The sequence below is a fragment of the Orcinus orca genome, chromosome 16 (genome assembly GCF_937001465.1).
Source record: "Orcinus orca chromosome 16, mOrcOrc1.1, whole genome shotgun sequence".
NCBI lineage: Eukaryota > Metazoa > Chordata > Mammalia > Artiodactyla > Delphinidae > Orcinus > Orcinus orca.
The window spans coordinates 70,558,205-70,700,838 of NC_064574.1; the positions used below are offsets into that span (position 1 = coordinate 70,558,205).

General features: G+C 50.7%; 2 protein-coding genes across 4 annotated transcripts in view; one reads left to right on the forward strand and one right to left on the reverse strand.

Annotated features, from left to right (window-relative positions):
• Window positions 1–5,796: 5,796 nt before the first annotated feature.
• Window positions 5,797–78,399, reverse strand: GTF3C1 (general transcription factor IIIC subunit 1). Of its 2 annotated transcripts, XM_049699347.1 has the most exons (37): window positions 78,133–78,399; window positions 75,958–76,167; window positions 73,018–73,194; window positions 72,126–72,269; window positions 70,421–70,517; window positions 65,526–65,649; window positions 51,520–51,678; window positions 49,806–49,921; window positions 48,431–48,740; window positions 47,438–47,652; window positions 44,710–44,846; window positions 42,947–43,100; window positions 39,912–40,015; window positions 38,757–38,941; window positions 37,014–37,268; window positions 36,602–36,747; window positions 35,275–35,372; window positions 34,683–34,779; window positions 34,387–34,564; window positions 31,519–31,660; window positions 31,061–31,196; window positions 30,537–30,618; window positions 30,215–30,403; window positions 28,290–28,447; window positions 26,299–26,441; window positions 24,083–24,164; window positions 21,841–21,953; window positions 20,131–20,193; window positions 19,150–19,243; window positions 15,497–15,669; window positions 14,046–14,333; window positions 13,094–13,353; window positions 11,752–12,032; window positions 9,489–10,044; window positions 8,770–8,821; window positions 7,740–7,932; window positions 5,797–6,802 (listed from the first exon to the last, which is right to left on the reverse strand). In XM_049699347.1, the coding sequence occupies exons 1-37, from the start codon at window positions 78,351–78,353 to the stop codon at window positions 6,590–6,592; spliced, it is 6,345 nt and encodes a 2,114-aa protein (XP_049555304.1). In that variant the 5' UTR covers window positions 78,354–78,399; the 3' UTR covers window positions 5,797–6,589. The 2 variants fall into 2 exon arrangements, with proteins under 2 accessions (XP_049555304.1, XP_049555305.1); XM_049699348.1 differs by lacking the exon at window positions 73,018–73,194.
• A 16,808-nt stretch (window positions 78,400–95,207) lies between these two features.
• The window catches only part of KATNIP (katanin interacting protein), a 184,140-nt gene continuing 136,713 nt past the window's right edge, over window positions 95,208–142,634 (forward strand). The window contains exons 1-5 of one of the 2 annotated variants that reach the window (XM_033426051.2): window positions 95,208–95,526; window positions 98,543–98,604; window positions 129,968–130,044; window positions 138,825–138,994; window positions 140,597–140,694. In XM_033426051.2, coding sequence (XP_033281942.1) covers window positions 95,223–95,526; window positions 98,543–98,604; window positions 129,968–130,044; window positions 138,825–138,994; window positions 140,597–140,694 — 711 coding nt within the window. In that variant the 5' untranslated portion in view covers window positions 95,208–95,222. The remainder of the gene's footprint in view (window positions 95,527–98,542; window positions 98,605–129,967; window positions 130,045–138,824; window positions 138,995–140,596; window positions 140,695–142,634) is intronic. The other variant, XM_049699349.1, reaches the window with a different exon arrangement.

Consider the following 142,634-nt stretch of genomic DNA (forward strand, 5'->3'; position numbering starts at 1 on the left):
TGTAAGGTTCCTTTTTTTGCTTCAGCATGTTTGAGATGGGTTTGTCACTTGTAGTAGACAGTATTCTCATCTCATCCCTGCAGTGAGGATTGTCCTCCCATCCCAAGGAAGGAGCACATTCAAAGGGACCTGAGGACCAGGCTCCGTCGTGTATCATGAATGACCTTGGGCAAGTCGCTCGCTGTCTCTGAACCTCAGTTTCCTCTTTTGTAATGTGGGGCAGGAGTCAGCCTCTCGGCTGACTCTGGGGATGAAAAGGGAGGATGAGAACAGGGACATTAAATGTGTATGTGCTTCTCTGCCATCACCTTCAGCTGGCCTCTGGGTCAGATGAGGAAAGTGCTGTGGTCCCAGCCCTTCTCCAGTCTCCTTCCCAGAGAAATACCCTGAAGCTGACATTGCCCTGTGCTAGGATTTAAAGAACCCAAGAACTCTAGCTTCCAGACATTTCCCCATCAGTTACTGCAAAGTCTCAGCGTCGGATGCTCTCTGGGTGTCCCGGACCATCTACTCTGGGAAGAAGGGAGAGGGTGCAAATTGGACCTGGCCCTTCATTTTACTGCTGGGGAAACAGAGGCCCAGAGGGGCAGTGACTCGCCCAGTCACCCGGAGTCCGTGCTCTCCACTCTGCATCCTCGGCTCCTTTTTGGCCCCTTGTTGGAGGGAGAGCCTCTTCCCCCCTCCTCCCACCCATCTGGGGACTCGGTTTGCCTGGGCCGCTGCCGGCACTGCATGCAGGATAGCCCGTCACAGCCCACCCCAACTGTGGTCCCTCCAGATGCACCATCAAAACACAGAACAGGGGACTTCCCTGGCGGTCCAGTGGTTAAGACTCCATGCTTCCACTGCAGTGGGTGCAGGCTTGATCCCTGGTCAGGGAACTAAGATCTCATATGCCGCACTGCACGGCTGAAAAAAAACAAAAACAAAACCCAGAACGGGCCTTCCGTGGGTGATGGCAGAGTGAGCGCGTGTACTTCCCCTCCGGGGAGATCATGACACCAAGAACAAAGGAGAAAGGCGTATAAACTCTCCACAATGAAGGGGTTGGGACAGGGGGTCACCTGCAGTCAAGAATCATCAACACATGAATGGAAGACAAGCAGAGTCAAGTCTTTGCTCAAATGTCACCTTCGCAGTGGGACCGACCCTAGTCTCCTTACTCAAAACTGCAGCACCCTACAGACCTAGTTTTATTATTTTCCATAACATTTTTTAATCTATTTTATTTATTTATTTATTTTTCGCGGTACGCGGGCCTCTCACTGTTGTGGCCTCTCCCGCTGCGGAGCACAGGCTCCGGACGTGCAGGCTCAGAGGCCATGGCTCACGGGCCCAGTCGCTTCGCGGCATGTGGGATCTTCCCGGACCGGGGCACGAACCCGTGTCCCCTGCATCGGCAGGCGGACTCTCAACCACTGCACCACCAGGGAAGCCCCTTCTATAACATTTATTGTGCTTTTAACATATGTCTTTTACTTGCTTATCATATTTACTGTCTGTCCCACTAGCACAGGGATTTTGTCTGTTTTATCCACTACTCGGTCTCAGAGCCTAGCATAGTGCCTGGCACATAGCAGGTGCTCAACAAATACTGAATGAATGAATGAATGAATGAGTCAAAGGCAGAGTTGTGACTGACAAAGAAGTGGGCAGAGGGGAGGGAGGGGACTGAAACCAGGAGGGACCCACTTGCCCTTGGACTTGGAAATGGCCCAGAATGGGACATGAAAGTGAAAATAGGGGCCTCCTTGAAGTCTGTGAATGGAGCAAGAGACACCCCCCTCCCCCCCACCCTGCTGCTCACACTGTGGGGCAGCTGGGGATCTTCCTTCATCTATAGTGGCAACAGGCGTGAGGGGTTTCCTCTTAAAAAGTGATGTTCCCAGAAAAGAAATTTTGCATTCTGCCATTTTGTGGGTCTCTCAGCGTCATGCTGGCTGCCCATCCCAAAGCAAACCCCATCCCTAGAAAGAACTGTCAAGGGGGAGGGCTTTGAGGCTGGACGGCCTGAGTTGGGAAGCCAGCAGATCCACTTACTAGCTTCCAACCTGCAGAAATTATTTTACTTCCTGTGCCTTGGTTTCCTCATACATGAAATGGGTATATTAATTGGACATACTTAGGGCTGTTGTGAGACCAAGAGTTAATATGTGTGAAGTGTGGAGAGCAGCGTGGCACATTGCAAGTGCTCTGAAAATGTTGTCACTTTACCATCATCTTTGTGGCCAAGTCCCCCCCACCCCAGCAAGCTTTTGTTGATCTCAACCTTAAACGTGGATAGACAGCGAGCTACAGACATCTGGAGACCCAGATGAACCAGCAGGAAACGGAGATGTTGGGCTGCTGCTGCCACCTGCTGGTGACCACTGGAACTTGGCTGAGGAGCCGGCTGAAGGCGGTGCCCTCCCCGCGCTGCGGTCCAGGGGCTCCACTAGCATCTGCCTGCGCTGTCAGGTGGCTTCACAACTGTCACAGAAACTCCATGCGGTGGGAATGTGGCGATGAGGACACAAGGTGAACGGGTAGGTTCTTTTTTGTAAATTGAAGTATAGCTGGTTTACAATATTGTGTTAGTTTCAAGTGTATAGCCTAGTGATTCGTTTTTTGGGGTTTCTGCGTGTCTTTTTTTTTCTTTCCATATTCCATATAGGTCATTACAAGATATTGAGTATAATTCCCTATGCTACACAGTAAATCCTTGCTGCTTACCTGTCTTATGTATAGTTGTTTGTATCTGTTAATCCTAACCTCCCAATTTGTCCCTCCCCCTCTCCTTCTCCCCTTTGGTAACCAGTATGTTCTTTTTAATTAATTAATTAATTAATAATTATTTTTAGTAGGTTCTTTTTAAAATTCAACAAGGGCTGAATTCTACTCCTTGGGTGGGTGGACCCGCATTGGGCAGTGGGCAGTGTGGGCAGTGAGACCACACTAAGCAGGGAGATCACATGTATGTGTGCACACACACACATGTACGTGTACACACATACACACATACTTCACACACACAACACATATATGCACATGCACATCTGGAAAGTCCCCGGCATAAGTGGGTCAAGGGCCCAAGGGAAGGATGGGTGGTCAGGTAGTCAGAGGACAGAGCTCACGCTCAGCCCAGGGTCCTGGGTGGCCTTGGGCGAAAGGAGGCTGCAAGGGAAGGGAGGGGACGTGGGAGGAGGCTGGCAGCAGCAGCAGACTGAACGAGATCTGGTTGAGCTCCAGGAAGAAGGGAGGCGGATCCTGAGAAGGCAACCGAGAGGATGCTCAGTGGGGGAAACCAGGAAGCAATTTCAGTGAAGAGGGCATAAAATCAGGACCTCAGTGCCAGGACTCCCACCATAGAGATTACGTAGCGTGTAGCTCTCTACGTGCTGATACAGATGTGCCAGGGACACTGCAGGGTGAACAGCCGGAGCGGTGTCACTATGTAAAGTGTCATCACAGGTCTATGTTTTCTCGGGGGTAGGGGAGCGTAAAAGGTATGTAAATGAAGAGAAAAGGCCTGCAGGAGAAAGCACCCTGGAGGCTTAAATCATATCTGTAATGTTTTAAGTGTTTAAAGAGAATGGATTGACTCGTGGTTTATGTAAGTAAAAAGGAGTAATGAAACCGAGCAGGACCCTGTGGGGCTCCTGGGCACAGAAGCTTTTCTGTCCCCTGCTTTTTCTTTCTTTTTTTCTTTATTTTTTTGGCTGCGCCCCGCGGCATGTGGGATCTTAGTTCCCCGACCAGGGATTGAACACGCACCCCCTGCAGGGGAAGGACGGAGTCTTAACCACTGGACCACCAGGGAAGTCCCCTGTCCCCCGTTTCTTGTAGGGAACAGACTCCAGCCTCCATGACCTTCCCTGAGTTCCAAAGGGCAGATTGGAACAGCCACTAATCCGGGAAGGAAAGGGATACAAAGACAAGGGAGGGGCAGCCAAGAAACAATAGTGCAGCCTGGGGGCAGGGTCCTGGTTCCACCTCAGGGGATACACATGTCAGTGTCTTTAAGCTATTTATTATAGAATTAAAACCCAACAAATGGAAGATGTCAGCATTTTTCATACCAGAGAAGCTCCTCAACAAGATTACCTGAGACCAGATCAGAGGAGTGCAAGCCCTGCACACACCCTAATCTTAACAGCAACCCCACCCTTGAAACATTGATAAAACTCCTCAAATCCTCCCGGGTTGGGACACGATACAGTTTTTCAGGGAAGGAGCCTGCTGTGTCCCCCTTTGCCTGGCAAAGCAATAAAGCTATTCTTTTCTGCTTCCCCCAAATCTCTTGTTTCCGAGATTCAATTTGGCGCCTGTGCACAGAGGCTGAGATTTCAGCATCAAGAGCTGACCCCACATCCCTATGTCCCATCTCCCATACACATGCCCAAACTGTCCCTCAACTGGGGGAACAGGAAAGGAAACAGACTTGACTGAGCTGTGCTTGCCCTTGGCGTTCTTCAACTCCTCTGGCCCTCCTGTGAGGGGGATATTCCATCCCCATTTCTCAGATGAGAAAACCAAGGCCCTGAGACGTGAACATCAAGAATGGATCCCAGGGCTTCCCTGGTGGCGCAGTGGCTGAGGGTCTGCCTGCCGCCTGTCGAAGCCGGGGACGCGGGTTCGTGCCCCGGTCTGGGAGGATCCCACGTGTCGCGGGGGCGGCTGGGCCCGTGAGCCATGGCCGTTGAGCCTGCGCGTGCGGAGCCTGTGCTACGCAATGGGAGAGGCCGCGGCAGTGAGAGGCCCGCGTACCGCAAAAAAAAAAAAAAAAAGAATGGATCCTCAAAACAGAGTCCTACTACAAAGCATAGGGAACCCTAGCCAATCTCCTGGGATAAACTTTAATGGAAAAAATATAAGAAAAAGAATGTCTCTATGTGTGTAACTGAGACACTTTGCTGTACAGCAGAGATCGGCACAGCACTGTCAATCAGCTATCCTTCAATTAAAAAACCAACCTTACCTTGCTCCTGCCGCACAACGCACTCCCACATAATCGGCACGTGTTTACGAAGCAGATCACATCCACTATTCTACCTGATCTCAGAAAATCCCCCCAAATGCTAGTTTTCCACACTTGAGTAAAAATGATGCTAAGACTTGGCCAGGTCTTGGCTGTGCTAGGGGGGTTCACCCTCAAGACCCTAGACCTCATGCCCCGCTCCCCTGCCCACCGCCCCGTCACTCTGGAGTCTGGCCCGGGGACCAGGCGCCTGGCAGAGGGAGGATGGAAACACAGGGCCGCTAGCTGGGCCAGGTCAGGAGCTGCAGGCTGTGAGAGAGAGACGAGCTGCAATGGGCCTGAGACCGGGCCTGGGGGTGCAGCGGCGGTGACTAGGGGGGCAGGTCCCGTGCGTGTGACCGTCACAGGCAGTGTTACCAGGTTTCTCATCTTTCAAGAGAAGACAGAGATCTGGATTTTTAAAAAATGGGAAATCTCCAATTTTAAAAAAACGTTGGAAACTAAAAAAACAACAGAAAAAGAAGTGTGCGCTAAAGAGAACAGCCACGGGCCAAATCCATGCCCCAGGCCTGAGACCTCTGCGGCCTGCTGGCATTGTGGGTCACGACTGGCCGGCAGGCCTGCCCTGGATTGGGTGCTGCCGGACGCCTGTCTAGGGACAGGCACGGGCCCAGCTGAGCGGGAGGACGGGCTTCCAAGGCAGCCGCAGGCGGTCAGGCTGTGCCCAGCACCCCGACTCTTCGGTTTTACAGGCAACATCTTATTCCCGGCTGTTCCGAGGTTGAAAAACAAGGAGCCCCCAGGGGATCAAAGATTCTTTAGATAACACACACAACAAATTGCATTTTACTTCGCTTTAATTAAAAAATATATAAATACATGCCAGGGGATTTTTTTTTCTTAATAACAGGTTGAAAGAACAAAACAAACCCCAAACCTGCCGGGACTCCCCGTTCCTAGGTGGCAGGAGGCCTGCAGGTGGGTCGCAGGCTCAGCCCCAGCCCAGGGGTCAGGGGTGCTGCCTGGAGAGGAGCAAGTCTATGCCGGGCCCTCGGCAGTGGGGCACCCAGCCCTGCTCTGTGACACGGCCCCAAGAGGCCCTGCCCCTCAGGCCACAAGGGCTTTCCAGGGAGCAGGGAGAGTCCTCCACGGCGGGGTGGCTGGAATCTGGAACGCGAGGTCTGCGTGGATGGGGCAGACCCCCACGGCCCCCAGCTCCTGACCCCTCACTGGCCAGTGGATGTCCGTACAGAAGGCTCGGGGCCTGGGCAGCCTCGCCTCGGAAGCCCTTGGAGGACGCTCCCCACAACCCAGGTTCCAGAGAGATCGGGAACACGAGGAGGAGAGCAGGCGGGACCAGTGTCTCGAAGCTCTCCCCCAGGCCCCGGGCTGACGAAGCACAGTCCTCGGGGCAGCCCCGGAAGGGCCTGGGAGCAGGCGGGCGGGCAGCCTTCCTTCCAGAGTTCCAGGCCAGGAACTACAGGCGGGGCCGCAGGCTGGGCACACAGTGTCCCCGTGCAGCGGGCGGGACGCAGGGCCCCCCCGTGCCCTGACCTCCCCAGGCTGCACCGCACACGTGGGACCCCCAGGAGAGAACATCCTCTCCTCAGGGCCGGCGCTGGGACAGGAGGCTCAGAAGTGGACCCACTTGTTCCAGTTGGCCTCGTGGGGGAAGGCGCGGCCCAGGCGGAGCGTGCAGTCTAGCGTGGGCTCGTAGAAGACCATGGGGCTCCCGCCCGGGCTGGGGGGCGTCTCTGCCTCTCCGCCCGCCGGCTTAGAGAAGAGTGAGACGGCCGGGAGCTTTCTCAGCTGGCGCTTCTGAACGCAGCCGAGGGATTCCAGGCCCTGCAGATGACACAGACAGACCGGTTCACAGGGGCATTCGAGGACCACGTCCTCTGTGCCCGGAGCTGCTCCCAGAACAAACACCTGAACCTGGTCTTGAGAGACGAGTAGGGATTGACCAGGGGGGTTTAGGCAAAAACCCAGGGCAAGAGAGAGAAGCGTGTGACCAGCATCTGTACAGCGGCCCTGTGTTGAGCAGGGGTTGCAGGCCAGCTTCCAGATGGGGTTCTGTTTGGCCCAGACCTGCTGTAAAGTGCGGGGAATTTCACACTGAACTTCCCGTTTCCACTTCTGTGGAAAAGCTGGAGGCCCAGGGCACACAGGGCCGGAGCGCACGGCGGCCATCAGGCTGGGCGGCCATCAGGCTGAGCGGCCCTCAGGAGGCCGCGAGCACGTCTCCAGCTCTCCTGCCACCCACGGGGGCTTGTCACTCACTACTCACCTGTCCCTGTGGGCCTGTGAGCCTGAGCCCTGGTCTAGAGAAAGGGTCAGAGGCAAGACCCCGGGAACGCCAACATGTAGGCCTGGGCAGCAGCTCGGGGCTGGGAAAGGGTGCTGTGAGGGACGGCCTGGGGACAGGAACCCAGGGCAGGGGTGGGGGATGTGGGAGGCTGGGCGCCAGCAGCGCTAAAGGGCACAGAGGCCAGAGGCAGGAGGACAGAAGCGGGCATGGGGCTCGGCCAGCGCCGCGGCCTCAGAGGGCAGTGGGGCTGACGGGGCGTGGGGAGTAAGCAGTGCGGGGGACACCTGGGGCCCGAGGCTCTTCTGAGGAGCCTGGCTGTCTGCCAGGAGGCCAGTGCACCCCCGCGGGCCAAGCCTGTACGTGGCGGCCACACCCTCGAGCTCAGCCAATGCGCCCACCAACCCTGGCCCTCTGAGACTCAAGCCCAGACCCAGGAAGAGGGAGCTGCAGTGGGGGACGGGGACCCAGTCACACCTGGAGCAGCTCGAGCACGGCGAGGGGCTGCAGGACGCCCTCGTAGTGCTGCAGCAGGCAGCTCTCGGGCACGCCGGGCCTGGTCATGATGTGGTGCAGCATGCCCTCCATCATGCCCTTGATGACAGGCGTGTTCAGGCGGCCGTCCACGATGCGCCACGGGCGCCCGATGAAGCGGATGCGCTCACAGTCCCTGCGGGGCGGGCACACGCGCGTCAGGCTCGCACGGTCCCAGCTCCGGGGAGGGGACACCAAGGCTCAGCGAGGTCCGGCGCCTGGCCTGGGGCTCAGGGCTGGGGACCGTCTCCTTCTTGCTCTTCCACCTCCCCCTCCCCCATCTGGACAGACGGGGTCCCAGCCCCACGGCCCACGAACGCCAGACCCACATCACCGCACACTGGCGGGGGCAGGGGGATGGGGGCAGGGGACGTGCTAGGACCTCTGGATTTGCCAGCTCCATCTGGGACCCGGGCCACTGGCGGCCTCGCCTTCTGACCAAGTTCTCAGGTCTGTACTCAAAAGTTCTACTTCTGTGCTGTATACGGGGGTTCCAGACACACTTCCCTTAGAAGGTTTCTGCTAAAAGCTTAACCAGTGACTGGTCTGACACACAGGGTCCCGGCGTGAGACAAGCCCCAGGGTAGCTGGACACTTGGCTCTGACCGCGTGACTGGGCCCTGGCGGGGGGCGACATCTAAGCTGGGAGAGCACGGCCCCGCCAACCTGAGGGTGATGTACACACTGGGGCAGGCGCCCCCTCGCCAGAAAGGCTTTTGTGACACCCACTGTTCCCGACGGACTGGGCGCTTCAGCAGTCAGCACTGCTGGCCCTCGTCCACCACGTGCAAGGAGCACCTGCCTGGCCCCCCAGGGAGCGGGACCAACAGTCCCTCCCATGTCCCGGACCCCTGTGCCACACAGATCTCTGTGAAAGACCTTCACGTAATAACTGACCTTGGACCCTGGGGACAACCCCCAAGGCCCTCACCGCTCCCCCGGCCCAGGCCACCTGAGTCCGAAGCACACCCACCTCTCCCACGCTGCCTGGGAGAGGCCCCCGGCCGCAGAACCGTCCGCCAAACCTGACGAGAGAGAAAGGGTGTGGGAGACTGAAGAAGGTGAGGCCCCTCTCTCCCTCCCTCATTCATCCCGCAAGTCCTTCTGGGTCTGGGGATAAAGCAGTGAACAAAGCAACAGCAATCCCGCTCCTCAGAGCCTTCACCCCGGGGCGGCGGGGCGTGGCGGGCAAAGCCTGCGTGCCCAGGACAACACGGGACAGGTGGCAGGGTGCAAGTGTGCAGCCGTGCTCAGGGCACGAGGACGCCCCGCCCCGGGGAGCGGCGAGCGCCGAAAGCCCTGACTGCAGAGCTGGGGGTGTGAAACCCTTGGGCAAAGACATCCCAGAGGATTAGAGCATGGGAGAGGAAAACGGGGCACCTGCCAGGCCCCTGGGGAGGCCAGAGCCCTCCCCTTTCTGCTTCCTGACAGGGATGCTTCAGGAAACACCTCTTTCCATAACCAAGAGCGCCCTGTCCTCATGATTCACAGGTCGTTTAGGAGCATCTGAGGTCTCTGCCCTCTAGTGGAGATACGAGTGTCAATAGGCAAGAGCTTCCCCCTCGAAGCTGAGGCCGTGAAAAGCTGATGTAAAGGCCCCTTTTGTGGCTGCAGCAGGTTCCTGGCCCATCGGGCTCCGTGATAGAGAATGGGCGGGTGGGGGAAGGTGGTGTGGGGGACAGGGTTTGGTACCTCTGGGGTCTTCAGGGCCCTCCGGAAGCTGGGCCTGACAGCTCAGCTGCTCTCGGCCTGGGGAGCTGGGTACCCCGACACCCTCTTGGTCCTCCTGCCTGGCTTCCGATGCTCTGGGGGAAGGCTCCCTCACGCCTGTGTCCTCAGGAGCTGTGGGCTGGGCAGGCACCTGGGTTTCTGGTTCTTCTTCTGCTCTGGGCCCCAGGCTGGGGGCCAAACGCACGTCCTGGAGTGTGGGCCTCTTTGTGGGGGGCTCCGGGGCACTCTCAGGGTCGGCCCCCCTGCCCTGGCTGTCCACATCTGCACCGGCCCAGCTGGCACGCCTCTTGGCGCTCAGGGGGCCCTGAGAAGGTGATGCCTGCTTCTCAGAGGGGCTGTCCTCGCTGGAAGGCCCCTCGGGGGGTCTGGTCTGGGGATCTTCTCTTTGAGGGTCAGCGCCCTCCTCTTTGTCTTTCAGCCGCACCGAGTGCAGGAGCCAGGGCTCGGCAGAGGCCATGGACACCAGGCGAGCGGTGTTGCCGCCGACTTCCAGCACCTGCTGTTGCTCTAAGAGGTCCTAGGAAAAGCAGGAGACACACGGCGTCTGTAGGGATCCCCAGGGTCATTGGGGTCCCCTTCCCCTGCCTGAGGTGTGTAAGCGTTCTGAGCAGTGGCCAGCCCAGCTCCTTCAGGACAGGTGGCTCCGCCTGCGCCCTCAAAGCTGATGTGACCTTACAAGTCTTCTTCTGCCTGGCCAGCTCCTCCTAGACTTAACACCCCGAGGGCTACCAAGTTCTTCTGCAAAAGCCATAATTATTCCCAAGTGAAGGACAGTGGCTCCTTCCCTCGTTCACCACGCCCTCTTCCCACGTCCTTGTTCTTATCTATGAGCTGCACCAACTCTGGGCAGCACACGGGGATTCACCAACATCTTTTTCTTTTTTATTAAAAAACCCACAAGTCAAGATTCAAGGAGTTTGCCCCTGTTCACAGCCTGGACGCAGGACTCACACCCACATCACGCGGGTCTGGGGAGGGTTAGCTGCGCACGCGCCCCTAGGGCCCTGTGCTGGACACCAGGGAACAGAGGGAGCTGCCGGCCCCTCGCCTCTCGGCTGCCTGGGCTCCAGCACCGGGGCCTGGGGAAAATCCTCACCCGCCCTCCCAGGGCCCCAGAGCCACCATGAGTTTTAAGAACAATCCAACACCACGTGAAAGGTACTCAACAGCCCTCTTGTATTTCCTGTATGGGTGAGAACTCCTTTGATAATGACAAGTATCGACTTCCACCCCCTCCCCGCTGCCCCAAGAACACACAGCAAGGCAGGCACCTCGCAACATCAGTAACACACAACATCGATGACAACTGACACGCGGGAGGGCAAGCCAGGTCCCGGGGCACTTGATCTAAAAGGTCCCACTCTTCTCACATTCTTCGGGTTCAAGGGTCACTGATGAAAATGGGTCCGGGCAGGGAAAGCTGTAACCAAGCAGGACCCTACGGGGCCTTTGCGGGGCAGGCCTTTCCCCCACACCCTCTGCTTTAGCTCCTCTCTGAAGTACCCAGGTAACAGTATCTGGTGCACTTTCCTGAGTTGTTTTACAGAGGCGAACCACACACCCCACCCCCACCCCCATCAAATGGAAGAAATTTAAATTTGCAGTCCCCAGACCTACTGGCACCTAAGGACTGACAATGTTCACTAACCCCTGTGACACCCCCCTGTTCCCTCACCATCAGCCAATCAGAGAACTGTACACGAGCTGATCACGAACCCTGAGACCCCTCCCCCTCACCTGGCCTTTAAAAGTGCTTTGCTAAAACCTTTCAGAGAGCTCGGGGCTTTCTGGGGCATGAGCCACCTGTCTCCTTGCAGGGCCCTGCAGCAAACCTTTCTCCCCTCCAAACTCCGACGTTTCGGCTTGTTGGGCCTCACTGCGTGTCAGGCACGTGGACTTGCGCTAACAAAGTGGTGAGCACTGTGGACCAGGTGCAGGGTACCTGGAGACAGCAGAGAGCTGGGGAGGACAAGGCCCATGGCTTGGGGGGGCTCCGGCCAGCTGTGCTGAAGAAGCAGGGCCCAGAGTGGCCAGACCTTCTAACGTTCAGGAGAAGCTGGCAAAATTTCAGGCAAGATCTCCTGTCTTCAATGTTGACAACGAATCCAGCTTTTGAAAAAATTCCACTACATGCCCCAAGCCAAGCCCACCCGCAGCGTGCGTCTGGCCCGTGAGTTGCTACTTCTGGTCTGGCTACCACAGGCTGCCCGAGAGCACTGCTCACCTGGACGTAGTCTGCGAAGGTCCGGGAGCGCTCCCCATCTGTCCTCGCCAAGGCGGAGAACCTTCGGTGCAACTCCTCCCTGTCCACCCCGAAGCAGCCGGCCGCTGCGATGGCCCCCTGGACTTCCAGGGCGGCGGCCACGTCTCCGGGTTTGTACCCAGACAGCGCCAGCTGGTGGGCGAACTCTTCCAAGCTGCAGGTGTCCTCCTGCCTGTTTATCAGCCTGGTGAATGTGTCAGGGAGGCAGGAGGTTCCCACCATCAGCTCTTCCAGAGAAGTGACTGTGGAGACCAGGAGGACCAGAATCAGCCCTGGGAAGCCCCTCCCCCACCAGACCAGTGTACAAGCGATGCCGAGGCAGGTCATGCTCCCACCCCGACTCACTGCTCCCCAGATGTCCAGGGGTTGCCTTCTGGGTGGACACGGTCGGGCCCCTGATACAGGCCGCCCTGGGCCCTTGACTGCAGCCCACGTGATCCCCAGAGCCAGTATGATTCTCTCGTTCAAGACTCACAGGGAAGGCCTCAAAGGTGGGGCTGGGGTCTGAGAGCCAGAACCCTAGAGCTCTGGAGGGAGCGGGGTGGCCCTCCACTCAGGCTGCCCGGGCCCCACCCTTCCTGATGCTCCCATGTCCACGGCTCGCAGACCCCGTGAGATACGCCGGGACCCCTCCATGAGTCCCGACTTTTGTTCACACCAGCCACGGCTGGTTTCTGGTGCTTCCTGTACAAGGTGTCTCTGCTCAGACCACAGGCTACGGGGTCATCACATTTTTGCCTGGGCCAAGCTCCTGACACAGCACAGAATACTGACTGTGATTGTGAAGGTAAACACCTCAACACGTGAAAATAAAGGCAAGTCAGACAGAGCAGGAAAGGGGTAGGAAAGGGGAAGAGAAGTGCAGGGACGAGGCCCTAATATTCTCGTTTTACGTGGAGGGAGGAGAGACTGCCAGAAATTAAGGGTGCAGGCAATGGAGGTTTAAGCAAGTCATTATCATCTCAAAGGCAATCAACAGAAAGAACTCAGAAAAGTGTAAAAGCTGGAAGTAAAGGAGATGAGATAACGAATATAAGCAGAATACTCATCTTTCACAGCAAGAGGTCAAAAGACAACACTCAGGCAAAGAGACCACGGTGAGCGCTAACCGCACGGCGGGCACAGCCCGGGCTCCCCGAGCGGGCCACTCAGGACGCGCGCCCTCTGCGCCGGCGGCTGCGGACAGCAGGGCTTTTCCTTTGCTTTCCGCTTTGGCTCAGTCAGTGGTGGCTGCCGCACGTGGCCTTGGGAGCCTGGCCATGAGCCCCAGGTCTGGGCCACGAGGCAGCTGGGGGGCACTCACCAGCGGCTCCGAGCCCGGTGGGCTTTGGGGTGCAGCGCAGCCGGAGCTTGACCCGGCAGGAGTTCACCACGATGCTGTCGCTGGGGTTGAGGTTGCGGTTGCTGACGATGCCGGGGGCGCAGCAGCCCTTCATCAGCAGGTAGTTGGTGTGGGAGGCCTGGCGGGCTTTCACCTCGATGCTCCGGCGCTTGGCCCCTGAGCCTTCATCCAGGTCTTCCTCTTCATCCTCGTCCTCTTCCAAGGCGCCGTCCTTTCCCAGGCTAGGAGCAGAAAACGGACCTGGACGACGGAGCCCAGCCAAGCCTTCTGCTGGTCTGGCCGCCCCCTCAGAGAGCGGCGCTCCGACCACAGACACAGCCCTGGCATCCGGCTGTGAGGTCAGGTCAGCACAGACTGCGCTCCAGATTCATCTCCCTCGTCCACCTTCCATACCCACCCCCCACCCCACGTCCCTATACCTGTGTCTCTGCAAGGGCTGTCCCTTCGGCCTGGAAGCCCTTCCTAGTCTCTGTCCAAAAATGCCTGCTTTTCCATTAAATCCCAATTCAGCTGTTACAGCCTCAAGGAACCTTTAACGACCCCCCTGCTCTGCCTACCCCACCCTCCGTGCCACACTGTCCTGGGTCCTTCTCTTTGGTGTGGCCCAGTCACCCCCTCCTCTGGCTCCCCCGGCACCCAGAGGCACCAGCAGAAGGTGCTGCACTGGACACCGTACTGGAATCCCTGGTTCACAGATCCGTGAGGCCCCGACCCGGGAGCTCCCGGAAGGCACTGCTGATACCCACACAATGCCAAGCACAACGCAGAGAAACGCAGCACGTGTTCGCTGAGAATAAAAACCAGATGACGGAGGAGATAAAACTGCAGATGCCACAGCCTGAGAGGAAGTGATGGTGCCCAAAGCCCCCGACGGTGCTCGGACCAGCAGCCCAGCGGCTGCCCTGGCTCTTACCTCTTAATGACCTCGTTCTCCACCATTGAACTGTCCACCACAACGATCTGCTCTGGGATCCTGACGTCCATGGAAACAAGGCCCAAAGAGAAAAGGGTCAGGACGGCCACACAGTGTCCTCCAGGGCCGTCCAAAGAAAATGCCACCAGGTCGCTCGTGGAGTCGTTATTATCCTGGTCTTTGAAGGAAAAATTATCAGGCTGGTCCAACTTGCCGGCAGCCCGGATTCTGTCGAAGAACTGGAATGATTCTGTGCAGATGGTACTCGGAAATCGCCACGTGAAAATCCTACGCAGAAAGAGAAGGGAAGGGCCTTTCTGAGGACAGGGTGCTGGAGGCCTTGGTGTGGACGGGCTGCTGGAGGCCTTGGTGCGGACGGGCTGCTGGAGGCCTTGGTGCGGACGGGCTGAGGGCACCTCAAACCTCGCCATCAACACTAAACACACCGGCTTCTCCCTGGAAGCCCTGTTTTCCATCTCAGATGAAGATGCTGCACCTTTTCATCTAACCCAACACCCTAGGCCTCGCGGTACCAAATTGGGGAAGATGAATGTGCTTTTTGTAATCATCTTTACACAAGGCAAGCCCTGAACCCCTACAGAGGGGAGGGGACATGCGTGTGTTCGATCTCACAGTCTCCACTCGGAGCCTGCAGTCAAGCCCTTGCCTCTGTCCAGACCCTGTAACAACCTCTTGCTGACGTGCCGCAAACTGGGTCTAAAAAGTACATGATGGGGTTTCCCTGGTGGCGCAGTGGTTAAGAATCCGCCTGCCAATGCAGGGGACACGGGTTCGAGCCCTGGTCCAGGAAGCTCCCACATGCCAAGGAGCAACTAAGCCCGTGTGCCACAACTACCAACCCTGCGCTCTAGAGCCCGCAAGCCACAACTACTGAGCCCCCGTGCCACAACTACTGAAGCCCACGTGCCTAGAGCCCGTGCTCCCCAACAAGAGAAGCCACCGCAATGAGAAGCCCACACGCAGCAACAAAGACCCAACGCAGCCCAAAATAAATAAATAAATAAATTTATATATATATAAAAAGAGCAACTTAAAAAAACCCAAAAAGTACACGATGGCTTCCAAATGAAGTGTGTGAGCCTGCAAGGCAGGCGGCCTGGTACAGCTCAGAGCCGTGAAGATTAGGACCGAGGTTATGCCCAACCGGGAGGGTGCACTTTTAGCTGGTCTAATTATTAGAAACTCCCCAATTTGATGGGAAAAAGGGAAACAAACTACCTACAAAATTGGTAAAATACCCCAACACAAAATACGGCAAGCATTAACCTTATTCCCATAGAAGGGGGGACAGACATTGATGAGAAACTTGGTCCCAGAGGCTGTGTCTCGCGAGGCCCAGGCCGCCCTGCTCTCTGATGAAGAGGGACGCCCGTCACTTCCGCTCACCTGTGCTCCTCTCCGCAGACAGGCCCCGCCCTCCCCGTGCTCACCTGTGGTAGGTCTGGGACAACTGGTAGGACATGGGCGCGAAGGGCAGAGCGCGGTTTTTCTTGGGGCCCAGCGTGTGGTTGACCCGGCGCCGGTTGACCAAGCTCCTCTTCTGGTACTCCACGAAGGCCTTCACCAGGATGTGGTCCTTGTACTCCCGGTAGAGGCGGAACGTCTGTAACACAGCAGGCCGTGCATGAACAGGGCTCTCCAGCCGGCGGGGGGGAAGACCCAGATGTGGATGCACAAAGCCACAGCTGATCATTGATGGAGGAAGCGGCTGGCGGTGGGGGAGAGCCCGGAGGAAGCCCGCATCCCGACGGTCGGCCTGCACCCACCTTCACGTCACCTCAGAGAGTACAGAGAACCGGCAACTGCAGGGAAAGGCGGATGCCTATTTCTCTGGTTGCAAAGACGCTGGGAGCTGACGCAGGATCATCTCTGATACCACTGTATCCCTTACCACGACCTAACCCATCAGCATGTCTGCTGGGCTCTGCCCCCAAAATATGTTCCCAGACGCATCTGGTCTGTGCCATCTACACTGCCACCATCGTTTCTCCCCGTGGCCCCCTGCCCCCAGCCCGGCCACTCTGCACAGCAGCCAAAGTAGCCCTTCGGTGCCTACATCAGACCACACGTTCCTTCCCTGCCTCGAAGCCCCGATGGCATCTGTCTGCAGGGGGAGCTCTCAGTCCTCACTAGGCTTGACGAGACCCCCGTGAGTGGGACCCGGTCCACCACCCTGGCCTCGACTCCTACAGTAAGTGCAGCCCTTGCTTACCGCCCTCCAGCCTCACCGGCTTCCTTACGCTTCTTGAGCAAGCCAAGGCACTGCCGCCTCGGGGCCTTTGCACCTCCCGCTCCCATTTCTCGGACAGCACCTCCCCCAGTCTCTACGTGGCCGACTTCCTAACATTCAGCTCTCAGCTCACACACCTCCCCTCAAAGGCCAAATCCTCCTCCGTCCTGCTCCTCTGCAGTCAACTCAATTACATGAACCTGTTTCCTTTACTCCATAGTAACTGTGTCTACCTGAAACGATCTCATTTGTTTATTCACTGTCACTCTCTTCCAGAAGGACACAGACTCGACTGGTACTGCTGCCCCAGCAGGCACCTGGCACCCAGCATGGGGCAAAACGGAGGGCGGTGTTGAGTCCTGGGTGCTGAGTCTCCCCGCCGTGGGCCACGCCGCCATGGCTCCCTGGCTCGCAGATGTGGAGCCCGCCCAGAGGGGCAGCAGCTCAGAGGACTGCGGGACCGGCAGTCCCGTCACTCCAGTTTTCCGAACAGCGCTGGTTCAGTCAATTGACAGCAAATGTCGAGTACACACCAGCCTCCAGGAAAGTTCAAAGCACTGGCCAAGAAAACCTGCAGGCATGGTCTGAGAATCCTGGCTTAGCAAGTTCTCTGCTGCACTGACCCCGGGACCCGAGGGTGACAGGAGACTGAGGCTCACCGGCTTCGAGGGATCTTCCGAGGCCACACTGCTGGGAGGGGCGGGACCAGGGAGAGGACGAGGTCTCATCCTCGAGCCAGTGGCCAGGGGATTGGGAGTCAAGTGGTGGTCAGTTGGGGTGCTGGGGCAGCATGGGGGTGGCTCTCCCGGAGACAGAGTGGGGTCTGGGCACATACTGGGTCCTGTCAGTCCGAGGTGCGCACAGTGCCCTCGATTTCTCCAGGTACCAACTCTACGTCCGTCCTGGTGCACGGACTAGCAGGCTGATGGGGAAAGACTGAGCGGGGTGGAGGGAAGAAGCAGGACGCAGCCGTCAGGTCATCACTGCTTCCCCCCAAGCGGAAGTGGAAGCTGAATCCAGCTTCCTGTGAAACACCTGCACCTTCTGCTTGTCTCTTCCATGTGAAGACGAGGATGGGCACACTCCCCAGACGGCCGCTGGCGTGGAATAGGGGCGCACAGACCACACACAGTGAGTGGGGAGTGTGGCACAGCCCGTCAAGACTCCCAAGAGGCTGGGCTGTCACAGACACAGTGAACTACTGCCATCTGGGGTGCCTGTGATGTCCACCTTCCTGCAGCACACTTCCCGGAAGCTCGGGGCTGCAGGGAGCCTGGTAGGATCCCGGGTGGCCTCTGACCTCATCCTTTTTCTTTTTTTGGGGGGGGGTGGGGGGGGGTGGGCACGCCACGTGGCTTGTGAGATTTTAGTTCCCTGACCAGGGATGGAACCCGGGCCCTTGGTAGTGAAAGCATGGACTCCTAACCACTTGACCACCAGGGAATTCCCCGACTTCATCCCTAATGACCTCCCACTCCCTGCTGCCAGGGGGAGGGGGTCGCTGAAGAAAGGCGCTGTGTCCTCCTTGGGCTCAGGTGCTCTCTCTCATGCGACTTCCCACACCCTGGGTGGTCAGGGAGAGTGACAGCCCCTTGGCACCATCCCTACCGCTCAGACCCAAACTGGAAATGGAGCTAGAGGAAGGAAACGTGAGGCCACGGCCCTGGCTGGGACACAGGGACCAGGCTCTTGCCATAACTTGGGGGCTGGGCTTTCTCGTGTGATGGGGGTTGGACCGACCCCCGAGGTCCTGCTAGCTCTAACCCCGGCTGGGCAGGAGAGCTCGTCAGCGTCCTGCCCCCTCCACTCCTGACTGCAGACCGTGGGGTGGGGCCTGGGGCCCACGTGCCACGAGAGCTCTCCAGTTGACTCGGAAGCATCCCCGCAGTTTGGGACAGCACCCGTCTAGACAGATCAGTGGGATGAGAAATAACACCAGCCTTTCGTTTTCTTATTTTTTTTCTCCCTCATGTCCCAAACTGGCTTGAAGAGCTGAGTTTTGGGTTTAGAGACTAAATACAAAAGTAGACAGGCTCTACTTGGAACACACTTTTGCAATCATTAGAAACAAGGGAAGCGCAGGCTCGGGGAGTGGGCCCCTCTGCTGGGGGCTTGCAGCCACACAGTCTCAGGTTAGACGGATGAGCTCTGGGATCTTGGGCATGGGCTTTTTATTCTCTGAACCTCAAGTTTTCACACTTGTAAAAGAGTACTTCCCACGCTTAGTGCGGGGCTGAATGAGATCCGCCTTCCTCTTTCACCCTCATTCGGCCACAATAAAGCAGCATTACAGTTCTAGTAAGTTCTCAGGAGATATATGACTCAACGCCTGCAGAAAGGCAGCTTTCCCACTGGGCGATATCTAGCAATCAAAATACGTTGACAATTGTCCGTTATAATTGGAAAAGATATGCCGTGTAGTCCAATTACTTTCTCAGCTCTTTTGAGAGGTTCATTTCCTCTTCTGCCTAATTTTCTGCCTTCCACATTAGACTCAAAACCTCAGCGCTGGGAGGGATTTTGGAGGTCACCAGATCCTGTGCCCATACTTCAGAGATGAACAGGGGAGTTCCCTGGTGATCCGGGGGTTAGGACTCAGTACTCTCACTGCTGTGGCCTGGGTTCAATCCCTGGTTGGGGAACTGAGATCCCCAAAGCAGCGCGGTTCGGCCAAAAAAAAAAAAAGAAGAAAAAAAAAGATGAACGGAGTGAGGGCTAGAGTCCCAGGGGCAATCAGGTCCTCTGAGGCCCTGCAGTGAAGTGAAAGGGTGGAAACCTCACGCGGCCCGGCCTGGGAAGGGCCCGAGTTCCAGAGCACTGCTGTGAAGCCGCTGTTGCGCCCCCGACACCCACCTGGAATGACTGGTAGATCTCCATCTGGCTGTCCGAGAGGGCCAGCGTGCTCTGGATCAGGTTCTGGAGCACCAGGAAGTGGATGTCATCCACGCTGAAAGAGATGAGGCAACGGGGCCACGTGAGCCCGCAGGCCGCAGGGCACCGCTCAGCTTGGGTAGGTTCGGTCTCAAAAAAGTTTTGAATCTCACAAAAGTGATACGAATGTCCAAACTAGTCATAAACCAAAACAAAAGAAATGATGGTTTTTATGCCTTACTGATTGGTCCGTTTTCACAGGGAAAAAGTTTCAGTCTGGTGGGCAAGGGGTGACATAACCTGGAAACGGGTTCTCATGACAACTAACACGTGTGGTTAGTGCTTAGATTTTCTGTTTGTCTAATTTTAAACAACTGTTTCTCCCACGAGAATAGGCTTTTCATTGAATACAGAGCTAAAAATCAAATTGAATACTGATTACCCAAGATGGAAAGAAAAGGCTGAGGCTTCTTTCTTTCTTTTTTTTTTTTCTTACTTTTCGCCGCGCTGCGCAGCGTGTCAGATCTTAGTTTCCCCACCAGGGGTCAAACCGGCGCCCCCCTGCGGTGGCGGTGCGAGGTCTTAACCTCTGGACCACCAGGGAAGTCCCAAGGGAGTTTTTGCTTGGGAGGTTCATGGGCTAGGAGTTCAAACCCCTTCCCCAACCCGTCCTCAGGCTGGGCCAGTGACAGGCGGGGTGAGGGGTCTCTCCCCGCACAGGGCCTAATAATAAATAATTCAGTCTCTTTGGGCCCAGTGGTCTCTGTTGCAGCCACTCAACCCTGCCGTGAGAGCGTGAAAGCAGTGCAGACTACACGTGCAATGGGTGTGGCTGTGTTCCAATGACACTTTATTTCCAGAAACCGGCGCCAGGCTAGATTCGGCCCTAGATGACCCTGTGCTAGGCTGCAGACAACCCAGTCGAGCAGCCTAGGAAAAGGCACTGGGTCCGTCAGTACTTGCCTATGAAGTTCATCCTCTTTCCTGACTTGGTCTTTTTCATCTCCAATCATCAAAACTCGGTATCTGCATAGGAAACAGAAGAACTTGTGAATGGGGTCCAGCTGACCTTCCACAGCCAAGGGGATGCTCGCGGGAGGTGGCTACTGACTGGCTAACGTGGCGGAAAAAACAGTAAAGTCCCTAAAACTGAAACATGTACATGTTCATTAAAATGAGAAAACACCACGTTCTGCCCATCGAATTGAGCGTGTTGCAAGAATGAGGGCTGAGGAAATGAGGAATGTTCATTCACTGACCATTTTGAGGCAACAAGGAGACGTGAACTCACAGGGAGCGACTGTTAAGTGTTACCGGAGGAGGACAGACAGCTGTGGGTTCACCACGATGAAGAACAAGCATAAGGAAGAAGGTGGCGAGAAAACGCCCCACAGAGCATAGCTGTATCACGTGATGGGATTACAGGTTAACCCCCGGTCTACTTTTCTGAGCTCCAAGTAATATTGTTTTATTGTGTTCATACCAAGCAAATAAATATAGAAGTAAATCGTAGAACTCTACAAAACAACATGGCCACCTATTTGAGACATTTCTTTGGTTTCTACAAAACTAAAGTCAAAACTCATCTTTGCAATCGTAAATGCTTCCTAAAATTTAGGAACAAGACAAAGCACCTTTTCAGAAAAACGTGACCTGATTTGGGCCAAACAAGAAAATATCTGGAACCATCTTCTTTTTTGCTGTGCCTGCCCGAATGCTCAAGATCAAATTCAGTGGTAAACTGTTACAGCTGGAACTTTCTTCTTTCCTCTAGATGGGGCATGAACTCTTATTTAAAACTCTTAAACGTCTCCTTTCATAACTAAAAGTTGCCCCACAAATTTACTGAAAATATGTGGGGACAGAAATTATACATAGGTAAACAGGCCACTTGAAACATCTTCAAGACTGAAGAGAAACCATGCCACCTGTGGGTTCTGGGGAAGAGTCCGTGGCAAAGGCAAGATCTGTAAACGACTACAAATCGCTCCTTGGCCCTGGCACACGGTGGGCACGACATCAACTATTTGTTGGGTGAATGAAAGGACGAGATCCCCAACGGAAACGCAGACGGCTCACTGAAAAGGTACCACACAGTTCACAGTGGGACCTGATGGATGGACGCTGTCTCTACAGGAAGAAATGTGGAAATACAGTGGCGAGAGTGACTATCCTAATGAGGATGGTGAAGAGAAGGGATTCACGTTTAGATTAAGCAGCGGAAATAGGTCTGGTTCACAGCACTCAAGATTTTCAAGTTTCACAGGTCTGGGCTCAAACCCAAGCATGTTCTTTTCCAGATGCCCAGTGGCTGAGCTGGAAAGAGGAGGGGCTCTGGGGTCAGACCTACCTAAGTTCAAATCCTGGCCTGGGGCTCACTAGCACTGTGACCTGGGGAAGTTAAGTACACCTCAGAGTTTCCTCGTGCTTAAAATGAGCAATCATAGCAAAAGGACTCAAATACTTGAGCAAACCAGAATTAAGTCAGAGCAGGGCCTCCCATTTTCAAGTCGCCCATGAGAGGAGACGAGGGCATCCAGAGTCAAGGGTAGTGCAGGGTTCACTGCAAGGTCAAGTGGAACGGCTGGTGGGGGACACACCCGTGGCGGTCCTGGCCGGTGACTTTTCCTCTTGCCCCAAAGTTCACACAGAATCTTCTCAAGGGAACCTTACCTGGCAAACAGCTCCTTGAGTGTGTCTGGGATTTCAAGGTTAGGATTCCTTAGGGCTGAACTGAACTTCTCTTTAAGCTTCTCCACAAATTCTTTAAACTCGCTGGCACAAACCTTTCAGCATGAGAGAATGAGATGTTAAGCCCTTTTTCTCCCTGAATGGAGGTTTCACTAAGACACATTGAGGGAAAATCTTGTAGCAAACTCCCTCGGCAGCAACTTCCCAGAGACACTGACAGAAACACTGTCTCCTGTGCCCTCCTGCCTCCCCAGCCCCCCGGGAAGGCGACAGGTGCTCACCACTTCACTCGGAGATGGACAGCCTTACGCCTGCACCGCCAGCACTCTCCCCCAAGCCCCATATGGGAGCCCCGAACGTGTCCTGTGCAGTCTCCTCCAATCAGCAGGCCTGTGTCCCCTTGTCGCCTCCCTCCCCCCAAGTCTGTCCCTCTGTGACTCACCTGTGCAAGTCGGCCTCCACCGCCACGCTCAACCTTGAACCCCAAACCAGACCCCTCCTCCTCTGTACCCAACCTGCGACCATCCCAGTGCAGACCTGGATCACAGCGTGGTCCCTCACTGCCTCGCCACCCCCAGGCTCACACCTCCAACTCATCCTCCATGGTGTGGCTGGCAAACCGACCCCGTCACCCTGTCACCCGGTGTCCGGTGCTACAGGACAAGTTCACACTCCTCCCTGACGCCTCTCACCGCCGTCCTCCCATGGGGCACCTCGCCCCCCTTCCTTCTCTGCCTTTCCTCGGCTGGTCCCTCATCTCTGCAGTCTGGGCTCAGTGCTGACACATCTGAAAAGCCCTCTGTAGTAGATGCCGTTGGTCGCCTCCTTCCTTCATCCCGTTCTCTCTTAGCAGTGGAGCCAGCCCCAATTTGGTGTGGGGAGAAGCCTTCCCAGCTTCCCGAGGCGAGTCAGGACGGATCTTCTGGGAAAGGCTGTCCCCTCCCTGGTACAAGGGCCCTCTCCCCACTTCTTCTTGCCCTGGGATTCTGTTGTGAGGACCGAGCTCCAGCAGTTACGTGGCAGCCATGAGGTGACCAGCATGAGGATGGAAAGCTGACCACCAGGGATGGGGACGGAGTGACAGGATAAACTTGGGACCCTGAGGACGTCTCTGCTTTGCTGCACCTGCATAGGATGGCCTACTTCCAGGCTGCTTGGCACATGGGGGAAAAAAAGCCTTAAGCCCTTGTTATGTTTTTTTTCCATCACCCGCATCAAAAGCACTCCTAATTCTCCCTCTGAGACCTCAGCGGCCTGTGCTTTCCTCTCTCAGGGCGGCTGCACTGTTCTGCGGTGCACATTTACTTCTCTGCCCGTCCCACTGCCCTGTGGCTCCATTTCAGCTGGTCTCGCCTGGCGCAAGGCCGGACATACACGCAGCGGAGTCCGGTGTTAGCTCAATGAGTGCGGGGTGAGCAGACTCTGAGCCACAGAGCAGAGAAGCCTGGGTCTGGAAAGACAGCTTCCTTCCTTGTCAATCACCGTCCCGGCCCCACCCACAGAAAACTCAGAAACAAAACTCATGGCTGGGCTTCCCTGGTGGCACAGTGGTTAAGAGTCTGCCTGCCAATGCAGGGGACAAGGGTTCGAGCCCTGGTCCGGGAAGATCCCACATGCCGCGGAGCAACTAAGCCCGTGCGCCACAACGACTGAGCCTGCGCTCTAGAGCCCACGAGCCACAACTACTGAGTCCGCGTGCCACAACTACTGAAGCCTGTGCGCCTAGAGCCCATGCTCCACAACAAGAGAAACCACTACAATGAGAAGCCCGCGCACCGCGACGAAGAGTAGCCCCCGCTCGCCGCAACTAGAGAAAGCCTGTGCACAGCAACAAAGACCCAACGCAGCCAAAAATAAAAATAAAATTTTAAATTAAAAAAAAAAAAAAAAAAAAAACAACTCATGGCCTATCCACGAGCTTTCCAGAAGTCTAGCTGTTTGTAATTTCTGAAGAGCAACCCTATTTTCTTAATAAAATAGACCCAAGACACAGCAGCGTTGCAAAGAGACACGGCAAATTCTAATCATCTTTAAAACTGATGCTGGACCCAGATCAAGTGAGGGCCACAGCCAAAGAACTGACAAGTCAATTTCCCAAATGAGCAGGGGGAAAGCCCATGTTTGCAAGGCGGGCAGAGGCACCGTGGGACCCAGAGCACCAGACTAGAACCTAGAAATCCCTGCCTTCAGGGCAGGCTGAGCCCGACCACCGCGCGGGGCCCACCTTCGGGTCTCCGTAGTCGCATTTTCGATTTATGAAATCTCCCACCAGCGCCTTATCCTGGTACACCTCGGCGAGGCAAACCCTGTGGGGAGAGCAGGCCACAGTGAAGTCTGGGCAATGTAATGATGCCCACGTTCAGAACCACTGGAGGATTTCTGTCCTAACAGTTCTGGCCTTGGGTAAACACGAAGTATGATCTGCTTATGTGCCTGCTGGGTGATTATAGCTTTTGAAAATGAAGGATTTGGGGTCGGCCTGTTTGTGCTCACGCTTCACATCTCGACTTCTCTGAGCTTCTGTCCTCCGCGTGCAAACTGAGAACAGTAGCTTCCACCCGCCTGCCCTCACGGGGATTTGGCCAGGACCACAGGAGAGACCTATGTCAAGGAGGATCTTATATTTAAAAACAGGCCCTGGTGTTTGGTATTCAGAGCTCCGGCCTCCTCCAGCACTCTGTCCATTGCACACATCTTCACACCTCCAGGCACCAAAAGAGCCTGACCTGCCCAAAGGGAAACGGAGGGAAAGACAACCAGCGTTTGCTGGGTTCCAGGAGCTGCGCACTTGAAAGCTGAAGCTGCTCCTTCATAAACAGCCTGCAAGGTAGAGACCGTCATTCACTTCACAGCTCAGTGGGGCGTAAGGTCCGCCCCTGCCCCGAGGTCACACAGAAGCCAAGGGCCAGGGCAGGTGGGACAGGTGTGGATACTATTGGTATCGTTCTGCTCACAGCCTCTAAGGGGATAAATGCCCCGTCCCAGGTCCCACAGCTCTGAGCTGCAGGGGACGGAGACCTGGCCTGAGCACCCTGCAGCCCCCTTCATGTCCCCCTTCCCCGGCTGCTGCAGGACAAGAGGAAGAGCGTCAGGCAGGGGCCAGGAAACCCGACTTCCTGATCTCACTTCACTGCCAGCTCACTGTCACCCCAGCCAACTTGCATGCTGTCTCTGGGCCTGTTTCCACTCTGCAAAAAGGAGGACTTTGGACCAGGTGATCAGAGCCCTTTCAGACAGAACATTCTAAGAGTCTTCCATGCACTGGGGAAGTGGCTTCACACAGAAAGGCCCCTTGGTGTGTCTAACCCAGTGGTTCTTGTTGGGGCGATCTGCTCCCCCGGGGGGGCGTGTGAAGACATTTTTGATTGTCACAGTTGGCGGGGGGTGGGGGTGAGGGTGGGTGTGGGTGTGGGCGGGTTGCCACTGGCACCTCGGGGGTGGAGGCAGGGAGGCTGCTAAACACCCCACAGTGCCCAGGACACCCCACAACAGAGAAGGAGCCGCCCCACATGTCAGCAGCGCCGAGACTGAGGAGCCTGGGCAGAGGGCTGAGTCTCCTCTGCGATCCAGGGCTGGGCTGCTTTCCTTGCAATCTGGCTGACTGCAGGCAGCGCACGGCTCGGAATCAACCCGGAGCCAGGCTCTCCCACTGACCCGTGGCCCGAACATCAGCTGGTGGAAGCAGCTCCGCTTCCCGGCCTCACCCTCATGCTGGCTGCAACACTCGGGTACCTTCCCACACCACCCGCTGGGCTTCCCCACTCGAGCCCACGCCGGCAGGGGGAGGGAGCTCCAGGAGTCTGACGGGGCTGGGGACGGCTTTACACCGTGGCCCTGAGAGAAACAGACGGCGGGCAGCCTCCCTGGCAACTGACGATGGGGGAGGCTTTGCAGCTCCTGGCCAGCTGCCATCCCCTCACGTCTTTAGGGAACGCCCAGCTCTGCTGAGGAAATGGCTGAGTGCATTTGATCCATTGATCCCGTTCCTGTCTAGCTCCTTTCTGGAGTGAGCCATTGATGGACCACTAACACGGGGACATCGAGAGCTGCTCTGGAGTGTCGAAACCCTAGTGGAAACGGGCAGAGGCCTCTGCTTTCACCACACGCTACTCAGGTGAGGTGAAGAGGTAACATTCAGCGCTGTCACCTAGCCTGTTTCTTCACCTGTAACAAAGGAGCACCTGCTTCGCAAGCTGTTCTAAAGTGTAAGTAACACCTTGAATGTAAAAGTGCCCAGAATCACACCCAGCCCCCCAAATCGAGGACAATCTCACTAACAGTCTCCAACAGACTACTGACGCGCTACCGGACGACTCAGACTTTATCTATCTGGATTTTACTGCCGACCCTTAAGCAAATGGGATGAAAGAAGTGTAAAGAGTGAACTAGAAGCACCGGGATACCCTGTCTTGGAGTCATGGAAGTTCAAAGGAGGCTTACTTATAGTTCAGATAGGCCTGTGGATTTTTGACTATGTAGCGAGCTCTTCGTCCGACCGAATGGGATGTTTTATCCAAAGACTCTTCCAAGCTTGAGTGCAGAATGTCCCGCACGACCTGCCAGGGGACAAACGGGCCCTTCACCTGGATTAAACACAAGCCAAGACACAAACTCAGTATCCTCGGAGCCCACATTATGGGTCACTAATGTAGAGGGGGGAATACGTCCTGTGGAACCTCTTTCCTCAGCGGACACTCAATACTGTCACCTCACGCATTTACTGGGCACTGACCATGTGCCTGGCCCCGAGTGGGTGCTGGGCAGAGAGGAATAAGACAAATCCTCCAGGTCCAGTGGGAAGAGTATCTTTTGGTGACTAGTAGAGGTGCTCGGAGGGTGCTTGGGTAATACTGACTGGAGGGCAATGCGCCACAGGAGGTCAGGAGTATAGAAGATGCATTTCATTAGACGGTTTTAGAGGTTTAAGTACCCATCGTGTACACTCAAGAACGCTCTGTGTACGGCGCCTGTGGTTACACTAGTGGAAACGGAACGTGCCGAGTCACAGACTCAGGAGCCTCTCTCAGTGAACACACGCAGGAAGGCACAGCCCAGGTAAGGAAGGGGCTTGAGGACAGGGTTTTTTCTTTAGCGCCCCAGCAGGAGTGGGCCCAGGAATCTGGTGTAAGTTGAAGCGAATGAGTGGAGGGTCCGTGCAAGGCTCTCCTGGCTCCCCTGGCTGCGTGGAGGGCGGGGGGTGGGGTGGCGGGGGAGAGGCCTCTCCCATCAGTGCTGTGATGAGACGAGGCCAGGTATTAGGGACAGCAACACGCCTTCGGGTTCCTCCTGGCAGAAGGGATTGGGTGGGGATTTAGGAAGGGGTGGAGGGATAAGAAAATCTGGGGCAATAATAATACAGGAAAGGGATTTAATGAGCTTGCAGGCAGGGTGTCAGACCTCTCAGTGGGTTTCTCTTGGCTGGTGTGGCTGAGAACAGGAAACACAAACGGGGCTCCTATGAAGCCGCCTCACCTACTCTGCCTGGCGGTATTACTGCCTGGAAGGGGCCCTGGACGGGACACTGGCAGAGCCCACGCTCTGGGTGGCTTCTGGGAACCAGCCTGATGGGACATTCGCCTCGGCATGGCATGGGAGCCGGGGAGTGAAGCCGGGGACAGCCACTGTCCCACGCCGACTTGGTCCGCACGGACAGAGGGATTACTGCATGGGAGGCACCACGCGAGGGGCTGCAGCTACAAAAACAAGTAAGAAGTCTCTCTGCCTCTAGAAGCAGCCACTCCAGTGGGCTAAGAGGCGCCAGAAGCCAAAGGAGCAGCGTGAAAGGTACGCGTCCAAGGAGCAGAGCGAGAACGCAGTAACTGCTTCCCTTTGGCAGGATCAGGGAAGCCTTTCCAGAGATGATAAGCGGTTACTGAAAGATAAATAGGAGTTTTCCAGGCAGATGAGGGTGGGAGGCGGGGAGCAGGGAAGGGTCAGATTCCTGGTGAAGAGCGAGGGAGAGCACGGCTCTCAGCCGTGTGGCCTGCAGCCAGGCAAAGACATAGACGCGGGGGCCGAAGCCAGGAAACAGATGTGCAAAAATAAGCACGGCGGGCGCGCGGATAACTACGAAGAACCTGCTGTATAGCACAGGGAACCTCTGTCAGGACCTTCTAATGACCTAAATGGGAAAAGAATCTAAAAAAGAGTGGATATATGTATACGTGTAACAGATTAATTTTGCTACACACCTGACACTATCGCAACACTGTAAATCAACTATACCCCAATAAAATTAAAACAAAACAAAACGAGCGTGGTGTATCCATTGCTAGGATTCTGGGAAATGCTTCTCCCAGTGGCCAAGTGGAGTAGATGGGATGGATGAGAGGTCCCAGGCATGAGCCTCCCTATGTGGGTCCCATGAGGAGAGGGACTCGCAAATCAGCGGGCCAGAGGCTGGGAGGGGGCGGGGGCGCTGGGCCGGGTACCTTGGTGTTGAGGACGTTGCTGGCAATCCGGCAGAGCACGAGCAGCCCGTCCTCCTGCATGGACCAGGTGACGCGCAGCCGGGTCATCCTCTGCAGGGCGCTCTGGTCGGCCTCGTCGTGGTATCGCAGCCTTTTGCTTTTTTCTTCCGGGAGCTCTTCTAAGGGGGGAAGAGGAGAGGGGGCCTCTAATAACCAGTTTGGAGCTGTCACTGTGGAGAGGGGAAGGGTCCCTACCCAGCAGGTCAGACTGCACCAAGGTACTGGTTATCAGAATCTCATCATGCGGGGAGTCATTTAAACTAATCACAAAAGACTCAGCCCATCCCGACAGATTTTTTTTACCCCTTTCATCGTTTCTCTTTGGTCACATTTCATGGCGATGGGCTGGGCAGCCTGATGCAGCTTCTTGTTAGTTATCTGCCCATCTCTGATCCTTCCCTTGGAGGCACTGAGCCCTTTGAAAGCACCTCGCACAGAAGCCGAGGGAGCCTGCTTGGGGTGCGCTCTCTGGACAAATGGGTCCCCACCATTCCCTGCTCTGCGACCTCAGAGATGCTGTGCAAACTCTGGCGCAGCGTGGGGACAACAAGGCCCACTCTACGGGGCTGCCTTGAGGAGTGAACGAGACAGGGTATAAAACACCTCGCGCAGCACCTGGCACAAAGTAGCTACTACCTGAATAATAACAGTCACTGACATTACGGAATGTTTACTAGGTGCCAAACACTGGAGTAAGCTTTTTACATACGTTCACTTATAATTAAAAATAATACTTGGCAACAACCCTATGAGAAGGATACAATTATTATCCCCATTAGGCAGCTGAGGAATCTGAAACACAGAGAGACACAGCACCTTGCCCAAAGTCAGAGCCTAGTAAGCAGCAGACAGGATTGGAACCTGGAGCTCTCAACCACTGGGTTTCCCAAAGTTACTTCCCCTCGGGGAGTCGCTGGTGGTAGTTTCACGGGCAGACGCCATATGCTACCATGTGCTAGTGCCAACTCCCAAAGACTGTTTGTTTAGTGAGTGTCTTCCAGACGAGGGCAGGAGAAAAGCGGGCAAGAGCATTTACATTCAAATCGACACCACCACGTATTTTGCCTTGTAATGAATTCGGGTCTCTGCGGGCCAAACTGACCTTCTGCGCATCTGGACAGGCTAAACGGAGGCGGCTGCTTCAGCGGACGTGAGCCTATTTGTTTTGAGCACCAGCAGAATAAACCACTAAAAACAGGTTCCTGTTAAGATATTCTGTTCTCAGCTGAAATAGCTACAGCTATCAGATCACTGTTAAAACACGCACACCACTGAGGTGATATAAAGGTGGCCTAAAACCTGGACACTGGTCTCGCTGCCCTCTTTCGCTGTGAATACCGCCCAAATGAAGACTCCAAAAGGGCAATCTTTAAGGCACCGCACACGATGGGTTCACGAGATCTGGAGAGATCCTGCAGGCTTAAGTGACACCCATGTTGCCTCTGATTTAAAAACACAACATAACTTTAAACTTTGCCCTGATTAGCACAGATGCAGATATTAAAAAGCAAACCAAAAGAATAATAGGATTTGGGCTGGTTGTGATGAGGACTTTGCTATGGATTTTTTGCCAAGGTTTTTTTTTTCCCAGTTGAGAAGAAATTAGAAATTTGAACTGAGGGAGTTACTAAGTGAAAAGGCTCTACACGATGCAGAGACAGAGAAAGCAGGGGGAAGTACAGAGTCAGTTCGAGGCCCTCTCGGTCAGCAGGCTGGGTGTGGAAAATAAAACGTGATCACGCAGAGTTAGTGCTCCAAATTTAAGGAGACGGAACCCGAGTCTGAAGGCAGAGCTCAGGCTGGGCTGCGGGGAGGCTGCTGTCCATCCCCAGCCAGGCCGTGCATGCAAAGGCAAGCCTGGCAAACACGAACGAGCATCCCGAAACCTTTTTTCTTTCTCTTGATCTTCTTCCCAGGGTCCTTCTTCAGTCGTTTGCGCTTCTGGCTTTTCCCACCCCTCACTTTCTGGTTCCTGTCCAGCGTGGGCTCTCGGCCAACCTCAAAGTGCTCTTCTCGGTCAGCACAGAGCCCCGATCCCGCTCGCGCTTCTCCCCAGACAGTCAACCTGCCGTTGCCTGGAAGTAAGCACAGGACACCGCCGCTGCAGAATGACCTCTGCAAAGGCCAGAAGCCAAAGCCAACGTGCAGCGATCGTGTCGGCCCGAGACGGTCCCATGTCTATTTCTGCTGAACTCCTGGCCCACGTACCTCCAGCGCCAAGAGGCAACGGGCGCTTGGACAGAAACGTCTGCAGCCTCACCGTGAGCCCGTTCTCCGACGCGGTGGTCTCCTAAAAGACGAGGATGGTACCGGATAAAGTGTGATCTTTCATGGACCCCGGGGAGCCCAGGGCAGCCACAGCGCTGAGTTGCACGAGTCTCTGACGAAGAGGCTGTGCGGGGACTGCCACCGTCCTATCACACACGAACCCCCTCCCCATGTGACCTTTGTCTTACAGACTTTCTGTTCTTCGTTTTAAAAAGGAATACTTGTCCACATCGCAGAATAAATTAGAATCCATTGGGGGAAAAAAAAAAAAAAAAAGGCCAGGCAGATATTTAAGGGGCCTGACATGCCTTTAGTATATATGGAAGTAATTATTTGTGTCTCTGGTCAGTTTTGGTTTGGCCAGTTCAAAATCTGTGAGCCAGGAAAGGGACACGCAGGTGAGTAGCAATGGCAGCCCCCCGGGTTGGGGCCCGGGGAAGGATGCCCCCGTCCTGAAAGCCCACCCTTTTGGCCTTGTCGATGATGTAGCTGGTCCAGATCCAGTTTCGCTTTAGGTGTCCGTAGAAACTGGAATCGAGCCCAGCGGCTCCCAGCCCATCTCCGGGGATAAAGCCTTCATCCACGACCTCACGGCTGCCCCTGGGAGATGGAAATAAACAGAAAACAAGCCCTCCTTGGGAAGTGAAAAGAGAGCTCATGGAGTGGGCAGGGGGCATTTATTATTAACTGCTACCTTCCCAGAAAAACACCTGGCAGGTAGAAGTAAAGGGCTTGTCAGAAACCCAGACTGTTATGTAAAATTCCCAATTTCTGCACCCACGGCCACCAACTTGCAGCCTTGGCACCAGAGACTCAAGCTTCCGGGCCTGATGGGGAAGCCCGATGGGGGGGCGGGCCAGAGTCTGCAGGACTAGGACCCCCGCGGCTCTGCGTGTGGGGGCGGGGCGGGGCGGGGACGCACGCGGTGTACTCCATCATGGCACACTTGCGCTCCAGGGTGTGCTTGTCCATGGCGCTCTCCTGCTCCTTCTGCAGACTGCCCTCCTCATCGCTGCCCTGATCTGGGCCGCTGTTCTTCCGGATGCGCGGGCAGCGCACCACGCCTAGGAAACCAGACACAAGCCCCGCTGAGGACGCCTTCCTGCCACGGTCTGCTGGCCACGGCCTGCCGCGGGGTGGCAAGAGAAGACTGGATTCCCTTTCTGTGACCAGGCTCCCCACCAGGGGAGAGGGTCTGAAACTGGTGGACCTCCTTGCACAAAATGCAGAAGACAGAGAGTTAAAGCTGGTCGTGGACCTGAGAACAGGGTCTGCGTGCAGCCTGTACTCTTAATTTGGGCGGCAAGGCGAGCAGGCAACCAGAGAAAGCCCCCGCCTTCTTCCCTCCAGGGGGATGCCCCGGGGAGCTGTGTGTCGCACAGAGGAAGTGACGAGTGAAAACGGCTGCACACGCTGGTGGCTGCCAGGGTCGGGCTGGTGGGGATCTAGACAGTGCGAGGCAGCCTCACAGTCTCCCTGGGCGCACTGGGCTCCAGGAACAGCCAGACGTTTCCTGAGTGCCCGAGAGGTGCATTAATTTAGTTGGGAAATTACATTCAGTGATTCCACAATAAAGCATCTCTTGCAAGGAAATATAAAATACGATTAAAACCATTGCTTGAAAAAAACAAAACAAACAAACAAAAAAAACTGTTGCTTGTGTCGGGCCAGGGAAGGCTGTGATAATTTGCAGACGACCGAAGAGCATCTCATAACGTGGTCGGTGGGGAGAGTCCATGCCCTGCGCCTCCCAGCTGGGGCTTTACGTGAGATGTCTGGTTCAAGCTTCACCTCAGCCCCACAAGGCGGTGGTGGTGCTCCCAGATTAGAAATGAAGAAACGGAGGCTCAGGAGGTTACAAAGAGCTCACCCAAGGTCATGCATTTGAATGGCCCTTGAACCTAAGAGGACTTCAGGCGATGCTTCACCTTGCACCACCAAGCTGCCTGTGGGAGCTGCAGATTCAGGCCCTCCCCAGGGCTGCTGAATCCAGATCCCTGGACCACGCCCAGTAATCCGCATTTCAGTGGGTTCCCCAGGTGCTGCCTCTGTGCACTCATGCTCTGGGAGCCTCACTTTAAAGGATCCTCACGTCTCATTATTGATGGGGCAGAACCCCCTCAAATGTCTGTTGAATGAAGGGACAATCAATGCCTGATTAACGGACTCAATAAGCCCCCCGACATTTCGGCTCACGAACGTGGGAAGGGATGGAAATTCACCAGTGGTCAAGCCTGAAAAACTCTGGTGCAAATAACATACTGGTTCGCAAATTTTTATCTAGGTATAAAATGCAGGGGAGTTAGGGCACTTTAAAATCTGCCCTGGTAAAAGCCTAGCTCACTGCTGATGCCAGAGGATTCTACAAAGCACTGTTTCTAAAATTTGTCTGGACCCATTCAAGTACCTCTACGAGTGCTCATTAGCGTATGGGCATGAAACAGTTCTACCCAATAAACGTGTGGCCCCTGCTTCGCAAAAATCAAAGTGTAACCTTGATCTCCCAGCTCTGTGACAGAAGGAAGAGAGGGAGTCCTCTCCCGGGTGCAGATGCAATGTGGCGTCCTTTTCCTCCTGGGGCAGGTGGCAAGAACGGAACTGATGAAAACTGGCTTAGAGGAAAGAGCACAAGACTGGAGGTTCTAACGCCTTCTACGAACCCTCCATTCATTCCACAAACATTTACGGGATGTCACCTATGTACCAGGCACTCTGAGACACGCTGGGGATACAAGCCAAATTCCCTGTACTCAAGGAATTCCCAGAATGACATCAGATGACAGTAAAGATGCTGGAAAGGCTTTCTCGGAGAGAGAATGCTTGAAGTAGGAGTGGCCATCTGCAAGGTGAACATAGGTCGGGATGTTCCAGAGAGAGAAGAAAAAACAAGCCAAGGCTTAACTCAAAGCCCAAGTCATCTGACCCACTGGACAGTCTGGTCAGTCCCTCCTCCTAAAGACCTCCCAGCCTGTCCTCTGTCCTTCACTATCACCAGCGGACCTCTCCTGGACCTGAATCACAGCCCCTAGCTGGTCTCCCTGCTTCCACTCTGGTGCCTCTCAGTCTGTTCTCCACACAGCAGCCAGGGCAACTCTGAAAGACCTGACATCTTGGCTTACAACCTCCAATGGCTTCTCACTGCTCTTAGAACAAACCTAAACTCTCCCCGTGTCCTGCAAGGCCCCAGAGTCTGCTTCCTGCCTGCGTCTCCATCTCATCAGCTGCCACTCCCCTCCCACGCACACCGGCCTCTTCCGTTTCTCCATCAACACTCGGGGCCGTTGCACCTGCCTGGGATGCTCCTCGTCAGCTCTGGTCACGGCGGGCTCGGCCTCACCCTTTAGAACTCAGCTCAAAGTCTCCTCCTCAGAAAGGCTGCTCCTGACCAGCCCAGTAAAACACCCTCGATTCATCACCCGGTGTGTTTCCTCCCCAGCTCCTATCACACTCTGGATCTCTGTGTGCTGTGTCTTCGCCAAGACAGCACAAGTCCTGTTGCTGTGTGATCGGGCGCAGGAAAAGACACACACAAGGTGTTCAATAAACACCTACTGAAGGAGCAAAAGAATAAAGACGAAAGCGAAGCTGCGTGGGCTCAATGGGGTGGAGGGCTAGTGGCCCTCCCAGGTAAGGCCCACCACTGCCCTTTCTAAGGGAGCTTCCAGGACACTCCAGGCCTCTGGGGGACAGTCGGAAAACCAGCAGGCGGCTTCCAGTCTCTTCTAGCTCTAACTCCCGCTATCCCACAGAAAGGAGGGAAAACAGCGAGCCCAGTAAAGATGGATGGTACCTAGCGGGGTGTTGAGGCAGACGCACTGCAGATCGAACCAATAGTTCTCCACGTCCTGCATTGAGTTCAGGACGTAGAGACGCCTCTCGAAGGGCCGGCTGCTGTGGGCCAGGTTGTAATGGGGGTCACAGGTGGTGGTGTCCACGATGACCACGTTCTTCTTCAAGAAGATAAAGACCTACGAGGGAGACACCGGATGGGGTGAGGGGAGAGCCTCAGCCTCAGCACCAGGTGAGGTGTCTGGAAACTGCGCTTAGCCGTCAGGACCACCTTCCTCTGGGCCTGGAGGCTGTTACCTGATCTTTATCCTGAAACTTCTCTGTGGGCCCGAACTGGAGCAGCCCCATGTAGCACAGCTTCTGAAGGTTCTCCACCACCGAGAAAATGTAACGTCTGGAAAACAGAGGGGGGTGGCGGGCTCTCAGCTGCCGTCAGGGGGTCTGCACGGGGGTGAGGGATGTGACTTGCTTCTTCTCCTCTCTTCGACCTGTGGGACCTTGAGGACGGGCCACGGGCCTGAACTGTGCTGAGACCCAGAACCCTCATCCCAACACCAACCAGGGCAACGGGGCATTGATCCTACTTGGGGGGCTTGAGTTCGAAAGTAAAAGGAACAAAAGGGAAGGCCCACCTCATCACCTGCAGTCTTTATCAGCCGATTTTACTTTAAAAGAACCTTGAAAGCAAGTACTGAAATGTCCCAGCCCACACTGCATTTGCCTCTGTGCTTTATGTAGAAGGCACAGGTGGCTGAATTAATGACCTTGGGTCGCTACAACCTGGCAGGCAGAAACCCTTCCTCTTCCTGGTCAACGATTACTCAGAAGCGTAACTCCAAGGGGCCTACCAGGACCCTCGGCCGCCCCGAGTCGGCTGCAGGGACCTCACCTCTTGTACAGAAGCTGTTGCCGGATGGGCCTGGGGAGAAAGCGGATCAGCGTGTGCTTCTTCAGAGGGTCGTTCAGAAACTCCTCGAGGTTGTCCACCTGAGAGGTGATTTGCAGGCTCAGCTCACCCTCAAGGACAGGGTGAATTGCAAGAATTGTGAAAAAAACACCACTACTTTCCAGGCTGTGGTCTCGCTGAATCTGGCCATCCGTCTCACGGGAACAGAGCCCCCTCTTGCCTGTCACTCCAAACCCCCCCCCATTTCTCAGTCCTGACGCCCCTCCCCTCCAACCCATCTGCCACACTGCTGGGTACAGTAAACAGGCGGCCTCATTCACTGCTGGTGGGCATGCAAAGTACTAAAACATTTCTGGGGGACAATAGGGGAATATATTTATTCATATTTAAAAAATTTAAAAAGGATGAAGGATGCTTATTGCCTTTAAAGCCAGTGATTCCACTTCTATCCTTAACCCAAGACGAAAAATTTTGGAGCTGCCCACAAATACATCTAACAAAAAGTATTCACCAACATGTCACTCACACCACCAAGAAACTGGAGCTTAAATGTCCAAAAATAGAGTATTGGTTAAATACATTAGGGTACGTGCATAAGAAGGAACACTATGGATGTACTTAATATCAAGGGAAAGCAACGATGTGGAAAATGCAATACATTGTTCAGCGGAAAGAACAGATCATAAAAGAGTAAATACAGTATGGTCTCAATTCAGTTTTTTTTAAAAAGGAAGACCTCACATATATACACATGCATTACATACAAACATGGCACAGGAAGAAAAAGACTAGAAGAAAATGCACCAAAGACACTAGCAGTGACACCTCTGAGTGATGAAGTTATAGCACTTCTATGGTAATTTCTATTTCTTCCTTTTTCTGTATTTACCAAATTTGTAAAAATATATTTTATTGCTATACCATAATTGTCTGTCTTTTGACTGATCTAGAAGAACAAGTCTTTGAAATATTTCCCTTGACTCACCATCTATCCATCCATCCACCCAATCTATTCTGTCTGCCTTTCTCTTTCTTTCTTTCTTTGTCTGTCTATCTATCTATCTATCTATCTATCTATCTAGCGAGCCTATCTATCTATCTATCTAGCCTCTCTCTCTCTCTCTCTCTCTCTATATATATATATATATATATATATCTACCTACCTACCTATCTATCTACCTATCGAGCCACCCAGCCAGCCAGCCAGCCAGGCAACTGCAAGCATTTTCTCTTGACAGGTGAGTGTAGGCCCTCTGGTATGGAGCTGAGGGACCAGCCCCTGAGAAAGCCTGAACAAGTCATCAGTACCTTGTAGCTGACTTGCACAATCTGGGTGAAGATGGAGAGGGGCAGGCAGAGAAGAATGTCACTGACCAGAGCCCAGCCGAAGCCAAAGTCCTTGTGGACCGGGACGGGAGGGATGTAGCGCGTCCATGAGGCTTCATCCACGTACACTGGGAGAAAACAGGGGTCAGTCCTGAGACAGGGTCCCGGTCATGATGCTGGTGTCGCCTCCCAGTAGGTCTTGGTTCCCTCTCACTACGAACTAGGGCAACACCCTCCTCGTCAGGCAGGAAGCCCGGAGGCTCAGGACGCTTGGATGATGTCTTTGTTTGGATCAGGGCAATAGGGGACTCAGCCGGTTCAGGTCATAAGGACAAGGAACCACCATGACTCCCCTCTGGACCCCACTGGGGCCTGCCTGCCCAGGGCATCTCACCTGTCTCCGTGGAGAGCTCCACTTCACCCTCCCGCGTGGCTCCATCCTGGGTGTCCTGGGGTGGGGCATCCAAGGAGGCCTCCAAGTTGCTCCCGGAGGAGGATGGGGCCCCCGCCCTCCTTTCGCTGCTGCAGCCCGGCTTCTCCACCGTGTCCTTGGCAGGGTGCCCATAGATCAGGTACCACAGAAACATGTGGATCACCCGCAGGCGAGGCATCTTGGGCAGAAACCCTAGAGAACGGCCAAGGCCAGGAACTGGGGCAAGAAAGGAGGGCAATGCTTGAAAACCCCAGATTCAACTGAGTTCAATTCATTCAAAAACTATTGAGTGCCACTGTATTCCAGGGGCCAGAGATGGCAAATGTTTTCACCCTCACGGGACTTACTTTCTAGCGGGAAAGGGCAGACGGTAACAAACTACCTAAGATAGTACATCAGATGGAAATAGCTGATGCAGAAAATAAAGCAAGGAAGGCAGAGGAGGGCTATAATTCTACAGAGGCCTGGAAGGTCTCACTGGGGAGAGGCCTTAAGGGACATCCTCGAGTTGGTGAGGCAGCGGACCATGCAGACACCTGGGCGACATGCCCCCCAGGGCGAATGCAAGCAGCCTGAGACGGGGGTGTGCCTGGCACAGTCGAGGAAGGGCCGGTTGGCCCGAGTGACGGGGTGGAGCAAGGAAGGAGCAGTACGCAGGAGGTGAGCTGGAGTGTAAAAGGGCAGGGGGCCACCACGACAGACCCCAGCAAGAGGACCTGAGGCTGATGGGGACTGTGCAAAACATCCCAGAATCGAGGTTCTTCTAAACAGCTTATTTCTTTGACACAAAGTGCTCCCTGACTTTCCCCAGCGAGAGGAGACAGGTGAGAGCCAAGGGAGGCATAGGAACAGGGTGGCGAGGACAAGGGACTGCAGGGCCCCTCCTCTGCCGTCAGGCCTGGACCGCGCAAAGAGCTCCCGGCTGCCTCTGGTCCACTCAGGTGCACGTGCTGCTCCGCTGCGCCGCCTCGTGCGCAGGTTTCTCCCTCCATCTGTACTTTCTAACTGTGACACCTTAAGAGTCTGGGCCAAGTCCCTGTGCCCGGAGCCCTCAGCAAGGGAAGTCACACAAATGACCTCTCCTGCTCAGAATCCCCGGGTTGCCGGGTCCCCCACCAGGACGTTTCTGCCTGACAGAAGTCTGTGAGCCGTCACCATTGTCCTCCTCCTCCAGCTGCATGCTGTGACCAGAAACTACAACTACACCCCAGCTACGAAGGCCCAGCCGTGGGCACCGGCCCAGCACAAGCTGACGTCAGAGCAGCTTGGTGTGGGGTGAGGGGAGACAGCCCTGTTTGAGATCTGCAGCCCAGAAAATTAGATGAATGCTCAAACCCATCAGTGGCTGTAACTACCAGAGGCCTGTTGGCTCAGGAAAGGCAGAGATTTTCTGTGGTTTACAGAATGTTCCAGCCCAAGGGTACTCAGCAGAAAGAGTTAATCTTCGTGAACAATTCCTCAGGTTGGGACTTGGCATAATTTCACCTGGGCCTCACAACAGCCTTGTAAGGTACTCCGGGCAAGAATCACCCCCATTTTACAGACAGGAAAACTGATGCTGGCATGTGACCAGCCCCCCACGACCCCAGCTGTTGATTCAGACCTGACTCTCTGCCTGCAGCCCGGGGCTCGGATGTGCAACACCAAGTGACTCAGAAGACCACATGAAACACAAACAGACGCTGACAAGAAGCTGCTTTTTACCTACAACAGGGTGATAGTTTTTCAGCTGGGTTATGCCCATTTTCTCATCAGTCTTCTTCACCCGTCCACTTTCTACTTTAGAGGAAGCATTCAGCTGAGAGTCTCCTGATCCTCTTGGGCCCCCTTTTCCTTGACTTTCTTCTTCAGCTTCCCCTTGAGGCGCTGGAGGCTGGGGCGCTTTAACCCTGAAGTCCAAATATAAGATGTTAGAAAACCAAGGGCTGAGAAAGGACAGGGTCTGTCCTCAAGAATTTGGCCCTGGGGTTTCAAATCAACTGCCTGTAGGGGCCAAACAGGTGATGTAAACGGATAAAATGTGTCGGGGCACTGGACATTTGGGGGTGACCTGGACAGTGGACCCCCACCTACGGGGCAGCTGCTACCTCATGAGAAGGGCTGCCCAATGTGCTGGGGCCGCTGACACTTTCATCGATGCCAGAAATCAGGAATTTGACATGAAATTAATTGGTAACTGATTCAAAGCCCCTGTGGCCAAGGCATGGCAGGCCACACAAACCAACATCTGCGAGCCCAGGCGCCACCTCTAACTTAAACCCAACTGAGAACGTTCTCCCACCGAGCTTTCTGCCAGTCCATTAGCTGGTTTATGAACAAAATGAGAGAAGACCTCAGAAAGGCAACCACAATCGTTCTGAGCTATATTATAAACTGTGCAAGTCTCACATGTCATAGGGCCTATGACTTGGAGCACTCTGTCCACACGCTATTAGAGAGCATAGAATTAAGAATGTCAGCAGAGGGGAGCTCTGCTCATTATTCTCTAACAGCCCAAATGGGAAAAGAATTTGAACAAGAATAGATACGTGTATAACTTTATATATATATATACACACACACATATATATGTATAACTGAATCACTTTACTGTACACCTGAAGGTAACAATATTGTTAATCAACTATGCCCCAATATAAAATAAAAATTAAAAAAAGAAAAAGAAAAAAAAAGAAGAATGTTAGGATTTTTTTCCTCTTGAAGAATCCAGAAATTGATCCTTTTTGAGGCTAGGGGATCATGAACCATAACCCCCAAACCAGTGGCTTCACTGATCTCACAAAAGCATGAATAAACGGCTTCTGTGGAAACTGCTTCAGGTTGGGACACACTGTGGGTCCCGCGGGAGCCGCCACTTGCCTGCTGGCCGTGCTGGAGTTGGACATCCGGAAACGGACCTGCTCAATGGCGCTTCTCACCAGAGGGTCGTTCTGGTCCATGGACGGGTGCACCACCAGATCCACCTATGGAGAGAGGTCGGGGGTCCCAAAGGGCTGCGGAGGTGCCAGGGGAGACTTAGTTCCACAACCCGGTTCCCTGGTGGAGCCCTGGTTATACCTGCTGTCACTGACATTTCCAAAAGGCAGTGATGAAACGGGAAGTAAAATGCTACACAGTGTGCCCTTAGAGTTGCTGGCATCAAGACCCCTCAAGCGCCCAAGCCAGGAAGCGCCGCCATCCGTAATGTGCCCCTCTGACCGGTTAGGAATCCTGCCCTGGAAATCCAGCGGTCTGCCCTGCAGCCCCCCAGCTGGGCTGTCATGGCCCACTGGTCCCGGCTGCTACCTGGGGGGCTGCTCCCGACACCCCATCCTGCTAGCTGAGCATTTCCCACAGCTGCTCGGGAATCCCGAGGGCTTCCATCTGGAAGAGGTAAGCGGCTTTCATTAATCTCCCCTTGCTGAGAGTGCTATCGGGGGACTCCTGCCAGCTGTGCCTCTAAACGAGGTGACAGAGGCTCTAGGGCTGCCTTCTTTGTTTTAGCTGTTCCAAGGTGCTGAGCAGCAGATGGGAGTGTGAGGCCTGGGCCCCAGGAGACAGCAAGGTAAGGTTTTCTAAACAAGTGACTCTGGCCAGCAGGCTTCATGCCCAAAATGGCCTGAAGAGGGTGGGTCACAGGGGACAGGTGGCCATGGCTGCACAGCGACTCCAAAGGCCACACGAGGCTCCATCTCTTCTGCTCCTCACTTGGGAAATGGAGACCCTTCCCCGCTGCCCTGCCAACTGTTTTCATGGTTTTGTGAGGTTCAAATGAGATACAGTTAGGCAACACCTCAGAGAATCTATAAGCCAGGAGCAAATACAAAGCATTCCTAGTTCCCCACTTTCCACAGCCAAACGGCTGGGCCAACTTCCCAAGAGTCCGATGGACGGGGCAGGACGCAGGAGCAACGGCAAAAGGCGGGTGCCGGACACAGCAGCTCCAGCCAGCATGGCTCCAGCACATCGGCGGGAGCCAGCCAGCAGCGCACGCTCCGCGTGCCAGAGAAACTGAAGCTTACTCTGGAGGCAGATGTACAATACGGCGGCCCTTCCAGCTGGCAAATGGGCGATGACAGTGGTAACCCCCTGGCAAGAGGCCCCCAGTACCGGACACTGATCGACCCTCAGCGTTCACTTGGGACACTCATTCCTCATCCCCACCTCTTGCCCACTCCCTCTGGTACCACCGATGGATAGGCGACCAAATAGGCATTGGGGGGGGGGGCTTCCCTGGTGGCGCAGTGGTTGATAGTCCGCCTGCCGATGCAGGGGACATGGGTTCATGCCCCGGTCCAGGAAGATCCCACATGCCGTGGAGCGGCTGGGCCCGTGAGCCATGACTGCTGGGCCTGCACGTCCGGAGCCTGTGCTCCGCAACGGGAGAGGCCACAGCAGTGAGAGGCCCGCGTACTGCAAAAACAAAAACAAAAGCTAAAACAAATAGGCATGGGGGACACGGCAGATGTCCATATGTCCACATAAACACAGTCTCTCTCCACTCCTAGGCTGGGGGAGATTTCATTTCCCTGCTCTCAGTTATTGCCTGAGGAGGCTGCACGTCGGAAAGACCTGCTCTGTGAAGACCAACAGAAATCAGAGGCATTGCTGCTGACCGGATGGGCTGTTGTCCCCCAGGGAGAGAGGTCAGCACCAGGAGCTCCTGCCACGCTCAGGGGGACGAGAGGCAGGCAGCCTGGGGAAGGGAGAGGGGCGATGTCAAGGGGACCCACAGCAGATATAACAACTGATGAGCTGCCCAACTTGGGATGGTAGAAACAGAGTTTTTTAAGTCATTTTCTAGTACTGCTCTATGTTTCTCAAATTTCAAAGGTCTCAAAAAAATAAGATAGAGTAAAAAAGCCCAGAAATGACCTTGCCACCTTATTAAGAAAACAAAACATCAAAGCAGAGCTTTCTTAAGGCAGAGATTTAAACGTAGTCAGAAGAAAGGGCAGGAAATTACAAATGCCTATTCCGCAGCACCATTCCCTTTGGTCCCAACGCCCAGCCGGGTATCTCAAATGACTCTGACCCTGAAAAATTTATGCCTTAGAATATGTGCAAAGCCACTGAGCTGCAGTTGCTATGGGAATGGCCCCAAACTTTAAACTTTACAGAAACAGATACATTGGGAAAGAAGAGATCCATTGTCCTCATTGGACGACCCGGCAATGCATGCTAATTGAATCGCTGACATCATTTCCTCTGGGATATGTTTCTGCAGATTTCTGTGGCTAATGTTGTTGCTGCTTAGTCTAAATTTTCCACCTTAATTTATTTATTTTTGGCCGCATTGGGTCTTCGTTGCTGTGCTCGAGCTTTCTCTAGTTTTGGCGAGCGGGGGCTACTCTTTGTTGTGGTGCATGGGCTTCTCATTGCGGTGGCTTCTCTTGTTGCAGAGCACAGGCTCTGGGCGCATGGGCTTCAGTAGTTGTGGCTTACGGACTCTAGAGCACAGGCTCAGCAGTTGTGGCACACAGGCTTAGCTACTCTGTGGCATGTGGGATCTTCCCGGACCAGGGCTCGAACCCGTGTCCCCTGCATTGGCAGGCGGATTCTTAACCACTGTGCCACCAGGGAAAGCCCTAAATTTTCCACCTTCTAAATGTTGCTTAATTTCTCCCAGTGCTAGTTAGCTGAACCTGGATGCCTCCATTACCATCCTCTCCTTCAAGGCTGGCTGTGGGGCAGGACACCTGCCTTGGGCTGCACAGGCTGCTCTACAATCCAAGCAGGTTATTCCTCTTTTCTGCTTCCAGCTTCCACAGGAAGTGGAGATAATCCCTGTTGCCCCAGTGAGGAGGCATAATGGGAAGTTCCGAACTATCGGCAACAAAGGAACAACCGAGGGACAAGGATGTGGGAAACTGGGTAAGAAAACACCCAGCACGCGCAGTGATCTGTGTGGTTACCTTCTTCTTGATGCCGTCTTGAATGACTGTTGTCCGATACAGCCTCAGAAGGCCTTCCTCGGACAGGTTCCGCACCAAGCGAACGATGGACTTCTTGCAGCACTTGGTGGACACACCTTCTTGCTTCTCCTGATCCATGATCATCTTCTGAATCCTGCAGCGTCACAAAATAAGCCGTTAATATTCCCAGTGTCAACATGGAAGGCCTTTCTAAACCCAGGCAACCGACACCTGCCTAATGGGATTCAGCAGAAAGTAGGGGAGAATTAAAGGGTGTTTCACCACTGAAAGGATGACTTCTTAAGATGGCAAAGATCATCTCTCTTTGTGATAAATGAGTTACCTAAGATGAGTCACCATTCACAGCAGCTTCACGTTCCGAACCTTTCACCAGGAACTAAAGAGATTACATGATTCAAGACAACGATGGTGGAGAAACTGAGCTCCGTGATGGAAATCTGTCTTCACTGAGTCTCCATTCTAATTCAACATCCAGCTAAGGAATGTTCCAGTTTACCACCGTTGACACCCTCAGATCTGAAGCTCTTCTGACTCCTCTCCTCACATATCTTCTCTCTAGATGTTACTGAGTCACTATGGTGATGTTTCTGTATCACTACTCACAGAATGGCAGGTCCAGAAGGGATATTAGGAGCACCTAGCTCCATCTCACCTGCACAGAAGAGGAGACCCAGGCAGCAGTACCCACAGGCGGTCTCCCCATCCCCTAGTTAGAGAACTCACATCCTTGACTCAAGGGTAAGGCTCCTTCCAATCGAGTGGCTTTGACCTTGGCTGCCCAGAAGCCCAAGGTTGCCTCCCAGGACGTGGTGGTAACCGTGGGTTAGAAGGACCAAACCAGGGAGCAGAGCCTCCACTGCACCCTGGACACAGAAGCTCCACATGTGTCCCTTTTTTTTTTTTTAATAGATCTTTATTGGAGTATAACTGCTTCACAATACCGTGTTAGTTTCTGTTGCACAACAAAGCGAATCAGCCATACGCACACACATGTCCCCATATCCCCTCCCTCCTGAGCCTCCCTCCCACCCTCCCTATCCCACCCGTCTAGGTCATCGCAAAGCACCGAGCCGATCTCCCTGTGCTATGCGGCTGCTTCCCACCAGCCAACTATTTTACATTCGGTAGTGTATATAAGTCCATGCTACTCTCACTTCGCTCCAGCTTCGCCCTCCCACCCCATGTCCTCAAGTCCATGTCTTCCTCTTTATTCTATGTCTTCCTCTTTATCCTGTCCTGCCCCTAGGTTCTTCAGAACCATTTTTTTTTTATTCCATATATGTGTTAGCATACGGTATTTGTTTTTCTGACTTACTTCACTCTGTTGGACAGATTCACAGTCCCTTTTGTTTTTGTTTTCATAAAAGATTTCGTTTGAACAAAAGGCTCCCTGGAGAACTAATAACAATGTTTCTAAGCTGATGCTATTAGCTGCCTCCGTCTCCTCTCTCCCCTTCCTGAGCACCAAATTCCTAAGGAAGGAACAAGGCAGATGCACTTTCCCCGTGACCTCTGTTTCCTGCTCCGTCATTCTCTCCCTGTCAAGTGTGTGGGTATTCCTCCATGTCTACACTTTTCAAACCACACAGACTGCAAATCCTTTCTACCACAAAGGGCTCCTATGAGAATCTATACAGCAGAAGAGAGATGCAAATGCTTCTGCGTCATTTCTGTGGATGGTGATGACTGACTGATATGGGATTTACTACTAATGCAAGACAGACAGACAGACTACTCCTTACGTGAATAAGCTCTCGATTAAGCGGAGGTTGGTGACAGCCTCTATGATCAGATTCCTGCGTTTCAGCAGTCGGTAAGTCTCATGGGGTTTGTCTTGGCCTGGGCCGTGCTTCCCAGTCTTCTGGGAACTGCCACTCTCCTAGAACAGGGACCAAAAGCATGAGAAAACTATGGACCCAGCAAGGTTTGGGGGCCAGGCACCACTCCTGCCGGTACGCTTTCCCTCTTTACGGAATTTCTACGCCGTATTTCAAGAAGGAAAGTCAAGAGGATTACTGCCCCCATAGGATCCCACCACCCCACTATTTCAGGGCTTTGTAACGGCACAGACATCTGCCAGCAGAGGAGCCCAGAACTTTATGAAGATCAGCTGGTTTCAGCACAGAAAGCAGAGACATCTACTCCAGCCCTTCCCGGGGAAGGGGACCGCATCCACTCAGTCTTTCCTTGGTTCTTCCGCAGTGGAAGGGAGGAAATGCACAGACGGAGGGCCGACCCCCTGCCGCCACCCTATGGGGCTTCTGCATCCAGAACTCTCAACCACCTCATTGTTATGGTCCCCACTTTACGCAAGAGGAAACCAGGGCTCAGTGAGGTGAAACCACCATACTGGGTCCCGGGGCGTGAACGTGCGCCAGGACGCGCTTCTGCCTCCGCCTCAGGGAAGCCACGGGCAGCCTCTCTGGGAACATAAGGGAGATGCAGAGGCAGGCTTCCGATGGATCAGGATGAGTGGCGAGTGAATGACGGAGAGGAGAGCGGACGGGTGCCCTCCCCCACCCCTGCTGCGACGCCCTCTTCTCTCTTTGTGGTTCCTTTTAGCTTCCAGGAACTTAGAATCTGAACCTGTTCCATCTGCCTTTGGATCAAAGATGCTGAAGCCCAAATGTGCACCCTGAAGGGAAAGGAAATCCCAACCCTAACCCACTCCTGGCCGATCACTCAGCATAGTTCAGTGCCACTTGGCGGTCCCATGGCCAGTTTTGCTGGATGCCCTCCTCGCTTGGAGAAGCGCTTCCAGAGGATGAGAACACGCCTGAGGAGGCGCCTTGGGCCAGGGTCCCATCACTTCCCTGCTGGCGCCAGTGCTCTGGAAGAGGCTCGGTTCTTTCCTGAAGGGGGCAGGGCTCGAGGGGTGAAAGAGTCACAGATCCAAGGGGCCCAAGAGTGGCAGAAAGACTTTGGTTCTCTCTTGCGTTTCAAAGCAAACATTTTGGAGGAGAACCACGTGAGAAAATCTGCCTGCTTTCCACGCTTCACCAAGGGACCTCCAGACAGGACAGTTCACGCCCCTCTTCTCAGTAAGTGAGCCAAAAGAAGGACAAGGTTCTGCCATTACTCTGAGGACAGATTTCTAAGAGGAAGAGAAAGCTGAGCTAGGAAGAGCTGAGCTAGGAAGCTAGCAGCAGGACTGGCAGGGCCTGGAGGGAGTGTGTTGCTGGGGACACGTGGACCTGATGAGGAGGTGCAAAGCAGGTGGCAGGGCCAGGATGGCAGGGAAAACCTTCAGGAACTTGCTGGGATCCACCTGCCGGCAGGTGCTTCAGGTGGAGACAAGACCAATCATGACTTGATAAAGAGTCATGGCGTCCAATGATAGGATACAGCTAGAAGGTTCTAGAAAATTCCACAGAAAATCTCCCCCACCCCAAGCTCCATCACTCCTGCTGTAGGGATAGAACCCAAGCTCAGGCTTCCACACCAGAAACAGAGAAGCAGGGCAGGGTGGGAACTCCACACCCACGGGTTCCACTCTCCATTTTGTCATTAACTGAGCAGGCAAGTCCCTCAGTCCCCAGAGGCTCTGCTCGCCTCCTCCTGACCACAGCTGGCTTTCATCTTACAGGGTTGCTGTGAAGCCGGAACCAAACAGCAGCAACAGCATCAAAGGCCACCCCGATCCCAAGTCTGTTCTGTGCTGGGCAACTGAGGCACCACTGGCCATATCTGAGGCACCTTCCAGCGACCAAGGACAGCACTGAGTGAACTGAATCACATAATGACAAAGGCATTCCTGTGTCAACTGCCTTTTAATCCTTCTAATTACACTGAGGAAAAAGTATTGGTTTGATTCTACTGTCTTTAACACTGTGAAGTAGAACACTGTCTGACCAGAATGGACTAAGGAAGTTTTGTTTTTATCAGATCTATTTTACGATCACCTTCTTTTTACGCAAATGATGTTGGCTTTTCATCTAACGCAGGGTTTTTCAACCTCAGCACTGCTGACACTTTGGGCTGGATAACTCTGCTGTGGTTTACCCTGCATAGTCTAGGACATTTAACAGCATCCCTGGCCTCCGCCTACGAGATGCCATTAGCACCCTCTCCCCGATGTGACAAGGAAAAACATCTCCAGACATTGCGAAATGTTTCCCGGGGGGCAAAATCGGGCCAGAGTGAGAACCACTGATTTAAAGTAGCCATACACATTTTTCCTTCAAAATAAATTTCAGTAGAAAGAGTACGTTGTTGGAAATTTTAAAACCCTGTAAATAATATGCAGGTGGTTTCTGCTAAGGTGGGCTGCGTGAAGGTGGCGTGTCAACGCGCATTGCATTCCTACCGCAGAGGCCCCCCCACCTACACGGCCTGAGCGTGTGGCACTTTTACTATTATTGATTTTGTTGTTGTTGTTGCTGTGATTCTTAAGCACAGAAAAGCCAAGGCTGACATCCACCTGCCACAGGCTCCTTCTTAGAGGAAACGCCCTCCCCCGTGGGCACTCACCTTTGGGTTTTCAAGCCTGACCTCTTCTATCACGGCTATGTCGCCGCTGTGACTCTCCATGCAGTGGGAGCCCAAGGACACGCTGGGGTCTGAGGAGCTGCTGGTGTCCAGGAGGTTGTCCCCCCTGAAAGAGCTCTGGGAGGCTCTCTCAGCAGCTCCCAGGGAGGAAGACGGATGCTTCTTCAATGGGTGAAGGCTGATGACTTTCCACCCCCCTGCAGTGGAGGACAGGCGTAGAACGGATGAACCGCGGCCACAGCAGGGGGAAAGCGAGAGGGGCACTTCTGCTCAGCTGCCGGACCAGAGCCGCACAGGCCAAAGGAGTCCAAGTGGTCAGTTTAAGACGAGGGAAGTGGACCAGCAAGCAGCGAGCCGCACCCTCCTGACCCTGACCCCGACCCCCAACGTGCAAATCTGTCATCAGCACTACCCTCCACGTGTTTTAAGAAACGTCTTCCATAACTAAACTAAAACCCCAAGGGCTGCTTACACAGATTGTCGGAGGGAAAGGGATAGAGGAAGTTTAGGGAATTCCACCCCTTTAATAGTCAAAACATAACAAACAAAACATGTGCCAAGGGGACTTCCCTGCTGGGGCAGTGGGTAACACTCTGCGCTCCCAATGCAGGGGGCCCAGGTTCGATCCCTGGTCAGGGAACTAGATCCCACATGCACGCCACAACTAAGGAGCCCACAAGCCGCAACTAAAAGGAGCCCCAGCACAACCAAATAAAAGCAAAACAAACGAAACATCTGCCGAGGAGAAATGACCTGCCAGCAGCCTGGAGACAGACCACACACGCATCTCCTAAGCTTACGATTACGTGATGCACGTGACACCCAGAGGTCCCTCGTTAGGGCAGCACCAAGGCCATCCTCAGGTGTCTGCTGGACTGAACGTCCCCAGAGCCAGGAGGGATAGGCAGCGGCTCAGACTGAGGGCGCGCACCCCCCTGCCCAGCCCCCTACCCCCCGCCCCGAGCACGCCCCTACCCTTGGTCGAGGTGGAGTGGTGAGGCTGAGTCCTGAGACTGCCGTTCGAGAAGGACCTCGAGTCCCGCTGTGACCCTCTGCCTCTCCTCCTGCCGCCGCTGCCCTCCTCCTCGCTGTCCGACTCGGAGAGGAACGCGTCCTCGGCCTCGGGCAGCAGGGACTCTTCCTGCACCGAGGCCAGGCTCACGGTGGTCAGCAGCTCGCTCCGCGCCTTCTCCCTCTCGTACTGCCGGCTCAGGTCGCTCTCCTCCGCAAACACGCAGGAGATGTACTTGGTGGTTCGCTGCCGTCCTTCGTCCTCCATGAAGCCCTGGAGGGGATGAGATGTGTCTAAGACACTGCAGAGGACGCCGGGACACCCAGGCGTTCGGGTGACCGGGCTTCTGCGGTGTCTATTTCCTTGTCATTCCCACGTTCCCCCACGTCTCCTCCACACCTCACGCCTGGGCCCCAGCTCAGCCCCTTGTGGGTCCTCCCGTCTCGCCATCCCTCGGGTTCTGCTTCCACAGGAAGCAATCCTGACTGTGTGTCTGCTCTAGGAGACTCTGAGCTCCCCGCTGGGCAGGGCCCTAACCTGGCCTTCCGCAAACCCCCGGGGCCTGGCACAGGACGAGGCCTACGAGAGACGCTCAATGAGCAGAACTCGACGATTCCTAACTGTCGTCACAGACTCGGAGTCGGGGCCTTGAGGTCACCAGCTCCATTCGGCCACTGCCGTGGGGCGTGGTGCTGAAGCTGTCACTCAGCCGCTCCCCTTTGTCTCCTACAACAGGGGAAAGGGACTTTCTGCCCTTAATGGCAGAAGGAGTAACACCTCCCATGTACCAACCACACGCCAAGGACAGTGCTAAGTGCTGCACAGTCATTAGCTCAACTGTAACACTGCTTTCCAGCAAAATGGCCAAGAAGTTGGCAAGAAGGGAGCAAAGCACAACGGGCTGAGATAGCAGGTCTGGGTCCCAAAAGGGGACACCAGACACAGTTGGCCGACTCAGTGTCCCCAGGACCCAGGCAAGGAACGTAAGTGAGAAGGAGGGCCGGGCTGGGACTGAGGCCTGGGGGTGCCCGCTTTGTCTCTGGGCGCCGTCGGAGGCGCCACCTCAGCTGACGCCCACGCGGGAGTGGGGGGCCTGCTCTCTGGGCAGCAGCAGCTCCTGCTGACTTTTCAATGCTGACAACTCATTCAATTTTCAAAAAGCGAAACCCAACAAAATCCACGGTGGGGGTGGGGTGGGGCACACTTGCGGGCTGCGTTCAGCACTCCCGCCCTCCCTGGCAGCCGAGACGGAAGGCCGACCTGGGCTCCCGACGTCCGAGACAGCCCTTCAGAACCACGCTGTGTGCACATGCGAAGACAATGAACTCACGCTGTTACCTTGACCACTTTGAATCTCTGAAGGAGACGGCACAGCATTCTGGCTTCCAGTTTTCCCACGTTCATAGCCACTCGGATTTCAGCTTGGGAAATGCCTTTCGTGCCTCGACGCTCAACTGTGTGAAACAATACACTTGAACCCCAGCCTCCACCACGGAGCCGTTCTGCACAGGTCAGGTCCGTTCCCAGACATTTCAGTGCGGGGAAACCGACACACACAGTAAGACATCTGCCTCCTCCCACCCTCCCCCTCCCCCTCCCAAGACTCTGACCACTCGACTCATTGCTCATTTTTAAGCGCTCGCTATCTGACTCTTCCACGCCAAAGCAATCGACGCCTGATCCACCGAGTTCCAGGGACGCTGTTTTATCCTGCAGCAGGAAGTGTGCTTCCACATGAGCGAACTTTCTCAGCGAAATTCAACTGAGCCTTTTAAGAAGCACCGAAGGAATGTTTAAGGAAGAACATCTTCCCGTCCTTCTCGGTAGACTCGGAGGCACTACGGACACCGATTATTGCCTTATCCCGTAACAGCTGCCGGCCAGCAGGGGCCACAGAAGGAAATAATGCTATTTGGCCCCGTAATAAATGACCGATGGGCAACTGTGCTCTATTACTTGCTCTTTCTGGTGTGTCAGCCCCTGCCCTGCTACACGCTGTGCTATTACTGTATCTTCCTCCAATGAGCCCTTTCAAATGTACTCGACTACTCAGGGGTTGGGAACTCCAGGAAGGAGCCTGGTGGGGTGGCGGTGGGCGGGAGTCCCTCCAGTAAAATACTACAGGGCAGACTTCGGGGCAACACTCTTGGACCGTTCAGAAGGAGCTTCCCCTTTACTTCCTGATGTGGCATACACTTGAGGCCGCCAGGCAAAACCGATCTGGATAAAGGCAGTTTTGCTGTATTGTCCATGCATAAAAATAAACAGCAGAATTGAAAGAGGTGACTAGAATGTGTTCCTACGTTAAACTAGTAACATGCTAAAAGCGGGGACGAAAGGGTTAAGGACAGCATTTCTCAAACTGTGTTCTGAGGAACAGATCCTGAGAGATGTTGAAGAGTTGATGGAAACGGCCTTCCCTAAAGGCTGTGCTGATTCGCCAGGTGCTTTCGTACCTGCTGGCTGAACCAGATCTCCTGCAGCCCCTCCCCTTCTGCTCTAGACATCCTCCGCTCCACAGCGACCTGCGGCCACGCCATCTATGGCACTGGGTCACTGCTGTCTTACATAGATTTTAGGGGATTTAGGGGAAGGGGGAGGAATGGACAGAGACATGTTTCTTCCCCCTTCATCACAACACTCCCCAGGCTGCAATGATTCCAGACCAGTTTTGGAAGTTGGTAGGTGACTCAAATCTTTGAGTAGTAATATTAGTAGGTAATTTTTTTAGTGCGTTCTACGTACCAGGCACTACACCAGATGTTTTAATCCTACTTATTCAGTCCTCTTACGTGCTAAGGGAGATATCCCCACTTTAAAGAGGGAACGGAGGCTCGGAGACCTTGCTAAAGTCTTCAGCTGGTGCACAAGGGGCAGAGCAAGGACTCAAACTCAAGTCTGACCCCAAAGCCTAAACTCTCAAGGGGAGCAGGGGGCTTCCCGCTGCATGACATTCTCGACAGCAGGGCCCTCTTTCAACATGTGACCAAAACACACCTCAACTCAAAGCTCGGGGACCCTGTGTAAATGCAGGTAGGAGAACGGGACTTACTGAGTTCATAGGTCTGTGTGAGCATGTCCCGCTCGTACACGATGTCCACCGGCGGCACGGCCTTGGAGATGGCCTCCTCGTCCTCGTCATCGTCCTGGTCTTCGACCTTCCGCTTGAACTCCTTCAGCAGCCTCAGGCAGCGCACCATGACGTCGGTCCCTGGGAACACAGGCACACGGTTCCATGATGACAAATCAGGGCGGCCCCGGGGGAGGCGGCCTCAGCAGACCCGGAGGCCCCGAGAAAGGCCGCACAGGCCATCTGAGCTTGGAACGTTTAACACTGCACACCTCGGGGCACGAGACCTGAACACTGACTCCATAAAATTGCTTTAAAAACAAAAAACATATTATTAGTGAACAAAGAAATGCAAATGAAAGGAATAATGAGAGGCCTGTTAAATAAACAGCAGCCTCTGCTTCAGACAAGCTCCATGACTACAGGAAACGTGCTTGTCTTTTCCCATCACCGCCCCCCGCTCCCCTGAATAGTGCTTGGCACACAGCAGGCACACGGGTGGTACTGCTGAAAGGATGAATACCATCTTCTCCCTTTTAAGCCAATGCCCGTTGCCACTAAGGTACGGCAGCAGTGTGAACAAGTTCTATGACCTTTCCAGAGCATTTCGAGAGGCCTTTGACTCCATGATTCCAAGGGTAGGAATTTACCCCAAGAAATAACGCAAAAGGAGGCAAAACTGCCAATAATAAGAGGTCCACCCAGAACTCTTGATAGACCCAGCTTCTGTGAATATAAACAACGACCAGGACTAAGGGGCAGGACACGGACAAGTCACCACACTCTGCAGGCGAGCGAGCGCCTGCCTTCAGACAATCAAAAGGCACCGGTGCTCTCAACCCACGGAAGCACCGTGTGGGGAAAATAACAAGCTCACGCCTATGGCTGTAACACGAGAGGTACAAGGAAAAGGAAAAACATCTCGACACTACGTGTGCTAACTCCTTTGATCCCGACAACCCTAGGAGGCAAACAGATGAAGAAACTGAGGTACAGATGCGTTAACTAACTTGCCCAAACTCCCAGCAGCCTGTGGCAGGGGCTAAGTGACTCAGGCAGGTGCCAGGTCTCTGATACGGAAGAGATGGTGTCCTGTGATACTGACAGCCGGGAGGCAGAACAGCAGCCCCTCAAGCATGTCCACGCTTTCATCCCTGGAACCTATGAATATGTTACCTGCCGTGGCGAAAGGGACTTGCAGGCATGATTTAAGTTAAGGCTTTTTGTCGTGGTGCTGGTGGTCAAGGATTTTGAGATTATTCTGAAATATCTGGCTGGGACCAGTATAACATCACAGAGTCCTTGTAAGAGGGAGGCAGGAGGATCAGAGTGAGAGATTGGAAGACGCTTCGCTGCTGGCTTTGAAGATGGAAGGGACCATGAGTCAAGGAATGCAAGCAGAGTCTAGAAACTGGAAAAGGCCAGGAAATGGATCCTCTCCTAGAGCCTCCAGAAGGAGCAGAGCCCTGCCGAAACCTCGATTTTAGTCCAATGACAGACTTCCAACCTTCAGGATGATAAAATAACGAGTTTGTGTTGTGTTAAGTCACTGTATTTGTAGTAATTGTTACAGCAGGGCCATCAGCAGCTTCTCCACCAGCGTCCATCAGCACACCAAGGTGCAGAATCCTTGGGTACCAGGGCAAGGAGCAGTGGCAGTAAAGCTGGTCTCTGCAACCCAGTGCCTCCTAAGCAGGAGCTGTGCCACTGAGGGCCTTGCTGTGAAGGTGTGTGGAACACCCACATCAGGGCAGCACAGACTGAAGTCTGAGCAGATCAAGTCCCATCACCCCAACTCAGGCAGGGGATTCTCTGTAGGTGGGGGACACAGCACGTGGTTTGCAAGTGAAGTTCACAAGCAGTAAAGCATCTCAGGGGCCTGATATCAGAGACTTGACCCTCAGAGTCAGGTCCGCAGAGGCTGACCAACCAGAACCCTCCGGGAGGGCTGGCCTGGGGCCAAAGGTCCGCAGGGCTCGGGCACCCGCTGATTCCCCTCCACTCCCGCCAGTGAGAGAAAATCCCCCAGTTCTCGACTTTTCATGAGAAGAAACATGAAGCCCGCGTCTGGCACAGCCTCCCTGCCTCTGGCTCCCTCTGCGCCTGCCAGGTCCTCCCTTCCTACTTCCAAAGCTTTGCGCTTCGCTCCTGGTGCCTGCCCCGGCCTCTCCCTCCCAAGAGGGAAGACCTGAGTACGAGGGGACTCCTGGGCCATCTGAATGGGTGAGAACCATTTCAAGGCTCCGGGCCCGGGACTGGGCTCTCCGTGGCCAGCACCCCCAGCACGTGGGCAGGACACTGGCCGCCAAGCCCCTCACCACCCGGTCTTCCTCTCTGTCCTCTACCTTGAGCTACTCCCAAGCCCCGCAGCCCCCCTCTCACCCCTAAGCTGGTACTCACAGAGCGACCTCCTCTCCTAACAATAAAACCACCACCACTCCTAGGACGCCTGCCAGGCCCCTGACGCTGATCTAAGCTCTCCTGGCGGGTTACACAGGTTAGCCCTCGTCACAGCCGTAGGAGGTGGGCTACCATCCCCGTTTCATACCTGAGAACGTGTGGAGCGAAGGGATCTGCCCAAACTCCCATCCCTTAGCAAGTGAGGAGCTGGGATTTACTGGGCAGTCCAGCCTCGAAGCCCAAGCCCTAAACGTTTGATGACATACAGCCCCTAATTCAAAGATGCCCATGTGACCGAGAACAGCAGGTGACCCGGGGCAAGGGCCAGCCCGCGTGAGGGGCGACACAATGCAGCATTTATGGAGGCCGACGGACTGGCTCTCAGGGAAGAGCCCAGTGTGATTCTTTCCCACACTTTTATAACTTCCTTAACGGGCTAATTAGCCAAGAAAAGATACACAGAACAGTCCTCAAAGTAAGCTAAGTGGAAGAGGAAAAACACTGCTAGTACGCTCACGGACGCTAAGGCAACAAAGGCAAACGCCCTCGGCCACCAGCCTTCTGCTCCTCATGCCCAGGCAGTGCTGTTCTCACCTGCATCCCCCGTCAGAGCCTTCTCCTGATGGCGCAGCTGCACCCTCTGCTGACAGCCAGGACGGAAGGATGCTCAGAGGAGAGTGGGGGTAAACGGGCTCCCGGGTCAGGCACATGTGGCTTTCAACCTCAGTTCTGTAACTCTGGGGCAATGACTTGTAGCTCTCTGTTCCCCACTCAGTGAAATGCGATGATGATGTTCTCTCCCTCACGGGTTAGTGTCAGCGAGACCCGAGATGACGTCTGTACAGAGGCTGGCGTGGAGTCATGGACCAGGCACTGTGTTGTGAGTGTTACATAAATTAACCCGTCAAATCTCATGATCTGAGGCGGGCAGGCCCCTGTAAGCTGCACTGTACAGACGCAGAAGCTGAGGCACAGAAAAGTTAAGCGACTTGCTCAAAGCGACGGAGCTGTGAAGTGGCGGAGCTAGGGTGTGACCCAGGCTGTCTGACTCTCAACTAACAGAGCAGTTGCTCTTAACGGCATCACCGGCACCTAGCACCGTGCAAAGGCATGACAAACAGGAGCTGAACTCAAGATGGTTGGTCCCTTCCTGTCAGGCAGGAAAGCCCCACAACTGGCCCACGGTCGGGTGACCTGGCTCCTGGGTCCCATGGGAACTCTCTCCTGCTCTGGTTCTGAGCATGGGGCTCAGGAAAGCGCCTAGGCAGGCAGGCCGCTGGCTGGGGGAGGCGGAGGGTGACGCAGGAGGACCAGGCTGCTCCCTGCGACTACACTGGGCACCGTGAGCCCCACGACCAACAAGGAGCATGCGACCCAGTGGGGGGAGGGCGAGTCCCAACACATCGCAAGGGGTGAGCTCCAGCATCTAAGGCTGGGCTGAGAAGGAGGCTGCTACGACTTATCCAGATGGCGCCTAGAGAGGCTTGCGGCCACAGGGCCTGCAGCTCTGCCTGTCCTTGGGCACAGCTCATTTCTCTGCCCTGAATCCCAACTGCACTTGTTTCTGTATCCGTCAGAGAGGTAAGCCCTGGGCATTCACCCAACACACTGATGGCGGCAACGTCTCCCTTTCCTCAGGCCATGTCATTTGCATCTTTCCTTTGGAAAACCTTGCGTGAGAGCGAGCGAGCCTGCGCAGTAGTTAAGAATCTGGACTCTTCTGCCTGAGCTGGTGTAGGAACCTGGGCAAGCTGGTCGACCTCCCTCCACCTCCACCGACTCACCCGCAAACCAGGGCTGATGAGAATGGCAGCCTCGTGGGGCTGGGGGAGAGACGCAGGAGAAAAAGCAGGTACAGGACGGGGCACAGTGCAGTCTGAGCTTCATGATCCAAGGGACCACCTGGAACTCGTTTCACCAGATCTTTATGCATTTCCCATAGTTCCAGAGTTTTTTTCCAGACTCAGAATTTCTGTTTTTATTAAAATCCCTTCAGCTCATACTTGCCTTTTTGTTTTTGGCTGTGCTACGCAGCTTGCAGGATCTTAGTTCCCCAACCAGGGATCAAACCCGGACCCCCTGCAGTGGGAGCGGGGAGTCTTAACCACTGGACCACCAGGGAATTAAGTCCCTCATACCTGCTATTTTTAAGGATATTGTCCTAGAGCACAAGGCAGCTGAAGTCAAAGCAGAAGGGGCTCGAGTGAGACTGGTCGGCAGACTCACGCAGGTGAACGTGGCCTGTCACTCCATTTGAGCTGCCCCCTCGGTTACCTGCAACCGCCCTGGAGGAATCGCGGTCCGTTGATGTCGGCCACTGACCCCTGGGTGCGGGGCTTTTCTTCCCAGGAACAAAAGGGAGGAGAAATACAACCGGCCAGATCACCCTCATGCTCTCAAACACACAAAATTTTAGGCATTTTACACACGCAGAAACATGTGCATGCACTAGGGTCAGCATTTCTACACCGAGGAACCACGCGGTTCTTCTGCGTCAATGATCCAGGAAGGGCTCCACCTTAGCATGAAAAGTGCCTTAATTTAGACATCCTGAAGATCTAAAAAGGAGGAAGGGAAGGACAAAATCTGTACCGAGTACCTGGGATGGGCCAGGCGCTGTGTTAGGTCCCTTCAGAGGCGATTTTACTTAATCATCATGTGAATTCTGCAAGTTATTATCACCATTTTAAGGAAAAGGAAACGGAAGCTCAGGGGGCTCAAGTGATCTAAGTGGCCTTGGACCCAGCAAGTGGCCTTCCTTCCACACTAGGCCGCATGGTTGGGCCTGAATCTCACATTTCTCTCAGAAAGTTCCTTGTAAAGGAACAGCCAGGGCGGCTGTGACGCAGAACCAATAGCCCGTGTGTCTCACGTTCCCAGTGAAACGTCTCATCCGGCCTCCTAGCAGAGGGGTACCCTGAACTGTGATCAACCCCGGGAGGAAGAAGAGCAACAGATGAGCCCCAGGACAGACTTCCTCTTAAAGGGTCACAGACAAAGGGACAGTCCTACTAGCAAGCCAAGCGGAAGTTATGTAAATTCAGTGTTACCCCCTTCACCCCACCAACACACACACACACACACACACACACACACACACTTGAATGGGGCTGGGTTGGTCAGGGCTGGAGAGTCTGAGAAACTGAAACTATAAGCGAGCCCATGGGACATTCTAAGGAGGTGACTGCCTTGGGTACCGGCAGAGAGGCCTAACCAGAGATGCAAGGACAGCATTCAGGGCAGCACCCAGAAGGACGGAGGAGGGTGCTGCAGCCCAAACCCAGGGCGATGGAACTGGTGAGAGCCCGCCTCTGCCCCTTACTGGCTGAGTGATCCCACAGCCCTGTTCCTCAGGCTGCTCAGCTATGAAATGGGGACAAGAAGAGCCTCTTCCTCAGAGCGCTCAGGACGGTGCTTGCTACGGCTTTATCAGTACTGTTATCATCTCCACAACCTCAGAAAAACAGAGCTTGGCGGCTCAAGTGTCAGACGGAGTCACCGGTGTTGAAAATGTCAGGAGGCTGCTTGGGGCCTTTCACTCAATTTCACAGCATTTATTCTGTGATGCGCCTAGAACACATAAAGAAGGACAAGACAGGGTTCCCACCCCTGCAAAGGGCTGTGTCTGAGAGAGAGGCCAGGGAGCCTCGGACAGGGTGACTGGGCTTCACACGGGCCTGGGCGTGAACTCCGGCTCTACCACAAGCAAGCTGTGAACCTCTGAGCCTCAGGCTTCTCAGCTACAAGGCGGGGATAATTCTACAACGTGTCTAGACTAACCTGGGAGTGAGGACTAAGGGAGTGAATGAGTTAAGTACTCAGGGCACGCTATCCAGCTGGATGGCTACAGAGAAATCGGCTATAATGCACTCAGGGCTCTGCTTCGAAAACCCACAGAGCTGGCAAACAAAACGACTACGCAGGGGAAGGGAGAGAGGAGGGGCCATCTGGGTGGGATATTAAAGGATCCGGAAGAAACTGTCTTGGCAGAAGAGGACAGGCATTCCAGGCGGACGGAAGGGCACCAGCAAAGGCACAGGGGTGGAAAAGGACTGGCCATTTGGGAAGGGGTGCTGGTGGGAGAGGCGGGAATGAGGATGAGGACGGAGATTGCAGATGACTGCAGATGGTCTCTAGCCCAGCAGAGGTTTTATTTTTCATTCTGCAGGCATGACGGGAAGTTACCGATGGGCGTGTAAGAAGGGCTGATGGAGGAGTCTCCTGCCCCCGGCCACCCAGGCCGCCTTCCTTCACCTTCGCTTTCAGCCCCCCCTCCCCACAACCCTGCTTGCACTTCCTGTCAGTCAGGCCAGCCTCTCAGGAGGCGGAGGCCGCAGAGGGGCCTGATGGCCGCAGACTCAAAAGCCACACTTTTCTCTGCTCATTCCCCTACCAGCACTTCCCAGCTCTGTGACCTTAGGCAAGTGATCTGTGCTTTAGTTGCTTATCAGTGAGGAGTAGCACTGAGAAGATGGCGTGATAAAGGGATCAGAGTCAAAGAACCCCACAAATCTGCGAGGCACAAAATGGCTAACAAAGTGCAGAATCTCCCCTAGCCCCTTCCTCTTTTTCACTCCCTAAGACAAGCCATCAGAGTCAAAGGTCTCTCTGGCTAACTGTGCAAGGCAGCACGGGTTCTGACAGTGGCACACACGGGGCTCACACAGGTTTAGGAATCTGCGGAAACGGCCTCGGTCTAGAGGTTCAGTCACCCTTCAATACCTGCTCACCTGCAGGCCAGCCCTGTGCTCACAGGTCCCAGCACTTGCCTTCGGGCTCTTCCAAGCATGGGGAGCCTCCCCCCCTCATCCCTCGATCATACCACAGAAAGTTCTCAAAGGACAAGGTCGCCAGTCCCTCACCTCCGAGGCACATCTACTAGTATGCGCCCCTCTCATTCTCCAGAATTCTGCCCCAGACCTCACCACCCTTCCCCCCGTTGCCAGCCCGCTCCTTCCACCCCACAGACCGGGCAGGCCCGTCTCCCTGCTCAGGGGAGGGCGATGGAGCGGCCAGCAGGCTTGAGCCCGTGTTGCCTCCTGGGGGGGGGACACAGAGGAAAGGACTCTTTTCCCACAAGGGCACCCTCCAGGTGCCTGTGCCCCCTCAGGAGAGCCGCCTCCCCCCCAGTGAAGTAACCCAAGGCCCAGAATTTACGCCATTGAGGATTCTACCCCTTTCTCTACTCTTTTAAGTTCCTGCCTTTAATAGTTTTTGCCATATTAAAAGGTCTTTTTATTTTATTCATCTTAATTATTAATGAGAGTAATTATCTTCATATTTTAGCTACAGTCCCTTAATCAATCTTACCACTTTTAACTTAAAGAAATCTCGCTTTTTTTTTTTTTTTGCGGTACGTGGGCCTCTCACTGTTGCGGCCTCTCCCGTTGCGGAGCACAGGCTCAGTGGCCATGGCTCATGGGCCCAGCCGCTCCGCGGCACGTGGGATCTTCCCAGACCGGGGCACGAACCCGCGTCCGCTGCATCGGCAGGCGGACTCTCAACCACTGCGCCACCAGGGAAGTCTAATCCTACTGTAACTTTTTAAATGTCCCCTTCTGCCATTTTAATGATCATAATTTAGTTTGCTGTACCCTGTTGTAAGTGTTTGTTGGATTTGGTTTTCATTTTTTACTGCAATTTTAAAAGCTTTATTGAGGTATCATTCATAGGCCACACGATTCACCTGTTCAAACTATACAAGTCAGTGGTCTTTTAGCATATTCACAGGTATGTGCACCCATCACAAGTCAGTTCTAGAACATTCTCGTCACCTCAAACCCTTTAGCTATCACCCCTCTGTGCCTCCAGCCCAGCCCCAAGCACTCACTAATCTACTGTCCTATTCTGGACTCACCCCTACATGGAATCCCATAGTCACGGCCTTTTGTGATTGGTTTCTTTCTCCACTGAATGATCATGGCACCCTGGCTGAAAAGTCAGTTGACCACAGATGTGTGGGTTTATTTCTGGACTCTCAATTCTATTCCATCAGTCTCTAACTCTATCCCTGTGCCAGTACCATGCTGTCTGGATTACTGTTGCTTTGTAGTAAGTTTTGAAATTACAATGTGTGAGCCCTCTTACTGGATACTTCTTTTTCAGGATTGTTTTAGCTTTCTACATACCCTCTAATTCCATATGAATTTTAGAATGAGTTTATCGATTTCCACAAAGAAGTCAGCTGGGATTCTTACAGGAATTGCGTGGAATCTGAAGATCAGTTTGGGGAGTACTGACATCTTAACAATGTTGTCTTCTGACCTGTGAACAGGGGATATTTTCCCATTTACTTAGATCTTAAGTTTCTGTCAATATTTTGTAGTTTTCAGAGTATATGCTTTGTACTTGTTTTGTTAAATTTATTCCTAAGTATTTTATTCTTTTTGATACTATTGTGAACAGAACTGTTTTCTTAATTTCATTTTTGGACTGTTCATTACAAGGGTAAAGAAATAGAACTGATTTTTGTATATTGATCTTGTCCTGCAATCCTGTTGAACTTGTTTTTTATTTTTGAAAAAAGTCACAGGGCAGCAGCTTGGGGGAAGAGTCCACACCATAAACAGGGAGGTATAGACACTAGAACTACCCCATCCTCTTCACAGCTGGACTCACCTTGCCACTGAACCCGGGAAACCCGCTAAATGCCTGTCTCGGTCATTAGCCCCAGGGAGCCCAACTTCTGTCAACTGCTTCCGACTGTGATCCTTTTCCGAGGGATTACAAAGTTAACTTCTATTTCTCTTCCCTTCTGTTCTCAGCACAACTTAATAAACACAGAACGACTGCTAAACACTTGAAGAAAATAATCCAAATTTGCAAAACACATCAGTTCAGGTGACTGTTTTCGTTACCAAGATACTTTTGCCTTTTGCAAAATAGATCACTGCAGCTTTCTGTAACACATCTGAAATATGCCGAAATCCAAACTCTTTGTTTATGTCCTTTTAGAAACACTCATATACATCCAGGCGCACCTGTAAATTTACAAGAAGCAATACATCATCTTTCTTTAAGTCTTGTCTACTCCGTAACAGCTTGGAGGGAAGGTTTTATGTTAATTTTGCAAACTGGGAAGACACAGCTCAAGGCAAGAAAAGACTAAAAAGCTGTGCATTCATCCCTTGTCTCCTGCTCCAGGAAAGTCACTGGAGGGGCATCTAATTAAATTAAATTGGCTAAACGTTGACTTAGCACCTACTCTGTTTCCAGCAGACAATGCACAGACATTAAGGACAGAAAGTATGTGAGGGGTGCGGCGACCACCCTCAAGGAGGGTGGCTTAGTTGGGAAAAAGTCACACAGATAAATAGCTGAGACACAGCGTGGCAGGCCTGTCCTGAGAGGTGGTGACAAGACCATGCGGGGATGAGATGAGCCTCCTGAACAGTCAGAAACGGGCTCACTGCGCGTGTGCGTGACAATCTAAAAACGCCGACTGTCATCTCATCGCCTTAGGTATTTGCCCTCTTAACCTCACCACTGACATCCTCAGTACCCAGTCTGAGGCGTGTTGATCCTTCTTCCCAGCACTGGGCCTCCAGAGAACTAGGACCACTCATGGTGTGATGAGGACACACCTTCAAGGGTTAGGCAGACGACATACTCAGACTGAGGCCAGCTGCGGGTTAAACAGCAGCTGAATGAATGGGGAAGGGGAATGCGGAAGGTGCGTGCCCTCAACAGAGGGTGGAACACCTCTCTGCCTCACCAGTTGTTATTAAAGAAATGCAGTTCAATGTTGCCTAGTTTTATTTCTACAGAAAAGTTGAAAGGCTGACTTGGTAGGTGAAATTTCTGATTTTTAAATGCCATCAACTACAATTAAAACAAACACCATGAGGCCAACAAAGTACACTGCCAGATGTGGCCCAAAGGCCCTGCTCTGTGTACACTGTCACCTGTAAGCTCCACGACACTCTGGAAAGATACAGTATTCCAGATAATCCCGATGAGGAAACTGAGGCAGAGAGAGGTCAAAACTTGCTGAAGGACTCCCCAACAGGAAATGATGGGACAAGAATTCTAACCCAGGCTGTCTTACATCAAAAGTCCATTCAGGTGTGACAGTCTCAAGGGGCTAGTTTGAATTTCCAAGGACCTGAAGCCGTGGAGGAGCCCAACAAAAAAAGTTACTTAAGGCTATTTCTTTCCTAATTTCTCTTTACTCTAAAAAAATACTCATCTGCTTATTTTTAATGCCCTTCTTTCAATAGGTCAGGAAATAAAAATGCTTATTAGATCCACAGGTCATGACATTTTAAGCATTCAGATAATCATATTTCCAAGTCAAATGTGAGGTGGGAATCCCCAGCACAACTTTCAGTTCCTGAAGCCTTTTCTTCCCTGCCGCAGGACCCAGCGGAACTTCCTGGTCTCCTGTCTACTTAAAGGCTGATGCTCCCCACCCCTTCCCCTGAGGAACTCCAGTCATTCAACCAGTCACACATCTACTCAGCACTTAAGACACTCAAAGATGAAGTCTGCTCTTGGGGGGCTTTCCTACCTCCAGGGGCTCCTGCCTTTTATACACCTGTTGTGTGGTAATATCTGGGCGCTACCATCTCCTCCACAAGACTTAGACACAGGGAAGTCAGACAGGGTGGGCAGTGATTCCATTAACTAAATGAGGAAGTAAAGGAAGAGACACAGCTCCCTCAGACTGGCAGCTCGGTCACCCAGCAAGCATACCACCTCCCTCCTGCGGGCACCAAGCCAAGTGTTGGGGATGCCGTGGTCTGTCTTCATCCAGCAAACGTTCTCTGGAGCTGTTAGTGAGGCCAGTCTCCACAGGTTACTTGCTATGCCCACATAGTCAAGCACACGGGCCTTAAGTTGTTTAAAATTACACACCTTTTAGTTTTACCTGGCGTTAATAACTTTTTTCCATTTGCTTGGTTTTCTCTGTACCCATATCGAATTCACACTCAGACTCTCTGCTAGCATACAAATTTCCCTTCACACATTCACAGGTACTAAGCAACTGATCCTTTGCATGGACTTCCGCCCCCCACGCCCCCACGTCTGTCATCATGATTTCCCTTCATCATCTCTCCAGGGTTTCCATTGTCCCCCCCTCTTCCTGGGCCCCATGCTTTCCTGTCTCTTAGCTTAGCCTGTTATTTGATGGTGTACATCCTCCTGTGGCTTCCTAAAAGGGAACTTGGAAGATCAGAGATGAATTGTTTCCAATCCGCATGTACGAAAACGTGTGAGGTCCTTATCCTCACACCTCATTGACTGGAAGATTCCAGGGTGAAAGTCCATCCCCATCAGAAAGTTGACGGTGTTGCTCCAAGCTCTCTAGCTTCCGTTACTACTGGGAAGTCTGATGTCTCCTCTCTGGAGGCTCTTCAAGCCCCAGACTTCTGAAGTCTCAGGCTGTTGGATCCTGGTGTGGGTTTCTTTATGTTCATCATGCTAGACATCTGCTAGGTCTTTTGATCTAGAAGTTAACATCCTTCAGATCTGGGAAAATTCCATGTCATTTCCCGTCATCTCCTCCTTTCTACTCCCCTGCACACACACTCCCTCCCCTTACTGTGAACTTGAACTCCTACTGTGTGGACATTGGATCTTTTAGACTCAGCTTCTTATTTTCAACTTAAAACTCTCCTATTTCCATCCCTTTTGAGTTTCTGTTCTTTACAGGAGATTTTCTCAACTTTATCTCACTATCTTTCCTTCCACCAAATCTTTTATTGCAATAGTCATATTTCTTTTATTTCCAAGAGCTCTTTTTTATTTTCTGCATGTCCCTCCTTTATAGCCTCTTGCTCTGGTTTCATGATGCAATATCTTCCTTCTGTCCTTTCCTTTTCTTCTGCTCCTCATTTTGGTTCTATTTCCTAAGTTAGTTTCTCTTACATTCATGTTAGAATTCTCAAATGCTTGGTGAAAAGTTAAAATGCTGGGGATTCCCTGGTGGCGCAGTGGTTGAGAGTCCGCCTGCCAATGCAGGGGACACGGGTTCGTGCCCCGGTGCGGGAGGATCTCACATGCCGTGGAGTGGCTGGGCCCATGGGCCATGGCCACTGAGCCTGCGCTCCGCAACGGGAGAGGTCACAACAGTGAGAGGACCGCGTACAGCAAAAAAAAAAAAAAAAAGTTAAAATGCTTCATTAAGATACTGCTGTACATTAAAAGTCCTGTGTTTTGCAGGGTCAGGAAGAGAAAGGGAGAGGCTGCCATTGTGTGGGCTTCCATGAAGGGTGAGCAGGCAGAGGCTGGCTATTTTGCTAGGAATCCCCTAAATTTCAGGATCTAGAAGACTTTTCTCTTGGACTGGTCAGTTTCCGCAGAAAAGAAGCCTCCAGCCTCTGGCTTTAGGGACTGTAAGCCTGGCTGCCAGCGTTTTAGGAGCCACAGGGGGAAAGGCAGTGAAGACTCCTACCTCACTGTGTATAGAGATTATCTCATACCGCCTGTTATCAGCACTGTACCCTGTCCCCAGCTGCATCTCATGTCTGAGAGTCTCAAAAGCCTCCAGTGCATCTTCTCTTGAAGTTAAGTCCAAGGAATGAGGAATCACTGGAGGTACTAATGAGGAAAGACTGCTAAGTCACAAAGTCCAGACCTCTGTCTTTGTGGGAAAGGGCTTGTTACCTGGCTATGCCAAGTAGGGGAGGGGACCTGGGGGGTGCAATGGCTCTTCACAGACTATAAACCAATCCTCTTGTCTCTAGCCCCATCCAGACTGGTGCTTTCAGAGGTCCCTGGTTTATTTCAGGTTTGAGGTGTCCACTCTTGGCTACTGCCCCACACAAGCATTCAGCTTTCCCAGTCTGCGCGGTCAGTTACCGTTTGTACATCTGCCTTTGAGCACAGAAACGTAGACAACTCTCCCTGCCGTCACTTCCTGTCCTAGTCTCTTTGTACTTGCAGGTTTATTCCTTTTATAGCCTATCATCACCAGGAAGGAGTTGGAAGAGTGCAGAAAACCGCATCTATTCCTTCTGTCATCTTTTACTGAAAGCTCTGACCCTAAGATTTTTAAACAACTTTGGTTAATCAGGAGGAGTTAAACAGCATGGGATAAAAATCAAGAACTGAGAAAAACAAAGGACTAAGGAAGGTTTTTAAAGTTTCATAGTCTATTGTCCCTAGTTTAACTTTCTTAGAAGTTCAAATCCCACCTCCACCACTTCCTGACTGCTTAACCTCATATAAGTTACTTAGCATCTCTTAACTTTAATCTTACCTGTAAAATGGTAATAATACCACCTACTTTGCAGGGCTAGAAAATGCAATCATGCAACACACAGATCAGGTACTTAAAAAATACTGGCTTAGCATAAGAAGGAAAAGATAAATTTCGGTTTCTGGACGCCAGGAATGGGAGATGTTGGAGGGACATCCATATAGAGATGTTTGCTGGGAGTCAGAATGGGTTTCATTCAGCAAACGTTTCCCGAGCGCTTTTTATATAGAAGGTCCTGGGCCAGGCGCTGAGGAATAGAGTGGAAAAAATAACGTGAAATCATCCTACCTCAGGGCAGAACATGGTAAGAGGGACAGGCTGGCACTTAGAGGGGAGAAGTGAAGACTGTCCGTGCAGCCCAGGCAGGAGCCGAGCCTGCCTTTACCTTTCTTGGTCTTGCAAGGTCCACGTTCAGGGTGGATCTCTTGTAAGGGAAGAGGCACCACCTTGGCCAGCCCCGCATTCAGCATGTACTGGTACAGGCGCTTAAACGTCCTCTCGCACAGCCCCTGCAAAATCGAAACGCTGCTGTTAGGTAGAGCAAGGTGTTTGAAAACTACTGGAGGGTCACGTACACGAACGAGCAGGGACCCGAGTTAACTGACGATCTTGAATGAGGAATCACTGGAGGCACTAATGAGAAAATACTGCCAAGCTACCTTGTCCAGGGAACAAAACGAGTCTGCAGCAGCATATAAACCATCCGTTTGATGATGAGTGGGGAAAGAGATTTCCCCACTGAAAGGGGTGAGAATGAGGCAGATGGGGGCAGCACTAGAAGATTTTCACTGTATACCGTTTCATCTTGTTTTGGTTTTTTTAAACAAGTAAGTGTATTATTAATTATTAATAGATACATACATATGTACACACACCTCTCACAGGCAGTGGAAGAGAAAAAATTAAATTTAAGACCTTTAAAAAAATTCAGTCTATCTGTGAAGTTACAACAAAATGAGGATGAGTACATCCACCCCGTCACTCACATTTCTGCGAGGAGGCAACACAACCAAAATGACCCAAAGCGCTCCTAACTGTCGAGGTTACCAACGAGCAGCCTCCAGTGCAGGCCGTGTTTTTTCATCTACACGTTTTCTTTGCAAAAGGTAATTTACGGGGCTTCCCTCATGGAGTTAGTCAAAAGGGCTTCGAGGGGCTTCCCTGGTGGCACAGTGGTTGAGAGTCCGCCTGCCGATGCAGGGGACGCGGGTTCGTGCCCTGGTCCGGGAAGATCCCACGTGCTGTGGAGCGGCTGGGCCCGTGAGCCATGGCCACTGAGCCTGTGCGTCCGGAGCCTGTGCTCCGCAACGGGAGAGGCCACAACAGTGAGAGGCCCGTGTACCGCAAAAAAAAAAAAGTAATTTACTTGCCAACATTGAAAAGTGAGAGAGTTCATTTAAAAAAAAACAGATTCTGGCTTCTCTTGAAAAACAGGATCTGGCAACAAATCCTAGGCCTGCGGTTCCTCCCAGCATCAGCCAGAGGGAGGTGAGGACCAGCTGCTCCCTCCAGACAGGCACGCCCGACCTGGACGCCCTGGCCTTCTCTGCCCATCAGACCCCTTACATGGTGAGGCCGAAGGTCAGTTCCTGTTTACCACCATTTTTGTGCTGCTTTTCTCTCATGATAGTTAAGAGGAAAGTTGAATATTTCTTGAATCCACACTGATATAAAAATTTTTTTTTTTTTTTTTTGGCCCACGCCACGGGGCTTGCAGGATCTCAGTTCCCCAACCAGGGATTGAACCCGGGCCACAGCAGTGAAAGCGCTGAATCCTAACCACTAAACCACCAGGGAACTCCCTCAAAAAATTATTTGACACTTGGCCTGTTTCACTAATCCACGCCACCCTCCTGGCCACTACTAGCATTCGATTTTGCCACCACTGGAAGAGCCAGGCAGGTTCCCACCCGAACAGCAGGAGGCACTCGCGACTAAGCGTGGTGCACGGCTCCTCCCAGGTTTCCTCTTACACTCTGGGGCAGACAGAGGCAGCATATGTCTGAGGGCCGCTGCCACCACCCACGTGCATGTGATCTCCTCTCGGAGGAGCCAGTACGCTAACTGCTGGGCAGCAGAACATATTGTTATCAAAGAAATACCGACAGCTCACATGCGGCTCACTTAACCCGCTGGCTGGTAAACGGCGCCTCTTGTTAATCCAGCCGTGCCCCCAGTGTCGTGGCAAGATCCTATGGAAACGCATCCATCGAACCCTAGCCCTCAACATACGGCCCTGAGCCCTGGACCATCCTATGGGGGGCTGCCGTCGAGGACTCACATAACCTGCCCAGAGGATGGAGGATGACGTAGTCCTTCCCTTACGGGGGGGCCACCGTTGAGGACTCGCACCACCTGCCCAGTTAAAGAAAGTGGCCTTCCCCACTCCCCCCAAAAGACAGCATCCACATTCACGGCGTCCACCTCATCCAGAGGTTAATTATTCACTAAATCCTGCTCAGCCTTCTCTGACCCCTATTTCCAGCTGCTGACTAAACATCACCAAGTCAAAGTCCCAGAAGATCTTCATACTCAATAAATCCTAAAATCAAATTTGTCAGGTGCCTCAATCTCAGGCAAACTCACTCCTCTTTCTGAACTCTGTACTTTCATTGTACACTCATTCAACAAATCTGGGCTCGGCGTCTCCGTGGGCCAGGCCGTCCTCATGGTGGGGGGTTGGCAGGAACGATCCCTGCCCTCAGGTACCCGCCCTCCAGCTCTGGTCCACCCCAGGGAGGGGTTGCCACTCGAGCTAGACAACAGACTCCTTCTCCTTCATTGCTCCCCATGCCCGACACCCACACCCTGGCTTCAGTCACTCACCAAGTCCTGCTAGTGCCACCCCCCAAATATCACCAACAATTCAAGGCGTCACCCACCCTACCTGAGGCCACAGCACCCACCTCCCCGCCCTGCCTCCAATCCCCTCCCCATCCATCAGTTCATCTCCCCAACACTCAAACTGCAGTTCACCAGGCTAAAGGCTGAAACCCAAGTCCTCAGCCTGGCACTCGAGACCTTCTTTATCTGGCTCCAACTTTCCTTTCCAGCCACGTCTCTTACTACTCCCGCCGGGCACGCTGCCGCCTGGCTGCCCCCTGTGTCACTGCCAGCCTCGGAAACACCCCATCACCTCCCACAGCTCCACGCCTTTGCTCCAGCCCGTCTCCTCTGCCTGAAAGATGGTCTCTCCTCTGCCGGATGATGCTGACTTCATCTTCAAAGCCCAGCTCAACTGGAACTGGCTCTACAAAGCTTTTCCCATCTCTCCTTTCACGCAACTCAAACACATCCTTCCAAGGAGCAGTCTGGCCTGAGTGTGTGTTCACACGTCAGCCCCTCCAATTAGACTGCTCTGCAGCAGTGTAAGACTGTCATCCTCGTTCATTTTTGCCATGGTGGTGCGAAACACAGTTCTGACTCCAAATAAATACTCACTAAAGTATTTGTTGAATGAATAAATAAATAAACAGTGTCCTCTATCAGTCAAATCTTGTCACTTAGATCGTCCACAGCTTGACCTGAGATGCTCAGTCACTCTACCCTTGAGTGACTCAGCAGGGCAGAGGGTTTCGATCTTCAGTGTCTGCATGGGCTGGACGAACAATATAAAGAACAAAGCGGGCAGATATTTCTCTCCGCTTGTAGGAGTTTCCTTCATCTTGACTAGGGCCTCTCAGGAAGAGGCCTTATCAGTCTACCTTTTATTCCCCACTTTTGACAGACACTCAGATACTGAGAAATATTTCTCTCCTCCTGAACAGCAGCGCTCAAAGAGTGACAAATGGCACTGCCTGCCTGTCTGAGAGGTGACAGGAGGGAAGGGGCCTGGGGTGGGCGGCCAGCACACAGCCAGCTCCAGATAACTGCTCTCACAAGAGACCACGGGCCCAGGCTGGCCAGAGCCTCTGATATTTCCAGGGAAGCTGGTAACCTAGATTTTGAGGCAAAATCTCAATTTTTAAAAGATGCTAGGTCAAAGTTCTTTTTAACAGTGTGCAGGCTGAATCCGACCCACAAGCTTTGGTTTATAACCTCTGCTTTAAAGAGACTTGGGCATACAGTGCATTTAGCAGGAGGCGCGAGAGCCCTTCCCTCAGCGCAGTGAAATCAGAGAGCAGAGCCCCCTGGGGGCAGCACAAGGTGAGGGGCAAGAAGGATCTACCTGGAGTCTACAAGCAGACTCCAAGCCATGCTCCTTTGGGGACTAACTACTATCACCCCCAAATCTTGACTTCAAATCCTACTGTTCCACCTACAGGGCAGTCATACTTTCCTCCCATTTCCAGTGATGGCTCCTTCCTAACTTCTACGGAGGAGGGCTCAAATCAGACCGGAAGCAGCATCACCCCTGTGCTTTCTTCCTCCCACTCTCACTTCATCACTGCCTCTGTTCCTGGACCCAAAGATGAAGCAGGTCCATAACTGCTTTTCTCCCTGTGTTGTCTCTCCTCCTTCTCAGTGGTCACTCTGTTATTTCAGCATAAAACCACTGGGAACAAAATGACAAGCTTGATTATGAAAGTAAATCTAAACGCTCAGATTCACCATTCCACAGGAACTTTTATAGCAGGACTTGGCGCAAATCCCCGGGAAAACTGGAGGCCACCCAAGAGCAGGAAGGACTTAAAGACTGAGCCCTTTTTCATTCTGTAAAGCAAAGTTCTGCTTGTTTCATGGCTATGTTAAGAGAGAAGAGCCAATTCTGACTCCATGTTCATGTTTCTGACTTTAACCTTTGCTTTTCATTGCTTTTGTTATTATAATCATACATAATGACCTGCCTCAGGGAACCCTGCCCCTCTGCCTGAAAGTTGAACTAAAGTGCCTTTGTTCAGCTCACAGGGAGACAATCTGACCCTGCCCACCTGTGAATGGCTGCACAAAAGAAATTAACATATCCCCTCCCTGATGCTGGCCAAGCCAGGCAAAACTAATGGCCATGTTACTTTACTTCCTCACCTCCTACCCCGCTCTGTTCTATTAAAAAAACTGGCATCCAGACCCAGATAGGATGGTTTGTGGGGACCCCAGTCCGCATCTTCTCGGTCTGCCGACTTTCCGAATAAAGTCATTATCCCTTTGCCTCAACACCTCGCCTCCCGATTTACTGGCCTGTTGTGCGGCGGGCAGAACGGGCTTGGACTCGGTAACAGCTAGGGATGGTCAAGCCCACGACAGGGTTTTCAACTGCGGTGCACTGAAATCTACAGTTGACAATGCTCCCCACTGCGTTACAAACGGATCCAGCCCCCCACACGGGCAGGGGCAGCTCACCAGTTCCTCCCTCAGCTTTCCCAGTGTCTCTGTCCGGTTACTCCGTGTGCTCAGCACAGCTGAGAGCTTCTCCATAAGGATGTCGTATTTGCTCCTCCTGTGAGAAATATAAAACACTTCATTTTTTCCCAGACCTACTGCTAAAGACTGCCTGTTTTTTAAAGATGACAAGATTTAAATGACAACACATCAAACTACAGAACCTCGTGGTCTTAGGTCTCAGAGAACATCCAGCCCAACTGCTTGTCCCTTACAGCTGGAAAGACTGGGGCTCTGAGTGGTTCAGTCTCATGGCCAAGGTCACCGAACTAGTGGCAGTGTACAGACTAGCCTCCGTGGCTAAAACTGTCAGGAAATGATTCTTTAAAATGCCTTACATCTTTTGATCATACTGATAAATGGAATACTGCCAGCCATATCAGTAAACAAAGGATGTCACAGTCATCAGCAATTGCAACCCTCCAAGGTGAGCCAGTGAGCCCTGAGGAAACTCAGGAAAGAATACCTACCATCTAGCAGCCATCAGACTGCAGCCACTCCCCATGGTGGGCCCTGAGGAAACTCAGGATGTGAAAACACAGGATACTGGCCCCAAATAGCTGAGGTGCATATCAAAGGAATGATTTCAGTGAGCCCAGACCCTTGCACCTTGCCATACACAGAAATGCGGTAAATTCCTTAACTTGGTTTTCTTTAACAATTATCTTTTGACGTTCAGATTACCTGCCCTGGGCTTGAAGTCCTAAAAATTCCCACCGAATAAAACATTCAGATTGTGAATATTTTTTGAGTTGACAATACCTTAAAGTTTAGGAAGCACCAACATATTTCCTTATAAATCACTTGGTAAGAAAGGATAGGGATTATTTCATAAAGAAGTTAAGCTTTTCTAAAATTCAGGCACAAAATGTGAACCCAGGTCTTCTTCCTGGAAATACAGTGCCCTCTGCAGTAATCAGGACACCTCTCTGATTCTGAAGCCCTGGTTTCTATCTCTCACTTCGCTGGCATGACTGACTTTCCCTTCCTTTGCATTTTTATTGTGAAGTGGATGTCATAATAAATGCTTACAAGCTAATGGACGCCAAAGGAAGTTATTAAAGGAGCCAAGGGCTACCCCAGCTGTGTGTGGGTGGGGGGGTGTTGGAGGAGGGGCAGAGAGGATATATGGGATCCAGAGACGCCCACTTCTCCATTTTTACTGCCTTTCAATGAATGAAAGAATAGATGAAGGCACAGATATTCACTGCGTATGAACTAGTACCAAGCTTTGTCATGGCCATTCTACAGAAGAGGAAACAGTGGTTCAGAGAGGTCAAGTGATCGTACCCAAATCAGGAGCAAAGACTTAAATACAGATCTTGACTTAGTCCATTGTTCTCTCTTCTACCCACAGAACCCTGTCACCATAACAAATCAAATTTGACTTATTTACTTTTATTTTTACACTCCCAAATTTCACCAAAATGTTAACAGTTCCTATTGCTGGGCTGTGGGGTGATAGGCATTTTTTGCCCTTCTTTTCTATATAATTTCCGGATTTTCTAAATAAGCAACACTTATTCTCATAATCCAAAATAGGTGGTAAACATCTTTTTTTAAAAAGTTAGTCATATTCTGATTTGGCCTCTAGGACTTTTTAAAGGTATAATACACATGGCTGAAAGACAGAGGGAAGGGAGCATTCTGGTGTCTCACACTGTACCTGTCCATGTGAAACCGATTCAGGAGGAGGAGAATTGAGTGCTGCTGGGCTCCGGTGGGTAATCGGATCACATGTGACTGCATCGTAATGAGCCCATTTTTGTTCAAAATTTTCCTATGATAGTGGAGCTTCCCAGCATCAACCCTGGAGGAGAGGAAGAGAGTGGGCGGTCATTTTGCTTTGTTGGTTGCTTTCACCCCACAGTGTGGAGGACAGGAAAACCAGAGACACACACCTCCTATCCAGCCAACCTGACAGAACAGCTGCTATGTGACAATGGCCTTGGAAAGAACAGCCGTGCCTCAGCCTAAGGCACACCCCAGACCCCCAAGAGAGGTGGATGGGGAGATGGGGGTAAAGGAGAGGGGAAATGGAGTGGGAAAGGATGGCTGGCGCAGGAGACAGTAAGGGTTATATTAGCAAGGAGCTAATCAGACATGGGTCTCTAATCATATAGCGGCCAATAACTAGGGTTGCCATGCATTCTGGCTCGCCAGGTGGTCTCAGTTTATGCCCATTGCCTTGGTGTCCCTTCTGGTCAGCTCCACCTTCCACTCTCAAAATGTCTGGTTTGGACAATAAATTCTATGGTCACCCCAGGGTCTCTCTCTCTTTCTTTTTTGTTTTTTCTTTTTTCAGCTGCAACATGAGGCATGCAGGATCTTAGTTCCCCAGACCAGGGATCAAACCCATGCCCCCCTGCAATGGAAAGGCAGAGTCTAAACCACTGGACGGCCAGGGAGTCCCCTTTTTTGGGTCTTTTTTCCAGGGTCTCTTCAATGAGGAAGCATCGTGCTTCCAATCACCATGGATGTGGGGACTGCCCAGGTGGCAGGGCCCAATGATCAGGGAGCCCCAGCATTTACAGCAGAGAAGCAAAGCATCCCCTCACTTGAAAGCAGTGCTGTGGAGGTCTCGTTGGAGCTCCCCTTGCCACCGGGACCGGCCTAATCGCTCCAAAATGCAGTAGGAGAAGTCGGGGAGCTTCAGGTCGGGGTCACCCTCCAAGCCGATCAAGGCCCGGTACCGCATGTCTTGGGAAGCAACAATGATCAGTTTCTTCCGCCACCTGCAAATCAGAAGCCACCGCAGGAAGAAATAACTGTAATTGATTTTTAAGAAAATCGAAATATGAAAAAGCAGAACCTTAGTGAACCATCATTTCCTGCTTCTTCTTGGAGGTTCACCATCCCCCAGTTAAGGAGGTTTCCATCCTAGAACCACAGAGCGTTCAGGGGGAACAGAGCCAGTCTCACCAGTTCCTTGCTCAGAGCCCTCCCCATCCGGCCAGGGCCCTCAGGCCATACCCCCGACTCCCAACCAGGGCCTGGCCCGTCCTACACACCCCCACGGCCCTGCCCTGCGTCCACAACAGCCCCACTGGTCCTCTGCCCAGCTGCTCTGCCCTCACGTCTTCAGGCCACTGATTCTCACCATTCAGGCCACTGCTCAGATACCAACACCTCAGGTCTTCCTGAAAATGCTAACCAGAGTCTATCCCCCGCCTCTGACCATTTCCAGACTCTTCACAGCACCTGGCGCTCTCAGAAATGGCCGCTTTCTGGGGCACACATTTCTGCAATAAGCGCCCTAAGAGGGGGCAGGTTGTCATCAGGGTCCCCAAGACATCCTCAGGGCCTAGAATGGCTCTCGTGCACAGCAGGGTCTCTGTAAATATCTAGTAAGTGAACAAACTCGCCTACTGAACTGGATGGATAAAACAAACTTCAGAATCAAAAACAGTGCCCTGCGTCATCAGTGGACCTGCAGCCTGTTGGAGACCAGACTTGGGACAAATCATTAGTTCCTCCTACTGTCTTGGTGTGTGAAAAATAATGCCCGAAAAAGAGGCCAAGAACACGTCCCAGCCAGGTGCTTCGAGATGTCGCAGCTGGGAAAACTGACTTCTCTGCTGAGGTCTAACCGTCTACGGCGCTGAAGATGGGGACTCCACCCTGGCGCCTTGCCTGCTGACTTACATGGCCATCTTGGGCAGACTGTCTCAGGTCCTAGCCCTGCCAGAGATCCCACAAGGGTGGGCTGGCAGAGAAGCTATCCCCACTCACTCCTTGGCATCGAGACGCACCAGCTGGAGGAGCTCCCTCTCCCAGGGGAATGAGTCTCCAAGGGTCCATGTTAGAGCCCAAGGGCTCCCAACCCCTCCCGCCTAGAGCCACCATCTACTGCTCCCAGCCTGTGGTTTACAGATGCCTGATCGCAAGGCCTGTCTTCAGTCACATCGCTCAGTCTGACGGTTCCTCCTCTTGGCCCCCGTTGCCGCCCAATGTACCGGATGACTTCATTGCTCCCACTGAAGAGGCAAAAAGGAAAAAGAGGAGGAGCTGCCCATTGCCACGCCTACATTTTCATTTAACTGCAGCTTCATTCACATTGCCTGTGGCCCGTAATTAGTCTTCTGCATAGTCACAGGGTCTGTATGGTCCATCTTCAAAATAGAATGTTAGGCTGTGAATACACGTGACGGACAGAAAGTCTACTTTTCTGTGTCTGTGTGTCACAAACTTAGGACCTGTGTTCTCTGTCTCAAAACAGGCTCATTGGGTTAAATCGGAAGAGGTCAGTTGAGAAGAGAAAAGTTTGAAAACAGGGGAGCTGATTTGCTGCTTTAAGAATGTGTTCAGGGTGGTTTACTCCCGTCCTATCAGAACTCCAACATCTCCCAGTAGCTGACTCTAGGACTCCTGCCCGGGGCCCACTTTGCCGAGCCTGGTCATCACATAGGTTACCCAACACTGATGAAGCGCCTCGCAAGGTACCGGAGATGCCAAGATAAATCAACATGGCATCTGCCTTCACGGAGCTCAGAGTCTACTGAAGAGAAAGACAAGAAAAGGAACACTTACTCTGGGATTCGATAACTGTGGTCAAGGTCATGGAATGACATGTGCGAGGAGCCCCAGTTCAGGCCTATGTGCGTGAAGGGAGCGTGTGTGCAGTCACCAGGGAGAGCTCTTCCTGAGCTAGCAGGAAGCCGGGTGGGGGAGGGTCAGGAAGCAGAAGCTGCAAAGCTCCACAGAGCCAGAGGAGGGGAGGGGAGGTCAAGAGGAAGAAGGAGTGAGTATAGCTGTTTCTTCCAAGAAGCATGGCTGCAGCAACGGAATCACAGCTACGGGGGATCCAAGGCCAAGAGGTCTTGTTTTAAGATGAACGCGCCATGGTAATGGGCTGACGAGAAAGTACTGGTCAACATGCAAAAAGCTGCAAATAAAGGAGAAAGAGGAGCTAGCTGACAGAGGTCGGAAAGAGCACGAGGTACGGGGGGGAAACGGAGGAAGAGAAGCATCCAGATGACAGCCCGAGGCAGGGCCAGGCTTCCTGTCTCCCCTGAGGTGAGGGAGGGGGAGAGAAATCCGGGCAAGCCTGCAAGCTGAGGAAGAAGGTGGCAACTAGGAGAGTTCACACTGGAAGCTTCTCCCTGTTCCGTCAGGTAGGAAGGGAGGTGGGGATGGGGTGAGGGGCTTGAGGCAGCCTGGGAAATTGGGACCCTGACTGAAGACTCACAAAAGCACAGCTGGGCAGCAGAGGATGCAGCCTGGACAAGAGAGTGAAAGGCACCAATCCAAATGACAGCTGCCTGCCCTGCCCAAAGGGCCAGGCGGCCTGTGGACACAAAGGGAAAAGAAAGGCAGCGCCCCACCCCCGCCCCCAGCAAAACTAGCCCCAAGAGGAGGGGAGTGGTAAAGGACTGGCTTGGGGCAGGGCGGACGCACTCTGATGGGCACGAGGGCAGCACGCCAGTTGTGGCGCTGACCACACCCCCAACTTAAAGCAGGAAGATGCCCACAAGTTTCCCGTGATGCAAATCAGTTACCTGCCAAAGGCTTCCACCATCGTACAACGGGGCTGTAACGTCTTGGTCCTGATGTCACCGGTAATGTTTTTCCTCTCCTTAAAGTACTGGCATGAGCCCTGGATGCCATCTTTATTCTCCAAGATCATATGAATGGGGTAGACATCCTCCAAAGGGACTGGGTCCCTCCTGGACTCCAAAATGCCAGTTTCCAAATCAATTTCTTCATACCTAAGGGGGAGATCACAGATATCAAAACCACAGCTCAGCCTCAGAAATAACACGTTTGGCGTGTTCTTCTGACAGCCTCCGGCAGAGGTCGGAGAGAGGAAGTGCGATCACCTGGTCGCACCCGTCTTCCAAACGCAGGTCATCTTAACAAGCAGCGTCCCTGCTTCTCTATCCCAGAGAAGAGACTTTTCTAGGAGTCTCTGAATCCACCCTGGACGCTGAATGCTGAAACGAGAACCACCTTCCTGGCCCAAGTCATGGCCTTTTGTTTTCCCCCCAATCCAGTGCCTGGTCTCCAAACCATCAAGTTTGGACTTAATGACTCAAGGCTTCCCTACTTTAAGATGTTACCTTTCCACATCTCTTTAGTTATCCCTCTTGTACTTCCATCCGTTTTTATGGTTTCAATTATCACTTGCATATTAACAATTCTCACCATCAAATCCTCAGTCTTGTTTTTCCCCCAAACACTAATCCTGCCTTCAACTGTCTACGCCTCAGATCTGATGAGATCAAAACTAAAGTTATGGGCTTCCCTGGTGGCGCAGTGGTTGAGAGTCCGCCTGCCGATGCAGGGGACACGGGTTCATGCCCCGGTCCGGGAAGATCCCACATGCCGCGGAGTGGCTGGGCCCGTGAGCCATGGCCGCTGAGCCTGCGCGTCTGGAGCCTGTGCTCCGCAACGGGAGAGGCCACAACAGTGAGAGGCCCGCGTACCGCAAAAAACCAAAACAAAACAGAACAAAAAACAAAAAAAAAACTAAAGTTATGACTGCCACTCCACACCTCCAATAAAGTCCCTCCTTCCCCTCCTTGGTACCACTTTCTCCCAGTCTGGGTTCAGATTCTGGGTTGATGACCCTCTCTGCGTCTCAATTTTCTCTTCAGGAAAATGGGGATAAGAATATCCAGCTCCTAAAGTTGTTGTAAAGCTTAAATAACTTGCTATACGTAAGGATCTTGGAACAGTTCCTACTTACAATAAGCATATATGTAAATTTGAACTATTATTCCTCATTCACTTATCTCCAGTTCTACACTTCAACCCAACTTAACGTACTTCTCTTCCTTTGGAACACTCTGCCAACTGGCTAGCTAAATCCAACCTTTAAGTCTTGTTTTAGACAGTATTACCTCTGGGAACCTCTCCCGACCCTCACAATATGGCTTAAGAGCACAGACTTGGGGGACAGACGGCCTGGGTTGAGTCAACACTCAGTCACTTACAATATCCATAACTTTGGACGGGTTACTTAATCTCTATCAGTTTCCTTCTCTGCAAAATGGGGAAGATAACTGGGAACTCCCTGGCAGTCCAGTGGTGAGGACTCGGTGCTGAATGGGGAACTGAGATCCCGCAAGCCCTGTGGCACAGCCAAAAAAAGAAAAAAATGGGGAAGGGCACCTTCCTCATAGTGTCACTGTGAGAATGAAGTGGGTTCAGTCTCCTGAAACTCCAGGAACAAGATCTTAGAATAGTACGAGGCCATAACGAGCACTAAATAAATGTTAGCTATTATTATTGTTCTTGTTGTTGCTAAGCTGGCCGACGTGAAGACTCTAGTTGCCTTAGGCTCTCTAATCCAGCACTGAATGAATGCTGTTCTGTGGAACTCAACTGTCCCCAGTCTTGAGCTGAACAGCCTGCTCCAATCCTAAGCTCCACTTCGGAGGAAATACTCTCTGAAACACAAAGCATATCCTCCCAGTCTTGCTCACCACCACCCCAAACACACACGAACATAATGGAACATCACCAGGTGACCCCCCCCAACTCCATCAGACGCCTGGGTCCTGCCAGGCCTGAGGGACCCCCAAATCAGCCTTTCTCTGCGCCTCCATCAGACTCCGGGTCTTTCTTCCGCTCCATTCCTTTTTCTCCCCTCCCGTAAGAACCTGGCCCTCTCGCAGCTCCATCAGACCCGGGTCTCTGCCCCCGCCCGCCCGCAGAGCCAGGCCGCTGACCGGTCTTGGAGCTGGAGATCTGGTCTCTCCCGAGGCTCCTCGTAGAAGCTGATGCCCGGGTGCGTGGCAAGGGCCCGCCACAGAAACTCCTGCGTGTTGGGCTCCAGAGGCAGCGGGAAGGGCGGCACTCGCGTCTCCAGACGGCTCCAAAGCGCGGGAAGACACAAGCCATCAAGCCCCTCCAGGGCCACCTCGTCCAACAACGACTCCAGTGCGTCCATTGCTACTTCAGTTGGCAGCAACCGGGGCGCCTGCGCACCACGCCGCCAAAGGCCCTGGTCCAGAGCGCCTGCGCACAACGACTGGCTGCCAGGGAGGCGGGGAGGATCCGGGTACCGGAGGAGGAGTTCCAGAGCATGGTCGTGCTGTCACTCCCTTTGGGGGAGGGTTCATTCCGTGGAACTCCATTGCCATTGGTCCGGAACCCCGCAGTAACCAGGGGAACTGCAAACAGTGTAGAGGCCGCTTCCGGTTCGAGCACCCGGAACCGCCGCCTCTAGGGATGGACGGTGAGTGTCCGCGGGCCCCCCCGGGAGGTCGGGCAGTTACTCTCCCATCCCTCCTGAGGGCTCCCCCGACCCGGGCAGAGCCCTAGGCCACAGACCCCTGGACCACCACTGCCTGACCCAAGGTGGTCTCCGTCTGAGGGAAAGGGAGCCTTAGTGGTCCGGGATGGGAAGAGGAGGCTGGGGGGAGTGGTCAGTGATTTGGTCACTATGCTGCTTGTGGTTGTGTTGGAACCCCGTACTGGCCAGGGCATCAGAGTAAAGGTTGTCGACTGAAAAATTATTCACAACCTAAAAGTTGAGAGTTATGTTTCATTTGGTGGGAGTTTTTATAACTTCAACCCCGCTAGGCAGCATCTCAAGTAATCCTGAGAGAACTGCTCAGAGGAGCCAAGTTGGGGGAGCCCGGATATATAGGAGTTTTGCAACAAAGGGCAGGTAGTGTGAACGTCAAAAGATTATTGTTAATTAAAGAAAACCAGATATCCCAAGTTAAGGCATTTAGCGCTTTTCTGTGTATGGGAAGATGCAAGAGTCTGGGCTGTCTGAAATCATTCCTTTGATATGCACCTCAGCTATTTGGGTTCAGTATGTAGGGAGTGGCTGCAGTCTGATGGCTGCTAAATGGCAGGTATTCTTTTTCTTCCTGAGTTCCCTCAGGGCTCACCGGCTCCTGTTCGAGGGCGGCAATTGCTGATGACTGTGACATCCTTTGTTTACTGACACGGCAGGAAATATTCCGTTTGTCAGGGTTTAGGGTGGGAAAGACAAATAGAGGTGGGGGGTGGGGTTCTTGTGTGTCCTGGGGCATGGAACTGTGGAATACGGGAGGGAGTTGGTATGGAAGTAAGCATTATCATGGGGAATGCAGTCTTCAGCTACTGGGAGATGGGACTTGGTAAGGGGGATGCGGGGGAGACTCTCTTTCTGTGCTTTGATGTTAATGATACTGTTCAGTGCCCGGAACTCTAAATGTTGTCAAGCAGCTCAATAAACTTCATAACAGTCTTTTGAGGTCAGTGTTATCCCATTTTACAAATGAGGACACTGAGGCTCAGAGAAGTGAAGTATCTTTTGCCCCAAATCAGAGTCATCAAGTGGCAGAGTGAGTAAGGAACCCGGACACTGTCTCTGGAGCTGAATTAGGGAGTTTGAGATTTGAAAGGGATTTTAGAAGCCCTTCATTCCAGAAGTTGCAAATGGAGATATTTGCAGGGGCAAGTCTGGTGGGATGGATTGGGCTGTGATTAAAAGTCACTTTCTTTTCTGATTAAAAGTCAATTTCTTTTCTGAAAGGGAAGCTTCTCACTCAGCTCCAACCAGTTAGTTTCCTGGGGTGCTTCTCAAAATGCCACAATGGCCAATCAGTCTGAAGGCCAGATGCAGCCTGTGGGCCATCATTTAGGGATCCCCATAAGAATCAGAGAATTCTATGATTCTAAAAATAGGCTACCCTGATATCTCATTTTATAAATGGGAAGAGTCGGCCAGAATCCACATAATTTTTCTCATTATACCACTGTCCCTAACTTCTGGGAAATGTTGTTCCTTTGTGATATCTGCTTAACACAGTGTGGAAAAAAAATTTTAATTGAACAATCTGTTATGTGCTTAAAAGACATCTCTGCCCTTTGTACTTCAGAGGTAGTATAAAATGGCATTCACCAGTTTGCCCAGTGGAAAGGTCAATGTAATATTGCTGTAGAACAACAGTACTCAGATCTTTCTGGTCTCAGGATGCCTTTATGCTCTTAGCTCAAGAGAGCTTTGTGTGTGTTATATCTATGATATTTACCATATCAGAAATTAAAGCCAGGAAAATCTTAAGACATTTGTCATTTATCAACTCATTTAAAAGCAATAATAAATGCATTACTTCTGAACATAAATAATACTTTTTATTGAAAAGTGGCTATATTTCCCACCAGAAAGGTTAATAGGAAGCATGATATTGTTTTAGAGTTTCTTAAATCTCTTTAATATCTGGTTTAATAGGAAATAGCTAGACTTGTTTCTGCTTCAGCAACCAAACTGTTGTGTTATTTTGGCTGATATATTTGAAGAAAATGGGGCCTCACACAGACATTTTTTTTTGGAACAGGGAGTATTTTAATTGTCTTTTCAGATAGCTGTAAACATTCTTCTTTGACAGTATTCCGGAACTTAGCAAGTGGTAATTTCTCAAAGGTTAGTCACAATGTGGCATCTGAAACCATATTGGTGAACTTTTGTTTGTACTCTGTTACATTAAAGCCCATTGGTCTATCTCGCCCTTTGATTGCATAGTTTACCCATGTATGATTCCGTAACATTAGGCATTTGTCAATTGGAAAGTTCACTGAGTTATGCAGATCTTCTAAATGTTGACATTGGAAATACAACATTAAATGGCATGTCATTACACAATATCAAAAAATCACATTCCTTAGTATCCCTTTTTTAAAAAAAAAGAGTTTAAGTATTGGGAAGCTATTAAACTCAAAGTACTGGAAACAAGGTTCCTACTTGTTTTCACTTGAAAGCTTGAATTTTATCATTGGCAACAAATACCATCAGTTGTTTTCTTGAAGTGACATGGTCACTTTTGTATTTAAGAAAATGTCTGCCAGATACTCAAGTCTGAATAACTATAGTTTGTCTACTAGTTGTTCATTCAAGTAAACATGACATTTGATACAATATGTGGCTACTTCAGCTGGCAACTTAAACACACAAGTGTTTTGTAGGATCAACTGTTGTACTTTGGCTTATAGCCGAAGTGCTTTATGTGTACTTTGCATTTTTTCACACAGAATATTTAAAAGATGTGTTCTCATGGGTTCAGGTTTAATAAAATTAATTTTTATTTAATTTTCATCAGGACATTCTTAAGTGAAAATGTTTTTTTGTTTGTTTTATCGTCAGCACGTGGCACTAAAGAGTATAATGACTACTGATACAGTTTGGTGCCGCTGCCTTGTAGCCACTCAAGCTATCAGCAGTTTTACCTACTGTTGCTTTTGCATCATCAGTGCCAATACCAACACAATGAAAAAGTCTTAGAATTATGATGAAGATAATACTTGTCCTTGGGAACCCCTCTTCCTCCCAGGATCTGTGGAACACACTTTGAGAAACATTGCTGTAGACCATTTTCAAGAAGTCTGTTCAGTCAGTTCTGTTATCATCTCAGTGCTCCTGAGCATTATGGCCCAGTGGAGGAATTTGTCCATTTTTAGATTGGTTACAAAAAGGAAAAATTTGTTCTAAGAAAGTGTTTGCCCTAAGATTAGATTTAGCATTCAAAGGATCCCTTTTTCCTTTGCAATTTTTAAAACTTTGATCTCTGCACAATTTTCCAGGCATATATCTATTGGGTAAAGTGAGGCATACCGTGATGAATTTTGATTCTAGCCAACTAGATAGATAAGCCAAGTCCAGCCTTGTTAGAAAGATGTTTACTTCCTAAACCCACAAAAGCTTAAATGTCTGCTAAGTATCCCCAGACTGGATTGTAGTTTGGTTTATTCCTCCTGTCCGAGTCAGCATAGCTTTTCACAACATTTTTTCCGGCCCGTTGGGTTTGACTTGGCGGGTTCTATCTGGCTCTGCGATGCGGCGTGGTGTAATATTCATAGGTTTTGCAGACCAAATAGCCCTGGATTTGAATCCCAGGGGTGTACTCTGACCTCTTTGAGACTCAGTTTTCCTGTCAATAAAGTGGAGATGATGATGAAGCTTACCTTGTTTTGTGTGCCCATCCGTTGGTGAATCTGTTATTGTGAATTCAATGAGACTATGCATGAATGCACTTAACACCAAGTCTGGCGTATAAAAAGCGCACCTATGTGGTAGCTGATGCTGTCATTGCCTGCCAGTGTGCAGACTTCTAACGCATTGCTGACAGAAGAGGAAGGAGGGAATATGGTGAAGCTCTCTAACGAATCATAATCTTTGCAATTAGCTCACTCTTTGTTTAAAAGAAAACCCAGTGTTTGACATGGTTTATTTACATGAAAGTAAATTGGCAATGTGTGAGTCTCCTGCCTATGTAAATGTTCACCTTTATGTCAAAGTCGAATTTCCCCCATTGCTTTTAAAATATGAGATGGCCGAGAAAAAAAAAATTCTACTCAGCTTTCCAGGAACATAATAATTAGACAAAAGTTCAGCACATGGAGATAATTAGAAAGGATTTTAAAGCTAGGCATTTGCTTTGGTTCCCCCCAGAGCAAGTACTCAATGTCTCCCCTGTTTATACTGTTCATTTGCCTAGCAGACTTTCTCAAAGAATTAATAATGCCAAGATGAAATTTAGCCTAGCTTGTCTAAATAATCCCAAACTGCAAAATGGGTGACGGTTGAATTAGTTAGGTTTTGCTGAAAGTCCAGTCACCGTGTCTGATCATTTCTGTTCTTGTGTGGTGTTTACCTGGGCTCCTGGTGATTTGTCTGTTTCTCTTCCTACTCAAAATAAACCAAGCAAAAAAAAGAACAAAATAAAACATAGAAAGCATTCAGCAGGCAAAATAAACATGTGGTCCAGGTAGTCTTTGTGTCGGTTCTTCCTCCTTTGCTTCCATCCTTTTATCTGATTGATTTCTTTTCCCTTGCCGTTCCTCAGCATTCATTCCATCCTGTCGTTTTAGCTCACAGGAACTTGGCACACTCTGTTTTGCTTATTTTTCTTGGGGGCATTCCTTCAGTTACCACATTCAGCTCCTTCTGTGCACTGGGATCCAGAAATATCAAGATGAATTAGATTGAATCCAGGTGAAGTGTAGATGGGAGTTTACTGTAGTCTTCTTCAATTTTTCTTTAAAGTTGATTTTTCAAAAGCATGTAAGTTAAAATTTTTTAACCCTAAAAAATAGAAATGTAACAAATTTAAAAATGAAGTCTTCATATCAGAGGTTGCACACTGAGAGTCTTGGGCTGAGTCAGCTCACGGGCATATTTATTTGGCCCATAATGGTTTTTAATTTTTTGAATTAGTTGTCAACATTGAAAAATTGGGAGATTTCTCATAAATCTCTGATTATGGTGTTTTCTTTAAAATATCAGTAAAGTCGATTTATCAATCTCAATAAAAAGCAATAAAGTTAACACTGAATTGAAATTCTGCATGGCAAGAGTTCCCTCGGCTGGAGCTAAGTGGAGACTGCCCCCTAGAAGGGAGGTGCCCTTTCCAATACATCACAGCCTCTACCTGGCTGGCTTCCCTCATTGCCTCTGGTACCTGCCTGGGCCCCTGTAGGCTTTTTTTTTTTTTTTTAATATTTATCTATCTATCTATCTGGCTGTGCCGGGTTTGGTTGCGGCATGCGGGATCTTCGTTGTTGCATGCGGGGATCTTCAGTTGTGGCATGCGAACTCTTAGTTGTGGCCTGTAGGATCTAGTGCCCTGATCAGGAACTGAACCCAGGCCCTCTGTGTTGGGAGCATGGAGTCTTAGCCACTGGACCACCAGGGAAGTCCCCTCTGAAGGCATTTGAAGTTACAGTCCTGCTCTAGTATTAACTGGGACAATTTTGAAAACCTCTACATACTTCATTGTGTGCCATACTGTGCTTTACTTGTTCTTTTAGTTTTAATCTGGAAAAAAAAAAAAGTGTGGGGGGGATATATTCTCTTCACTGAAGAACTTCATAGTCGAGTGAGAAAGACAGACATAAACAGCTAACTATAGTCCAACATGGGGGTCCCCGGAAGATAACATTTGTAAAGGTCTTCCCCATACCCAAAGCACTCTGGTCCACTGCTGGCTTTTGTAAATAAAGTTTTATTGGAACACAGCCACACCTATTTGCATACAAATGCACACCAACACTCTATGGCAGTTTTCATATTTCAGTGGCAGAGCTGACTCATTGTGACAGGGAACAGATGGCCCCCAAAGCCAAAAATATTTACTGTCTGGCCCTTCACAGGAGAAGTTTGCCAACTTCTGCTGTAGAAGACCCAGTTTGGTCCTTCAGACAGCTCAATATGATGCTGTAATTGTGCTCATTTTACACCACACAGCTAGTTGGTGGCAGAAGCAGGACTCAGCTGAATAAAGTCTACACTCTAGTGTGTCATCAAAGACCCAGCCCAGCCCTGTCCCTGCCAGTGTGTGGCTAGGTTCTCACACCTGGGGAGTGAGTCTGCAGGTGAGGCTTGCCCGTTAGGCTGGTTTAAAAGACACTGTCCTCTACTACTTTCTCGGCTCCCTCCTGGATCTGACCCTGTGTCTGCTCCTCTGTCCACGTAGGAGGGGCTTACGAGGAGCAACATGGTTGGTTGGAAGGAGGAGCTTGGAGCTGTTCATAGAGCACTTCATGTAGGAATAAGAAAGCATCCGTTGGGGCTTCCCTGGTGGCGCAGTGGTTGAGAGTCCGCCTGCCTTATGCTGGGTTTGTGGGTTCGTGCCCTGGTCCGGGAAGATCCCACATGCCGCGGAGCGGCTGGGCCCGTGAGCCATGGCCGCTGAGCCTGCGCGTCTGGAGCCTGTGCTCCGCAACGGGAGAGGCCCGCGTACAGCAAGCATCCGTTAATACCACTGGACTGACTACTGGTGACCCATGGGTTTTTTGTGTTTTTTTAAAGATTTTTTTCATGTGGACTATTTTTAAAGGGACTATTTTTAAAGTCTTTATTGAATTTGTTACAATATTGCTTCTCTTTCAGGTTTTGGTATTTTGGCCGCTAGGCATGTGGGATCTTAGCTCCCCAACCAGGGACGGAACCTCACCCCTGCATTGGGAGGCAAAGTCTTAACCACTGGACCACCAGGGAAGTCCACCCCATGGGGTTTTGAACAGCCTGACCCTTGTAACCTTAACAACTGCCCTGTGGACATAGCACCTTTAATCGGAGAATTTCCCTGGGGAAGCAGTCCCCCTCCTTTCCCCTATCCCTCTGTTGGTCTCCCTCTTCATCTTTAGACACTCACCCACCCATTCTCATGCCCAGAGGTTTTATACTGGGCTGAACTGGGTCCACAGATGTGTTTTCCCACATTTAAAAATAATAATTTCCCATAAAAACCTGGACATTTCAGTCTCTTGACGAAAGGGAGCTTTAGCCCTGGGGCTGTGTAGACCTGCCTTCCTACACAGCCCCAGTGGCCACCCCCTTGACCTTGGGCATGTGATAACAGTTTGAGTCAGTCTTCTGGCTGGTGGTGCCAGTCATTAAGTGTCTGCTTCTTGCATTGAGAATACTGGCCTGACCCTACAGGCATCTGTGACTTCAGCCCCTAGCCAAGCCACCTCAGAAAGCTGGCCGTCTCTTGAGCACCCCGTATCCTTGCCCACCTCCCTGCCTTGCCTTTGCTGTGCTCCCCGCCAACCGTGCCCTTCTGTCATGTCACTTTCACACTGTAGATTACAGTGAGTAACGTCACCTGCAGTCTTAATTCCTCCCACGCGGTGCAATCCTGTGGCCTCTCAGGCGTGGTGCTGTATCACAGGTACTGGGCTCCACGCCTTTCTCCTTCTCTGTGGGCAGAGACCCATTCTTGTTCCTTTGCATGCCAACACTTGGCCCAAGGACTGGCACAGGGAGATGCCCATGAGTGTTTGCTGGGTTGACACTGTAACCAGGAAAGAGATGAATCCATTTGTTCCTTAGTGAATTGTTGGCTGGTCTCCATTAAGCAGAGAAAAAGCCCTTGTAGACAAGCCTCCAGGCCAAGTTCCAGAGACCTCAGCTGGTTTCTCTTTCTCTGGTAGACAAGTATGGTTCCTCCAGACTCTGTCCTTTGCAGCAATTCAATGCAGTCCTAATAATATACTCTAGCCTAGCTACCTTTACTATACCCCAGAGCCTCTAGTTTTATTTTGTTCTTCCTCAGCTTTTCAGTTGGCATTCTTATGCTCCCCCATTCCCTATCCCAGTAAAGCCACTGTCACTCCTACCTCCCGACTTATTTTGGAGTCCGATGCTATTATACCTTGACCACCCTTAGCTGATGGATTCTCCAGACACAGCCCCTGACTTATGTCCTTAGGGGATAGGAAAGTTACAGGTGAATGCAGCACCTGGCAGGAAGTTGGAATATCACAGATGTCTAGTCACCAACCACAGGTCCCCTGCAGGGACTACAACACTTTTCTAAACTCTAAGTGAACTTGCAATGCATTGTGTGTGTGTGTTTCCACTCCAGAGGGTCCCAAACTAATTAGATACATTGTATGAACCGACATAAAATCACAGAAGGTTAGAGCTGGAAGGGACTTGACAGATCTAGTCCAGGATCCCATCTGGGGAATGCTGATATATCTCAGAACACTGAGGATCCTGTAGAGAGGTCATAAGTTTAGAAGCCTGCAGGGACCAGGCAGGTAATATAATGGCGGCAGTGGCCAGGGTTTATTTCATTATGCTGATTTGCGTGGGGCTTTTTCAACACCTAAATACACTTTGCATATCTGGGAATTTCCTAAAGAAATATGTTGTCTACTAATTTTTTTAAATTAATTTATTTATTTTTGGCTGTGTTGGATCTTCGTTGTTCGGTGCGGGCTTTCTCTAGTTGCAGCGAGCGGGGGCTACTCTTCATTGCGTTGCGTGGGCTTCTCATTGTGGTGGCTTCTCTTGTTGCAGAGCACAGGCTCTAGGGCGCATGGGCTTCAGTAGTTGCAGCATGCAGGCTCAGTAGTGATGGTGCACGGGCTTAGTTGCTCCGTGGCATGTGGGGTCTTCCCGGACCAGGGATCGAACCCATGTCCCCTGCATTGGCAGGCGGATTCTTAACCACTGTGCCACCAGGGAAGTCCCTCTACTAATTTCTTGAAGCACGTGTCTTCCTCCATCTCTCTGTCATCTATACAATAGAGATAATAAATGTATTCACCTCCTAGGGTTGTTGTGAGAATTAAATCCATTGGTAGCTGCCAAGCCCTTAGATCAGGGGTTGGCACATGAGAAGTACACGTGTTAAGTACTTTTGATAATGATGTTGATTCACTCTTGCTGGAGACGTGGACACATGAACCTTCACTTGCATCTTTACTGTAGGGAAAAACCTCAGACCTGCCGATAACGGCAACTTGGACTTGACCTCTGTGACAGGGAGGCAACCGGGGAACGGGGAGGGATGGGAGGGCCATGCCATCTGGTGGGCATTGCCCTCAGCTCCTGACAATGGCTGCCAGACAGGAACGCAGGTCCTGTGTTGACAGATTTTTCAGTTTTTCAAAAGAATCCAGAACTCAGGATTTTTAAATGTGACATCATCTCCCAAGCTTTAAATGTTGGCTGGGAGAAAAAAAAAAAAATCTTTCTTAACAGTTTGGAGACCAGACAAATGTATATGGGCTGGGTTCAGCCAGCGAGTGACTTTGGATGTAGTCTGATCACTGTCATTTATCAGATGTGGAGGCCGAGGCACGGGCTGTAGTTAAGAGCCCCCGATGGGCAGCCCAAGAGCAGGTGAACAAGGCTCAGATCGCTTTCAGTCCGGCACCCCTACCCATACCACAAATCCTTTCTCGTAATGAGCCTGCGCAGCAGAAGTTCTGTCTCCTGCCTCCACTGGGATGGAGATTTCATTTTAAGCCTGCAGAGTGGAACTATGAAAACCAGGGCCAAGAATTTAGACTCTCCTCTCCCTCTCTTCATGTTGATGCTCACCTGAGCCTTCCTCATCCTGGAAAGGAGTGGAAGGAGCCGAGCTCATGGAGTTTGTCAAAAGGGCTTCGAGGGGCTTCCCTGGTGGCGCAGTGGTTGAGAGTCCGCCTGCCGATGCAGGGGATGCGGGTTCATGCCCCGGTTCGGGGAGATCCCACATGCCGCGGAGCGGCTGGGCCCGTGAGCCATGGCCGCTGAGCCTGCGTGTCCGGAGCATGTGCTCGCAACAGGAGAGGCCACAGCAGTGAGAGGCCCGCGTACCGCAAAAGAAAAAAAAAAAAGGGCTTCGATTTCTGGCGACTCCTCTTCCCAGCCACGTGATCCCGGCTGGGGGAGGGGCGTTAGTTACTTCATCTCAGTACCTAGACTCTTAAATTGTAAAACGGAGATTAATAGAGTGTAACTGGGAAGAGCTAAATCGGACTCCATGTTGATGTTTCTTTGACTTTAACCTTTGCTTTTCATTGCTTTTGTTATAATCATACACAATGGCCTGACTCAGGGAACTCTGCCCCTCTGCCTGAATGTTGAACTAAAGTGCCTTTGTTCAGCTCACAGGGAGACAATCTGACCCTGCCCACCTGTGAATGGCTGAAATTAACACGTCCCCTCACCAAAGCTGGCCATTCCAGGAGATGTTTTGCAAGACTGATGGCCCTTTTTACTTTACTTCCTCACCACCTCTCCCTCTCTATTATGCCTTTTTACTTTACTTCCCTCTCTGATTCTATAAAAGAAACTGACACCCAGACCCCATAAGATGGTTATTTTGAGACATTAGTCTGTCATTTTCTTGGTCTGCTGGCTTTCCTTATAAAGTCATACCCCTTGCCTCAACACCTCGTCTCCAACTTATTGGCCTGTTGTGCGGCGAGCAGAGCGAGCTTGGACTCGGTAACGGTAGGACCTTCCCATAGGGCTGCTCTGAGAACCAAGTGAATTCATCTATCTAAAGCCCTTAGAATGGTGCCCAGCACTTACTAGGCTCTCAGTAACAATTAACTATCAGAGGAACAAATGCATCTTTTTCCTTAGGATCCCGGGGCTCTCATGAACCAGTCTCATGTTTTCCAAGTTTGTTTGGCTGATCATTTTTTGGAGGGGGATGAAAATACTCAAAAGATACTTGAATTTGGATATACACACACATACACATATTTCCACAAATGCGGTCAGTGTCCTCACTTGTGTTCTATGGGGAGCTGGGATGTGGGAGGCGAGGGCTGGGTGGGGTTTGGAGTGGGAGTGCGTTTGGGAACTTGTATGATGGATACAGAGGTAGATCAAAGTCCATTTTAGCCTGGGAAGCGTGTCATCACGTAGACCACTGATTAGATTACAGATGTGTGGCATTTACTTATCTTCACTCTTTCAAATGAAAAAAATCAATATTCTCCAATTATCTCCAATGGTGTATTTTTTTTTAACTTAATTTCTTTTTGGCTCTGTTGGGTCTTCGTTGCTGTGCGCTCCAATGGTGTATTAAACTTACTTTGTCATATTTCATTTCACCATCCCAGAAAGAGCAGGGGGAAAGGGTCAGGAAAGCACATTGCAAGAGAAGATGAAGTCATTACAGCAGTTCATAATCATGCCTCCTGCCCTTCCAGCATTGTCCATTCAGAAATTTGGTCATTCACTCATTCATCAATTTCAGAAATGTCTACAGACGCCTACTCCATTTCAGGCACCGTTCCAGGTGTGGGAAATTCAGTGATAAAAAAGCCAGACAAGCAGCCTCTGATTTCACAAAGCTGATATCTAGTGAGGCAGGCAGACTACATCAGCAAATAAAGATCAGATAAGTGCTATGCAGAAGATTAAAGTAGGGAGGATTGGGGGCTAGTCCACTCTGAGCAAGTGGGTCCCTTTAAGCTGAGATCTGATTGATGAGAAGGAGCCAGCATGAGAAGACCTAGAGGGATGAGGACAAAGGCCCAGAGGTAGGAATGGATCCTGAGTCCAAGGAGCAGAAGAAAGACTGGGGGCTGCAGAGGTGTGAATGTGAGGGAGGGAAAAGGGAAATGTACAAAGTGAAATACACCAGCGGATGGTCAGCCAGGCAGGTGTCATCACTTGGACTTACGGCCTTATTTTTCGATGGCTGCAGTGGGAAAAGCCAGCAATAGTGGAGGGTGGAGACCTACCAGGTGGCTATTGGAAAGATGACAGGGCACACAAAGGGGTGACAGGGAGGAAGGAGCAGATTCAGGATATGTTTGGGCAGCAGAGTTCAGCGGAACTCCCTCAGATCCACAAACAGCTGTTTCTGTGGAAGGAAACTGCTAAGTACCTACTATGTGCAGGGCAGTGTTCTAAGTGTTTCACTTGTACTATCTTAACCCTAAAAATGGAATTGGAACTCTTAGGATTCCCAAACAGGTAATTAGTGGCAGAGCGAGACAGGCTGACCCAGAGCCTAGCCTCTCAGCCACCGCACAGCATCGTCCCCAGGCTCTCATCTGATTATGAAGCTGGCTGAAGAATGCACGGCTAAGCATTTCTAAACCAAGCAAATGCGCGGAACGGTGTGCAGGTTATAAATAACCATTTCTAGCTGCCAGCTGCTGTTTAGGTTTGGAAAGGAAAAGAGAGTCTTAGCATGACTTGTTTATCTCAGGTAATTTGGCAGTAAACTGGGCCCTGGGAATTTGAGTTGTACAGAAAATGCAAAGGAAGAGTGACAGGGATATTGTTTCGGGCTTTCAGAAGACAGGATGTAACTTAAAGGCCCAGAACCAGCCTGGAGGTGCACATGGAGTATTTGAAGAGAAAAATGTGTCTCAGAGCCAGTGTTTGTTTACTTGGCTCCCAAACAGTCATGCTTTTTGTCTAATAGCTTCTGTTCTAATGATGATATTTCCTTAAAGAGGTCTCCCTTCCCCCTCCCCAAAAAGGGTCCATGGCATTGAGATAAGGAAATAACGGGAGGAGTGGGAGATTTTCCCATCTTCTGCCTAGTTGTCTACTAGGTTGGAAACTAGAGGCCTCTTTTGTTGGGCCTGTCCAGAGCTCTAAAAAAATTTTAATTACTTGTCAACATTTAAAAGATTAGAAGCTTTCTCATACAACTGGACTTCTCTGGAAAAATCTCACCCAACAAAACTGAGCCCACATTCCTGCCTGGAAACCTGCAGCTGGAGACAAATAGTGCTTCCTCTTTAGGCTGGGCAGGTGCTTGCCAGACTGCCCTGTCCCCACCCTGCCACACGTGTCTCTGCAGAGGCTGTAGGTTCAGGAGGCTGGGATGGGGCTGAAGGTGGGTGTGGAGTGGCGTAGAAAGGCCAGTGGGCCTGGAGCTCTGGCACTCCTGGAGGTGAAGAAGGTGTGCAGGCAGGCGGGCCACAGGATGCAGTGAACACGGGATTAGCAGCTAGCTGATGGCTTCTTAACCCCAGTTCTTTCTCTTCATTGCTCTGTGACCTTGGGCAAGTTACTCTGCTCCTCTGAGCCTCCCGGCTTTGTTGTTGCATATGCTAGTGAGGGAATCCCAAGAACTATCACGTGGGGAGGAACCTGACCATGCCCGGTAAACACTAGGAAACCACGAGTTCCAGACAAGCCATCTGGACAGGTCTCAATCTTCCTTTCCTTTTTTTTCTTTTTCTCTTTTTCCTTTCTCATCTTGTCTAGACGTTTCATAAAAAAAAAACTTAGCCCTCAAGTAAACGAGCAGGTCACCACCAGCCTACTGGCTTAGCTCAGAAACTGTTGTTTCAATGTCCAGAAACCATATTTTGTCATCATTTCATTCTTAACTCTCACACATTACAGACTGATCTCTTAAAAGAAGGCAGCTTGTTCTCCGAAAATACTGTGTCCTTTCGAGCATGCTTCGGGGTCCCTAGGTCCATGGCGGCTACCTTGTCTCCCTCCGCAGACCACACCCTTGGACCTTAGGTGGGAGTGTCCACAGCGTTTCTCACTATATTTAAAAAAAATCTGAACTAGCCCTTTTGGACATTTAATGTTTTTTTTTTTTTTTTGCGGTACACGGGCCTCTCACTGCCGCGGCCTCTCCCGTTGCAGGGCACAGGCTCCGGACGCGCAGGCCCAGCGGCCACGGCTCCGGCGCCCAGCCGCTCCGCACGGCATGTGGGATCTTCCTGGACCGGGGCACGAACCCATGTTCCCTGCATCGGCAGGCGGACTCTCAACCACTGCGCCACCAGGGAAGCCCCACATTTAATGTTTTAAGTTTATTTTAGTTTCTTGAGTAGGAAGAAGTTCCAACTAAATCATTCAAAAATAAAAACAATAGAAAAAGTTTACATTGAGAAGTCGCTCTTGGGCATGTGCCTTCCAGGTGGTTCTTTGTACAAACAGAACCAATACGAGCATATATTCTTTTCTTTATATATAAGTTCATTTGTACCTTTTTTTTTAGAGAAATCTGTTTTTATAGGTGTTTTTTGTTTTTAAAAAATTTATTTTATTTATTTTTGATTGCATCTGGTCTTTGTTGCTGCGCGCAGGCTTTCTCTAGTTGCAGCAGGTGGGGGCTACTCTTTGTTGTGGCACGGGCTTCTCACTGCGGTGGCTTCTCTTGTTGCAGAGCACGGGCTGTAGGTGCATGGGCTCCATAGTTGTGGCTCACAGGCTCTAGAGCGCAGGCTCAGTAGTTGTGGCGCATGGGCTTAGTTGCTCTGCGGCATGTGGGATCTTCCACGGACCAGGGATCGAACCCATGACCCCTGCATTGGCAGGCGGATTCTTAACCACTGCGCCACCAGGGAAGTCCCAGGAGCATATATTCTTATTTTCCCTCTTTCATAGAGAAAAAATTGCATACTACGTCAACTGTCTCCCCCTTGAGTTCATTTAACATATGGTCATATTACCAGCTTGCCATTCTTTCACCCAGTATTCCATTTCCATTGTGTGGATCCACCATATTTATTCAGCCAGTCCCCACTATGATAGACTTATAGGTCACTTCTAATATTTTCCATTGCAAATTATGATGCAGTGAATACCTTGTGCATGCATTTGTTTCCTATTTGTGGAGCTATTTATTCCCGGTAGATCCCTAGAAGTGATATTGCTAGCTTAAAGGGATACTGCCAAAAGCCTTTTTGAAGATATTGCCAAGATCCCCTCCACAGAGCCTGTATCATTTTATATTTCTCCCAGCAGTGCTCGAAAATGCCTGCTTCCCAGATCTTGCCAACAGTACATTGTCAAACCTCTGGAATTTTGCCAATCCAATGGGTAAGATTAAGTGGCATCTCTGGGATATTTGCCATTTGAATTAAATTACATAGATATATAAAATGAGAACAGGGTGAGCCCTTATATTTGGACTGCAGGAGAAATAAGCTCGTTTTAGTAACCTAGTAGAAGCACCATCACCCCAGTTGGGAGAAACAAGTTCTTCATTTAAAACTCCTTTTCGATGGGGAGGTCCCTGCATGGTCTTGGATTTCCGCTGAGTTGCCTTTATTCTCCAAAGCCCAGCCCTGCTTGCCAAGGCTGAGCGTTGTACCTGAGTGGATGGGCGGGAGTGTCTAATGCCAACCTGCCTTTCCACATCTGGCACTTAATGGCAGTTTTCTGGCTAATGGGGAACTCCATCTTCCTTGACCCTTGGGGAATCATTTTGTTCTAATCCCCTTATTAATTACTCTAGGAGTCCAAAGTACATTAAAAAGCTGCATCACAGAAAGAAATCCTTAAGTCAGACTCCCTCTCTAGCACATGCTGGCCTTCTCAGACTTGTATTTAACCTGACGGAGGGGCAGTGTAGTCTAGTGGTTAGGAGTGCAGGCTCTGGAGCCAAACTACCCCGATTCAAATCCAGGCTCCTATACTCGCTAGCTGTGTGATATTAGGCAAGTTTCCTAACCTCTTTGGGTCTCCATGCCCACCTTGGACAAGTGGGATAATAATAGTACCTATTTCATAAAGTAGCTATGAAGAGTACATGAGGGGCTTCCCTGGTGGCGCAGTGGTTAAGAATCTGCCTGCCAGTGCAAGGGACACGGGTTCGAGCCCTGGCCCGGGAAGATCCCACATGCCGCGGAGCAGCTAAGCCCGTGTGCCACAAATACTGAGCCTGTGCTCAAGAGCCCGCAAGCCACAACTACTGAGCCCACGTGCCACAACTACTGAAGCCTGCGTGCCTAGAGCCCATGCCCGGCAACAAGAGAAGCCACGACAATGAGAAGCCCGCGCACCGCAACGAAGAGTAGCCCCCTCTTGCCGTAACTAGAGAAAGCCCGTGTGCAGCAACGAAGACCCAACGCAGCCAAAAAAATGAAATAATTAATTAATTAATTAAAAAAAAAGAGTACATGAGTTGGTTCATGTACTTAGCTTGGAGCTCAGCGCCTGGCACATGAGAAACCCTGACTAAGGTGAGCTCATGTGGTAATGATGATGATGATAGTGACGCTGGTGATAGTGATGCTGGCGCTGGTGCTGGTGCTGGTGATGATGGCCATTGGGAGCACACTGAGCCTGACCACCTACAAGCTACCCTTCTCTGGCCTTGAGTAAGCAGCTCAATCACTCACCCTCAGTTTGTTTCTCATTTCTTCATTGGCTTGTTCTAATGGGAATAGCTCTGTCCACCTGAAACAAGAGTCAGCAAACTACAGCCTGGGCACCATATCTGGCTTGCTGCCTGTTTTTGTGAATAAAGTTTTATTGGAACACAGCCACACCCATTTGTTTACATGTTGTCTATGGCTGTTTTCACGCTCCAGTGGCAGAGTTGAGTAGTTGCACCAGAGACCTTATAACCTCATGACTTTATGGTCTATAAACTAAAAAAATATCTACTCTCTGGGCCTTTACAGAAAAAGTGTATTGACCCCTGATCTAAAGGAGAGTCTGTGAGGATGCAGGAGATGAAGCCTGTGCATAGAACCTGGACCATAGCAGGTGTCTGGTACAGTGGAGCTATATCAACTAAGGGTTTAAGCTTCAGGAGCTCAGTGCCTGGTTCTTGCCACCATCCCCGCCCCCGCCCTCTCCTCCTACCCCAAGATGAAAAACAGAGGGAATAATTACAATATCAATAGCTTAATTAGAAATACCATAAAATTATATTTTGCATGTGTATTTTACCATGTACCATGCATTTCCAAATGCACCAGATATTACACATGCACATTAGTCAACAACAGTGGATATAAAATCTGTGTCCTGGAGGCTGTACTTTACAGGAGGTTTAAGGCTCTTTTTCAAGGGGAATTTTTTTTTTCCCCAAGGGGAATTTTGACGCTGATTTTCCCGTGCCTGAGGACTTCAGAAGCTAACATCCAAGGAAGACACAACTTCCCTCTAAATGGTAGTGATGAATATTATTATCTGCATCCAGAGCAAAGTAAAACGAAAGTGTCAGAATCTTCTAACCACTGAAAATTAATCCTAAGTGCAGATAAAATCTCTCTGAAATCCTAAGTGGGAGACCGGTATTATATTTACGACAATTCCATGCAGTCCCTTTTTCTTTTCCCCAGGCACACATCTGTTTTCTAAAGTGAGGTGTACACATGGTATTTACATGTGACCTTATTTATTGTTTCCTGGCTGAAGCTGGCAGGTCACCTTGCAAAATGCAGAGGAACACCCCCTTAATTTTGCAAGCAGCATATATTGATATTAATGTCACCTTCTTACCCCTCCCTAAGTCGCTGTGAGGATAAAATGAGATCTAGGTAGGAAGCTAGCTACTCAGAGAAGCTAAGTGCAGTAGACAGGCACAGTGTAACCTGGTCCCTTCTGTCCTTGGGGAGAAGGAGTCGTCTCCACGTCGAGCTACCTGGAGGAGAGAGGGGCTCAGCGGGGCGAGGACAGAGGCATTCGATAACAAATGTGCATAATTAGAGTGAATTATCTTCATTGGAAAATAAGCAAATTATTTTCCAATTTAATGAATAAAGGAGCTTCTAATTAACTCCAGTAGAGAGATTTGCTTGCAAATTTCAGTGGTTAAGCTCTCTGTTCTTTGTATTAATATTTTCTTTTTATGGCTCACCTGAATCTTTTTTTTTTTTACTGTTCTTTATTAGTATAAAAGAACTTTAGAGATGGAAAGCAAACCCAGAGGTGATTCAGTCTAATCCTCATTTTAAAAAAATAGGAAGAAAATATGGCCCATAGAGAACCTGTTGGGTCTCGTGAGTTATCTAAGATCTCATAACTGGTCAGCGATCCACTGGACTGGATCCCCAGGCATGAGTCTGACCAGAACAGGAAGGGCCTCAGCCGGACCCTGGGGTCTGCCGTGTTCACCCCCGAACTAGCACTGTTTCCCTCCCGCTCCCTACCCTTGCTCTGGGCTTTTCTTGGCTCTGCTGACATCTTACTTGCCTCAACACTGCTTTTGCTGCTAGAGCACCCTGGCCTGTCAGCACAGCATTCCTGCCCTCCAGTCTGCTCTGCGCCCTTCCAGCTCCAGACCCACCTCCCAGCTCCTGGCTCTGCATTGCGTGGCCTACTACCTGGTATGTCATCCTCTCTGGTCGACCTTAGGGCCTACCCTGAGGCCTTGACTGACAGCCAGAGCAGGTGTGGATGAGGGTTTGGGGGAGCTGTCCACCCAAGCTCCTGCCCTAGAGCATCAGGGATCAGGAGGTCACGATAAGATTGACAACAACCCAGATCACCTGATCCCTAAATCCTGGGCTTTTTTTTTTTTAGTTAATAAACTTTATTTTATGGAGCAGATTTAGGTTCATAGCGAAATTGAGTGGAAAGTACAGAGAGTTCTCATATACCCCCTGTCCACGTATATAAAACCTCCCCCACTATCGACATCCCCCATTACAGTGGTATCTTTTCCTGGGTTCTTTTTCATCTTTAAACCCTAGCTTCTTTGTCTTAAGGCAAAAAAAAGAGGCAACAGACACACAGAGAACCTAATCTAAGTGGGTGTCTGTGGAACACAAAGGCAAGCATGCAGTTGGTTTCAGATCTGTTCATTCTGTCTTGGCGTTCTGTGTTAGTCTGTCCCCAAGGCCAGTGGCTGGTGGCTGCTCACACACGGAGGTAGCCCTGCTCCGGCCCTCTATCCTCTCTCTCAGAATCAATTTCAGTGTTAGGGGCTGGGATTCTGATTGGCTGCAACTGGGTCAAGTGCCCATACCCAGTGCAGCATATGAAGTTCAGGGTATGGGGTCATGTACAGTCATGGCTGCCACAGGACCCCACTGTGGTGATGGGGAGGAAGAAAAGAGAGAAGGGAGAAGTCTAGGGTGTCATTATGAGCTGAGCAGATACCCCCAAAGATGTCTACCATACCATGATACTGTACATCCCGGGGTCTCCTATGAACAGCTGCCTCTTTTCTACATCCTCTTATGTATTGGCCCCAAGTTTGGCCAGTGCCAGAAGTTCATCTTTGGACCTTTGCGCTTTCCCTTATTCTCACATTTTTGGAAAGAGCATCATCCCTTGACCTGAGCTTTATCACTATCTGTGAGCCCCTCTGCAAGTGACCGCATCCAAAGACAAGCGTCTTTCCTCTCAGATTCGGTCCCCATCTCTCGCCTCTCAATAAGTCATCACTAAGCCTTTTTGTTGCTGCCTTCAGAGTGCTCCTGGCTAATGGGACATATGGTTGTGGCACTCTAGAAAATAGCCACCTGAGAGTGAAGCTGGACAATTTGGGAGACACACTGGCAACGTGCAGTGAGGCTCGCATCTTATGTTTTAAAACCAAGGCGATCCATTAATTTCCCACCAAGGATTCCTTTTATAATGGACACTTCCATCGAAGCTGTAAAAACTGTACTTGGAACAGCATATTTAAACCTTCTGATGTCCATCTGTGAAATGTATGCATAACTTCAATATTAGTTTTCCAGTTTTCCGAGAAAAGCAACAATTCTCTCTGAAATTGCCCCATTATGTGAAATGCAGGTGATTACTGCTAATTCACATCTGCACCAGCACCTATGTGGCGAGTTTGGGGGTTTGGTGCAGTGTATTGGCACACACTCTTCAAAGGTTATGTGTATGTGCACAGTGGAAGGCATTTTATATAACTCCAATTTAATAAAAATGTAATTCGACTGGGAAAAACTAGTCTGTCAGCCCTTGCAGAGTGCAGATAATGTTCCAGATTAGAGTGGAGGCTTTGTTCATTATAGTCAAATAATATGAGTGTGTGAATTACCATTTCATTGCCGTTGGTCTATTTCAAGAATATGCCATTTTCCCATTATCATAATAGGCTACATTTTCTTAAAATCACTTGATTGTGATTGGTCCCATCTATTAGGTTTGCAAATAAAAAGCTTTTGTGGTGATAAACTAGCTGTTTTAAAACAGCCTTAATCTCTGTTTCTGTTTTTGAACAGCTACAGGTCAGACTCTGAAGAAGGCTGAGAGAAGCCGGTCCTGTTCTCGGGAGAAAAAGGAGGTAAATGAGTCGCTGGGGAGGGCAGGTGGGAGGCAACCCTATTTAAAGAGACCTGAGGGAGTGGGCTGGTGATTAAGTCTCCCTGGATCTCCTATTCTTTTCTCTCATTCTCAACTGGAGTTATCAACCCAGTGTCACTTATAGTAATAATCTCTTACCGAATGTATCAGTTAGCTTTGGCTGTGTAACAAGTCACCCAGATTTTAGTGACTCAAAACAACCACAGATTTAGTTCATGATTCTGAGGGTCAGCCATCTGGGCTCAGCTTCCCCAGGCAGTTCTGCTGATGGGCCAGGCTCTGCTGACCTCAGCTGGGCTCACTTATGCATCTGCAGTTAACAGAGGTGTTGCCCTGGGGCTGCCTGAACATCAGTTAGGGTGCTTTAGTTCTCCTCCGATGTTCTCCCATCCTCCATCAAGCCAGCCAGGTTTGTTCACATGGGGGCTCAGGGGTTCAAGAGCATGAGATTGGAAGACGCAGGAGCTCCTGAGCTCTAGGCTTAGCACTGGCATGGTGTCACTTCTGCCACTTTCTGTTCTTTAAAGCAAATCACAAGGTCAATGCAGGTTCAAGGGGTGGGGGAATAGGCCTCACCTCTTAATGGGAAGAGCTACAAAATATTGAAATATACCACATTCTTGAAATTTTTGAAATTTACGGCACTGAGCCCACCTGCGCTGTGCTGGGCACCAGGGCCAGGACTAAGGGATGGATGAGAGACAGTCCTTGACTCAGGGTGTGCACAGCGTAGTTGGAAGGGCTGTGCAATGAGATCATTACAATACAGTGTGAGAGTGCCAGTACAGGGAGAGAAGGACAAAGAGTGGGATTTCAAAACGGAAAAAGGGTCACCTACCTCTGCCAGTAGTATCAAGAAAGGCTTTGCTGAAAAGCGGATGTAAAGACCAACTCTTGAGGGTGAGTAGTTTTCCAGGCCAAGTAAATAGCATGGTCAAAGGCAGAGAGATGGGACTTCCCTGGTTGCACAGTGGTTAAGAATCCGCCTGCCAATGCAGGGGACATGGGTTCGAGCCCTGGTCCGTGAAGATCCCACATGCCGTGGAGCAACTAAGCCTCTGCACCACAACTACTGAGCCTGCGTTCTAGAGCCCGCGAGCCACAACTACTGAGCCCATGTGCCACAACTACTGAAGCCTGCGCGCCTAGAGCCCGTGCTCCACAACAAGAGAAGCCACCACAATGAGAAGCCTACGCACCGCAACAAAGAGTAGCCCCCGCTCGCCGCAACTAGAGAAAGCCCGCGCGCAGCAACGGAGACCCAACTCAGCCAAAAATAAATAAATAAATACATTTAAAAAATAAGTATACAAAGGCAGAGATATATGAATAAGGAAAGCTGCAAGATCATTGAGCCTGAGGTGGGAAGTGGCAGTTAGGACCCATGAATTACTGAAGGGCCCTTCAATCAAGACCCAAGCTTGTGGGAGTTTACGTTTGAGTCTTACTTAGCGGCTGATGGGAGCAGGAGTGTGAAGCCTTCTTGCTCATCATCAGTATCAACCAATCCTGAAATTCGTCGACACTTAAGTACTCACACTCTTGACTGTAAACTGACCTGATTCCAAAGACAAAAGGGAATTTCTCTGGCTCAGCTGAGTCCAGCGGCTCAAAAATGGCCACTAGACTTGATTCTTCTGTCTGCAGCTCATGGCTCTGCTTCCTCGGTGTTGGCCTCACCCCAGCCAGCTCTGAGGAGGCAGGTCAGGGTTGGCTTGCAAAGGGCCTTGTGTGCTTTGCTGTGACTTTCATCCTGTCTCCTGTTGCCTCCTTTCTCAGCTGTAGCCAGAAGAGCCAGTGTGGCTTTCCTCCTTCTTGAATCGACCTGCCTGGGATGAGGGCTGGGAGATAACTTAGGAACTTGGATGCTGCCGCAAAGACCTCCATGTCAGCCCCAGTGGACACTCTAGAAGCTGAACCAGGGTGGGTTTTCCCACTCCTTTCTGGTGGAGGCGTTTTTCTGGAGGCAGGAGCAGGTGTCCTTGTCTCCACAAAGTCCTTCCAGAAACCTCAGGGTGGAGGAGCCACAATGGGAGTGAGCGCAGACCTGCAGGCACCAGGTCTCCCTCGATTAAGTAACCAAGAGTGAGGGACTTCCCTCGCAGTGCAGTAGTTAAGAATCTGCCTGCCAGTGCAGGGGACATGGGTTCAATCCTTGATCCGGGAAGATCCCACATGCTGCGGAGCATCTAAGCCTGTACTCCACAACTACTGAGCCTGCACTCTAGGGCGTGCATGCCACACTACTGAGCCCGCATGCTGCAACTACTGAAGCCCATGTGCCTAGAGCCCGTGCTCCGCAACAAGAGAAGCCATCCCAATGCGAAGCCCGTGCACCACAACGAAGAGTAGCCCCTGCTCGCTGCAACTAGAGGAAGACCGCCCGTAGCAACGAAGACCCAATGTAGCCAAAAATAAATAAAAATTAAAAATAAATTAAATTTATTTTTTAAAAAAAGTAACCAAGAGTGGGGACCAGTCCCCCTAGGCCAGGAATGAATTGTTTAAACCTGAGGCCTTTGGTTGCAGGATGACAGCATCCGATTTATCCACATTAAGAAATTCTCTGGAAACATGACGGAGCAGGGCAGCCGGTAACTAGCAGAGATACTTTTTCCCTCCCCTCCTCTCTCTCCTTGGCAACAGGACTCCCCTAATTGCCGCTTTCCCGGCTACTCCCATCATTCCAGTCACCCGAGAGCATTTCAGATCACTCTTCTGAAAAATGCTTGAATGAGGAAAAAGGGAGAGTGGGTTGTTTATCACAACATCTGAGTTTAACCCTGAAAGATGTTTAAAATGGTTTCAGGCCCTCTGAAAAAGAGAGTGCTTTCTTAACAAGGCTTTCGTTTGGTTAGAAAAACAAGAGAAAGAAACTAATAGCAAGCTGCCAGGATGCTCATCCTGATATATTATAACATGCCTTTCCACCCACCTCCTCTTTCCACATCCTTCCCCACCGCCCCCCCTCCGTCGTCTGCGAAATCTGCACTTCCTGATACTCTGTGCTTACACAGGATGCCAGGTATAGAGGAAGCTTCGTCCTTGCGAAAGGCAAGGAAAAGACAAGCTGGTTAGAACAGGCAGACAAGGACACTCATCATGTTCCTTCGGAGGTAGGGTATACGGGCCAGCTCACACCTTGGCAGGTGGATGTGCAGTTTCCATCCTGGGTGGGGATTGGGTAGCATCCTGCATGGTCATGGGCCAGCACAGCAAAGGGAGGATGGGAAGTTCTCGGTGAGCCTGCCAGGCCACATTCAGCCCAAAGATGTGTTTTATTTGGCCCATACCCTACTACAGTTTTTAAAAATTAGGAGCTGCATTCAAAAATTAGGAGATTTCACATTAAAATGCTGACTTCTGGCTTCTCTGGAAAAATGGAGAATGACAACACTGAGTCCTTCCTTATTCCTATAAGGAATATTCCTGTAACAGTGGGCAATGGCTTCTGATGAGAACATGTCCCCCTTTTGATGGGACCCTCCCTGTCCCCCCCGACCCCCCACCCACTCAACAGCAAGCAGGTATCAGCACCCACATGATGCCAGGCCCTGTGCTGGGTGCTTGATGTCAACAGTTCACAAATGTTGCAGCACGTTAGAATCACCGGGGAGCTATTAAATACCCCCATGTCCAGGCCTCTTTCCAAACCAGTTAAATCAGAATGTCTGGGGGTGTGACCCGGGCATCAGAATTTTTTAATCTTCCCAAGTGCTTCCGACGTGCAGCCATGGATGAGAAGCAGCGTTTTACGGGTTATTAAGTAACCCCTGGTTCTCGGTGCTTCCCCACGCACTGCACGCCTGCCCTGCTCCAAGGATGCTTCGGTTCTCAAGCCCCGTCACAGACACAGACAGGCACAGATCATAGCAGAGAATGAGGAGACCCAGGTAAAGCCCCAGCGGGTGCTGGAGGAGAGAGAGAAGACTTCCTGGAAGAGGCGGCTTTAACCGAGGTTTTGGAAGGGTTACAGTCATTTCTGAAAAAGTGTACCTTTGATGGTTGGCTTGAAGTCGGTATATACTTTTGAAGTAGCTGGTAAAAGTATTCTCCACTTCTTCTCTAGCAAGAGATTATATAGTGTTTCTGGCCCTTGGTCATGAATTATTAATGGTTTTGAAATCGTGGTCACTGTAGTTTACTCAAAAATCATTAGAAAGTAAATTTATTATACAGTGTTAAAAAAGAAAAAAACCAGGAAACCGCAGTGGAGGAAGAAATCTTTATTCATCATCCCCCCCCCACTAGGGTCCACACTGATGGCCATGGCACCTTGGGGCTCACAGACATGGCGCTGGGGACATGTTCTGCTACTGCACAGAGGCATGGAGGCCCCAGGCAACTCTGTGAATTAGTGCCCACAATGGGCTTCTGTCTCAAATCCTTGTCCGGTGACCTTGGATGAGTCTCTTGACCCCTCACACCGGATTTGATAATTCCCACCTTGGAGACTCAGTATACAGAGTCAAGGCAGTAATAAAGTGCGTAGCATAGCACATAGTAAACATTCCGTAAGTGTTGGTTGCTACATAATTGTAATCATTCCTTAGAGTGTCTAGAATTTAACAGAGAGACAAGTCGCGGCCTTGGAAGGAAAAGGCAGCACAATTTCACTTAGTACTGAAGGGGTCTCCCTTGCTCCAGCTGGACTTTAGGCTCATTCCAGCCGTCCAGGCTCCTGGCTGTGCGCCCCTAGTCAAGCGAGCCCCAGGCAGGCTAGCTCTGGGGCCCCCACTGTAAACCACTTTGAAGGCCTTCTGTGATCATGGACTGCCTCCTTGTGCAGCTGATTGGAGACTCTGCAAAATGCTTCTGACGGCACACTCCTCTGTTGAGCTCACTTTGTAAAGGACTGAAAAAGTCATTTAACTCAACCACCTAGAAAATGTTAAGCCTTCCCTTTGCACGCACGCATAAGTGTGCACACGTGCACGTGCACACATACGAACACTTCCTGCTATTACGCAGAGCCTTGTGGTGCAAGGACTAGAGATGCCTTTCATCTGCCAAGCAAAGGAGGAGACTGGGTTCTCAGGGGAACACAGCAAAGGAGGGAAGCCAGGATCCAGGGTGCCTCCAGGGATGGGGCTATCCCAACAACCTCTCCGTGTGCCACTACGGACACGCCTCTGCTCCCCTCTGGTCCCTCCCTGTACCTCATTATCGTCTTTATGCTCCTCTCTCCCAGCTGTTCCTTCTTTCAGCTCAGAGGCCAGAGAGAGAGTCTAATCAACCTGGCTAATCGATGCTAAAGGGCATTGAGGGGGTACAGTACTCAACATTAGCCCCCCGGTTGTCCTCCCAAGAGACAACCATTGAAATCAATTTCTTGTGCCCTTCCTGAAATATTCTATCTATCCCCTCTGCCCTTACCTCTACCTCCTGCCTTTGAACACAATGATAGCATGCAATACACATTGTTCTGGATTTTTCTTTCACTTAACAACATGTCTTAGGAAACATTCTATAGTACAAATCTCATCCATTCTTTTTTTTTTTTTTTTAATTTATTTGGCTGCGCTGGGTCTTAGTTGCGGCAGACAGGATCTTTAGTTGCGGCATGGGGGATCTAGTTCCCCAACCAAGGATTGAACCCAGGCCCCCTGCATTGGGAGTGTGGAATCTTAACTGCTGTACCGCTAGGGAAGTCCCTCATCCATTCTTTTTTATGGCTGCCTAGTACTCCACTGTGAATCCACAGAAACACAATCCTTTATATGAAATCTTTGGGGCCAAATGTGTTTCATTTTTTTAGAATTTAGAAAGTAATACCATCCCAGTATGGCCTGGGTCAGCACTCTATAATCAAATATGTTAATATATCTGTAGGAAAATAAGAATATTCATACTGTGTGGGGTAAATCAAGACTTTAAATTTCATGTCAGTTCAGATCTGGTTTTGCTTCTAAAAAAATGACATATAAAGGCTCGTGGGCCTGTCCATAAATACATGAGCAGTTCCCGGTTAATGACTAATCTAGGCTATCAATAGTCTTCTGCTACTATAAGAGTACTGGAAAGAATATTCTAGAGCAGGCATCTCAGTACACTTGTGCAGGAATAGCCAAAAATTAATTCTTGCAAATAGAATTAAGGGATCACAGGGGATATGCTTTTTTAGATGTGTTTGTTTTTGTTTTTGTTTTGCGGTATGCGGGCCTCTCAGTGTTGCGGCCCCTCCCGTTGCGGAGCGCAGGCTCCAGACGCGCAGGCTCAGCGGCCGTGGCTCACGGGCCCAGCTGCTCCACGGCATGTGGGATCCAACCGGACTGGGGCACGAACCTGTGTCCCCTGCATCAGCAGACGGACTCTCAACCACTGCGCCACCAGGGAAGCCCTAGATGAGTGTTTCTGATTTGTTTTGTAGCAGTGCACGAGGTGGGCAGAGTTTTTTGTTCCAAGACACCTGGTAGCATTCTGGCCAGATTCAAGTGTGGCTACCGTTGGCGGAGGCACCCACACTCAGTGGCCTCTGCTGTAGTTCCCCAGCCCGCTTTCCTCAGCAGGGAGTGGGAGCAGGGCATTGTCCTGAGAAGGACTTGGGGACGTGTCCAGCACCTCGATTTCTGAATGCCATCTCTCACGGGCCCTCAACTCCAAGCACCTGTCTTGGCCAATTGCAGGAGGCCAGTGGGACTGGTGACTCTTCTTGTAAACTTCAGACGCCACTAGCCTAGAGATCCTCCCCTTTCCTCATTTCAGTTCTCAGTGTTCTTGCAGCTTCAGTCTCCTGGGGGAATCAGGAGCTGCACCTTGCATATTTACAGATCTCCACTGCTTTGTTTAAAATGTTAAAAAAAAAAATTTTTTTTAAGGAAGGGAGAAAAAAAAAGACAATGTAAGCTGATGGTGCTGCATTACAAGAGCCTGTCTGATGTGACAGCTGACATTCCAAATCTGCACTTTTTCTGGAAAAAGTTCACATTTCTGGGCAGAGAAGAACTAAATCCATTTTACATCCAACTCCCAAATGTGTTCCCAGTTGCGAAGTTACCGTCGTCAGTTTTTTTGCTTCTTGTGCTCTTGGTCTCCATTGCTTTGAGACCTTGGACAAGTGGGGCCCCTGGTGACATGAACAGCTTCTGATTTCTGCAGGGCAGGGCAGTCACATGGCAGGGTTTGAAGCATCGTAGCCAAGTGAGCCCTGGAACCAAACAGCCTGGATTCCTAGGCTCGTGCCATCACTCGGGCAAGATACCTAACCTGTCTGTGACTTGACTTCCTCTTCTAAAGAGTAGGGATAATATAGGGAATCCCCGGTGGCTCAGTGGTTAAAAATCCACCTGCCAATGCAGGGGGCACAGGTTCAAGCCCTGGTCCAGGAAGATCCCACATGCCGCGGAGTGACTAAGCCCGTGCGCCACAACTACTGAAGCCCGCACGCCAAGAGCCCGGGCTCCACAAGAGAAGCCACCGCAATGAAAAGTCCGTGCACTGCAGTGAAGAGTAGCCCCCGGTTGCCACAACTAGAGAAAGCCTGCACACAACAAGGAAGACCCAACACAGCCAAAAATAAATAAATAAATAATAAAATAAAAATTAGAAAAAAAGAGTAGGGATAATATAGAAGCTGCAGCCTAGGGGTGAGGTAAGGATTCAGTGAGCTGATGCGTGTAAAGTACTTTGAACAGTGCCTGGCACTTACTAGGAACTCGATAAGTGTTGAGTATTATAATTTAGGACTGGTATTATAATAAGTATTATATTGAGGGCAAAATGGCTCGTTAATCCCTTCCGAGTCGGAAGTGGATGAGAACTCTTTCTTAAAAAAAAAGCAGGACACGGATTGGGCCATTGTTCCTCAGCCCTTCGGTGTGACAGAACAGCACATAATCCCTCCTGTGAGAATTACCTTGCCCTTGAATCACCACCTACTCCCAGACCCCTGCAATCAGGCTGGGAGCTGCAGGAAGCGTGTATACAGATGCCGTGCCTGTAACCCAAGTTAAACAGCAAGGCCAAGACTTGAGCTTCGAAAAGCAAAGAGAATCAATTTCTGATAAAATGCCAGGGAGGAGATTGACATGTCTAAAACCTTCCTGGTATCAGCTGAGCTTCCAGCAGAAGATTAAACTCGGGGAAAAAAACCCATCAGAGAGCTGCAATTTGTGACCAGAAGGAGATAATGTTGACAGCTTCTTCTTCCTGAGTCGGTTTTGGATAAGCATTGTGCCCTTCACCAGAGCATCATCAAAGTTTCCTATATCCTTAGATCTTAGGCATGAAATCGCCCTGAGTCTCCCTTCACCTCTCCACCGCCCCCCCAAATCACTTTATAGAATACAGAATATGATTAGAAAAAAGAATGATACTATCTAAAGGAAGAAGTTTCCTGCAAATTACTGATGAAAGGTATGTGTCCAGGGTGAAAATGCGCCCGTAGAATCGTTCCTCAGTCTGGGGACACCTCTGGAGGAGCAGAACGAGGGCTGTAAGAGTGCCAGGGCACCTGGGCTCCAGTCCTGAGTCACCGTGGGTGACGGTAGGCACACTCACTCTCCCCGCTCCGGGCCTCCGTTTCCTCTGTGACTACTCTGGGTCTGATAAGAGCCAATGGTCCTGTGAACTTCAACTTCATTAGGATTCACAAGCTGTGTCTCTTAGGCTCTGTTCAAGTGATAGAAGCCTTCCTCAAACCAGCGTCAGCAAAACAGGGAATCCTTTTTTGCCTCACCTAGCTGTAAAGTTCAGGGGTGGACCACGTCAGGAATGGCTGGATCCAGGCGCTCCGGCTCAGTCCTTCTGACCCTGCCTTCTTCTAAGACGTGGCCATTCTGCAGCTTCTGGTCCTGCTCAGTGTAAACTGGCCACTGGCAGCTCCAGGCCGACTGCATAGAGGCTGGATAGCTCACGGGTGCAGGGGTGCAGTGGGGAGAGCCACACAGGCACTGGAACCAGATAGCCTGGGGTCGAATCCTGACTCATCACTGACCCAAGTGCTTATCTGCCTCTGAGCCTTGGTTTCTTCATATGTAGAATGGGGAACCTACCTCTGCTGGTTGTCAGGGATACTCTGAATGGTGCCTGACATGTAGTAAGTGAGTGAGTGACAGAGGCTTCTTCCTCTTCTCTTACTTTTTTCCTGGCATTATTACAATTCGTTCAGCAATTTCAGCAAAAGAGAGTCCACACGTTAAGCACATGGTAAGGAAGGGGTGTTTTCCCAAAGTACCATCAAGATCCAGTTACCAGAAGAAATGGGAAAGGCTGGTGGGCAGGCAAAGCCCAGCCACTGTCCATCACCTGGCCACTGTGTAGTGGGTGTGGTAAAGCGGACAAATAGCGCAATTGTTAAGAATTGCTTTCAGGCTTCCCTAGTGGCGCAGTGGTTAAGAATCCGCCTGCCAATGCAGGGGACACGGGTTCAAGCCCTGGTCCGGGAAGATCCCACATGCCGCGGAGCAACTAAGCCCGTGTGCCACAACTGCTGAGCCCACGCTCTAGAGTCCGTGAGCCACAACTACTGAACCTGTGTGCCACAGCTACTGAAGACCGCGGAGCTAGAGCCCGTGCTCCGCAACAAGGGAAGCCACTGCAATGAGAAGTCCGCGCCCCGCAGCAAAGAGTAGCCCCTGCTCGCCGCAACTAGAGAAAGCCTGCGCACAGCAACGAAGACCCATTGCAGCCAAAAATAAATAAATAAATAAATTTATTTAAAAAATAGAGAATTGCTTTCACGTCCATGCTCACAGTACTCGGTGAGGTAAGCGATAGTATCCTCATCTCGCATGTGAGGAACGTCGGCTCAGGGCAAGGAAGCCACCTGCCCCAGTTAACACAGCAAGCACTGGGCCCAGCTGATCCCGCACGTTCTGTGCACGTGGCAAAGTGGAGGCAGGTGGGGGAGCTTAGGCACGTTTCTTCACCCTTCCCAGACTCAGTTTCTTTAGCTGTAAAATGGGCGTTATCAGTCCTTCCTCCTCAGGTGCCTGAGGGCTCAGTGAGGTTGAGGGAGATAAACACGGGACACCCAGCCCCTCTCAGGACGCCCCTGCCTCTCCCCTCTCCTCCCCACACCCTGCTGCCGGCTCAGAGCTAGACTGGGGGACCCCAGGCTCCTGGGACCATAGAGCTGGGCGGGTGAATGGGAGGCCAGGGCAGTGACTGCTAGATAAATGGAAGCCTCGGTTTCCTCACCTGATGGGCTGAGATAGTCTGACACTGACTTCCAGCTAAACGCTGTTAATGATGGCTAGATTCCCATTAGAGGCCAATGAAGAGATTATGTGCCCCTCCCCGCCCCCCACTACATATTTCAAAACAAAACCTGAAATAAGTGTAGGAAAGTTCAACAAAGTTCTCCATTTCTTTTCCCAGGATGACTACTTTGATGCCCTTTTATGGTTTTTTGGTTTTGGTTTTTTTTTGGCTGCATTGGGTCTTTGTTGCTGCACGCGGGCTTTCTCTAGCTGCGGTGCGGGGGGGGCTACTCTTCATTGAGGTGCGCAGGCTTCTCATTGCGGTGGCTTCTCTTGTTGCGGAGCATGGTCTCTAGGCGTGCGCGGACTCAGCAGTTGTGGCTCGTGGGCTTAGTTGCTCCGCGGTATGTGGATCTTCCTGGACCAGGGCTTGAACCCGTGTCTCCTGCCATGGCAAGCGGATTCTTAACCACTGCACCACCAGGGAAGTCCTGCCTTTATGTTTTTAATATAGAAGCCTAAGCTCTTTCAGAAAATTTTCTTTGGGCTGCTCATGCTCTGTTGATGCCCTGGGAGATGGCTTGGCACATGAGAGATGGAATGGCAAGACTGGTCAAGGGTAGGGAAGGGGTCCAGGTCGGACTGCTTGGGTTTGCATCCTGGTTCTATCTCTTAATTCGCTGTGAGGTCTTTGACACTTTACATAATCTCTCTGTGCTTCAGTTTCTGTCTGCAGAATGGAGCTGAAAGCATAGTGCCACCTCATGGGGTTGCTGAGAGAATTAAATAATACACATAAAGTATTTAGGACCATACCCGTAAGTGCTGTTTAAATGTATGCTATTATTCAAGCCCCACCACTGGATCCCCTTCTTAGAATGTTCCATCAGTTGGGGTAGCTGGGGGAGGCAGGGTCACATTTGTAGGCATTTACCTCAGTGGGGCCAGCATTAGACATTTTTAGTCTCTTTCTGTTTCCAGAACTGATGCATGCTGATTGTAGAAAAATAGAAGCAGAAAGCTACAAAAATTAGTCCTTATCCTACCACCTATATAATTACTCTTACTTTTTTTTTTTCCCCTTCTAGCTTTTCCCTATGCAACCATATATATTTCAGGATTAGGATCATAGTAAGAGACAATTAGAAATGCCTACCTTCTATTATTCTTTATCAGTTTTTTTTTATTTATTGAGGTATACATATACAATAAAGGGGATAATCTTTGGCATACAGTTTTGTGAATTTTCATGTATGAATACTCCCGTGTTAGTACTACCCACATCAAAATATGGAACATTCCTAGCAATGCAGGAGGCATCTTCATGCCATCTCCCAGTTACTACACCTCTCCAAGAGTAACCACTATCTTGGCTCTAATAGCATAGATTTGCCTGTATTTGAACTTCATATAAATGGATTCACACAGTAAGCACTTTTTTTGTCTTTTTGTTAAACATATCTGTGAGATTCATCCATGTTTGTTTGTTTTTTTATAAATTTATTTATTTTATTTATTTATTTTTGGCTGCGTTGGGTCTTCGTTGCTGCGTGCGGGCTTTCTCTAGTTGCGGCGAGCGGGGGCTACTCTTCGTTGCAGTGCACAGCCTTCTCATTGTGGTGGCTTCTCTTGTTGTGGAGCATGGGCTCTAGGCGCGTGGGCTTCAGTAGTTGTGGCACGCGGGCTTCAGTAGTTGTGGCTCACGGGCTCTAGAGTGCAGACTCAGAAGTTGTGGCACACGGGCTTAGTTGCTCCGCGGCATGTGGGATCTTCCCGGACCAGGGCTTGAACCCGTGTCCCCTGCATTGGCAGGCGGATTCTTAACCACTGTGCCACCAGGGAAGCCCCATGTTATTAAATGTATCAGTAATTCACTCTTTACCACTGTGGTATTAAACCTTCAGTTATTCTTTCATTAGAAAAATTAAATTGCAAATTTTTAAAATAATTTAGTTGTCATTATTTTTAAAATTTCAAGTTTGCTCATTAAATAAACTTTGCTGTCAAACATACCCCAACTTAATTCCCCTTTCTAGAAACAACCTATTATCAGTAGGATGTTCATCTTTCTGGGCTTTCTATTTATACAATTCTAGTCATTGTTTCAGTTGGGAGGGCATTTGGCTGCAAAGAACAGGAAACCCAACTAACAATGGCCTAAACCAGGGATCAGCAAATTTTTTATGTAAAAGGTCACACTGTCTCTGTCACAACTACTCAACTCTGTCATTGTAGTATGAAAACAGCCATAGTCAATATGTCAATTAATGAGTGTGTCTGTGTTCCAGTAAAGTTTTATTGACAAAAATAGGCAGTGGGACAGATTTGCCCTGTGGGGTATAATTTGCTGACCCTTGGCTTAACAACAGGGATTTGTTTGGCCCATGTGGCAAGAAATCTAGAAATAGCCTCATAAGAAAAGCTAATAATTTATACTCCTGCTAAAAATATTTGAGAATGCTGGACTCTCTAAGACCTTGCTAATAATGGATATTAACAGCCTATGCTGTTTTTGCCAGTACTCTTTGTGTTTTTCCTGTGTTTTGGGGGGAAATACCTCTGCCTGACCTTCCAGCTCAGTAATTTTCTCTATAACTGTATCTATTCTGTTCTTCATTAACTTTTGATTTTTTTTCTTATTTTGATGATTAAATATTTTATTCATGATTTCAAATTCTTTTGCGTAGTAGATTGCTCTTGTTTGATGGAGTCAACATCCTCTCTTATCTCTCTAAGAATATTAAATGTATTTTTAATGTCTCTGCTTGCATTGTTATCTCTGTTTCTTTGGTTGTTAGTTCCGTTTGTTGAGTTGGCTCTTCTCTTTCATGGTGTGAGTTTTCCTGGAATGTTTGGTGATTTGTGAATATGTGCTCTTCTATGTAACCTGATCCCCTGTTTTCTTCTCTGTGGATGCTATTTCTTTTTACTCGAATTTGCTGCCAGTGATTGTGGACAGAGGGGTGGAAATTGCCACAAGAAGTGTGATGCTAATAGTGTATCTTCTGAGCACAGAATCTTCCTTTTCCTTCTGGACACATCCTGCCTTTCTGTCCCAGAGACCCACAGTCACAGCTCCTACAAGCTGGGTGGATTCAAGGGCCACTTCCTAGCATCCCCACAGGCGTTCTCAATCAGTCTGCTTGACCTTTGACCTTAGGCCCCCTCCTCTCCCTGGAGAATGTGTTGCCTCTAGGTTTGGAGCAGCCTAAGACCACCTTCCCCTATCCCAGCAGTCCTTTCTAGCTTCGGATTTGGCCTGTGCTTCTTTTCATTAATCCAGTTCTGTCTGCCATCCATTTCTCAGGAGTTTCTCAACATTTTAAAGCTGCCAGTAGCACCCCCCCATATCTTCCTGTGCTCTTATGAATTTTAAGTGGTGTCATTTCTGTGACTTGGGTGGAAGAGGCTGATGTGTGAACTTGCTCTTGGTCTTCCCAACTTGATTCAGTCTCAAGGTGACTTCTCGTTAGAGTTTTCACCTTCCTGGTCACCTTCATCTGGACAAGTTCACCTTTCTCTAAAAATACACTGTGTCAGAACCAAACTGAATATTCCAACTATGAACAGATCAGTGTAGACTATGGAGATGGAGTGTACTTTCTAATAAGAACTGGGTTCCAATACTAACTCTGCTCTCTACTATCAACACATTGGTCAAGTCCCTTCACTTCTTTAAGCCTCAGTTTCCTCACCTGTCAAATGGGAATAATGATTATAACACCCCCCTCATAGGTTAATGAAAGTATCAATTGCAATAGTGTGTCAAGTGTTTAAGGTGGGGCCTGGTACACAGTAGGTGCTGAAGCATGTGAGTTCCCTTCTTCTCTCTGATGCTCACAAAATTTCTAACACACTCATCATGTTTGCTGTGGTGGTGGCCGTTTTTGGCAGCCACGTCACCCTGTTAGCTCATACTGAACACATTAGCTAAAAGCCCTGCCTTCGTCTCGTGAACTTTTCTCAAGCAGACTTTTCCAGCGCCTCTCCTGGTATAGGACCTTTACCTTGGCCGTGACGCATTTTATCAACCTGTTCTTGATCCATCTCTAGCCCGTAGAAATTGATCTGAGCCCAGATTCCGTCATCCAGTTTGCTTTGTGTGCTACCCATCTGAATATCATCTGCAGACTTAATAAACAGCCTTCAACAGCCAGATCTGACCATTGCTAAAATTACGGCCTGGGATACGACCAAGGACAGAACCCCATGGCATGCCGCCCCTCAGGGGAAGAGTAATTTAGATGACTGGGCAAGATGATTAATTTGTCCGGTTCCTGTAATACTCTGTCCCTGTGGCTTGATTATAATAATCATATTAGCAACCATGTATTGGGTGTTACTTACAGGCCAGGCACTGAGGTAAGCATTTTTCATATATTATTTTTATTCCTTATAACAAGTCTATAAGGTAAGTCTTTGTATTACTTAGGACTTAGTCCCTGTTCTGCTAAAGATGGAGTTTATTTTTTTAAACTCTGTTACTTCATTACAAAGCTCTAAAGAGTAGGTGCTTCCCAGAAGCCAAGGGCAGGGATGCATCTGGGTGGCACGATGACAAAAACGGTGTCAAAAATGGTGAACCCATGCCTGGGGCCCCTAAGGTCCCAGAAAATCCTCTCTCTATGGCTCTTATCTTTGTATCTGTCAGTATCTGTGTCCTTCTTTTCACTTGGTGCAAACCAGCTTTCTCTGTTTCTCAGTTCACCTGGCAGAACATAATCCCACCAGCAACTCTGAGTTCATATTCCCCCTTTGAGAAAACAGCCAGATCTTCCCTGAGCCTGTTAGTCCCAATTCCCCGGGATTATTGGCTCTGCTTGGGTCAGGTGCCTGCTCCTGGGCAGTGGTGGGATCACACTGTCCGGACATGACCTCCAGGAGTCTCAGTGCTATGACCTGGTGGCCATGGGGCAGGTGACATCCAGAGTCCTGCCCCATGACATTTGCACATTTTAAAATGACAGGGAGGCCCAGAGTCACATGGCAAGTAAGTAGAGGAATCAAGACTTCATCCTGGTTTATCTGATGCTGAAGCTTGTATTGTTGCTGCTCTGTTCCTTATACCGGGCCACGTGGTCCCAGGGCGGTGCCTGTGGTGAAGGCTGGCCTATGTCTCTAGCGGGGCAGCTCAAGCACCCACCTAATGCCTCACCATGTCCCAGATCAGGGCTCTGAGACCCTTGGTTGGTTGGTTGGTTTGCTTGTTTCTTTGGTGACTACGCAGATGCCTCAGTGCTGGCCATCACAGGACTCACACACAACTTTGATGAGGGAACTGATACTTAAGAGGATAAGCACAGACTTTGGAGCCCAGTAAAGCTAGGTTCAGATTCCAGCTCTGCCACTTTTTCACTGGTGACTCTCTGTGCCTCAGTTTCTATAACTGTAAAATGGAGGTAATACCACCTACTTTGTTAGTTGTTGTGGTGGTGATTTAATGAGATAATATGTGTAGACCACATATGGCCAGCATAGAGTAATCGGTTCATGCGTCCACTTAGCAAATATTTGTCAAGTACCTACTGTGTGCCAGGCACTGCCCTGGGGCCTGTAGATTTCGTGGTGAACAAAACAGACACAAATCCACACCCTTGTGTTCCAGTGGTTAGAGGCAGACACCAAGCAAATAAATGAGCAAAATATAAAGGGTAGCAGGGAAACAAATAAATCAGGGAAGCGGGATGGGGGCTGCTAGGCGGCTTGTTATGTTACATAGGTCCTCAGGCAGAGACCAGAGGAGGTGAGAGGGGAGAGCTTTGGGCAGAGAAGACAGCAAAGACCAGAGGCCCGAGGGTGGAGGCCGAACTGGGGGAATGAGGGGCAGGGTGGTGGGAGGCGAGGAGAGGGGCAAAGGCCAGGTCGTGGAGGGCCTTGTGGCCGTTAGTAAGGACTTGGGCTTCCGTCTGAGTGAGAGGGGAGTCATCGGAGCATTTTCAGTGAAAAAGGGCCAGGACCCGATTTTAGCAGGATACGCTCCCTGTCTGTATGTGGAGAACAGACAGTGGGGAAGGGCAGATGGGGAGACCTGTCGGGGCTGTTGCAGAAACTCTGTGGAGGTGACAGTGGCTCGGACTTGGGGGGGTGGGCAGCAGTGGAGGAGCAGAGAAGGCGCCAGTTTCCAAGCATCGTGAAGATGGAGTCGCTTGGATCTGTGGTTGGACAGGATATGAGTGGGGAGGAGAGAGAGGAGGAGTCAAGAAGGACTTTAAGTTTTGGTCTGAAAACCAGAGAGATTGGCCATCTCCTAAGATGGGCACGAGAGTGGGGGCGGGTTTTAGGGGGAAGATCAGGAATTCAGCTTAAACCCTGTTAAGACCTCGATTGAACCCGCAGCTGGGTATGGGAATCTGGAATTCTGGGGAAAAGTCATGTCAGGCTGCATCTGTCTGGTATGTTGGAACCATTGATCTTTTTTTTTTTTTCTTACTTTTTTGGAGAAGGGAAATGGGTGGATGGAGGTCATTAGTTAGGCAAGTAATACAAGAAAACAGCTTCCTTAAGAAAATATTTTTCACCCTCTAGATAAGCCTGGAGCCCCTTGTGCCAATTCCCAACCCTCCCTAATCCCAGCCTTCCCCTCCTGGACTAATTGTTGTCACAAGCTTGGCATGCATTCTTCCAGACCTTTCTCTGCACATCCACATATTCGAGTGTATCCATAAAATATACGTGGTATTTGGGGAGTGTATGTATTTTAACAAAACGGTGTCGTAATGAACGTGTCATGTGTGCTTTCGTAATGAACGTGTCATGTGTGCTTTCGTAACTTGTCATTTGCCTCTCTTCTCTGAACTGTGTCTTCAAGATCCATCCTCGGTGTTACAAACAAACCCAGATTTTTCTAAACCTGTTACGGTATGTTATGGACAGACTTGGGTTACTTAGTCATTTTCCAGATGGAGGGCATTAGCATTTTGTACATTCCTCCTCCGGCACCTGTGTGAGTCTTTCTGATAGATTCCAAGGAGTGAAATGGCTGGGTCTGAGTAGACCGAAGCTATTCGGGGTTTTGTTTTGTCTTGTTTAGTGGAGACTGCTGTTGCTCCCTGAAGTCACCTTACTCGCCAGCTGTGGCAGGTTTTTCATGAGGGAGGCCGCAGGGATGTGTGTTGTCGAGCAAAGCACAGTGGCAGGCTGTGGGTTGGAAGGAGCGAGCAGGAAGCCGAGAAGGGAATTTGTGGGCTGCTGTTCTGCTCTTAAGAACCCACATTCAGAGAGGACACAGGCTACTTTAGGGGCTGGGAGAGATGCTCCCAATCCCTTCCTTTCCTCCTGAAAATAGATTAGCACAAATGAAATACCATCTCTCCTGCAGCCTGCACGCCTGGCTTCTTCCCTGTCAGCCAGTTTCTATTCCTAGCCCTCCTCACCAGCTTGAAGTCATCCCCTTTTGACAAACACACCAATCAAGACATTATAAAAATGCTATTTTTATTAGAGCAGACCATCTCCTCCATCAGTGGGCCCCTTATCCTGACCCCAGCCTGATAGCATCCTTTGCCTGCCACCCTCGACGGCACATTCAAGGGTTGGTGCACGCCCAAGGTTGTGTTTGTCACCAGCTTGGCGCCTGTTCTGAGGGTGTGATTGCAGTCCCACTCCTGAGGCAGACCGAATCCTACACCCAGCTGCTCTCCCCTTCCTACACGGGAAAAGGAAAGTTGCAGCCTTTGAAAAGTTGCGTCATCTTTTCTTTGCATGAATTTCAGGCGGGTGTTAACTTTGTGGTATAAAATGCCTTTAGGGTTAGCTCAGGGAACTGGGTCTGGGGTCAACTCCAAGTTCAGATTTTGTGCCATTGTAATTAGAAACTTCGAAATATTTCTCATCAGCATCATCTTCATTGCTGACATTTATCGAGCATGTATTACACATCAGGCAATATTCTAAATATTTTGTGTTTATCAGGTGGATGCTTTTAATCGTCATTCCACTTTTTTTTTTGCCTTTTTTTATTGAGATAGAATTTATGTTACACAAAATTCACCATTTTAAAGTGTACAATTCCAGGACTTCCCTGGCGGTCCGGTGGTTAAGACTCCGCACTTCCACTGCAGGGGGCACAGGTTCAATCCCTGATCGAGGAATTAAGATCCGCATGCCTCATGGCGCAGCAAATAAAAAAAAAAAGGGTACAATTCAGTGATATTCGCAAAGCTATGCAACCATCACCGCTATTTAGTTCCAGAACATTTAGATCACCCCATATAGAAACCCTGTACCTGTTAGCAGTCACTCCCAGTCCTCTTTCCCCCGTTCCCTGGCAACCACTAATCTACTGGTACTTTCCGTCTCTGTGGATTTGCCTGTTTCGGACCTCTCATATATATGTAGCCTTTTATGTCTGTCTTCCTTCACTTAGCATAATGCTCTCAGGGTCAGCCGTGTGGACACATGTGCCTGGGCTTCATTCCTTCCTATGACCAGATGATATTCCATTGTAGGGATATGCCACAACCTGTTTATCCATTGTAAACAGGGATATGCCACAAACTGTCATCCATTGATGGACAGTTGGGTTGCTTCCACTTTTTTTTTTTTTTTTTTGCGGTACGCGGGCCTCTCACTGTTGTGGCCCCTCCCGCTGCGGAGCACAGGCTGCGGACGCGCAGGCTCAGCGGCCATGGCTCACGGGCCCAGCTGCTCCGCGGCATGTGGGATCTTCCCAGACCGGGACACGAACCCGCGTCCCCTGCATCGGCAGGCGGACTCCCAACCACTGCGCCACCAGGGAAGCCCGGGTTGCTTCCACTTTTGGGGCTATTATGAACAACACCGCTAGGATGGCATCCCAGTTTGACAGCGGAGGAAACTTAGGAACAGGTATCTTTTCCCACTCCAAAGAGCCTGATGGGATTCTTACCCAGGTGCCTGGGTTCACAGCCGAGTCCTGACCACCCAACTTGGCTGTTTAGCTGTCGAACTAAGGCCTGGAAATTGAGGACCTATGTCACACACCTTCATGGCAACCATGTTTCAGAATTAAATATTGGGCCCCGTGGTCTGAGGAATTCATTTTTGGGGGACTTGGGTCTGTCCTGTTTGAATTCAGGAACATTGTGGGAAGTCCTGGCTGAGTCAGGACTGTCCATTCAATTCAGTTTGCGTTTACCAATGGCCTTAGATATAACAAGGTTCAGCCCTGCCCTGGGAGTTCATGGTCAAGTAACTGCCGTCGGTCCCCAGGAAGCAGACTGTGGGATGGAGGTGTGCATGCAGGAGGCTGACTGGGGAGGGCTCTCAGGAACAACACCCGTGAGGATGAGGGAAGCAGGGTTGGACAGAGGGAGGAGCTGAACGGTGATGCCGGCCTTGCTGACCCCACAGGGAGCTGTGGGGATGGGTGACCCTTCAGAGATGTTCCCAGTTGAGGCAAGGAGCCTGGGTCTTTGTACCCTTGTCATTAATCAGTATCAGAGATCCGGTATAACCTGGGGCAAGACAGGCTTCTCTCTGGGAAGGGACACAGCTCCCAGCAGCTGGGGTGTGAGTGGGTGATCTGGGCCCGTAGCACAGAGTCCACTATACACACCTAGGCCCATGTCCATGGTGGCTTTCATCAGTGTCCTGACAGGGAACAGTCTGTGAAGATGCTTCAGGAGCACAGCTGAGGGAGGGTGTAACCCAGCCTGGGATGGTGAGCAGGGAGGAAGGGGCATCTTAACTGTGCGATGCACCTTGAACCCCAAACCTATACATTCCAACCGCCAGTCCACGAACTCTGCCTCTTGGGTGCCTCAGAGTAGCCACACGACTGCTCCAAGCCAGACTCAGCCCCGCCCCTCCTCCAGCCTTGACCTCTCCGAGAATGGTACCACCGCCCCTCCTCCAGCCTTGACCTCTCCGAGAATGGCACCACCGCCCCTCCTCCAGCCTTGACCTCTCCGAGAATGGTACCACCGCCCCTCCAGTTACCCAGGCCAGAGGCTGCACAGTCATCAATACTTCGTTCTTCCTTGCCTCCTTTTTCCAGCCCATCACCAAGTCCCCCGCCCTCACCTTGGAAGCATGTTCTCCCTGCTTCCTCCATGTGGCTGACACCTCTTGTCCGAATACCCACAGCACCCACTCCCGGCTGCCTCTCACTCCAACCTCCACCCTCTACCCCAGTAACCCCACGTGGCTTCCCATTGGTCTGGGCTTAAGGGAAAAACTCCCTGCTGTGGCCCACATGGTGGTCTTGCCCGCTCAGTCCTGAGTCAACCCCTGCTCCCCTGCCCCCCGGCTCCAGCCCCTCTGTCATTCCTTGTCCCTCTTGATACCGACCAGGGTTCTTGGCCTTCCCCAAGCAATAGAAATTGACTAGAGGCCAGACAAGAAATTCAGGCAAGCCTTTACTGAGGCCCCTGCAGCCGCCGGAAGGAGCAGGAACAAGTAACAGGTCCCCTTACTTGCTCCCCGAAGTGGGGGGGGGAGCCGGTACCCTATATGGGGTGAGGGTAGGGGTGTGTCCCGGGGTGGGGTCGGAGGCGTGGCTTAGGTGGTTTGCCCACCCCTTAGGTGGTGAGTGCAGGGGGCATGCGCAGTACCCTGCTTTTGCTCCCGGCCCTTCAGAAGTGTCAGTTGGGGCTTTTTTTGGTCTTTCTGTATCTTTTTGTCTATAATTTGCCCCAACTGCACATGCACGCAGTTATTTTTAGTCCCTTATAGTTTCTTTGTAATTTGTAGCTTGAGGAGACATTTGTCCAGGTGCAAGCACTGCAGCACTGCAGCAAAGGGTCCCACATCCCAGCTTGTCTCACTCTTGCTCTCTGCTCCCTCTCACCACGTGGCCTTCACACGTGCGTTCATTTTGCTTAGAGCACACCCTGCTCTGCACCCGTAAGTTAACTTGTTCGTCCTTCACATCGTGGTTGTTGTCACCCTTCCATGGAGCGTCACCTCACCTCCCTGCCACAGTCGTGTTTCCCATTGAAAACCTCTCAAGGCACCATTGCACCTGCCTCCAGAAATGGCTGACGATGTACTTTGGTGGTGGGGTCGTTTGCTTAAAGTTGGCCTCCCTCCCTAGATGGTCCATTCCCTAAGGCAAGGGAACTTGTCCCCGTGGGGAATAGGAGGTGCTCAGTCAACCTAAAGGGGGGGAAGGGGAGACGGAGGGAGGGAGGAAAGGATCACAGCCCCACGTGATCGGGGAGGAGATGGGGGCGAACCGTCTCCTTTACATTCCTGGATCTCCAGGATCTCACACGGCAGAAATCTCGACTAGTGTGTGAGACAACATCAAAATGGGGACCCTGAGCCCCACTGCACCGCCCTAGACTTGAGCAGAACGTTTCACTCCCTTCCTGGCTTTCCCCACCACTCAGCACCTGTCATCGGCGCAAACAGGCCTTGTCCCTCATCGGGCTTTAAGCTGGCTGGAATGTCGGAAGCCAGGGCTCTCCCCTGCGATCAACCAGCATGCTCTGACCACTCTCCATCCCAGCCCCGAGATGAGCTCCCAGGGTGTCCTGGCACTGGGCCTTTGCACACGCTGTTCCCGCCCGGATGCCCTGCCCACCCCGTCCACCTCTGAGCTCCTTAGCGTCGGCACCTGTCCTCTCCTCTGCAGGGCCTGCCCCACCCCGGAGCGGTGCCAAGGACCCGTCCTCTCCACCCACCGCGCCCGGCACAGCACCTACTCCATGGCCTCAGAGCAGTGTCTTTGCTGCTCCTCTAATTTCCTTGAGGACGGGGATCTTGTCTTCCTGCCTCCCTCTCTCTCTCTTCCTCTTCATCCCTTCCTTTCCACAAATACGCTGGCCCGGCCCTCATGGGTCTGGCATCCCAGCAGGGGAACCACAAACAAACAAACAGAGATACTTTCAAAGAGGGAAGTACTGCCACGTCGAGGAGGCTGAGAGGGCCGGGGACAGTCAGAAGAGGCCCCAAGAAGGGCGGCACATGCCCATGAACAAGAGGAAGCCATCCAGGCAGGGGGAAGAGCAAGTACCTCAGCCCTGAGGAGGAAGGGGCCTCTCTGAGAAACAGCCTGAAGAGCTATTGGGCTGAGGGGGGTGCAGGAGGTGGGAATGAGGTCAGGAGGGTGGTGGAGCCAGATTACATCCATCTCTGTCTCGGACCCTTAGCGCAGCACCCGACCCATAGGAGAAGCTCAAGGAGTCTTTGTTGAATCAGTGGGGAGGGGCCCTGAGTGCTCCCCTTTTAGGGGGCGGGGGGGCAGCCCTGGAAGGAGAGCGTCCACTCAGGCAGCCCAGCTTGCTGGGCAGGAGGTGATAGGTAAGGTCCTGGGGATGGATGTGCTCTGTGAGAGGTTCATTCCGTTAGAAGGAAAAATTCTCGGATGCAAATCAAGTGGTGGAGGCAGAGATTGGAGGGAAAATTCCACCCAGGCCGCCTCTCTCCTCTCATCAGGCCAAGCGACGGGTGCTGTGGGATTAGAGGCTCTGACAGGTAACAGCCGCCCTAAATCAGTTTAGCACCAGTCTGGGAGTTCAAGGGCAGGCGTGCCTTGTTCCCTCCTTAGCAGTCAGAGGCTGTTTACACTACTGGGCTTCCGGTGGGCCCTGCAGGCCTACGTCCCCTCCCAAGCTCTCCTCAGGGTGGACGGTGGGAACAGCCTCAGCCCATGGCAGGTCTGCTCAAAACCCTCCACTAGCCTCCTGGTCACCTCATAGTAAGACCAGAGTCCTCACCATGGCCTCCACCCCCCATCTCAGGGCCTTTGCACTTGCTGTTCCTGCCACCTGGAAACCCCCTTTGTCCAGATTCCCACAGGGGTTCATCTCCTCCACTTCCTTCAGTCTCTGCTCAAAAGTCATTTCACCAGAGGCCTTCTCTGACCCCCTGGCTAAAATAGCACCTCTCTCCCCACTCCCTCTGTTTTTCTCTACCTCCTATTTTCTGTAGCACTGAGCATCATTTGACATACTATATATTTACTTTTTTTTTTTTTTTTAATTACTTGTCTCCTCTTGCTAGAATGTGAGCTCCATGATAGTGGAGACTTTGATGTGCCCACTGTGTCCAGAAGAGGTGTTCAATAAATATTGAGTGAACAAATGAATTGGGGAGATGAGGTCAGCGCCTCCCGCCTCTCGGGGTTGTGTGGACGTGGAATTTCGGGCACCGAGCTTCCCAGTGTGTGGTTTGCACACTTGCACAGCACTGCAGGTGGCATGTAAACGTGCTATTTCAGCAGGGCCGTATTTCTGTTTGCCTTCGGTTTATGGCAGGCGATAATGATTTTCCATTTATGACGTTAATATAAAGTTTCCTTTTTGAAGCAAGCTCATTCAAGATTAAAAAAAGAAAAATCTATATTTGCCAGCCTAAAAGATAGTTTATAATACACATTGCCATCTTACAAGGAAACTTTTCTGAGACTACAAAGAAACGTTAATTATTTTCTAGTGGCTATGTATTGAAAATGATTTTTTAGATAGAAAAACATTTTCATAAAGATACAGAGTACCACGTCCTGGAGACCAGGAGGAAGCCCTAGATTCTGGATCTGCGTCAATATTCTACACACCTGAAACTAAGTATAAAATCTCAAGGTGTACATTGGTTGCAGTAAATAATGGTGCATAGGTGTTTGAGAAATAACCCAAAGTCTTCTTTGGATTATCTACCTGGTATGCGAATAGCATGTGATTTTTATTGGCACATCTACCCAGGGCATGCGACACTCCAACCTTTGCTTCAGTGTTTGTGTTGTTTTGATCCACCTCTAGGAGGCAGTCTCAGCCATTGCTTTAGGTCTCGCAATGTAAGCATACTAAATGCGGAGTATTTATTGTTCTTGTTTTGAGGATGGGAGTACATCTGATATGTCAGCAAAAGCCGCAAAAAACAAACTCAGAACTATACCTTTTCATTCAACTAATATGCATTAAGGACTTACTATACAGCACCGGGACACAAAGAACAGAATCACTGGGAGAACACTGGGGTGGGTTTTGAAGGAAGAGTAGGAGTTTTGTACTGTGAGATACATTTGGATCGTCGCTTTCTGTGGGCTTAGGGCCATCGTTGAGAATATTCATTAAGGAATTATTTTAATCCTCTACTAAATGCTCCTCTGGCTGTAGGACACGGCAGACTTCAGATTCAGACACCTCTGAGTATTAGTTCTTCCACTGTACCACCGAGAACTCACTCAAGTGTGAGTTACACACACACACACACACAATTCAGAGTGGCTTGAGTAAAGAAAGGAATGTATTAGCTCTTGTGACTTAGAAGTCCAAGATAGTGCTGGCTCCACGCGGGGCTGGTTACGGGGGTTGAACACGCTTAAGAAGTTCTACTTTCTATCTGGTCTGTCTCTCTGTGTCCTCAGTTCTGCTCCCTCTATGTTGCTATCACTCTTGGACAAATCTCTTCATGGAACATAGAAGAACATTCATAATAGTGAACCTAATCCGTTGATTAAAAAATAACTTCTTGGGCTTCCCTGGTGGCACAGTGGTGGAGAGTCCGCCTGCTGATGCAGGGGACACGAGTTCGTGCCCCTGTCCGGGAAGATCCCACGTGCCGCGGAGCAGCTGGGCCCGTGAGCCATGGCTGCTGAGCCTGCGCTCCGTAGTGGGAGAGGCCACAACAGTGAGAGGCCTGCGTACTCCCCCCAAAAAAATAAATTAAAAAAAATGACTTCTTCCTTTTGGTGGCCCTTGTAGCTCTCAGCTCACATCAGCTAATAATTCCAGGGGAAGAGGAAGACAGACTTTTCCAGCAGATTCAACCAATCCCGGGGTTGAGTCTGTTGGCCTGGCTTTGGGCATGTGCCTAGTCCTAAACCAGTCACATGGCCAGGGAAACGGACTAGCCAGAGTAGCCTGGCCTTGAGTGGCCAGGCCTCTGTCATGTGCTCGCCCTTGAAGTGCCAGCAGTGTTATTTCCACCCACACCACATGGACTGAGAGTGGAGGAGAGGTGGTTTCCCAAAGGAAAACCAAGACGATGTAACTAGAAGAAAATGAATAGATGCTAAACCGACAGAAACAACAAATGTCCACTATCTCCACTTGGACATGGCCTTTGGGCAATTCGCTTCAGCTTTCAAAGCCTCAGTTTCCTCCTCTGTAAAATGGGGATAATGACCCCAGGGCATAGCATTATTGCAGACAGCCACAATAAGCACCACAGAGAGCATCATAAATGGTCATTAAAGCGGCCCAAAGACTGGGCTCCAGTAACCTCGCTTGTCGCTCATAAATCATCCCTCAGTTAAGATGTGGCATTGGGGGAGGGGGAAGGGCAGGGCAGGTGGAGTAGTCAGTCAGGTGTGCGGAAGTGCTTCAAGAACTCTGTGGTGCCCCCGACACAGTGTGTTCACAGCTCATTATTAGACCATTCCAAGTTATTGTTCTTCTCCGCTGGGACTTGACACCTACAAAGTCAGGTCCTCAATGTCCTCCAGCCCTGGCAACCAGCCCTATGCTCTAAGCTGCTCGTTAATGCAGCTCAGGCTCTGGCACTCGCTAAATCAACCCTGTTTAGGAGAATTCCAATATTCTGGCCTCAGAGGAATACGTGATCCCTGAAATATAGACTCTGTCGAGTTCCTTTAAGCATAACTGATTCTTGGCGTTTCTCTCCAATTCCATTTCTTTTTCCCCCAGAGAGAATTAATAATATGGCCATTGATAAAATTCTGCACCATCTCTGGGGCCAGCATTAGGGATAAAGATGATAAGGATAACAATAATGGCAGTGGGACTTTGCTTTCGCATCACGTCCAAATTCCTTAAACCTTTTCCCGTACTTAACTCACGCCTCCCCGACACCCATCACTCTAGTCAAACCCAACTTCTGGCCAATCCATGAACGTTTCAGGCTTTTTCAGGCCCCCAAACCTTTGCCTGTGCTGCTCCAGCTGCCTGGAATGCCTTTCTCTTATTGCCCAGCAAACCTTTCAACTTTCAAATCTCAGCTCAGATGTCTCCTTATTTATTCATTTAGGGCCCATTGTGTGCCAGACAATGTCCTAGGGGCTTGGAATACACAAGTGATCAAAGCAGATGCAGCCCCTGCCTTCATGAAGTTTCCATTCTAGTGCAGGGGATGGCCCAATAAATAAAAGGCTTGATGAATAAGATAAAGTAGAGATTATTAGTGAGCGGTTGGGAGTGTGTACGTGTATGTGTGTGTGTGCGTGTGCGCGCATGTGCGCATACGCGCACGCACAGCTTGCAATTTTAAATAGGATGGCTGGGGAGGACCTCCCCGAGAAGGTAAGATCTAAGACAAGCCTTGAGGAGGTGAGGAATCTGGGTATTTACCTGGGGGAAGGAACGGTGGGTCTAAGGCCCTGAGGTGGGCACATGCTGGGTGTTGCGGGTACTGCAGTGATGAGGAGGACAGTGGAGCAGTGGGAGGAGGTCAGGGATGTGGATGGAGGCCCAGTGGGCAGGGCCTGGTGGCCGCTGGGACCCGTGCAGAGTCCAGAGCAGAGAAGTGACATGATTCAACTTCCCTTTCATCAGGACCCCCGGCTGTAGAAAGGAGAACGGACTGTAGGGGTGAGGGCGGGAGCCGGAGGCCAGTGAAGGGTCCTGAACCAGTGTGGTAGTGGGGAAGTGGGGAGAAGTGGTCAGCTTTTGGATACATGGTATTTTTCGCGTGGAGCTGATGGACTGGACGTGGAGTGGGAGAGTGAGTTAGTGAGTTACGCTTCGAAGGTGACTCCCGAGGATTGGGGCCTGGCCGTGCCCTCAGGGGCCTCCTCTGTTCCCTCCTTCAGATCCTTGGCCTCACATTTTATACATTTTGCTGTCATCACTTGTCTCTTTTTTTTGGCCTCAGACACCCTGGGTAATCTGATGAAAGTTATGGACTCTCTTCCCAGAATAGTACCCTTGTGCAGTCAGTTGAATCGATGTCCCCAGAGCCCCCTGCGGGCCATCCCCCATATTAGGGACCCCTGGCCAGTGTGTGTTGCTTGACTGGGTACATGAAAGCAGGGGGTGCCGTTCACACCGCACACAACAGGAATGGGGGCAGGGTTGTGCAGATCGGCCCCTGGCTGGCGGTTGGGTACTGTCTACAGGCACGTTGGAATCTGAACGCACGCTGGGTCAGTTTTTTGTTAAACCCTCATTGCATAGGTAACAGCCACACAGTAAACACTTGATCAGTGTTTGCTGAAACACAGTGATGATAAACCTGGCGCTTTCTAAGTTTCTCCCACCTTTGTGGGATGCCTTAAATATTAATTAATGCCTCTGCTTTATAGCCTGAGAAATAAAGCCTCAGCAAAGTGAAATATGCCGTGCTGGGGAGAAGTAGTGTCTGATGTCTGACCAGGGTGAGGGTTAGCCAGGTGGGTACTTGGTCAGCCTTAGCAGTTATTATCACGGAGCTGGATGTTGTTGAAGCTGAGACCCGAACCCAGGACTCCAGGCTCCCCACATGATGGTCCCCTCCTTCCCCAGTTCTGTGCTCCAGGAATTTATAATCCAGCTGGGGAATCAATAAGAAGAAGAAAGAAACGGATCCTAAATTACTTCTACTTTTCTCCTAGTTAATCCTTAGAGCAGCCCTGCCAGGTAGACCTTATTACTATTCCCTTTTTACAGATGAGGAGACTGAGGCTCAGAGAAGGTAAGTAGCAGAGTTCAGGACTCACATCCAGGTCTCCAAATCCCCAGATAATGAGTGAGCAATAGATATAGTTAAAGGCTTACAATGTAGCACTTAATTATATATGATTTCACGCTGTATTGTATATAATTTAATACTAATTGCAGGGTTTCAGAATGAGCTGAAGTGAGCGGGGGTGAGAATGGTAGGGGAAGGCTTCGTGGAGAATTGGGGAGCTGAGCTGGGCCTTGGAGAGGATTTGGGTGGAGGCTGGAGGGAAAGGGAATCGAATGATTAAGGCATCAGGATAGCAATGAGCTGGCTGGGAGTGGGGGGGGGCCAGGATAGTACTAGTTAAATAATGGAACTCCATAAATGCAAATGTAACTAACGTTCATTGAGAGCTACCCAAGTGCCAGATACTGTGCTATGTTTTTTTTATTGTTATTGCATCCAACTCACCTTTGACCCTGTGAGGGAAAGACAAATCCAACCAGACAGGTACTATTGTTACCTCCATTCGATAGATAAGGAAACAAACAGCACTGTTGTGACTTGGAGCCAGGCCTGGACTCCAAAGCTCACATTCTTCACAGCTCAAGTTCAGTGCTGATCTGATTAGAGGTGGGCGTATTGTGAACAGTGGGGAATAAGCTGGGCTGGTCTAGGGCCTTGCTGGCTAAGTGTGGCCCACGGGCATTGCCTGGGAGCTTGTTAGACGTGTGGGCTTGGGACCCTTCCCAGTCCTACGGAAGGAGAACCTGCATTTCAGCACAATCCCCAGGTGATTTGTGTTCTCATCAGCATTTGAGAAGCACGGGGCTGGTGAGTAGTTCGGCTGGATATATGCCTGAGCTCTTCGAATCTTTCCTATGACATCTCCCTGCTGGCAGAGGCGAATAAATGTATTCCCTGAGGGTCTGAGGTAAAAGCCCAGGACAGCCGCCCCATGCTGAGATTCCTCTGAAGTCTCATATTTCATCTAAAAACATCATTGACTATTTCATTACATACCATAATATATCAGTGGTCATTTTAATATCTCAAAATGGTTATGTAAATTGCCATGGAGTAGGATCCGTATTCCGGGGAGATGCATGGGATGGGTTTCCTTGTATCTTAAATGGGGTAATAATAACCACTTCAAAGTCTGCTGCAAAGATCAAAGGAGAATCATGTATATGGAATTGCTGCGTCAACTGTCCGCATCGTACACATGTTGTTGTGGAAGGAACTGAGAATCCTCTCCAGACCCAGTGTCCCGCAACCAACCAGCTGTCCAGAGGGCGGAGGTCACAGTGCTTTTCTCACAGTCAAGGTGAGGCAGGGCTCAGTCCCGAGGAGGACAAGGGAACATCTCTGGGCATCTCAGGAAGCCAGGGAAATAGGAATAGGAACACCTATTGCTAGTTTGTTTAAATTTCTTATGATTTTATAAAATCACCCTTTCTTATTATTCCCCACTTCCTGATTGGCCAGATTAGTTAAGCCGGAAAACCCCAGGAAAATCCAGAGGCTTCAGAGACATCGGGTGAGAGAAGATGGGAGTACAGCATCCTGTCCCCAGGTGGCCCAGAGAGAGGGGAGCCTGGGAGGAAAAGTGGGGGTGACAGGGAAAGAGGGAAGCAGATGGCCACAACCTGGAGTCCTATAGGAAAAGGGGAGAGAAGGGGACTGGGCTGTCAGCCCTGGACTAGCAGTGACTCTCTGGCTTCCCCATCCAGGGGACCCATTTCCTTGTATCGGAAGAAGAGAAGACAGAGGGAGAGAGACCCAGAGAGGTGAGATGGACAGAGACAGTGACCATCCACGTCCAAGGCCAAGGAGGAAGGGCAGCCAGAGAAGGCGCAGGAGGGAAGGGAGGCTCATTCAGAACCGCAGAAGCTACAGGAGGGGAATTTGGGGACGGATGGGTGGGAACAGCTCCCCATGGCCCGGAGCAGTAGAAAAGGATGAAGTTGGGAAGAGCTATTATATTTGCTTAAGGAGGCTATGAGTCACCCTCGGGGAGAGTTCTGGTAGATTAGTGGGGTTAAGGCCAGATTTTGAGGCGCTAAGAACAGAATGATGGAGATTCTTTTTTTTTCTTCTTCCCATGATAATCGTTAGGATTTTCACACCAATTGTGTTTCTCTTACAAATGTCTTACCATTTAACACTTAATCTCTGTGACTTGTGACTAGAATGAAGCTGATATTGTCCCTTTAATCCACTCCTTGGCAAAAAGTTAGTTAAGAAACATAGAAAATTACAAAGCATTGTTAACAGTATAATCCGACTTTTGTTTAAAAGAATGTGTGTGTTTGTGTATTTATAAATATGAACATATGTATATTGTAAACAAAGAAAAACATCTAGAGAAATATGTATCAGATTGTAATGGGGGTTTCACTGGTATATACATGTTGCTTTTAATATGTATAGTTTATTATACATTTATTATCCCTCCATAAAGCTGTAACAAATTCTAATAGGGGTTATCTCTAATGGTCAGGTTACGGTATATGACTTATAATTCTTTTGGCTACAAAGGGCAGAAACTCAGCTGAAACTTTAAAGCAATAACTAAGTTGTTCCAGTACTTCTTCAGGCATGGGTGGATCCAGGGGCTCAAATTATGTTATTGGGAATCTCTCCTCTCCATCTCTGGGATCTGCTGTCTTCTTTCTTGACTTCATTCTCAGGCAATTCCAGGCCTGCGTCTCATCACTTTAGCACCCCAGTGGAAAGAGAACAGCTTTTTCCCCAGGAGTATTAGCAAAGTCCCAGGGCTGACTTTCAAGGGCCGTGCTCAGGCTCATCCCTAGACTAGTGAATCGTTGTGGCTGAGGGGAGAACTATGTTGATGGTTGAGACCAAGGCCAAGGTCATGTGACCCAAGAGGAGACCAAAGGAACTTTCATGGGCATCTAAGGAAGCCAGTGAACTGAAAAAAGGGGGCCGAATGGTTCCCCCGAAGAAATTCAGAGTTCTGTGGCCGGAAGAGGAAGCAGGAAACCACAAATGTCTGCTTTAAAGGAGCCTTCACTCTCTGGGTCATATATTTTTTTTGGGGGGGTCATATATTTTTGTAATGACTGAGTTGTTTATAATAAGCATGCGTTTTTCTTACAATGGCAAGAGAAAGATGAGCTTCCCCTCTTTTTTTTTTTTTTTTTGCAGTACGTGGGCCTCTCACTGTTGTGGCCGCGGTCTTCCGGTGCGGTCTTCCCAGACCGGGGCACGAACCCGTGTCCCCTGCATTGGCAGGTGGACTCTCAACCACTGTGCCACCAGGGAAGCCTGAGCTTCCCCTCTTAAACAACTGATCTGGATTCCATCTGGTTGGGACAACTGAGATCACAAAATCATGAGTGTGGAGAAAACAGTAAAGCCCAAGTCTTCTCAGAGTCCTTGATTTTATAGGACATGGGAGGAAAGAACAGTGGCAAGGCTGGGGAATCGACCTTCTCCTTTTCGTAGATTGTTAGTTGTGTATGTTCAAGACCCAGTGGGCCATCAGACAGTCTCTGGGGCTCTGGGTCACCAGGGTGATGCGCCCAGGGAGCTGGGCCTTCGTCAAGGTCAGCCTCTCTGCCTCTCGGCCTCCTGTGTGGTGTGTGCTGTACCCAGGCTTCAGTAAAGCTTCCCTGCATTCTGATATCACACCGCTCTGTTTCTTCATTTCAGGGTTACACTAAGGACATGGTGACGGACTTTGATGAGAAACACGATGAGTATTTAATATTGCTCCAGCAGAGGAACCGGTAAGATGAAGCCGCTCAACGGCTGCCCTTCCTATAGCAAAATCAAAATCCTATTTAGATATATTAACAGCATGCAGGCTCTCTCACATAGGAATGGGATGCAGCCACCCTCCACTCAGAAGCTTGGAATAATATCTGCCATCCCAGTTCCTATTTCTCCATTCACTGACTTAATTGCATCTTTTGACTGAGCTGTAGCAAACTGTTCGACGCGTCAGAGCCACGTCTCGCTTCCCTGCTCCGGTTCTGGGAGAAGCTGGGTTTGCCATGAAAAGCTAGACTTTGGCAGGGCCTGTGCATTAGTCACCTGAATAGGCCAACCTGTGATCTCACAGGCTTTGAAGGTCCCTGGAAATCTGAGCCTGTAATCATGCCTTGTTGTATAAAGGAGGAGTCCTTTTACACTTGCGTTTGAAGGTGGTTGATGTCATTTAAAGTTCAGTCAGTCCTGATTTTGACTCTGGAGTGCTGGTTCTTGCAAAAGCCTGCAGCCATGCCACGTGTAGTGACTGGGGTCAAGGCTTGTGGTCCGGTTTGAAAGAGAGTGGGTATCATGTCCTCCACGCCTTTGCAGGGCTGCGCAAGTTCATTTGCAGTTCACTGTGGTTTGTCTTCAGGCCTGGAAGCTTACAGAAAGCTGGGTTTGCAAACTCCGATGCTAGGAGGGGACAGTCAGGGAGTGAAGCTGGCTCAGTGGGGACAGTGGGCACCTGGAACTCTCACGGGCCAAGGGGTCCGTATCCTCCAAGGTGGCCAGAGAAGCTGGAAATCTGGATTTGTGTGGTGAAGTCTCCTGAGTTTTAAAATGTTGGTAATGAATTCAAATCAAAGCACAAAACAAACAGAGGAATTCCGCAGGCCCCCCAGACAGATCTGCAGGAGGGGGAAGGACAGGGGCACTAATGTGGGGCTTTGTGTTGTGCGCTGGGCTTGGGGTCCTGTAGCTAAGAGAGCCTGCGGGTTGTTATTCTGAATGTGAATTCAGCCTTGTGTGATGGGCTGGATTCCCGGTGCTTGTCAACTGGGGCCCTGGTGGCATGTCACATGGGGCAAGTTTTTATGGTGCGGGAGTTTCCCATGTGTTGTAGGAGTTTAGCATCCCTGCCTACCCACCCCTTTACTTAATTCCACTAAGACCCCCAGTATCTATGACAACAATACCTGCCCGCATTCCAGATGCCTCCTTGCAAGGTGGTCCCGCCCCCCATAGAGAACTTCTGAATAGATCAACTCTCCAGGACCAGCCAGAAATGCCAGGCAACATCCCATGTGCCCAGCTGCTCTGCACTCATCTCTCTCCACCCCAGGGGCAGCCTCAAACCCAGGCTTGTGCTGATTAGACCCATGTGGGTTTTTATCATCATTAATGCCAGGAACAGAATGTTTTTATTCAGTTTCTGGCAGGCTGGATGGTGCCACTGAACACCTGGGCGCGATCATTGAATCATATACATGTGACTTGTCTAGGAGGAGAGTGTCATAGTTCTTTTTTTTTTTTTTTGCGGTACGCGGGCCTCCCACTGCCGTGGCCCCTCCCGCTGCGGAGCACAGGCTCCAGACACGCAGGCCCGGCGGCCATGGCTCACCGGCCCAGCTGCTCCGCGGCATGTGGGATCCCCCCGGACCGGAGCACGAACCCGTGTCCCCTGCATCGGCAGGTGGACTCTCAACCACTGCGCCACCAGGGAAGCCCCTGTCATAGTTCTTTACGAGCAAATTGCTTCTCATTAATCGAGAGATCAATACGTGCGTGATCAAAGGGCACAGACCAATAACATAGCTGAACAGATCCAGAGATGAGGTTGCAGCACAAAGGCCATTAAAAAATATGTCAACATGGAGCTGCCATAAAATTTGGGGGATGTGTTGTCACCAAGAGAGAGCTGGCTTGATGACAGGAAATTAGAAAGTAGAGCTAGAACACCTCCAAATGGAGACCTGAAGAGTGGGAGTGCCCCTGAGCTGTCATCAGATGAAGCCTGAAAAGGCACCTTTGCTGGAGTGCCAGTTGTGTGGCAGGCACCTCAACCCCATCGGTACAGTTATTGCACCCATTTTACAGATAAGGAAGCAGAGACCAGGACAGCAAGCAATTTGCCCATGGTCATGCAGCCAGGAAGTGGTGGAGCTGGGCCGTACTTTCTTATTTATGTTTTGTTTGACATTGTCATCAATAATCAAAAGGAGAGAAACCTGCCAGGGTTGCCAATGGCTCTAAGTTCACTACGGAGGAGTTTTGTGGGAATAAACTGAAACTGATTTGGAAATGTAGTTACAAGACTGGGTAGAAAACCAGCCTCTGAACTTTATATTGGGCATAGAGGAAGGTGAAAACCCGGGCTGCTTATCTGCGTTGCCTTGTGACCCAAGAAGGGGGTGTGCAATCACTGGGCTGAGTTCTTAGACATCTGCCCAGAACACAGCTGCCCACAAGATGCTGGTGACATTATTCTTCTATTCATTCAGCAGGATTCCATTGAGTACCTTCTCAGTGCCTAGCATTACCACTGGTATGAAGGAGAACATTGCAATGAGGGAGACACAGACTGTATTAGTTAGCGCTCCTTTGCTTGAAGGGACAGGAACCCAAGGTAAATGACTTTAAACAACGAAACGTACTGACTTGTGAAATTAACAAATCCAGGATGATACACTGGCTTCAGGCATAGTTGGATCCAGGCACTCAAACTGGGTCACTGAAATCTGTCACTCTCCATCTCTCAGTTCTGTTTTCTCATGTTGGAATCATCTCAGGCAGGTACTTCCCTCACGGAGGTCAAGACAGCCACTGGAAGCCTCACACTTACATCCCACCTCGAGGGGAAGAGAACACATCTTTCCTAATAGTTCCAGCAAAAGCGCTGAGGAGGGCCCCCGTAGGTTTGGCTGGGGCCCCATTCCCATCCCTGAGCCAATCGCCGCCCTGTGCCTGGTGGGGGTGGCAGGGTCTGCCTGGCCACTCCTGGGCCACCCCATTAACTTGGGCGATGGTGTGAGTCTCACCCAAACCACGAGGAGTAAGAGGAGGAGGGGAGTGGTTCCCAAGGGGAACCTGAGGAGCTGTGTTTGGAAGATGGGGGAGAGTTGCTGGACAGGCAAAAAGAACAGGTGCCCACCACACAGCCCTGGCCCTCAAGGAACTCCCCAGGCAGCGGCAAGTGAGCACAAGGCCACCTGTGACTATGCCGGAAGCGCAGAAAGTGGTCATGTGCTCCAGGAGAGGACTGGGGAGAGTGGAGAAGGTGTGGCCGCCCTGTTTCACCCCGTACAACCCTCGCCCAGAGGGTGCTTAGTGATTCTAGTCACTCAGCTTCAGGAAAGAGGTAATCATGGCCAACAGGACTCATGAAAATGCAACCAGAATCATCAAAGGGCTGAGATATGAGGAACAGTTAAGGGCTAACGGCCAAGAGGGGCTGTAATATACGCACTAGATGTGGCAGATCTAAGATCTAAGAATCCAGCAATGGTATTTGCTTTTTTTTTTTTTTTTTTTTTGCGGTACGCGGGCCTGTCACTGCTGTGGCTTCTCCCGTTGCGGAGCACAGGCTCCGGACGCGCAGGCTCAGTGGCCATGGCTCACGGGCCCAGCCGCTCCGCGGCATGTGGGATCTTCCTGGACCGGGGCACGAACCCGTGTCCCCTGCATCGGCAGGAGGACCCTCAACCACTGCGCCACCAGGGAAGCCCAGTATTTGCTTTTTGAAAAAGGTTGTTTGAGGGAAATTTATAGGAAAACGTACCCATATGAGAGGTGAACCCACTGCCCCAAGAGGAGATTCAGGCAGAAAGAAGAAAGGGGAGAACCAGCACCCAGGGCAGGCCTTGCACAGGCCCGTCTCTGAGCTGGAGATTCATCTGGTATCCCCTTCCATCCTCATGAGCCACAGGCATCCCTGGTCTCATTTTACAGAAGAGGAAACAGGCCCCGGGAGGTGTAGGGAATTGCCCAAGGTCACGAAAGCTGGGAAATGGCAGAGCCTCCAGTACGGAGCTCTGTCCTCCAGCCACATGGGTGGGGGTGGTGACATCCTAGAAGACAAATTACAGAGCCTGTGGGCCCCCAGGTTCTGAGAGGAATGGCAGGCTCTTTGCACCACTGCCTTCCTCCTCTGCATCCTTCAAGGCTGCACTGAAATGACACCACCTCCAAGAAGCCCCCACCTGGGAGCTGCTGCTTCTCCTCTGAACTCTCCTTGCTTGGAGCCCCTGCGGCATGATGCCTGGTGAGGAGACAAGCAATGGCACAATGATGTGGCTGGGAGATGGGCTCTGGAGCCTCATGGACTGGAATTTAAATCCTGGCTGCTTCCTCGGCTCTCTGACCTTGGGCAAATTCATCTATGAAACAGATCGATGGTAGGAACTTAATCCCTGGGCCAGTGAAGGATTAAGCAGGACGAGATGCTTGGAGGTCCACAGTAAGCCCACCCGTCCAAGTATACTTTCTCCATCATCATCATCATCATCATCATCATCGTCATCACCGTCATTTTAATGATAAACATGCCTTCTCAAATGATGTCCAGATAATCCTTGAATGCCTGACCCTTAGAGAACCCCTCAGTTGATCCTGGGGGTGAATGAGGTCCAGAGGAGGCACGTGGCCAGCCCACAGTCACACAGTAACTGTGGTGCTTAGAGACCGAGATGGTTCAGTCATAAACCCGGTCACAGTTAGGCCCGTGAGCAACACGCCACCTGCCCTTTGAGCTCAGCTACGTCCTCTCACCACCTGGACCCCTGCTTGTGCCCTGACCGCCCAGCCGTCAAGCATCTCACATCCCCCCTCCCGACACCCCGTCACAGCCCCTCACGTGACACCCTGTGCTCTAACTCACAGTGCCTCCACTTCCTCTTCTGAACAGAAGAGCTCTCTGTACAAGTGACCCCAAAGGTCATTACGAGATAAGCGGAAACGATGCCTGTGGCGTGGTTAGATACACGGTGGCTGTATTAGGGTGCGCGTCCATGCCTTCTCTCTCCTGCTAGACCTTGAGTTCCAGAAATATTGAGAGTATTCCTCACCGTTCCTCACACTCATCACGGACCCCACACCCAGGGGGCAGGAAGGGAGAATAAACAGGCACACAGATACTATTCCGTAGCACGAGGCAGGGAGACACGTGCTCTGAAACAAACAGAATCTGTAAGGGAATAGACAGTGACAGGGCAGCGGGTGGCTGGGGGCTCCATCTCCGGAAGGGCAGGGACTTAATCTGATTTTTCTGAATCCCTGACACTAAGGGCAGCTTTTTATGCAAAGTAAGCTATCCGTTAAAAAACACCCACTTTTCTTTGATGCCACATGTGTACTGCTGATGTGCTCAGCTGCAGCAGGGGAGTTCCTTTAGTGATTCCTTTCACAGTCTGAATAATTATCTCCTCATTTATCAGTTTCATGAATCCACATTTTCATAAATCACTCTGCTTAAAGAGAGACCTGTGTGGAGCGCCAGCCGCAGAGCCTGGATAACGGGATGCCACCGTGACCATTAAGGTAGCATCAGGAGACAGGGTGGTCTCCAGAAGGAAGTTGAGGCAGGCACTCCCTGGCTAGATGGTCAGATTTTCCTCGTGCCGCCCCTCCCTGGGCTCCCTGTTCTCCCTCCCCGGGGACTGCTGGTACCCACTGCGCCCTTTGATTGTTTGCTCCCGAGAATGCAGCTACTGCCGTGTTTGGAAATTGTCTCTTAGTTACTTGTGTTTTCCTTCTGTTTTATGCTGTTGCCCAACAATCAGGCATCTCCCAGGCTTCCGAGGCTGGCAAGAGATAAGCAGTCTGTAATAAACGTTCCTGCCACGATTGGCAAGATGGATGTATCAACCATTAAAGAAACATTTAAAAAGCAAACAAAGAAATCACCAGTAATACCACCACCCTCCCTCAACAGCTGATTTAATTTTCACATTTATCACCCTCCACTATGGGTCCACAAACACACTTTTTTCCAACTTTGCACTTACCACATATATACCATTTTTATCCTTCCTTTTTCACCCCCCCACTGAACAGATCACAAATAATCCCCTATGTTTTGACAGACTCTTCGTAATTTTAACAGCTGCATGAGATCCCGGCTTCCACTTCCCTAGTGTTGGACATTCGAGTTGCTTTCATGGTTTTGTTATGACTGAATGCTGACCATTGTTCCTGATCAGAAACAATTTGCTTACTGGGCAAAGACCGAGCATATGGCATTTTCGCTATTTTCATATTACTTCTGAGAAGGTCTTCTGAGTTTCCAGCAATGTCTAAGTTTGCCAGTTTCAGCTTGCTAGCTTTATAAGTCACCTTTGTTGTGGTGAAGACTCTGGGGCCACATTGCTTCAGTTTGCATCCTAGCCCTGATACCATACTAGCTGTGTGACCTTAGGCAAGTTACTTAACCTCTCTGTGCTCCAGTTTCTTTATCTATTCAATGAGGTTAAGAAAAGTAATTACCCCACAGGGTTGTTGTAAAGATTAAAGTCTTAATACAGTCAGTCCTTATTATTCACACATTCCATATTTGCAAATTTACCCACTCACTAAAATTTATTTGTAACCTCCAGATCAATACTTGCAATGCTTTTGTGGTCACTCAAAGGCACATGCAGATGGCAAAAAAATTTTAGTTGCCCAGCACACACGTTCCCAGCTAAGGTAGAACAAGGGAACACTCTGCCTTCTTGTTTCAGATATTACAATGTAAAGTGTCCTTTTCACGTTTTACTTAGTGCTGTTGTAACCGAAAGTGGGGTCCAGCTGCTCACCACCCAAAAGCCAATAAAGAGTCCAGGTTGATGGAAAGGAAAGTTTGCTTTATTTCAGACGCCAGCAACCAGAGGGGAGGGCGGACTTCTGACCAAAGGCCAACTCCCCCCGCACTGACAGTCAGTGGGCAAGAGCTTTTATAGACAAAGGAAGGGGGCTACAGGCAGAAACAGAACAGTCAACTCTTGACAGTTATCTTGAAATTGGTCCTGCGGTGGTCTGACCAGCATCATTTGACTGTTTTAAGTACAGTTAATCTTCAGTTCCAGGGTCGGTTTGTTCCCATTTCCATGAGGCCAGTTCTTGGAATTGTGGGAGCTTATGTCATGGCTAGAGTCCTGTCATCATGTAGTTAACTTCTTCCACCTGGTGGGGCTTTCAGTCTCTACAAGACAGCTCAGTGGATATGGCTCAGAATATTACCTATAGCCCTTGAGAAGGAACTAAAAGTCTTGTTGGACTGTTTTCCTTTGTTTCTGCATTTTCTCACTTCTCTGATGAAATTTATTCTTTGGCTAAAGTTTTTCCACAGACAAAAGGCAGGCTGAGGACCTGGGGGCATAGACCATAGGGTCCTGCTCCGTTTCACCGTGTTTTTTATATTTTTGTACTTTTCATTGATGACTTTGCTGTTTAAACTGCCCCCCCCGGCACAGGGGTAAAGTGGTGTCTCGCATTTATTTCTAAGCCCAAGAAGGCTATGATGTCCCTTACGGAGAAAATACACGTGTTACATAAGCTTCCTTCACTCATGAGTTGAAGTGCTGCTGGCATGAGTTCAGTGTTATTGTATTAAGTACATATTAAATAAGGCGCCTTCAAACAGAAACACACATAAAGCAAGGTTTTGTATTGATCAGCTGATGAAAATGTTGTGACCAGAGGCTCACAGGAACCAAATCCTGTATTTTCCCCTAGGAACAGTGGTTCAGTATTCACTAATTCAGTGTTTGCGGCAACTTTATGGAACATAACTATTGTGAATAATGAGAACTGACTATACGCAAAGCATCTAGAACAGGGTTTGGCCTTCTACCCTTTATGTGATTGCCATTACTATTATTTTTTTTAATTTACATTTTGCTAATTTGGTGGGAACTTACTTAATCACTGAAGAGGATGCACATTTGTTGCCATGATGGTTGGTTGGTTGTATTTCTTCTTGTGCGGAAATAACTCTGGTTTGTGCGGGGTGCCTAAAAGTGTCTGTAAAGGCGCTGAAGGGTTTGGCATCACACGGGAGCAATTCCGAAGAGGACACTGCACACCGTTTATGGCAGTGAACATCAGGACTGGGGAGAAAAGGACCAAGCCAGGGTGCGAGGTCGGGCTTTAGAGAAAGCTGAACAACGGACCCGGCCGTGCTCACGCCAAAACCCTTTTAGCCAAAGGGTGTGATCATCACATCATTAATCTTGAGCAAAGCCTGCACTGGTGTATTTTTAAACTGCATCAGAATATAAAATAATGACATTTGGGATATCGGGGGGGGGGAGTGTTTGAGAACACATTTATTTCCTGAAGCCAAAAATCAGCCCACCTGGCCTGATGACGGCCGTTTCCTGATGTGTGCATGTGTTCCGTGCAATCTCTCTCACAAAGGCTTAGACCGCGTTTTGTTACACGTGGAACAAAGGGCTGCTATCCACGCAAAGTTGAGATGCGCGAAATTGGGATCATCCCTGGAGATCCGGGCTGTGTGTAGCAGCGTGCACACGCGCCTGTTTTTGTCTCAGCCACCTTGGGGGCGAGGCTGGGTGCCCAAGGTTTTGCTAACGTATGTCTGAGCCTCAGAATGAAAAGCAGAAACACCCCTGCAGGGTCCGGAACAGCCTCCCCGTCGCTGCTCCTGCGTGTGTGTAATGGGCCTCTCAGGGCTGTTTATGGATGAACAGCTGGGCGCCGGCCACCCGGCCTCGGATTAGAGACGCTTGGCTGTCAGAGCAGCAGGTCCCTCCCCGCATGGGGGTGGGCGGTGGCCCAGGCTCCTAGAATGAGAAGCCAGCAATCGTTTCTCTTCCAGGATATTAAAGCATTTGAAAGCCAAGGACCCCATGCAATTGAGGCTGGAGCACCTGGAACACGGGTTCTCTGTCTACATCAACGGGGCCAATTCTGAACTGAAGACATCCCCTCGGAAAGCCGTCCACTCCAGCTTCTCCAGAATTGCCTCCCACGCCGAGGGGACTCACGGTGAGCACAGGCCAGCAACAGCTCTGCAGACAAATTAGGGGCAGTGGAGCCACACCCCATGCACAGAAACTAGTTAACCTATACAAGTTAACTCTACCCACTTGGCCAGAAAGAAAGAACATGAAAGTGAGAGAGAGAGAGAGAGAGAGAAATCCTTTTCCACTTCTTTTTAAACTAGTCTCGGCCTCCACCGCCCCAGGGCAAAGGTGGCCAGAGCAGTCAATTCCTGGCATTTACATTTCCTAGGTCTCATGTGCCAGTCGTTTAAGGAAATGTCAAGGATAATTTTGATTATACATGATTTTCACTCACTATGTCTTAACTTTAGTACCTAACCCCGGTGATAATTGATTCCACTGTTCATGTCTGAATTTAGTTAATACATACTCTGCAGACTTTAAGCGGATTTCAGGTGTCCTATAATAAAAGACACATGAAATAAAATCTGGGAAGTGGTCTAGGAGGCACCCGACCCAGTGGCTGGCCCCATATAGGCACCGAAAATGATTTGGTGGTGGTTGAATGAATGAAATGGCAGTGCATAGTAGTGAGATACCAGTTTGGCTGTATTGCTTTGGGGAAACCATTTTTGTCTCTCTGCGACTTTGTTTTCTCATCCTTAAAATGGGGCTAATGAATGCCAGAGTGCCCTTCAAGGCGGGTCACTTTGTCTAAGAGGACGGTGTGCTGCTGGGTTACAAGAAGAGGATTTGGAACAAGGCAGGGTTGGGTTCAAACCCTGTTCTGCCACTTTCTAGCTTTGAGACCTCTGGCAATTGGGTCCTCTCTGACCCTCAGTTTCCTCTTCTGTAAAATGGGAGTAATTATGCCCACCTTACAGGCTTCCCAGGAGGATTAAACAACATAAGAAGTGTAAAGTGTCCAGCACACGATAATCTTGACTTGTGTTCTAATTCATTGCCTCACAGGTATGGTAAGATCCCAAGCTATTAATAGACAGTAAAAGTCAATACAACAACAAGGGGATAAAAGGAGAAAGTGGTGTCTTCAAATCTTCCCCTAGGAGAGCCACTGCATTTCTGCTTAGAGTTTAGCATGGGTTTCCTAGCCCCCAGGGCAAAGAGGGAAATGGGATGGACTCTCCTAGCTTTCATGGGGGAAGAGTCTGGCTGACCTGCTAGTTAGGAGAAGCCGGCCTTTCCTGGTCCAGGTTTCAGGGAGGTGCAGATAACAGGAATCTCTGTACTTGGGTGCCCAGCAGTATATTTACTCATTCAGCATATCTCTCTCCCCTCATCCCTCTTTTATACTAATGCTGGTCTGTTGTGCGCCCTGTCCTATGTACCCTGCTTCTGTATCTTAGAGATTGTTCCTTTTGTACATAGACCTGCCCAATTCAGGAACATACCTACTGTTTCATAGCACAGAGGTGCTGTGACTGATACCCCATCCCTTTTTGTTGGGCATTTAGCTTGTTTCCTGATGCCTTTTGGCTACAAACAGTGCTACAAAAGTGTATTGCTTCACATACAAGACTCTGGGCACCCTGACGGGCATTGTAGATGTAAGTTACAAAACCACCATCAGTGTGGGCTCGTCTCCGGGGCCTCACCAAGTCTCTTTCCCTCATCTCTGGTGCAGATTGCGGACGAAAAACCCTGTTTCGAGAAGCTGAAGAAACTTTAAGACGCAATTCACGGACGGCCCCCAGCAAAGTCCAGCGCCGAGGATGGTACCAGGTGTGGAAACCCTGGGCAGAGGCAAGGTGGTGGCCCCAGCTCACACTTTAGAATAAGCAGCAGGGTTATTGTGAGAATAGAAACATAATCAGGGCATTTGGAATCCCCACGGGCAGGGGTTGGGTCTGGCTGGGCACTGCCATGGTGCCTTCTCTGCCTGTGGCACTGGCCTCTGGAGAGCAAAGGAGCCCTGGGGACCCTCCAGCCCACTCTGTGGCATGATCCTCCCTTCTGGCTGGGGCCACCCCAGCCCCAGTCCGGAGCATCACAGGTCAGACTCACAGCCCTGTCATGATGATGTATTCGTACAGCTGTTTTGTACTGAGCACCTGTGATGTGCCAGGCATGGTCTTAGATGCCATGGATGCGGTGGGTGGATAAGACAAAACCCCTGCCCCACAGACCTGAGATGCTCTTCGGATTGCTGCCGATGCTGCTGACCTGGCAGCTTGCTAGTACCAGGCGTGAGCTAAGCTCCCACGTGACTCCCCTCCTTTACCCTCACAGCAGACCTCTAGGATAAATTCCAAAGTCCCTCCTCTTTTCATGATGCTGAGGACACGAGAGCTCAGAAAAGTTAAGTGAGCTTTCCAAGGTCAACCACTCGGAAGTGGCAGAGTCAAAACTCAAATCTAGATCTGTGGCTCCAGGCTCGGTGTCCTTGCTCATATAGTCCTGACACCTTCCCCTGCAGTTACTCAGCCTTACTTGGGACCAGTGGGACCCCCACTGCACATTCGCATCACCTGGGATTCTCAGACCCCGCCCTCAGAGATGCTGGCTCACTTGGTCTGAGATGAGGCTTAAGCAACATATACATACGTATAAGTATATGTATATGTATATATATATATGTATATCTCTGTGTGTGTGTGTGTGTGTGTGCGCGCGCGCGCGTGTGTGCGTGTGTATGTTCATCCTTTGTTCACCGAGATTGGGAAGTACTGCTTTATAACATTTCACACTGCCCATACGTATGGGTCTATGGTAAATACTTTCCTACGCTTTATCCGCCATCTTTGCAATAACCCTGGAGGTACGTAAGTATCCTCATTGTGCCACTGAAGAAATTGAGGCCCAGAGAGCAGAGAGGTAATAAGGTGACTTGCTCCCATAGATGCTAAGGGAGGACGTAGGCTGAGGTTTGCACCCTGGACCTGTGACTCCAAACCCAGTGGTCCTCCCTTCTCTGCAGGGACGTCTGTGGGTCTCTGATGCAATGGGGAGGGGCGTTCCTGCCAGCTAACTCCCAAGCCTCATCTGGATGCTGATGAGCAAGGCCTTCAGGGCACACAGCCTGGAGGCTTCCCTTTGTCCCCAGCAATGAATGTTAATTTCCCAATAATGAGGCCTTTCTCCACTTCGCACTTCAGAGAGTTCTCCTTGCTGTTTTGAGTGCCTTCTATTATCAGGAGCCATATTTGCATCTTAGACTGTGACTTAATGGCTGACCCCAGAGTCTGTGCAATTTAAAGACTTGGCCTAAGATTAATTAGCATCCCTCCGCAGTCTCTCCCTGTGCTCCCACACTTCACAGGGCCTAATCATGGCTAATTTCCTGGCTTTCTGGTGCCATGAAGGCTGTAATTGGCCTTCTGTACCGCATCCGTCAGGGGTCAGTCAGTGCTAACAACAGAGACCTCTCAGGCTATTTGAAGCATAAATGAATGGAAGGCAGGGAATTGGGTGCTTCCATCCAGCGAGAGGATGGGCTCTGAGCCAGGCCTCCAGGAATGGTACCCAGCATCCTAACGCGGACCTACCAGGAAAGCTGCTACCTAGGACACAGGAGGGAAGGTGGGGATCAGCCTCAGGAATGTGTCGCCTGAGCTGTGATCCAGGAATCAGGAAGCCAGTGCCACAACCGTTGGCCTCAGAGTGATGCTGTGTCTGCTAGAGCGACACTTTGAAGAAAGACCTTGCTCACAGCTCATCCAGCC

Coding starts and splice junctions, on each gene's coding strand:
- GTF3C1 (XM_049699347.1), bottom strand. CDS start 78,353: ATGGACGCACTGGAGTCGTTGTTGGACGAGGTGGCCCTGGAGGGGCTT. Junction 47,653..48,430: donor CCACTCCACCTCGACCAAGG/GTAGGGGCGTGC, acceptor CCTCCACTGCAG/GGGGGTGGAAAGTCATCAGC. Junction 43,101..44,709: donor TTAATCGAGAGCTTATTCAC/GTAAGGAGTAGT, acceptor GTGACGCTGCAG/GATTCAGAAGATGATCATGG.